Source organism: Panthera onca, chromosome C1 (genome assembly GCF_046562875.1).
Source record: "Panthera onca isolate mPanOnc1 chromosome C1, mPanOnc1 haplotype 2, whole genome shotgun sequence".
Taxonomy (NCBI): Eukaryota; Metazoa; Chordata; class Mammalia; order Carnivora; family Felidae; genus Panthera; species Panthera onca.
In genome coordinates, this window is record NC_138346.1 from 47,381,659 (window position 1) to 47,525,837 (window position 144,179).

Here is a 144,179-nt window from a genome sequence, read left to right on the forward strand (position 1 = left end):
GGGATTTTTTCTGTTGTCACTTCAGCATATTTTCATAAGCCACAAGCAATTATACTAAAGGCCATAAGAAAATAACAAAATATTAGCTACCTAAATGGGGAAGAACAAACAAACAGAAATCTCTTTCCCTCTATAACTTCAGAAAAACTTCACTGTATTTAACCTTGTCCAGAGAAATGAAATCCGGAACTATGTTCGTCGTAATAAGCCAAGACAATGCTAAAGACAGGAAGCTCCTTGAATGCATGTTTCCTTTCTAAGATTTTTTACCAAATAATACAGTATTCTTGCAAACTTCTCATAGTAGAGCAAAGAATTTCTGTTTCACTTCCTTTATAGGTGACAAAAATAATTTTCAGACTCCCGGTGACTGATTACTTTATAAACTCTCTTATGAATTACATGTTTAAGCAATTTTTCCTATATGACATGGGTCCTTCAATGTTTTGTTGAATCAAATTTCTTTAATCAAATGTATCTGGGAAATGTGGTACACAGTTGAAAATTCACAGTGCAAATTAGTACTCTAAGAACTCTGAGCTTTTGATTCATATTCAGAATATCATCACTTAAATGCTTTTTAGACAGGAATTCTCAGATTTAATAATGTCATTTTTCTTAACCACTCCCTAAATTTCACTGTAGTTGATACAATTCTCTAACAACTCAGATGAATGAGGCCCTTTTATAATCTCCTTCAGAAGGTGGAAGGGACCCATGTATATGATGAGATATTATTCCTGTGATTATGTTATGTTATTTGGCATGGTAGATTTTAAGAAAGGGAGAGTATACTCCCTGGGCCAGACCTAAGTATAGTACTTAAAAAGGATAGGCTTTTCCTGCTGAAAGGGATTTGAAGGAGTAAACTAGTGTAGAAGGATTCCACAGGTGGGAGATTCTGTACACTTGGCTTCAAAGATAAAGGAGGTCAAGTGGCAAAGAATGAAAATGCCCTCTAGTCGAGAACAATCCGTAGCTAGCAGCGAGCCAAAAATGGGGCCTTAATTTTACAACCCCAAGAAAAGTTGTTCTGCCAACAACACATATGAAATTGGAAGTAGGTTGTCCCCAGCGACTCCAGCGAAGATCTCATTAGAAATCCCTGGTTTCAGGGGTGCCTGGATGGCTCAGTTGGTTAACCATCTAACCTTGGCTCAAGTCATGCTCTCACAGCTCATGGGTTTGAGCCCCGCATCAGGCGCTGTGCTGACAGCTCAGAGCCTGGAGCCTGCTTTGGATTCTGTGTCTCCCTCTCTGTTCCCTCCCTCTCCCTCCACCTCTCTCTCTCTCTCAAAAATAAACATTAAAAAAAATGTTTTAAATCCCTGATTTCAGCCTCATGATACCTAGTTTCCAGCCACACTGTGCTAGACTTCTGACCCACAGAAATGTGAGCAAACAAATTGGTGTTAAGTTGCTAAATTTGTGCTAATTTTTTAGACAGCAATAGGTAACTAGAGTACTCACATCCCAAGTCACCAATTCCTGTTAATTCTGTTTGCTATTTATTAAATTTGTCTATTTCTTTCTAGCTCATCCATCACCATTCCACTTTGAATCACCATCTTCTCTCACCTACACTCCTCACTGCCCTGCAGATATATCCTCTGAACTATCCATTTTTTACACAGAAACTAGTATATTCTTTGTAAGACACAATTCTATTATTATCATCCCTTGCCTGTTATAAAACCTACAATGACTTTTCATTTCTCTAGGAATAAAATTTGTTTAATTGTACCCTTAAGTAAGATATCCCAATGAACATTCTAGGAAACTTGGGATGTTGATAAGATGGACTTAACAACTTTATTAACTTGAATACGTCCTTAACCGAAACTCTGCCCACCTATCCATTCTAATTTCATGACATTTTTTCCTTTCTATTTGCCAGTCACATTGGTAATTTTTCAGTCCTAGAACCATGTTCCTTTCCTCCTGTTCCCTTTCATGGAGCATTCTGTTCTCTCCTTTGACCCCCATTTCTCCCAGCTAATGCTGAGATGTTAATCAGGTGGAACACTAAAATTAGGTCCTCTGGAAAACTTTTCTTACTCCACAGGTCACTCTAGTCCATCTTTTATATAAGGCACACATAGCATAACAGAGCTTACTCTTCCTCCATAGCATTTAATAAAGTCATTTACACGGCATTTTTTAAAAAGTAACATCTATAAGCATTCTTCAGTATTACTGCTACTCAAAACATACTGTCTTAGTTGATCCACGTGTGAAACAGTAAATTCAGAATCTCCAGAGTATTTCACCTGTCTCTTTTCTTCAATCTCTCTTTCATATATTGCCAAAATAATCTTGTTAATAAGCAAATATTGAAGCTTTTCCCACATTCTATAAGCTGTTCAATATCTTCCTGAGGCACAGAACTTTAATTAAGAAAATATGGCAACAGGTGTAAAATGAGATTGTTCTGGGCTAAGCCTATCTATAAGCAAACTGCAGCCAAGGTTATAATTTTATTCCGTGTAAGATTTACTACCTTTTGTGGGAATTAAACGCATTCACATTTATTGTGAATACCAATTTATTTACATTAGTTCTATCCATCCTATTTGATATAGTCTATAGGATGCCTTTTTGTGTGTGTTTTCCCCCTCTAATCAGTTGGAAGTATTCTGCTTTTCGGCTTTAATAGTCCAGAAAAATTACCATTTCAACTTTCAGTGGTGGTTATGCTCATTTAATCTTAATCACACCCACTTAATCTTATATTTTCTATCAAGATCTATCATTAATTAGTCTCCAACTTCCCATTAAATAAAACAAGTGTTGGGGCACTTGGGTGGCTTAGTTGGTTAAGTGTCCAACTTTGGCTCAGGTCATGATCTCACAGTTCATAAGTTCTCTGTCAGCACAGAGCCTGCTTCAGCTCTTCTGTACCGCCCCCCCCCCCACCGCCTCTCTCTGCTCCTCCCCCACTGGCGCTCTCTCTCTCTCTCTCTCTCTCTCTCTATCAAAATAAATAAACTTTAAAAAAATAATACAAGCGTCTTCTTGGGCCTTTATATCCCCCACTCCACTCATACCTACACATACTCACTTCTATACGTCACTCTCGTGTGGAAACTCCTGGGATCTTAGTCATTTTTATCTATTTTTGCTTTGATATTATGCATCAATAGTAACATGATGCATTAATGACAGATTGTACAGCTTATTTTGTTGTTGCTATTGCATTCACCACAATTCCAAGAATATTCAGTCTTTAATTCATTTGTCATTTTATTGGGGTGCACACTGATGTAATTATATCAAATAAGGCCTGAAAGTCAATAAACTTTGGAAATATATCTATTTTCCCACTTTTCATCTGAATGCTGTTTTCCTGAGTATAAGAAAGTAGGTCCAACATAGTCTCCCTTAGTATTTTAATGATACTGCTTCGTTGTCTTCTAACAATCGATCCTACTGATGAGACATCATACACAAGCCTGATTTTTCATTTTTTGCAGGTAATCTGATTTTCCTTTCTGAAAACTATAAGAATTTCTCCTTTTGTTTAGTGGGGCCTTTTGGTTCACTCACTGTCTCAGGACACTGCTCAGTCCCCTTTCCCTAGAGCTGATGCAGTTTAATCTGCCTTCGGTTCTGGGATTTTTTTTTATGTTTGTTACCTCTCTATTATTTTTCTCTGTTTCTTCCTTCTGAAACTCCTAATACACGTAGGTTGAAACTTTCAATGATTTCTTCCACTTCTCTTGCTTTTTATGCCACACTGCCAACTTTGTATTTTTTTCTTTTCAACTTATTCTAGGAGATGTCTACAAGTTCAGTTTTTCAATTAACAATTCACTTAACAGGTGTAAATATTATTTTAGCCCTTATTTGAACCATAATTTTAATGATTTTTTTATTCCTAAGACCTCTAATTGATTTTTCTAACTATTTTTTTACAGATGTGTTATTTTACAGATGTGTTATTTAGTTTAATATCTTTTATGTTCATGCTATTAAATGAGTTGTCTTGGGAATTGGTCCCTGTTGTCTCTCACTACTTTCTTCAAATATTTGTTGATATTGATTTGTTCAATATTATTTTAAAAATGCGTTCCACTCTTTGTGAATACTGGTTTTGTTTACAGGAACATGCCTCTGGTGAGAATGTTGATGACAAGTTGAATATTCTGTTAGAAAATTGAGACAATATTACATCTTCTGGTTTGAGGAATCTCTCTTCCCTCTGGGACACTTGTCTGGAGCACTCCAACCCAGATCTCAAACTCCCTGCTTTAGTCTGTGAGTAGTCTTTCAACATAAGGGTTGGGAGCTGGGAATGGGGGAGGGGGATCCAACTTGGGCTCTCCATATGAATGTATTTGGTTCAATATCCTTGTCCTAGGACCATTACTTTATTCCATTATTATTGTTCTTGATACATGCCTGAACTGCTCATAAAGCCACAGAAATCCTCCCAAGTCGACATCAATTTATGAATTTAGGGCTCTGATTTCCTTCATCAATCCATATCTATCTTCAAATGGTGTCAACATTTCTGGTCCAGGGACTTTCTTCCAATGTCATTAGGGATTTATTCCTCATGAGACACGTATTTTTTTTTTCTTTTTAAATCAAAGGACTTGGGGTAAGCAAAAGGTTCACATTCTCAGTCAGTTTTGTACTATTATTAGCTATGTCTTTAAAATGTAGAAAAATTATGGGGCGCCTGGGTGGCGCAGTCGGTTAAGCGTCCGACTTCAGCCAGGTCACGATCTCACGGTCCGTGAGTTCGAGCCCCGCGTCAGGCTCTGGGCTGATGGCTCAGAGCCTGGAGCCTGTTTCCGATTCTGTGTCTCCCTCTCTCTCTGTCCCTCCCCCGTTCATGCTCTGTCTCTCTTTGTCCCACAAATAAATAAAAAAACGTTGAAAAAAAAAAAAAATTAAAAAAAATGTAGAAAAATTGGTTCACATAATAAAGTTTTTATTCAAGGTCACATAGTAAAACAGTTGCTAAGTGGACTAGAACGTGAACACCCTGGCTCCTGGTCCACCTCGTATCCATTAATATATGGCTGCTTTTGAATAGATATTTCACTGTACTCTTTTTTGAAGGATTAATAGGCATGTCTTTTGTTAAATGTCAAGTGAGTAGATACAGAAATAACCAATTTTGTGCTTTATAAGAATTTCCTTTTTAATAGAAAGTCATCAATGGAAAAACAGTTACTGTCAAACGTTCTTAGAGGCTAGGCCACTGTGACAAAACCTCAGTGCTACATTAGAAAATCACTAAGATTCCAGGGTAAATCTGCTTTTGTCACTAAATATCTTCAGCAATATTCGTTTAGCTGTTAAGTTTAACAGAAGAGTGGAAACTTATTATGTTATTAGCTGGACATTTTAATTATTATCTGTAAGATGTTTTATAAGGAGCTTAACATGTTAATCATTCTTTTCAACAAACTGACAGTCTTCATCTTCAGAATTCTTTAGCAACAATAACCATAGTTAAATAATGCCAAACACAACATTATCCTAAATCACGTACCTTCATTTAACTTCACAATTATGACTCTCCCTTCAGAAGCAGAATGAACAGAATTAAATCACTAATGGAAAGACTAAGCCATAAAAGAATCTACAAACAAGAAATACAATTTTGTTAAACTACCAAGTACATACTAACAATGATATTTCCATCAAGAGTTGGTTAGAAAACATTTAAAGTATTGTAACATATTAGAAATTTATTCAAAAATATCTTTCTTAGTGCTGAATCCAATAATTTGTCTTCTTCTGGTGCATGTTCCTTGAGGGCTTAGTCCATAAACTTTATTCAAATGTAGAATGCTTGTTAAATGCAACATCTTTCATACATACTAAATACGATTAGAATAGTTATTTATTCTAGAGAAAAATTTTTAGAAATAATGGTATCAACAGTAGCTAGCATTTACTGAAATTGTATTAAGTGCCATACTATGTGATAGGGGATTATTATGTATTATTTCAATTAATACTCACAAAAAGGGGAAGGTCGTATTTATTTTCTGTATTTTTAGAGGTAAAAACTGCAATTTCAGAGGTTAAGTAACTTTCCAAAGTCAAAGAGCTTGGAAGTAAGAGAACTGAGATTTGAGTAGCTACTAGCTTATGAAAAATAGTTTCTGGTTTTTAAGCTTACTGTTCAACTAAGATGGCTATATTTATTCTTCTTCATAAAAAGAAGCAACTAAATAATAATAATCCCAGTATTCATATAGTAAATTAATGCATAGCACCACCTGTTGGGCACCTGAAGAAAATGAATAGAATTCCCAAGGCTGATCTATTAAAGTTAGGAAATTAGACCAGGTATGGTTTGTCAGGATTTTTATAGCTTTGGTTCATTCAAGACAAGTGTGTCTACAAAACATACGTATTTCTAAATAAATCGTTTCTAATATATTAAGTCAAGTTTTCAAAGCCTGTACTGATTAATTTTATATGTCAAGTTAGCTGGGCCAAGTAGTTCTCAGATATTTGGTTAAACATAATTCTGGGTGCACCAGAATTATGTGTATTTTCAAATGAAATGAACATCTCAATCAGTAGACTGAGGAAAGCCGATTGCCCTCCCCAATATGGGTAGTCCTTATCCAATTGGTTGAAGTCCTGAATAGAATGAAAAGTCTGATGCTCCTCTAGATAAGAGGAAATTTCTACCTCCCTACTTGGAGGTGAGACATGGGTTTCCCTGGTCTTTGATTTCGTATGGAAACATCATTTCTTTTTGAGCCTCAAGCCTATTGGCTTTTAAACTAGAACTACACTGTGATAATCCTGGAACTCCAGTTTGCCAACTACATGCCTGAGCCATTTCTTTTGAAGTCTCTTTATATATGTGTGTATATGCATGTGTGAGTGTGTGTGTATGTATATGTGTGTGTGTGTGTGTGTGTGTGTGTGTGTGTGTGTGTGTGTGTGTGTATCCTATGGGTTCTGTTTCTCTTCAGAACCCTGACTAATAGAAAGCCCTTACTTTCATTTATAACTCCACATTTTTTCAAACCAGGAGTATATTTTAACTAAGATTAAAAGACAAGGTTCTGGAATCCCTTTTTAAAAGAATAGGCATGATAAATTTTCTGTAATGACTAAGCTAGGCAAGGAGAGTGGGTATACCCTTCAGAACTGCTGGGCAGAATAAACAGAGCAAACGTCCAGGAACAAGAGCCACAGATTGTCATCACTGACTTGCTGAATAATCAAGCCACAAGTCCCTTTGAGTGTGACCTCATTCTTAGAGTAAATTAATTCAGTGTGATGACCTCCAAGACTACCTCATCCCTAAAGGTCTATGGATTATCAATCATGTGTGTTAACTCAACCTTGGTGCTTGAACCCTCCCTTACCAATCTCCGTGTCATTTCACAAAACCCTGACCACGCCCACACCACCATGCTCCTCTCAGGAGCCCACAGCAGCATTCTAAACCCTTGCTACTTAGTTTTGGTCTATAGATACAGCATCAACATCAAGCATCACATAGGAACTGCTGAAATAACCTTTAGGTTCAAGATGGAGCTGTTCCTGCCCTGGGTGCCATGTCAGCAAACTGAAATTTAAAAACTATTGTGCAATGTAAATGCTCCACTTGAAATACAGAAATACAGTATATACAGTCAGCCAATCTCCAAATTCTAAGTCAACTCTGGGTTCTAGACTTCCTTATTCTTTCTCACCTCAAACAAGGTTGACTATGTGGCCCCAGCCCATCAGATATTTTCTGTCTCTTCCTTGTTCTTTATTCTTTATCTTATAAAAGCTTCCTGCCTTTCACCTTGTATCACACTTCTCCCAAAGAAGACAGTCTCCATCATGAAATATCAAATAAAGGTTGTTTGTATCAACTAAACAACCTTTAAAATATTGCCTTATTTAATAATTTTTTAACAGAACTGATTAGATATGCAGAATCTTAGGACCCACCCCAGATCTACTGAAGGCAATCTGGATTATAACAAGGTCTGTAAATGACTTGCATAAACACGAATATTTGAAAGAATTGTTCTAGGGGCGCCTGGGTGGCTCAGTCGGTTGAGCGGCCGATTTCGGCTCAGGTCATGATCTCGCGGTCCGTGAGTTCGAGCCCCGCGTCAGGCTCTGTGCTGACAGCTCGGAGCCTGGAGACTGTTTCAGGTTCTGTGTCTCCCTCTCTCTGACCCTCCCCTGTTCATGCTCTGTCTCTCCCTGTCTCAAAAATAAATAACGTTTAAAAAAAAAAAAAAGAATTGTTCTAGCTCTACTCAAAGCTACTATGCTTGAGTGGAGGAAGCAAAAAGATTTACTGCCCTTAACTAATCTTTGTATTTTTATATTTCATGAAGAACTTTTAGACCATGGACTCTGACAACAACCCAGTTTTCATATCCTGGCTTTGCCACTTACAGCTGTGGGACTCTGGCAGCCCTCAATTACCTTCCTGAGACCTAATTTCCTCATCTGTTAAGTAGGAATAATAATAGGACCTAATTTATAAAATCAATTTACTTTAAACTGGTTAATATGTGGAAAGGTTAAAAGAGTGTCTAATTCATGGGAGTGTTAGGTTTTTATTAGCTATTGTTTTATAGACATTCTTCATCTTGTATAACTATAGTCTTTTGGTATCAAATTTCAGTTATGTAACCCCTTTGTGTAAGAAAATATCTCTAAGTAATTAGTATTCCAATAATTTTCAATATTTCTTTTTTGGACTTTTGTTTCTCTGTCTTGGTTTTCTTCTTTCTCTTTTTGTCCTTTTCTTCCACTCTTTCTTCCTTTCTTCCTCTGTTCATTGTGCAAAGTTGAGTGCTTCTTTGTCCTGCCTTCCCTTTTGCCCACAAACATCCATTGTGGTGTAAACCTCAGAGATACTTTGTAAGAGGTATGAAACATTTGGCTCTGATTTGTAAACCAAAGCAAGAAGCATGAAGGCTATGTGGCATCTCAAAAGAAAAAAAAAATACCTTGTGAGTTAAAATTATTGTTCCTTTTAGAATGTACCCTCTCCTTTGACTAGTCTTTGGGGAGACAGCAGAGCAAAAACAGCGATGACCCAAGCTTTAGAGTTGGAAAATCAGTTGTGCAAAGTCTGTTACGAACCATTAGTAGCCAGGTGGCCTGGTTAGTAGCCAGGCGGCCAAGAACAAGTTTTCTAATCTCTTTGAATATTGGTTTATTCATCTGTACCTCTTATAAAGTTATTGTAACTGTTCAAAGAGACAGTACCTGTAAAATGCTTAGCACAATTTCTGAAATATAGTAGATTCTTTGAAATGTTAGCTCTCATGGTCACAACCTTTATTATAACAGTACTACTCAACGAAGCAACCAGATATAAATTACTCTCCAAAGTGCAAAGCCCAAATAAACAATACGAACTCGTATTAAAACTCAGATCCTGTATTCTCCTGCTAAATTCTGGTCCTCTCCTGAATCTTTCCCTTAGAACTCTCCATCTTGCACACATGAGAATTTTTCACATTTTCTTTCTTCTTCTGTTTCTCTTTCTTGTTATAGGTAACTTTCTCTTTTAGTGCAATTATTTCTTTTACTTTAATTTGCTCTTCCTTCTTTCCACTGCATCCAATGCTTTTAGGGTTTGTTCTTGTTCTTGTATTTCTAGAAAACTTGAGTGAACTTTTACACACATTTTTTTTAGAAAAAAACTAAAATAATTTTAAATGGTATCTGGATTATTGAATAATTTCTTGTGTTCCCCTTTGTATGTGGTATCTTTGCAAACTAGCCATTTTGATATCTTAGTAATCTTTTAAGTATTCACCAGGTAACTCATTTCCAGTCAAATGTGTCATTCATCTCACCAAAGGCTGAGAAGTCTGTTTTAATGCTTCTGCGATTTAAAGTTTTTTTACGCTTTGTGTCTGATGACACAAAATAGGAAAGGTGAAAATAAATTTTGGAGCACATTTGGTAGTCTCCCCAATAAGTAATGTTATTCTGTATTCATACATTTTCTATCCATTTGGGTTTCTTTGAGTTGTGTTCAAGAAAATCTGGTTTTAATCCTATGTAGGTCTAATTCCATTTTTTCAATGCCTAGGATGATCTTTTGATTGAGTTTAAATTTAGTTTACATTTAATTTGAATTTAGCATTTCTGTTTGTATTTTGATAATTATGGTGAAAATGAAACAGTGTTATTTTATGTTACTAAAAAAAATAAATTAGGGGCACCTGGGGAGCTCAGTCGGTTGAGTGTCAGACTTCGGCTCAGGTCATGACCTCAGAATTTGTGAGTTTGAGCCCCACCTCAGGCTTGCTGCTGTTAGCTTGGAGCCTGCTTTGGCTCTTCTGTTCCCCTCTCTCTCTGTCCCTACCGCGTTCGCTCACTCTCTCTCTCTCTCTTTCTCTCTCTCTCTCAAAAATAAATAAAATATTAAAAAAATAAAATATGAGTTGAATTTTTATTTAAAATATCATCTCCAATTTCATTAATCCTTTAGGAGAAAAAAAGAGAGTGCCATGTTCTCAATTTATTTTTTTGTTCCTAATAAACTCTTTGGAAACCCCAAAATTAAAATCAAATGGTTTGTGGGTAAGAAAATGTGAGCTGAGCAGTATTGACAAGCGCTGGCAAAATAACTGCACACACACACATAAGAAAAATAGCCTTGAGTTTTTCAAATTGGGTATAGAAGTTCTTCCTCAAGCAATGAAATGCTTCTATGTATTTTTAGGACAATTAGAGAAAAATTCATGTGGGGAGAAATTTAACTTCTCTGTCAATTTTGCTCTCTTGAGTGACTTCTCCTGGCATTTCTCAGAAAGCTGAAATTAAGTGGTTGGTTTACTGAATGAGCCAGTGTCTTGTTCATAAGAAAGTCAGAATTTAATATTTAGTATCAGGTTTTAAAATCAAAAATTTCTGTTTAAAAATTTGTCAGTCAAGATTACCTTTTACCTATTCTGTTTCCACTGCCGCTATTCCCCTCAGACACACCCCGCTTCGCAGGTAACCCTGTTTCATAATCATGCAGACACCATCTGCCAAAAGTCTTGGTTGTTTTTCTTTCTCCTATCTTTCTGAAGCAAAATGTCATGGTAAGTATAGAGGCCCCAACTTAGCAACACTTCCCGTAAATAAAGGAAATGGTGTCTCATCCCAAGTGCTTCAGAGCTCCTGTGAAGGCAGTGGAAAATCTGCAGAGGAAATCTTTTGAAACATAATCAGCAGCAGCCTTGGGTGGGGCCCTGAAATAAGGTCTTACAACTTTCTATATTGATTTCTCAGTTGAGGAATTTAAGATCAAATATCAACTGGAATATTATAAAATGCTGCCCATAGAAACACACTTAGATCTTGCATGTTATCATTAATTATTTGAAAAAGTGTACATTTTATTTCCAGCCTCATGTCCTCATGCACTACTTACACAAAGTAGCAGCAATAGATAATACTTACATTAAAAGTAAAGCATATCTTAGCATCATTTGAGGTTACAAATATTATTCTTGTGTAAAGTATTCAAGAGACTCATTTCTCCACCTATAGGCAAATCTTGCAAAAAAAGAATTATTTATGTATTTATTCTATTTATTACTAATAATGTGATTGAATCAATATAGTCTTGACAAATTAAAGATCTGAGTGAGATAAAAGGCCTTTTGTGGTCTATTGGTTCGTTATGATTTCAAATCTACTTGTTTATGGCTTAAGCAAAGTTGCTTTGATCCAAAGGTGAATTTGCTTATGATGCAGAGGTCATGTCAGAATAATGTCATCAAAATTATTGTGCTACTGAGTGCTCATTGACGTGAATATATGGAGAAGTGACTAACCATAAAGTCATGTATATTTAAACTTTAAATACCAAGAATTTGTGAGGACTTACTGAGGGTGTTCTGCCTGAGCAAGGCTGCTCTACTGATCTAAACAGCTCTCCAAAGACCTTTGGACATTCGCTCCTGCCCTGGGCTGGTAGTGGTGAAAGCCATGCAGCAACCCCACGAAGGAGATCATCTCGCCTGCCAACACCAGTGCCTTTGTTCCACTAGCATCGTGCTCTAGCAACAAGGGACTTTCACTTTGTACTGGCAGCTGGATGTCAGCTCCTGGCTGGCTAAACTAACTTTCCTGAGAACCAGCTTGTAGAACGCTAAACCTCAACTAAATCTGGGCTTTATTTGTTTCATCTCTCCTTTGCCTGGAAAAATAGTGTAATTAATCTGTCATTGGTTTGGAGAGAATGTTATTTCTTTATTGGCTTCTTAAGAGACATTATCTGTAAGCTTTTGGCTTGTGACTGTAAATTATAATTAAAAATTATATAATTTAAATTTAAATTATAATAATTAATTTAAATTGTACAACGAAAATTATAATTCCCATGGTGAACCTGTGTTAAATAAATTATTGGCGAAGACAATCTCAGTCTCTGAGCATAATGTGTGTGAACAAAACAAAACACCTTTAAAATTAGATTTAAAATCATGTGATATTCCCCCTAAATTTTAAATTGTATAACTTTGTTTGACACAATATTTCAACTGTTTCATGGTGAATATACTACGTATAGTGCCTTTATTTTTAAATATATCATTTACGTTGTACCCTAGGATTTCTTTAAAGTCGCATTTATAAATGAGATTTATGTAACTATGGATTATTAGTTTGGAAAAAAAAGTATAAATCATTTTATTTACGATGGTTGCTAAGGGAATACTAAGCATAAATGTCGACTATCAGGAACCTGAAGTTCACAGGGCTAAAAAAGAAAAATTTCTTACATCAAATTGAAAAAAGAGAGTTGTCTAGACTTCAAGAAAATTTGTGTGTGTTTTTCTTTAATCTGAAAATGGAAAAATACGTTTCTTCTTTGTCTCGCTGCAATCTGTAACCTAACCAATAAAAACAAACCACATTAATGCAGTTTTCTGCAAAACTCAGAGCTTGCTTGTGTAATAGCTCAAGTCAACACAGTCTACATATTGATTGTAACAACATCTGAAGAGGTTCTTTTACTCACAATATGTAAAAAACAACAGGATTTGTTGATATCATAGTCCATTCAATGGAAAAAGAACTGTCTACAAATACGTGTAGCTTAAAACTTATAATAATGTTCTAAAGTATACAATAACTCATAATTTAGTGTTCAATTCTTTCTCTTCATTCTACCTGACCTAGAAGCAGCATTTGGCACAGATCATGCCTTCCTGTTTGTATGTCCTTTGCTCAGCTTCTACAGCACCACACTCCCTTGGTTTTCTTCCTAGTGCACTGGTTGCTCCTTCTCAATCTCTTTCATGGATTTTTCTTCATCTCTTTATCCTGTAAGTAGTAAAGGGCTCTAGTTCTTACGTATCTTCTAACCTTTTCTATCTACACTAACTTCCCAGGTGACATTTTTTGTTCATAGGGATTTAAATACCATCTGTGCTCTGGCAGTTCTCATATGCATGTATCTGGTTGAGATCATGCCTCTGAACTTGACTCCTATATTCAAATGCCTACTTGACATCTTTATTTGGCTACTTAATAAGCATGACAAACTCAACTAGTCCAAAATTGAAATCCTGAGCTGTACTTACAAATTTCTCATTTTACAATCTTTTTCATTTAAAATATGGAATCTCCATCTTCCAGCTGCTCAAGCCAAAAGTTTGGGGGGTGGGGGGTGGTAATTCCTGACTTTTCACTTTCCTTTGTACTTACATCCAATCCATTAGAAAATCTTATTTACTTTACCTTCAAAATATATCTAGAATTCAAATACTTGTCACATCTCTGACCCAGATAATTTTAATAGTTTTATAATAGTCTTAATAAATTTCCTTTACCCTTACAGTTAACCCAAATAAAGCATGGCTGATAATGCCACTTCCTGCTCAATACCCTCCAGTGGTTTCTAACTTTTTAGACTGAGTTGTCCTAAATTTTATTTCCCAGGTTCATTATCATAGGGCCACATCTTCCAAATAATGTCTCCATGATTCAAAGGTACTATTGATATCCAGCAGCTTTTTTTTACACCAAATGGATCATTGTGCTTTGCCTAAGACTATAGGTTGGTACATAGGTCTCCTTTTATAAACTAAGTTTCTTCTACTATTTTGTATAGATGTTATTTATGGTACAGGGGTGGGATTTGGGGTGGAACATGTTTTTGAATCCTTGCATGGCCAAAGTACAAGTGAATTCCTACATTTATTGTGAAAGCGTGTTAGCCTGTTAAGTGTGGAAAAGTATGGGTAAGAGGAGACAAATGAAGAGTCTATAGATAAACATATACTGAAAACTAAATATTTAATAGGCCAGAGCATTTATGTATAAGAGATTTTTTTTGTCTAGTAAAATAGCTATTTTGACTAGACAAGATGGAGAGGGATATTATCTCTGTGCTTTGAAGGTATACTCCTCACTGTTGGACCAGAAATCAAATTGCTATTGGCTCTTATCAACCACCAAAGTCAGTGGTTGTGAGGCAAAATTGAGGAGAAATGTGAAAATATGATCGATCTAGATTTACTGGCAATTCTCAGTCCAGAATCTGAAACTTTGCCGTATAACCAAGGCATAATACAATCTGAAGGGCTTTACACAGTATTCATATTAATTCAAGAATATCTGAAAGTCTATCTCCATTAATAGCACTTAACTGAGGTTGTAGGCACCTAGAGTTCTAAGGGGCATCATAATTTGCACCACCATATTAGAAGGAACAAGATGAAGAAATGTCATGTTCACTCTGCATTAAGTTCATAGTGGGAAAAGACAAAATTCAGCAGAAGGTAAGAAGTTAATAAGGAAATGTTGAATACAGGGGCATCTGGGTGGCCCAGTCAGTTAAACAAGTAGCTCTTGATCTCAGCTGAGGTCATGATCTCACAATTTGTGGGACTGAGCTGTATTGGGCTCTGTGCTGACAGCACAGGTTCGTTCTCCCTCTCTCTCTCTCTCTGCCCCTCCCCCACTCATGCTCACTCTCCCTCTCTCTCAAAGTAAATAAATAAACATTTTTTTTTAAATAAATGCTCAATACAATTTGATATCAATAAATTCTCTGGCTTCTGGCTCTGAGGGCAAGTAGATATATATAGTAAAAATACATGGCATAATTGAAGACTACTGTGTAGAACTATGTAGACAATTATTTTAGTTTCTGATACTACAAAGCTTTCTATAGCCAGTGTAGACCTTTAGACCTTTTAGGCTGTTTGTGGATTTGACTAGCTTCCTCCAGTTAGTTGTAAGACAAAACTGGTCACAGAAAGTAGAGGTGGAGTTTAGTGTACCAGTATCTCAGGATATATGGGTTTCACTGTTTTTCCCCCTGAAACCAGAACCAATGGGACATACAAATAGTGTGTAACGGACCAAAACAACTACATGAAGTGTATGCATATTTATTTATTTAACATATGTATATTTATTTTGGGGACCTATTGTGTAAGTTGCAGGAGACTTCAAGTTTAAGTGTTCATAATCAGGCTCAACTGGTCTGCCCTATTGTAGATACTCAAAAATATATTTTGAACATGAGAATAAATAGATGAATGTCTGAATGGTTGGATTAGTGAACAAATGTATCAGTGAATGACAAAAAAGACATATCTGTCCTCAATGATCTCCCAGTCCATGAGGAAGACAGAGGCAGTATATAAAACAACTGTGTTAAGTAGTCTTCTGGGGGTAATTCAAAAGTATATAGTGTTACAAAGAATACAGCCTTATTCTTAACGAGAAAGTGTTCATGAGGGTGGATCAGAAGGGGTGATGCTTGAATCATTAGTCAACCCTGTTCACAACTGCCTTAGCATTATTTGCCATTCCCCTTAAACAGCATTATTTCATTTTGCTTCACTAATAGTTTATGTGAACATATCTCAGGCCTGAAGTTTTTTCACTTATTGCTTCATATTTTAAAGCACCAAACATTCCTAATTACAATTGCTCTACCAATTCACTGAAAGTTGTCCTTCTTGAAAACCATTAAATTAAGTTGCCTTTACAGAATGGATTTATTTCTCCATTTACATTTCCAATAATGCTTCTAATTTCTATGATTGACTTCTGAGTTTAAGATGTAAGTTAGTGGAGGATAGAGGCTGGAAGATAGCTGTGGAATAGGAGGACCCTAGGCTCACCTCATCCCATGAATACAGCTTGATAACTATCAAAATCATCCTAAGTACCCCAGAAACTGACCTGAAGACTGGCAGAACAAACTCTACAACTAAAAGTAGAGAAGAGGTCACACTGAAGAAGGTAGGAAGTATAGAGACTTGACTTGGGAGAGAAATGGATCATAACTGCTTGGGTGGGAAGGAAGATGCGGTTGTGAAAAAGGGTAAGAGACAGACTAGCATACAGGGGAACACATTGGGAAAACAAATCCCCACAGCAATTGGCTTGGGGGATTGTGAGGAAGGTTGAATTTAGTGAGTTCTTGCAACTGGGGGTGGGAGGGGCTTAAAGTCTGGCATTTTAAAAGTCAGCAAGCTTGGCTCTGAGAGAACTTAGAGGACATGGGGCTGCCCTTGGAAAGAAGGTAGGGAAATAACTTACGTACGTACATCATGGAAACAGAGATCTGAAGAGCACCTGGAGGCCCACAGTGTGGAGGTTATTCACTCATCTCAGAATGTATCCCAGAGAGACAGTGTTCACAGAGAGACCCCTCTGGAAACAAAAGAGCTGGTTGGTGCCAAGCTCCCCTCTCCCCATCCTTCAGCATAAGAACAGGTGCACCTGCAGAAATGAGTGCAGGGCTAACACTCACTAACTAACTTGCTTACACTAAGTCTCACCCCCCCTACATTCCAGGGGAACTGCCCCTCCCAGTCATGTTTGCCTCAGTCCCAGCCCGGTGGGCCCCCTCCCCAGAAGACAGGCTTAACACCTACTGACACTGTGTCTCTCCACATGGGAGTTGTGCAGAGCCTCAGTTCCTGCAGAGATGGTGCCAGGTCTCATTTCACAAACAGACCTAGTTAAAACAGGCCACATTCAGGCCAGGGACCAGACACTGCCCACAACAGGCAAAGAGAGCCCCTGCAGATTACTGACCTGAAGGATAAAGTAGCCAAGACAAAACAACAGAGCACATGCAGCACACACTGGAGATATTCCCAGAAGTGCAAGGCCCTGGAGAACAGGGGTACACTAGACAGCAAGCATACAGGACCTCTTTTTCATAAGGCCGTTACCTTCAAGAACAGGAGACATAGCTGACTTTCCTAACACAAAGAAACAGGCACAGAGATGTAGACAAAACGACAAGACACAGAAATTTCTCCCAAATGAAAAACAAGACAAGGCTAAAGGCAATTATCTAAGCAAAACAGATATAAGCAATATGTTTGGTAGAGAATTTGAAGTAATGATCATAAGAATACTCAATGGACTTGAGAAAAGAGTGGAAGACAGGAGTGAGATTCTCAACATAGAGATAAGGAATAACATAGTAGAGATAAAGGGCTCAATAAATGAAATGAAAAACATGCTTCATAGATTGAACAACAGGGTGGAAGAAGCAGAAGAATGAATTAGTGACCTAAAGACAGAAAAGGAAAGTAAACAAGCTGAACAAAAGAGAGAAAAAAGAACTATGCAAAACAAGAATACACTTAGGGAACTCCATCAAACATAATAACATTCATATTATAGGAGTCCCAGAAGAAGAGAGAGAAAAGGGGCAGAAAAGCTATTTGAAGAAATAATAGGTAAAAACTTCCCTAATGTGAGGAAGGAAATAAACAGATCCAGAAGGCATAAAGAACTCCCATCAAAATCAACAAAAGTAGATCCATACCAAGACGTATTATAATTAAATTGGAAAAAGATAATGATAATGAAAAAAGTTTAAAAGCAGCAAGACAAAAGAAGACAGTAATTTACAAGAAAAAACCCATAAGACTAGCAGGAGAGTTTTCAGCAGAAACGTGGCAGACCAGAAGGAAGTAGTATGATATATTCAAAGTGTTAAGTGGGAAAAATCTGCAGCCAAGAATACTCTACCCAGCAAGGCTATCAGTCAGAATAGAAGGAGAGATAAAGTGTTTCTCAGACAAACAAGGAATTCATGACCATTAAATCAACCCTACAAGAAATATTAAAGAGGGACTCTTGACGTGGAAAGGAGAGACTAAAAGCAACAGTATAAAGGTATGAAACACAAAACCAGTAAAAATGAAGATGTCTGTAAAAAAACAATCAAAGAACTCACAAAATAAAAGGATATAAAACATAACATATACCTAAAATTTGGGGAGGAGAGGAGTAAAGAATGGGTTCAAATTTATGACCACCAACTTAATATAGACAGCTATATGCAGAAGAGGTTATATACAAACCTAATGGTAATTATATATCAAAATAACACTAATAACTATGCAAAGAAAAAAGAGAAAGAGATCCAAACACACCACTGAAGAAAATAAGCAAAATATGAGAGAAACACAAGAACAGATTGGAGAAAATCTTCAGAAACAACAAGTAATAAAATGATGATAAACACATATCAATAATTGCTTTGAAAGTAAATGAAATGAATGTTCTATTCAAAAGACATAGGGTGACATAATGGATAAAAAAGCAAGACCCAATAATACACTGTCTTCAGGATGCTCATTTTAGAACTAAAGACACCTATAGACTGAAAGTGAGGTAGGTGACAGGGAAACATCTGTCATGAAAATGGATGTCAAAAGAAGACCACAGTCGCAATACTTATATCAGACAAAATAGGCTTAGAAACATAAACTGTAATAAGAGACAAAGATGGACACTATATACTAATGAAAGGGACAATCCACAAAAAAAAATATATGATAATTGTAAATATTTACGTACCCAGCCAGCATAGGAGCACCCAAATACATAAAATATTTAATAACACACATAAAGGAGCTAACTGAAAATAATACAAGTATAGTAAGAGACTTTAACACCCTACTTACATCAATGGACAGATCATCTAAACAAAAAATCAACAAGGAAACAATGGCTCTGAACGACACACCGGATCAGATGAATTTAGCTGACATACTCAGAAAATTCCATCCTAAAAGAGCAGAATAAATCATTCACCACACCAAGTGGGATTTATTCCTGGGTTGCAAGTGTGGTTCAATATTAGCAAATCAATCAATGTGAAACATCATGTCAGTAAGAGAAAGGATAAGAACCATATGATCATTTCAATAGATGCAGAAAAGGCATTTGACAAAGTGCAACATCCATTCATGATAGAAACCCTCAACAAAGTAGGTTTAGAGGGAACACACCTCAATATAATAAAAGCCACATATAAAAAACCCACAGTTAACATCATCCTTAATGGGGAAAACTGAGTGCTTTTCCCCTACAGTCGGGAGCAAGACAAGGAAGTCTACTCTCACCACTTTTATTCAACATAGTACTGGAAATCCTAGCCACAGCAATCAAACAGCAAAAAGAAATAAAAGGCATCCAAATATGTAAGGAAGAATTAGAACTTTCACTATTTCCAGGTTACATGATACTATATATATATATATATATATATATATATATATTTAAAAAAAAAAAAACAAAGACTCCACCCAAAAACTGCTAGAATTGATAAACAAATTCAGTAAAGTCGCTGGATACAAAATCAATGTACAGAAATCTGTTGCATAATAATGAATAAGAATAATGAAGCAACAGAAAGAGAAGTTAAGAAAACAATCCCATTTACAATTGTACCCAAAATAATAAGATCCCTAGGAATAAACCTAAACAAAGAAGAATTGTACTCTGAAAACTATAAAACACTGATGAAAGAAATTAAAGATGACACAAAGAAAAGGAAAGACATTAGATGCTCATGAATTGGAAGAACAAATTTCGTAAAATTGTCTATACTACTCAAAGCTGTCTACACATTTAATGCAATCCCTACCAAAATACCAACAGCATTTTTCACAAAACTAGAACACACTATTCTAAAATGTGTATGTAAACACAAAGGACCCTGAAGAGCCAAAGCAATCTTGAAAAAGAAAAGCAAATGTGGCGCCCAGGTGGCTCAGTCAGTTGAGTGTCTGGCTTTGGCTCAGGTCATGATCTCACAGTCCGTGAGCTTGAGCCCAACGTTGGACTCTGTGCTGACAGCTCAGAGCCTGGAGCCTGTTTCAGATTCTGTGTCTCCCTCTCTCTCTGCCCCACCCCGGCTCATGCTCTGTCTCTCTCACTCTCTCTAAGATAAATAAACATTATTTTTTTTTTAATGAAAAGGAAAGCTAGGGGCATCACAATTCTGGATTTCAAATGATATTACAAATCTGTAGTAATCAAAACAGTAAAGTACTGTCACAAAAACAGACACATAAATCAATGGAACAAAACAGAAAACCCAGAAATAAACCTACAACTATATGGTCAATTAATCTTCAATAAAGCAGGAGAGACTATCCAATCGGAAAAGGATGATCTCTTCAATGAATGGTGTTGGGAAAACTGGAGAGCAACAAGCAAAAGAAAGAGTCTGGACCACATTTTTAACACCACATGAAAAACTAAATTCAAAATGAATTCAAGACCTAAATGTTAAGATCTGAAACCATCAAAATCCTAGAAGAGAATATAGGCAGTAACCTCTTTGACACTGGCTGCAGCAACTTTTTTCTAGATAGGTCTCCTGAGGCAAAGGAGACAAAAGCAAAAATAAACTATTGGGACTAAATCAAAATAAAAAGCTTCTGCACACCAAAAGAAACAACAAAACTAAAAGACAATCTACAGAATAAGAGAAGGTATTTGCAAATGACATATCCTTTTAAGATCTTAATAGCAAATCCTAGTAAGTATCTTCTGATATATATATATATATATATATATATATATATATATATATATGTTTATTTATTTTGAGAGAGAGAGCAAGCGCACAAGTTGAGGAGGAACAGAGAAAAAGGGAGGGAGAGAGAATCCCAAGCAGGCTCCACACTGTCAGCACAGAGCCCAATGTGGGGCTTGCACTCACAAACTGTGAGATATGACCTGAGCTGAAATCAAAGAGTCAGCTGCTTAATTGACTGAGTGATCCAGGTGCCCCACGGGTACTGTCTTGATATGCTGTCTTGATATATCCAAAAGGATATATTACATATACTGGTCTCCATGATTAGATTTATGTGAATTCTGATCGTCCTAATTTGATTTAGGGAATACTCAAATCTAAGACCACTTCTTAGACTAAGATACCTCTGTAAAGAGATATTGATTTATATTATTGATTACTTATTTATATTATTGATTTAAGTTAGTTTAAATCTCAAGGGGTAACTTCTTCTTGACATTATACCCAAATTCAAAGACCCTGCCTTAGTATATTACATGATACAGTAGCCACAGCATTAAAATGGAGTTGAGATGGGATTCAGCTGCCTATACAGAAGATAATACACTCAGGGTGCTTGGGTGGCTCAGTTGGTTAAATGTAGAACTTCAGCTCAGGTCATGATCTCATGGTTTGTGAGTTCGAGCCGCGAATTGGGCTCTGTGCTGTCAGCTCAGAGCCTGGAGCCTGCTTCACATTCTGTGTCTCCCTCTCTCTGCCTCTCGCCTGCTCACACTCTGTCTCTCTGTCTCTCTCTCTCAAAAGTAAATAAACATTAATTTAAAAAAAAAAAGACAGCTAAATACTAGCTTTCACGGAATTATTTTGTTGGGAAGCATATTTTAAACAAATAAATTTATAAACACAAATTTTCTATCAATAATATTGTATACTATATAATATCAGATAATTATACAGAGTGATATGTTATCATGATAAACAGAGTACAAAACTCTATCACATGAAAATGGCACTTCACTTTTATGGTCATACTCCCAAAGATTCATAGCCATAATGTATAAGAAAAACATCAGACAAACCCAAAATGAGAGACATTCTAAAAATTCCTGACCAGTATTCCTCAAAACTGCCAACATCATCAAAAGCAAAGAAATTTACAGTCTAGAGGATCCTAACTCTGTCACAATAACTGCCTCAATTTTATGAGGCTAAATATACTGCTTAAATAGGACTTTGGCTGACACAATCCTGTTTCCATAGATGCTGCAATGCTGGACCAAAAAAAAAAAAAAAAAAAAAAAAAAAAAAGAGAGAGAGAGAGAGAGAGAGAGAATTGAATCCATTTTTTTTTTTTTTACATATTTTAAAGGCAGTGTTTAATAATCAAACGCTTTTAACATTTAAGACCCTTGAATCAGCACATTTCAGGCAATAAACTCAACATCTGCAAATATTGCTTAATCCCCAAAGAACACTCTCTTTTAATCAATTAAACTCATTACATTTGAATGTTCATTTCCATCTTTAGTACACTATTTAACTCATTATGTCAAAATAATGTGTTTATGATTACCAGAGCCATTAAATAACTTTCTGAAAATAAGTCTCCTAGAGAAATTTTAAAAACATATTTCTCAAGGGATAAACTAGACCTTTTGAAAGGATTTCCCACTATTTCCCTAGGATAGGTGGTCAGAAAGGACAACACATAAGAAGTGACATTCAATCTGCAATAAGAGTGATGAGGAACCTGCCATGTGAGGAACTGGGAAAAGGAATTCTAAACAGAGAAAAGGACAAGTCTGAAGATGTAGAGACTTAGTAATATTAATTCCCTTTCAAAGTACCCTTTATTTATTTATTAATTTATTTATTCTATTAACTATTAGTAGTTTACAGTGTCCTAGACATGGGACTCTACTTTTGAAATGTTTTTGTCTTATATGTATTGGAATCACGCTCATGAAGCAGAAAGAGGCAAATCATGGAATCAGAGTTGTAGGGCCCATGGAAGTCATGTCTAATTTTCACACTCTGTTAATGAGACAAGCAAGGACTAGAGTGGCTAAGGGACAAAGGTTACATAGTCGCTGGCACACAGAACCGGATTATTTCACCCTCCCATAAACAAACACTGAAAATGGATCTACATGATTTAGTCTTAAAATTCTCACTGTGAATTATTTAAAAGGCATTAAGCTAAAACAAACTTGTAGCATGTTTTCCCAATCAGGTTCATTTCCCACATGGGTTTGTTACCAGTGTGTGACCCTCACTGAAATTTGCCATTTAGAAAAGGATTAAACAATACTAGGTTTGTATTCACTGGTCCATTCTAAAAAAAAGTAAGAGTAACCTAAAGTTAGCATCTGGTCAAGAGTGAGAGCAGAAATAAATAGATCATTACAACATGAAACCCAAATAAAGGCTAAAGTAATAAGCAGAAGCAAAAGTATTTAGGAGTAAATCAGACTTTCTCACATGAAATAGCACCTATTAAACAATCAAAGATTATTATTGAAAATTTTCTAAGGAATTGGAAAAGAAAAGGAGAATTTGAGTCATCACTATGCCTGGAGTGAGGAATAGTCTTAAACTATGTATCACAAACAAGTAGTATCAAAGAGGAAATACTTTGTAGAAATTACAGTAACACTGGAGTAGTCTCTGATCCCAGGGCACTTCCTACCATTGTCATGATTTATAGTCAGCTCCTCAATAGATCAAGGCTGGTCAAAATGTTATGATGAGACACACGTCTTTTTGAACACAGTTACTGTGTAATTGTTTTTTCAGGCACACTTTTCATATAGTTACATTCTCAATTATTTTTTTTTTCCCTGAAAGAGACTTACTTGAAAAGTTGAAAACGAAAGACCTTTCTTTAGTGCATATTTTAAATTGTGTTTATTAGGGTCATGTGCACAGTATATTTAATTTTTTTATAGCACTGGGTCATGGAGGGACAATAATTTGGTTCAAAATAATGTGACTTGGTAATTAAGACTAATGGATACATTATAAGCATCTGACTGATAAAATTCTATAAAAATATTAATCATTGTGTGCAAATGAGTTTTAAAGGAATGTATTTTTGAATCCTGTTGTCTCTACTTCCTCTCAACTCTTCCTTTGACTCCTATTTGATTTACATTCTCATTAATCTATCACATTTTAAAATAAATTAAAAATTTTGTCTCTTCTGTCCCCAAACTCATAGCATTTATTATTACTTTTCTTTAACCTTACCATGAACCATGAAATCTTTTTTTTTTTTTTTTTAAGAATGTCAGTTTCCAGGGCGCCTGGGTGGCTCAGTTGGTTAAGCATCTGACTTTTGATTTTGGCTCAGGTCATGACCTCCCAGTTTGCGAGTTCAAGCCCCGTGCTGGGCTCTGTATTGAGTGTGGAGCTTGCTCTCTTCCTCTCTCTCTCTCTCTTTCTCTCTCTCTCTCTGCCCCTCCCTTACTTGTGTTGTCTCTGTCTCTCTCAAATAAATAAACTTAAAAAAAAAAAAAGAATGTCAGTGTCCTGCCAAACATCCTTGACATTGCTCCTCAGCTAATCTTATTCATTGACCTTTCTTAGTTTGGTGTCAGCTCCACTCCAATACATTCCACATGTTTTCTATGTTTGAGGGCTCCATGGTAGACTTTCTACTCTGCTTGGCTTCATATTTGTATTGTGGAAAATTTAGGGAAAGCAGATATAAATTTTCATATAATTCAGCCAAGATGTATCAGTTTGTGGAAAAATTTTGAAGATCTGTGTTGATCAAATATACCAGATAAATCCTGTATACTTCACTCACACTGTTTTGGAAAAGGCAAAAGTAAATCTCGTAAACAAAGCATTCATCATGTCTCCTAGAGGTTACCAAAGATTTAGATCAGAAGGCGACTTTAGAGTCTTCCCAATAATAAGTAGCACCTTGTGGAAAAAGCTCCCAGAGATATTGATAGAGTATTAGATCTTCAAAAAATTGAAAACTTAGATGGATGTACATGGGCTGTTTCCTATGTTTAAAAGTTGCAATATTATTTGAATAACTTGTACAATGGATCTGACTAAAATGGCAGTGGGAGTAATTTGAGTGATTTTAGATTTTCTTTCTTTAACATATTGCTAGTTAGCTGACTTGACATAATCAGAATCACTTCAGAATCTGAAGGTGCTTTGGTTTGTTTGCTATTTTAAAATGTATTATTTAATGAAGCTAGTAGTTTTGCTCCACAAAAATGCTTTAGGCAATTTCTATCCAAAGCATTTGTAACCTCTGAACTTTGTTTATATTTAATTTCTACTTACAGCAATTCAGCAGTTCTAAATACTCAATAAGGCAGCAATAAAATAAATTTGGCTTCACTACATACATTCTGAATTATGAGATTTCATAATTCAGTCTCATAAATCAGGAAACCTGAACAAGAATCCATTAATCATTGGGAGTTTATGAATTAGAAACCAGAACCTCAAAATAATACCATAAATAAAATCCAAACTACAAAACCGATAGTCCTGGTTACTGATAAAGAAACCAGGGATGCCTGGATGGCTCAGTCAGTAAAGCATCCAACTTCAGCTCAGGTCACAATCTCATGGTTTGTGAGTTTGAGCCCCACATTAGAGCTTACTTTAGAGGTTAGCTTTTTAACTTTTTACTTTAAAGTAATTTTAAATTTACAGAAAGATTGCAATAGTCCAAAGCATTCCTATACGGTTTGCCAATCATTAACATTTAAAATAATGTAAAATATTTGATTTCTCTCCCTCTCTCTCTATATATATACATATATATACATACATATACATATATATTATATATATATACATATACATATTATATATATGTATATGTATGTATATACAATTTTTACGTATATATATATACGTATATATATATACATATATATATACATATATATATACATATATATATATACATGTATATATACGTATATATATATACATATATATACATACATATACATATATATTATATATATATACATATACATATTATATATATGTATATGTATGTATATACAATTTTTACGTAGTATATAATTTTTTTCTAAACCACTAGAATGTAAGCTGCAAACTTGAAACTTTTTTACTGCTAAAGATTTCAATAAAAAGTTTCCTAAAGACAAAGATACTTTCTTATATAATCAGAGTACATCAACATCAGGAAACTAAATCCGATACACCACCACCATCAGTCTACAAGCTACAGTCAAATTTTGGCAACAGTCCCAATGATGTCCTCTACAGAAAAAGAAAAACAAATAATATCTGTAGTCAGAGACCTAGTGCAGGATAACATGTTGCACTTAAGTTGTCATGTCTCCTTACTGTCCTTCAATCTGGTACAATTTTGCTGTATTCCTTATGTTTTTTAACCTTGATGTCTTTTAAGTGTATGGGTCAATTATTGTGTAGAATTTTGGGTTTGTTGGATGTTGACTCATAACTAGATTCAGGTTATCCATTTTAACTAGACTATCCCCAGAAGCAGTGCTATGTTCTTCACAAGAGTGTATCAGAAAGTCACGTTACTGGTAACATTAACTTTGATCACTTCAAAGTGATAAGTAGTATCTGCTAGGTTTCTCCTCTATAACATTATTATATTTTTCTTTACAATTAATAAGTATCTTGTGGACAAATACTTTGAGATAATATAAATGAACACTCATATTTTCAGGCATATTTTAAATATAGGTTATATTCTCAGTGTCCATCCATTAGTTCTGGAATACATTTATAAGTCTTGCTTGAATCAGTTACTATGTTTGCCTAATGATGATTTTTTTTGTTATTTCTTCTCCATTTGTTTTCCCAACACCCTTTATTGAAGAGACTTTCCTTTCCCCGTTGTATATTTTTGACACCCAAGAATGGGTGTTTATTTCTGGTCTCTCTATTCTGTTCCATTGGTCTCTGTGTTTGTTTTCACGCTAGTACCACATAATTTCGATCACTATAGCTTTGTAATATAGTTTGAAATCAAGAAGTGTAATGCCTCCCACTTTGGTTTTCTTTCTTAAGATTGCTTTAGATGTTGAGGTCTTTCGTGGTTATGTATGAATTTTAGGATTGTTTTTTCTATATCTATGAAAAATGCCATTGGAATTTTGATAAAGATTGCATTGAATCTGTAAACCACTTTGGACAGTATACACATTTTCACAATATTAATTCTTCCGATCTAAGAACACAACCTATCTTTCCATTTATTTGTGTCCTTGTCAATTTCTCTCATCAATGTCTTAGAGTTTTCAGTCATAAATACATTCTTTCTCTCATACATGTTTTTCCCCAACCTCTTCCCACATCAATAGCCCTCTGATTCCTCAGTCCTTGTAATTTCTACTTTCCCTGAACCTTTCCAATACTAAGATACGGCATTTGCAGTACATTACTTACACTGTTACTCTTATTTTCTGTTCACAACCCGTAAAACTTAGCAATCTTACCACTTCATTATGCCTGGTGTTATCCATGTTCATATAAATGAACATTCATACAAGTTCCATCTGCTGTCAGTGATGAAGTCCTCATTGCCAGCTAACCAACTGGGGATCCACCTACAAAATTCCCATTTATCATCTATTTCAAACACTACTCTTGATACCATCTGCCATAGTTCAGGCTCCTAGAAAACTGACTCAGAAAAACATGTGTGGAAGTGGTTTATTGGGCAGTGTTAGCAGGAACTACTCCTCTAAGAAATGAGGAAAGGGGATTTGGGTAAGGGAGACACTGAATATACTGCAATACACTTGCAACAGGGAACATGGCTAAACCCAGGAAAGCTCGAAAGCTAAGGTGTCTCTTTGGAGAAGTCTCAGATTGAAAAAAGACAGCCAAGCCTTCAAAGCCTCTTAAATGTAGACTGCCCCTGTAAAGATGGTCTTTGTCTCTTTGACCAAGAATGATGAACCAGGAGCAAACAATACTTCTTGCAGCTGGAAGACCTGAGTGCCTCAGTGCTGAAGGGGAGAATCTGGTCACATACTGTATCCATAACACTACAGTTCACTTTGTGGAGCTCCCCATTGTGTGAAAACACCACAGTCTTAGAATTAATTTTGTCGGGGCACACTTGGTTTGCTTCCAGTGTTTGTCATTTGCAAACTGTGCTGCTACAATAGTCTTGTACATGTCTTACTTATAAAAAGGTTTTTCTAGGAATCAGTCCAAAAGATACTTTTACAAAGTGCTCAATTGTTTTGAAAATAGTTGGACAAATTTTGACTCGCAACAGAAATTTTGATCCATATACTCTCCAACATTTGATATTATCAGACTTCTTGAATTTTCCACATCCAGAGGGCATAAAATGATATTTCCTTGTGTCTTTATTTGCTTTTTCTTTGTAAATCAGTTTTAGTTATAAATGAATTAAATTAGAATTGAGGCACTCCTACTAAAGATAGCTTCTAAAAAAGGTAATATATTTTAAAGCAACTAATTTAAATGAGCACTCGTTACAACTACCTGATCTACAACCAGCTGGATAGCTCTGGGAACCTGAGTGGAAGGGTATTTGTTTTCAAAGTCTTCGAAGTATTATGAGCTCCTCAAGAACATATTACCCTAAATGACATATTTTCTTTATAATTACCTCAGCATGGGTTCCCACATGCCTGTTTCATCGTGGGTAATGCTCTGGCTACACTGAAAATGTGTTTGGTTTATATAACTCCATCTCTATTAATGAATATTGACATTGAATCTTGAAAATGATATTAAAAAGGCAGAGGCTTTCTCTTTTCTTTTTTAAAAAAAACTAATTTCCCTTACTGACTGAAGCAGTAGTTTAACCTCTACTCTTAAATATAGGAGGAAACTGCAATTATTTAGGAAATGGAGTTGCTTTGGTACAATATTTGTGAACACCTCTGGGTTTCTTTTCATTCATTCATTCATTCATTCACTCATTCATTCATTCAACTATGACTTTGGGTCACAAGATAGGGTTCCTCTTCTACAAATAATAAGTGTATAAATGAGTGAAACTTCTTCACACCTTCCTTCACCCAAACAAGGTGCAAGAGATTGAGCCAAGCATGCAGTTTAGACAAGTTTCATATCCTATTATCCCATAAACAATCTTATTTGGTATACACACATAGCAACCACTAATTGACCATAATAATCACATACTCTCCATAAACTATTTCTAACAAATAACACTGTGCATATGATACATTCGGCTCATCACATTACTCACTCAAACCTACCTCCCAACAACTATATCCTCAACTGTAAGATTTGCAAATACTCATTGTGTTGCTATCTTACACAAGTCATCTGGAATTTGCAAGAATAGTGCCTCCTCCCCTCCCCCACCCCACTGCCTGCCTTTCTCAACTGGCTTTTTAGCCTTGGGAAACTCTATTAATTATATTACCTTTTCCTTCCAAATAGAATATTTTCAACCCAGCTTGGTAATTTAACTCTTTGGTGCTCTTTTTTTTTTTAATTTTATTAAATGTTTATTTATTTTTGAGAGAGAGAGAGAGAATGGGAGTGTGTGAGCAGAGGAGGGCAGAGAGGAAGACAACACCCAAAGCAGGCTCTGCGCTGTCAGTGCAAAGCCCATGTGGGGCTCACAAACCATGAGAGCATGACCTGAGCTAAAGTTGGATGCTCAGCTGAGACACCCAGGTGCTCCCTCTTTGCTACTCTTTAAGTCTAATTTTCACTTTCCCTTATTCTTTTACTGCCAAGATTATCTTTTGCTCCTTTATTTCTACCTCCCTCAGTTTTGAAGTACCTTTCAACATTCTCCTCTTCCAACGTGTTTTCCTCCCTTTCTTTACATTACATACATGAAGATACTTCTATGACTACTAATTTAAACATAAACACAGTAAATCCATATTTAGTAATGTTGAGGTATTCCAACACTATCTTGTTTCTTACATTCTATCTACTACAAACATTTCTGGAAACATCAGTTCCAATGCTGGAAATATATTTCATTTTGAGAGGGCATCTTTTTACCTTATAAAAGATATAGAGTCCTATGAAATGTAATATTTTATTTCTTCCTTTACCAAACATAATAATACATTTATTTAAAATTTAAATTTGTTGTGACTTCTGATTTATTGTGTATATTTATTAGCAGTTATGGACATACAGAAAGCATTTTCTTTTTTGTTTTTGATATGGGAATATTGATTCTCAAGGGAATTTTTTCCTTATAGTGTTCAAGTTATAATGCAATAAAATGATATTCTATTGCCTCTGAAATAATTTTTAGCATTTAATATGTATGCAGGGTTATTAGATTTAGCAAATAAAAATATAGTATAATAGGTATATTTCAATTTCAGATAAACAGCAAATAATTTTTTTAGTATAAGTATGTCCTATACAATATTTGGAATACAGTTATATTACAAATTATTCATCATTTATTTGAAATTCACATTTAACTGGGCATCCTATAGCATATCTGGCAGCCATAATATCTCTCAACTTTTAAAAAACCAGTTTTATTCACATATTTCAATAATTTAACAAATAAAGGCCAATCTCTACCCAATTAATCACCACCACCAATTTCAAACTGAAAATATGTTCCTGATGATACTGGTTGTTTAACAAATTAGCATGACATTAATTAAACTAAGAGGAAAACACTAATTCCAATAGAAATAGAGATGGTATGAAATATTGTGAAAATATGTTTTTTTTTAAGTTTTTGTTTTACATTTATTTATTTCTGAGAGACAGAGAGAGATAGAGCATGAGTCGGGGAGGGGGCAGAGAGAGAGGGAGATATAGAATCTGAAGCAGGCTCCAGACTCCCAGCTGTCAGCACAGAGCTCGACGAGGGGCTCGAACTCACAAACCGCGAGATCATGACCTGAGCTGAAGTCGGATGCCCAACTGACTGAGCCACCCAGGTGCCCCAAAATATGTTCATTCTTAATGAGGCTCTTCCCACTAGAGAGCACGCTTTAAATGAATTTCATCATCTTCAACTTACAGTCATATTTCTTTTCTTTGAGTTATTAGGTTCATGGAAAATTTTCTCTTTTCACATTACCCTGACTAATATTTGTTTTCTATGTTGAACATTTCAGTAATTCCATTCCAGCAAAAAATACTAAGTCTTATTTCATGATCTCTGGAAATAAATAATCACATCAATGTTTTAGATTTATTTATTTTTCAAATTTACATTGAATAATCAGGACAATGTAGTAACAAACCCTTTACCTTTTCTGGGTCCTGGATACTTTTTTACAAGCTGATGAAAACTAAAGACTTTTTTCCCCTGAAAACTACATGTATACACAGACACACAACAGTTTTTATTAAAACTTCAAGAAGTTTACAGATCCCCTGAAGACTGACCAAACACATCAGTGAAGGACCTAGAAAGCACTAGGTTGAGTAGCTGATGCACTTAACATTAAATAATGACTTACACTTAGTGTTTTATAATATATTGAAATTCTATTTTCATCTGATTTTTAACCAATAAACAATTCCAAATATAATGTAGCTCACATATTAACACACACACATACATCATGTCACATTTCTTTTATTTTGTATTTTCCCAGTTTAACACACCTTACCTCATAGATGTATCTCACAAGAAAGAAGAGAGAGTAGTGGATTTCCTCTTTTGTACTTTACTAATTACTAATATATGAATATTTTACCTAAATATAAAAAGAGTAAGTTTTCTGAAAGCTGGATTCATACTTCATTCATTGGTACATTTTATGCCTTTAGTTAGCACTGGAAAAATCACCTTAGCTAATTTAGGGAAGTAGTTATCAGCTGAAGTTTTGATCTTCATAACCTACAGGGTGATATAGACATTTAAATTGAGACATTTGGTTCCTTAAAATAATGCTAGAAACAATAATGCTTGAAAATAGCATCAGGAACTAATCTTATTAACATAACTTCATATCATTTCAAAATATACTTATATTGCTTTTAAATTTTTTAATTGCAATTTTGGGTGAAGTTGTAGAAATGAGCTCAAAAATAGTCAAATTCATAGTATCAATGAATGGAATGGTGGTTGCAAGGGGCTGGGGGAAGAGAAAATGGAGGAGTTACTAATCAACAGCATATTTTCATGTTAGATGAATGACCTCCAAAGATTTTTTTACAACATGGTACCTCTAGTCTACAATGCTGTATTGTACAATTAAAATTTTGTTAAGAGAGTAGATCTCACGTTAGGTGTTCTCTTACTAAAATAAGATAGAATTTTAAAAGAATACTAAAAATTATTTTTTATTTTCTCATTTCAACGTGTTTTTTAATTTAAATACAAATTATTTTGTTATTTGATGGCACTATGCTTACTTTTCCTCTTCTGTCTTTCTAAGATAAAAACATAGCTCAATTGGTCTTAGTAGGGTGACATATCTAAAAGTACACTATCATAAAATAACCTAGAAAGCCTATCATACATTCTACAAACAGGCAATCTTTTTCTATGTTTCCATAAGATTGGCATAAGGAAGTAAAAGATGAAGCTGAATATGGTCAATCTTATGAAGAAGAAAGTGCCTTCAGTTTGCTTCTATTTTTCAGAAGACTTTTCTGCCTTTTGTAGCTGAAACTACTGTGTTATGAAAATAGTGTTGCTGTTCCTAAATGTAATTCATAGGTACAAAAGCTGTAAGTACCCCCAAGATGATGTCTGTTCCCCTGTTCAGGCATACAAATATTCATCATTATGATCTGCAGGCTTCAGGTGGTCTGGAAATCTTTGCCATTGTACATAAGATGATAAAATGTATGTATGGGAATGGCACTGTGAGAAACTTAAAGGCGCCTGTGACCTGGAAAATATACAAACCAAATGCTTTCTATTTTTCAAGGTAAATCTTGGGAGGACTGAGTTCATTTACTACAGAAGGATGCTAATGAAGTGTTATGTTCTACAAACCACACAGACATTCTGCTACTGGGACAGTCTCTCAATCAAAAGTCATTCACTGATCATTTCATTTTGAATATTTCATATCATGTGTACTCTCCAGATAGTCTGTTTTTAAGAGAATGTTTTAGAAACACCGCCCGAAATGATATTTCACATTTAACGTACAGAATGAAAAATGGAAACCATTAAGCCACTGTATTAACTGTAATGTATATTTTCTGCCATGTAAAATTGCCTGTAGTTTTATGCAAAGTCTTCATCATCTCACATTAAATTTCTGTTACAATATACAATACCCAATGAGACTGAAATACTTGGAAAGCAAAACATCAATGACCTCCCAATGAACTTGTTAAGGAAATCATGTTGTGAGTCATTATGAAAGTTGATGACTGGATATGTATTTGTCTGGTGGATGAAGAGGAAAAATTATTTAAATTGGAAAAGTTAAAATTTTTTAGTACAAAGGGTCAAAAATTTATTTTAAATAGGATAAATTTGGTCTTCCCTAAAATTGAAAAGGCTCTAACATTTAAAAACAATATTTGTATATCTATATTTTATGCCATATTAAAATATAAGCTAAAAAATCTAGTCTATATACATGCTTTAATACAGTGAAAGTAAAAATTGTTTGCTTACTTGTGTTTAGTCAGTGTTTAAAGACTATTTGTAGAACTATGTAGTCTGTGCTCTACTTGTTGGTAATTCAAGAAAATACAATTCCAGTTCACATTTCTATTACAGTCAAAAGAAATCCTGTGAAAACCTATTTTTTCAAAGTGAATTTTTTTTAATTTTTTTTTAACGTTTATTTATTTTTGAGACAGAGAGAGACAGAGCACGAATGGGGGAGGGTCAGAGAGAGGGAGACACAGAATCTGAAACAGGCTCCAGGCTCTGAGCTGTCAGCACAGAGCCCGACGCGGGGCTCAAACTCATGGACCGCGAGATCATGACCTGAGCCGAAGTCGGCCGCTTAACCGACTGAGCCACCCAGGTGCCCCTCAAAGTGAATTTTAAAAGCAGTCAAAGATAAATATCCAGATGTCTCTTATTTAAAACTATAAAAACCAGATCTCTACATTTAAAATTTTTTATATTTACAGCCACATAATTTTACATATGTGTAATGTGCCTTGTCTTTTTTCAAATAAGTAACTGTAATCTAGATAATTGTCTTGTATAATGCCAACCATGAGTGGGAAAACAGTCCATTACACAGTGATATAGAAGCAGGTAAGATAATTACAAAGAAAAAAAAAGGAATTCTTAACACAGATAAAAGCTACTCTATGTAATACAGGATAACTACTTTTTAATCCTTTCATTGCACAGTTGTCTGTGGAAGATGGCTACCATTCATAAAGGGTAGAGTCATAAATCACAAGAAATAGGAAATGTACCTTCATACCACTAAAACAATACAGTTATAATAATAATCTTTTAAGAATGAATGATCCAGCAATTTTTTTAGGTCATAAACAACTGGAAGCATTAACAGGTATTCCTGCAGAATTTCCAGTTAAGATTCCAGCTGGCAGCTATGAAAAATGATTAAGTTTGTTCCTTTACAGTGATTAACTCTGATATTCAAAGGATATATGTATATATATATATATACATATATATAAGGATATATTTTTTTAAGCCACCATAGGATTTCTGTGTTTACATAGAAAATACGGTGAAAAGGTACTGTCCCCTGTGCACCTGGCTGTTGTTTATTTGCAGAGTTTCCTTGCCACTGGATTAAAAAAGGTAAACTAGGGGGGCACCTGGGTGGGTCAGTCGGTTAAGCATTTGACTTCAGCTCAGGGCATGATCACACAGTTTGTGAGTTTGAGCCCCGCATTAGGCTTTGCACTAATAGTCTGGAGCCTGCTTGGGATTCTCACTCTCTCCTCTCTGCCCCTCCCCTGCTTGCACTTTCTCTCTTTCTCAAAATAACTAAAAACTTAAAAAAAAGAAAGGTATATTGGATAACCTACAAGTACTATAAATTCAATATATTCAAACATATTTAAACTGGATAAGCTATTGTTTTCTCCAACATGTTTCTCAAACCTGTCAGTCACAGAAACCAAAAACTAGGTAGTAATATTATGAGTTGATAATTATAAAAGAAACGACTGTCCCATAATGAATTACCAAAAATGAATGCCATATATGTAGCATGAAATAAGGCCATTTCCACCTGTCCCACCCCATAGTGATTCTTTCATTCTGTTAATTGCTTCTGTAAACAGTAAGTTGTAGTAAAAATACCCTAGATTTGGGGATGAGATTTGTATTTCAATCCCAGGATTTTCATTCCATAGCTATATATTTTTGGTAAACTACTGAACCATCTCAGGTTTTAATTTTCTCACGTACATACTAGAAAAACAATACTAAATGTCGAAGGCAAATTAGAAATGATTATAAACCACCTAGCAGAGAGCCTAACAGCATAGTAGGTACTCATTAAATAGCAGTCATCTCAAGTATTAGTCCAGGTATAATAATGTGGTCTGTGGTGGTCATGGCAGCTTAGAAATCTGTGTTGTAAGTGAGAAACATAATGAGAGAGTTACCTGCCAGCCTTGGATGTGAGTAAGATGTGATCTGACTATAGACGGGATACTCATTTCATAAGATAATTACATTGTGGCTTTATTAGCTTTTTGGGGTGGAAAATATGGTGTGTGATGAAATTATGGATTCATCCCATTGATTTTTAAAGATCCTAATGTGACTCTAATAATAGCTTTTGGATTTTTATTATTTTTATACCGATTTTTTTTTATGTGGGCCACTATCCTACTGTAAAAAAGGAACCATTACCTTGGTGTTTTCCTGACTTCTTTTTGTCAACTTTGGTTTGAAATAACTGAAGTTTTCTAATAGCATACAAGGGTCAAAGAAATAGCTCCCCATGAAAAAATATTGCTGTAATTTGAGCAGATATTACAGAAGCTTTTTCTGATGACTCCAGATGCCCTGGCCACATACCCAGCCCCAATAACCATGCTCTCCAAACTAAATCTAACAGGAACTTCTGACTATTGGTTTCATCCAGAACTGGTACTTCATTTAACAGATTTCATTGGTATATTTTTCTTTCTTTTTCTCTCTCTTTTTTAAAGCATAATGGAGATTTCTTGAGTTACAGTAGATATTTTAGTAACTATGAAAAACAAATCACTTGCAAACATATTGAGATCATGGTTTGAAAAATCACATAAAGTTTTTTTTATCTGGCTTGGAGTTTCCTGGAAGAAACTTCTGAGAGATGTTTGACCAAAATGAGCAGTTTTGTTTACTTTGAACATGTGAAATGACTTTATACTGACAGTGTATATGGTTTCACAGAAAGAAAAAACAAGGAAGATAAAGAGAGGTGTAATGAAGAGATACTCAAGATCAAAGGTTAATTGCTATTCTGGGTCAGTATTACACACAGAGCTCCTAGACAGGCAACAGCTGGCATATAAATGTCAGAATGTAAGTGAGAAACATTTTTGCTTTTTTTCCTAGTTACATAAGCATCTGAAAAGACAATCTTCATTTTTTTCTTCAACATTTATCTAAATTTTTTAATTTTTTGAAAATAAAATTTTTCCTATGTTTGCTTTGTTGCCTAGGGAGATGGCTGGAAGAACAGGAAATGTGAACAAAATGAGGTTTGTGGAGAAGAGAAAATGGTGCTAATTTTTTTCCTGTTAATTCAGAAACCTAAAAATACATGACAAAAAAAAAATCGAAGTTCAAGGGGAAGGTCAAATTATTACCCAGAGGATGTAGCAGCAAAAAGAGACCTGGATGAAATTAGATAGTATCAAGTACTAAATATACATTCCTTTTCTGTCCACTGAAAAATTAAGTTATAGAGACTTAATGCTTGGAATTATTTTAGACTTTTATTTCTAATATCTAAAACATGCATTATTGTTAAGTATATTTGTTAAAATTCTCTAGCAATATACTGATAATGGGAAGTCTAGGGTACGACTTAAAAGCAGTGAGTTTATGATGATTATGAGCCAGTCAGATTGCATACAATCATTTTACTGTGTGAAGATTGTTGTTTACATTTAAACACAAGAAAATTATTTTAAAAAAAAAACAAAAACAGCATTGGTGCAGACTACATTTGAGAGGCATTATAAACCTAATAGTAAATAGATTCTTTTGAATTAAGATAGACTTATGACATAATCCTGATTCTGTTCATTACTACCTGTGTGAGGCTGGATAACAGACTTACCCTCTCTAAACCTCAGTTTCCTCCTCGGCAAAGAAAAGTGTAATGAAATGAACCTTGAGTTGTAAGGATTGCATGAGGAATATTAGTACAGTTTCATAGTCATTGCTCTATTAATCACTGTTGTTATTAATACTGTTATTGTTGCTGTCCCTAGGTCTATCTGATTCCAGCATTCTTTCTTCTATCACTCTGGCATTTATTGAAATGCAGTTCCTGAATTTATATTTTGATATTATGTTTCTGTACTATACCATTTTACCATAAAATAAATTTGCTTCTTGAAAAAAAAGTAGGTAGAAATCTCCTTGATCACTGTTCAGAGATAAATCTCACTGTGCTGGTCTACAGATATGAAAAGAAAAAAAAAATATATATATATACACACACACACACACACACACATACATCACCCTTATTTCAACTAAGGGGCCATGGTAGCTAGCAAAGCTGGTTCCAGATAAAATTCTGTAAAACAGTGTTTGTACATTTATCCCTTATTGTCTGATAAGAACTGAATAAGCACCAAGAATTTGTTTACATTTTACCATGATAAATACAGTAACAAATACAAAAGGAAAAAAGAAAATCCTGCCTTCAAAAACTTTAAATCTAGAACATGAAATAAATGCGTACACATGCCCTCCCCAAACACACACACATGAAATAAAGCATTGCAACAGCTCATAAATCATTTCAAGTGCAAGGTAAAATTTCATTTGAACATCATTATTTTATACATTGAATTGTCTTTTCCAGATAATGCTCCATACTACCACTATTATTTTGATAGGAATAAAATAAAGTCTAATTAAAAATGCATGCATAACATACAAAGTGTACAGAGTTTTAGAGTCAGGCAAACCTGAGCTCAGACCTCAGAGTTACTGGTGAGTTTAGCAAGTTACTTGTCTCTCTCAAAGATTTATTTTCACCTGTAACTATCTTAACTTCATAGGACTGTTGAGGAAATCATAGATTCACAAAACACTTTGGGCATTTAGGAAACAAAGCAAGGACCCAGTAAATGACTGACATAATCATTGTGACTATAGCTATACTATTTATTTCAGAATACCACACGCTAAGCACTCTACTTAATTGAAGATTTACTCCTAATCTTGCCTCTTCCAATCATCCAAACTTCAGTAAGGATTTTTACACGCACTGTCTTCAAGTGGGAGTAGGAAAAACAAAGAATCAAATAATTCACATTTGAATTGACATTTTTATTGTTGAAAAGTTCATTTATAAGCTTTTACTAACATCTATTTAATTTTCTTTTCCTTAACAATTATGTCTAGATTACTCATGAAAATTTCTTGAGACATTAAACAGCTAACCGTCTTCTTAAATTATCTTTCTTGCTGACAAATTCTGTAACAGAGGTAACATGAGCTTATTTGACTTTTAGTAAACATAGGTAGAATAAAAGCATTATATGTACTGCTGATAACGCAGAATAATGCCTGTTTTAGTTAAACCAACAACCTTAAACTAGTTATTGAATATTATCTTAAATCATGAGAACTTGAAAAATATTTAGGTTAATTTCTGTATTTCTGAGCATATACTTGATTTATATAAATTCTTGATTTTCTTTTGTTGTTGTTGTTGTTGTTTTATTTATTTTGAGAGAGAACATATGTAAGTGGGGGAGAGGCAGAGAGAGGGAGAGAGAGAATCCCAAGCAGGCTCCATGCTCAGCCTGGAGCCAGATGCAGGGCTCCAGGATCTCTTGACCAAGAGATCATAACTGAGAGATCACCCCTGAGCCCATATCAAGAGTCTGATGCATAACCGACTGAGCCACCCAGCCACCCCTAAATGTTTAAGCCAACTAAATAGAGCTCTTCACAAATTGATTCGGACAATACCATCTCAAGGTATAAAAAAAAAAATAATAACACATTTACAACATGCATACATAGATATACATCATCATACAGACAGAGGTAAACAGAGATCTTTACCTTTTGTTTTAAAATTTTAGTTATGAGACAGGTATGATAAAGCAAAACTCAGTAGTTTATAAAAGAACAATTGCTGAATTTAAATTGTGTTTCTAACAGATGAAATAAGAATACCTGTCAGATGGCTTGAACTAATATTTGTGGAGAAGATTAAGGTTTACACCTAATTTCCAAACTTCCTTTTCCCCCTTGTTTCCTTCTGATAAGAATTACCTCCTAAGTCTGCATTTCAAAGAGATGGCCTTGATGAAAGTTCCTAGAGAAGGCCAGGTAGAACATTTATATCTCAAAGGCACAGGGACCCAAGTTCTTCCAAGAAGGACTTTTGTTTCCTAAGGCCAGAATTTTTATAATAACTACAAGCTTTTTGACATGAATAGGGGAGGTTTTATGATTGGCAAAAAGGATAGTGGGTTTTGAGTTGCATTTGAGTTGCAAATCCAGAGCTGTATTTTTGTTCTTTTAAAGACTCAATATAAGACAAGGAGAGTAGTTTTTAATTCCTCCAAGACTTGGGTAGCAACCCAATTGACATGAAGGGATTAATCTACCCATCCAACTACATTTTCTTCAATTTGCTACTTTAGATGAGAAAGAAAATCTTCAACTAAGATGAAATCAAAAGGTCCTTAGGTCCTAGATTTAGAACTTTGTCTTTGGAATGTCTCCCCACTCCACCCCCCCTCTGGATACATTTAGCTTAGGGATGAAGGCATTTTAAAAGTTCCTATCAGGCTCTGAATATTGGCTTCCAATAAGGTCAGCTTCTGACCATAGAGCTACTCTAAAAACATATTTCAATATCTTGTCAGGTTTCAGCAGGGACAAACTACAAATATTTCTGGCAGTACTGAACAACCTCATGGTCCGAAGAGGCATCAGAGGGGTACAAAAGATATTACCCTCCCAAGATCCAAAGCCACTCCCAAAGATAGTTAAAAGAAACATTGAGACAATTTTGTAAGACCTAGTAATAGTTGGTAGGACCCCCACTGCAACTGCAGTGCCACCCACACTTCTGCCCAGCCATGTCTAGCAGCAAATGGGGTACAACCCACATTTCTGTCTGACGATATTTTGGGGCCCCTGACCTGATGGCTGTCAAGCCAAGTTCTTAGGACACAAAATAAGGCAATAAAGAGGGTAATAGCTATTTATAGGAAGGAAAGAATTGGCAACCAATGGGTATAGATTTGGAAAGGAAGAGACAAGGTGAAATGTCACTTTCCTCCCTGAATTGGACAGTATAGACAGAGATCTGGGATAGATGACTCTGGTAAGAATTCTCATTCTTTTCTGGATTCTGACAGTTTTCCCAGGGTCCCATCTTCAGACTCTGGAGCAAGTAGAGTTTAACATACAAAGTGTAACTCCAGTATCTACTAGAATTTGGCTAAGTTTTCTATTAATTTTAATTTCTCCTTGGCTATTTAAAGAATTAACTGGCAGTTACTGGAGAATCTCTGAGTGGCATCAACCCTGCAAGGGGTTCATATGAGAGTCCTTTTGAAGGTGGATATGAGGGTATCTGTAAGGCCACTAACTTGGCAGACTTTTTGTTTACAGTCTTCAACCTCTTCCAAGTGGAAAGACAATTCAGATGAGTAGACTGTAAATATTCAGGCAAACAAGGATGGAGGGGTACAATGGGAGACATGTCAGTCTTACAGTCTTTTCTTTTAGATACCTGTTGTGTCCTCTTCACTAACCTTTTGCAGTGAAACTAATCAATGAAGCTATTTTGGAATCTTGAAGCTTTTTTGGAGCCTCTGCCTGCCGATTAAAATAGGTATTCTGTTGTGTTTGTTTGATTTGGGATGCTTTACTATAAAGAGCTCTTCTTAAATGAATGATCTGATCTAATTGGAATATTCTCTATAATTACCATTCTAGGTTGTCTTAGTAAGATTTTTCCATTTTTTGTAGATATCTACAGCTTCCACGATTACAGCTCTTAGGCACAAAATTAGCAGGTGTGCCGGAAGGAAGAACACTTAATTCTTTCAAATTTAAGGAGCCCCTTTCTTTAGGTGAGCCTTGTGCCTCTTGGAGCCAAATTAATACCTAAGAGCAATGTGCTTCTGGGTTGGCGACTCTGTGGTGGTTTACAGTGTACTTTGTTGCATAGACATTTTCTTGAGTCTGGTGGGTGACTTAGTGTCAATCTAATCTATATTGTAATCAATGTATCCTAGCACAGCGGTCAGAGTTAGATGGCAAGCCCTCTATCAGTAGTTAAGTGCTCAACCAGTGCCCACCAATTTTTCAGCTTTGGCTTCCAAGATTCCCATTAGCAGTAGATCTGTTATTCCTTTTGGATTTCTTTGTAGTGACAGACACCATAATAGCTTTTAATAGTCTGACTTGTGCCTGCCTAGGTTTTGACGAGATATTGGTCTAAAAAGTCTGAATTTCTTAACTTATTTCTTCAAGTCCCCCAGTAGTTTATGCTGTGGACTTACCTTAAGTCCCCTTGTGAGTCCCCTAACAGCTGCCATCTTGCTTTATTTTAACTGATGTACACCCATTATTTTCCCTTGAAAGAATACTGCCAAATTCAACCAGACTTACTGTTTCTGGCTGTCTGTGCACAGTTCCAAAGACCTGGAAGGACCTCCCAAAGGCATTTACCTCGTAGACGAGGTTGGCCACAAACCCAAAAGTTGCGGCCCACTAAATCTCACCATGAAAAATCTGGACTCTCTCATACCACAATTTCCTATCTAGAAGTATTAGAACAAACAAAATCAAGGAGCTCAATTTGCAAAATAAGCAGAGTTCAATCCAATAGAAGCTTACCAGAGATCCTGGAGAGTGCTGAAGAGGCCACAAAGAAATAAGGCTCTGAGGCATCTTCACTTGCTCCTAGGAGTCATCTTCAGAATCTTTAGCAGCTGACTTCAGGTACCATTTTATTGCCAAAACTGCCAAATGACAAAACAAAAACAATTTAGTAACAAGTTTGATATCCTTCATTCAAGGGAAAATAACCCATGGATTGGGAAAGTACAGTGTCTCACAAACAGTGGACCACTATTCCCCCTAAGCTGACTTTTATAAAACTATAGCATACGCAATTTTGAAAGTTCTGGGTTCCAGTTAAAATAACAGATGTTAGAGAGAGGAAGGCATTGTTTGCATATTGTTAGTAATTTCAAAAACCTGACTTTAAATATCAAGAATGAAAGTATGTGTAAACATAGAACATACATAGAACCCATAATATACAAAATAGGAAGAATAAGTGAGGACATAAGAACTTTTTCCTTGTCTTAACATGGTAAGATTTGAACAAGTGAGCAAGGAAGGGGAAATCAGAAAGGAATCAACTGGAATTTAAGTATTGATGAGTCTCTAAGAATGAGCCTAATAACCTAAACTCTAGGCTAAACTCTGGCAGTTAATTGAGATAATAGAAACCCTTATGCATAGATTGCTCCCTCATATGGTTATAAGAATCCAGAGCAGAAGAAACTGTAACCTAGCATCCCAAATTTCTCAAGAGATCGTATTTTTAGAGCAAACCACCATTTACACCATAATTCCTGAGTAGTAAAATTGAAAAGCTTAGATAAGTATAAAACTAGAAGAACCTCAAACGGTTTTACCCTCTCCAGGATAGCAAGGAATCCATATCTTTAATTTCCTTCTTCCCTCTCCACCCAAAAGCACATAATGGCTGAGACGATTAATGGGCAACAAAAGTTTGATGAATATCTCGTGGAGGCATTTGTTAGTTCTATAACAGTATCTGAGAAGGGAGAGAAAAACAGAAAGTACAGCTGAGAGGCTAAGAAGCTGAGAAAATTTTTTTGGCAATTTCATAATGCTAAAGACAAAAATTAGATCCCAGGATCAACCAAGACAGAGGGATCCTATTGTAGACCCTGAGTATTTAGTTTATATTCCCAGAGGGATACATTCCACTATAGGAGTAAATGTGAGAAATAAACTGGCTCTTAACAGAGATTCAAGACCAACTTTGAATCAGCTAAAAGTCTACTTGGATAAAGCTGCACCAGCTACAATTTACCTAAGAGAAGCAAAAGAAAAACGCTCTCTGGAAAAAGATAATGTAAACTACAAACAATATCACATAGGGGTGGCTGGGCAGCTCAGTCGGTTGAGAGTCTGACTCGGTTTCAGCTCAGGTGATGATCCCAGGGTCATGGGACCAAGCCCTGAGTTAGGCTCCATGCTGAGTATGGAGCCTGTTTGAGACTTTCTCTATATCCCTCTGCCCCTCTCCCATTCTCATTTGCTCTGTGTCTCTCTAAAATAATAATAACAACAATAATAATAATAAATTTTAAAAATTAAAAATAAATAAAAATAAAAGCATAATATCACACCTAAGAGTTTTCATATATAATATATGATACTCAAGAGAAAAAAAAAAAAGAATGGGCAAAAAAGAAAGAAAAGAATTAACTGAAAATGAAATGAAGAAAAAAACAGCCAATAGAAACAGACCTACCAGAGATCCAGATAATAGAATTTTGATAAAATAATTTCAAAATAACAGAGAATAACATGCACAGATATTAAATGACAAAATAAAGGATTTTAGCCAAGAATCAAAACTAAACTAATCAAATAATAATTTTAGAACCGAAAAGTGAAAATATTCAAAATATGTAGGTTTTCTAAGAATTAGAAAGTTCTAAAGAGAGAGGCAGTAAACTGGAATGTAGCTCAAAAAAATATCTGATCTGAAGCCTGAAGCACAATGAGATAAAAAATGGAAAATAAGAGAAATATAGAAATATATAGGAGTCATAGTGAAAGGGTCCATAATCGGTATTTGGAGTCCATAAAGGAGAGGAGAGGAATAATGAAATAGAGGCAATATTTGAATAGAAAATGGTCACAAAACTTTAAAAACTGATAAACACTCTAGAAAGCACTATAAACCACAGTAAGCTACATTTAAATAAAACCAGTTCTTGGACCATTATGGTTAAAATGGCTGAAAGTCAAATACAAAAATAAATGTGAACAAACAGGAGGTACAAGAAGAGAAAGAATAAAAAACAAAGAAATGCCTGGTTAACAGAAAACAGACAAGTTGGAAAATAAAAATTAGTAATTTCAACATATATCTTGAATATATCACCCATTAAAACAAACTCTGTCTGAAAGAATTAGAAAAAATCCTTAACACACTCTATCAAACACATACTTAAAAGAAATGTTACATAGAAAGTGAGAAGGGGAAGATCTACCAGGAAAATAATAATAAAAGTGAAACTGGGACAGGGCAAGCAATATTTTTATGAGAGAAATTTAAGCAAAGAAAGTTTAAACTGGATGTTTTTGAGTTACAAAATAAGAGTTTTGACCTATCACACCAAAATGTGTGTTCTTTTTCAATCACAGGGAAATTAAGTGGTGTAATTTTAATAGGATTCTCAGTGAGTGTTACAGGTAAAAAGAGAAGTAATAAACATACATTGGAGGAGAATTAGCATTCTGCATTAAATGTAGGCTGAATTTGAACAGAAAGACCATTGGCAGCATTTGTATTAAACATTCAACAAATATTCCTGTTTTATCATTGAATATCTCATAGGTTTCTTGAGGATCAAAGAATTAATACCTATAAAGCACTTAAAACAGTGATTTTCTTCTAATATGTGTTCAATAAGTATTATGTATTACTATTGTTTCTAGAGTACTGTCCCCAGAATAATATTTTCTAGAAAAAATACTCCATTCCCATTGTCTTATTCTACTTCAGTTAAGGATTTTTAAAAATTTATGGTGAGACTTTCTCATCACAACTTAAGTTATTCTCCATGTATTGTAAAATGTGATGAGAGCTCAGTTTCATTCAATTTAGAACAGAATACTGAATAAGATGTTTCTTCAAAATGAAATAATTCTTAAAATAAGCCCTTCAAATCATTAAGGCAGGTATTAGAATCCCCATTTTTCAGATAGAGAAATTCAGACTTAGAGAAGTCAGGTGGGTGACTTGTCTAAAATCACATACAAAAAAGTAAACCAGGACCTGAACTGATATTTTCTTTTTTTTTAATTTTTTTAATGTTTATTTATTTTGGGGAGAGAGAGAGAGACAGACAGAGCACAAGCAGGGGAGGGGTAGAGAGAGAGGGAGACACAGATCTGAAGCAGGCTCCAGGCTCTGAGCTGGCAGCACAGAGCCCAACACGGGGCTTGAACCCACAAGCTGAGATCATGACCTAAGCTGAAGTTGGACACTTAACCAACTGAGCCACCCAGGCACCCTGAACTGATATTTTCTAAGTCCAGTGGTCTTTAAGTATACTCATAACTAAATAGACAAGTTGGGGCTCCTGGGTGGCTTAGTTGGTTAAATGTCCAGTTCTTGATTTCGGCTCAGGTCATGATCTCATGGTTGGTGAGTTCCAGCCCCACATCAGGCTCCATGCTGGTAGTGCAGAGCCTGCTTGGGATAACTGGTTATTTATAGAAAGTTGGTTAATTTTCTATAAATTATATCTGAAACCAACAATGTAATCCAATTAGAGTTCCTGCTTATGGAAACCATTTTTTACATTCACTAGCTCATTTCACTTGATAGCCTTTTACCTCACTCCAGTCTCTCTCCCACCTTGTGCATCTAGCATTTCCTAAGCCTGCACTGAAATCCATACTAGGTTCTCATCAATGATTCAGACAACAAAGTTGGAGGCTCAGAGTACATTTATCTGGAACATCACAATTAAAATGCAAATAAGAACTCACTCAGCATTGTCTCATCAGATTTTTCTCATAATTATTCTATCCTTTTTATCCTCACTATTTGCCTTACCCTTATACTGGATCAGGCCCTTTTCAGTCCCCATTTCGTCAAATCTGTTCCATATCCCATTTCCAGATTAACATTCCCAAATTAACTGACTCCCCATTGTCTAGCCAATAAAAGTCTCCTCAGTCTAGTGACCATGTCTTCTCCAAATTGCACTTCTAGCCAAAACTCCACAGTGCCCCTAACATTTTAGCTACAGCTGCTTGGTTCTAAGAGGAATCCTTCACAAATATTACACTTTTTGCCTCTGCTTGAGCTACTCATTCTGTCTGGAATGTTCTACTCAATCATATTTTCCCATAAAAACAGAGACATAAGAGTTTATAGTATTACCATGTAGGTCAGTTGCAGAGACAAGTTTGTCTAACTAGTTTAAAACCAAAGGGATTTATTACAGTGTACTAAATGGCTTATAGCATTCTTAGGACAGCTGAAGGAATGGGCTCCAGGTTGATACTCAAACCAGCACCATTAAAAAAGACCATAAATCATCTTTTTGATGTGGAAGCCATTGGTTCCAGATACACAGTGGCACAATGAGCTACCAAAATCAGGAGATAGCAACTATCAAGATGCCAGCACCATCTCAGCAGGCTTTGGCACCACACTGAGACAGCTAAAATAACAAATTTGATTCCTCGTACTCTATCTCTCAAACATACCCACCACTGAGGCGGGTGGCAAGATCCTGGGATCTCGGCCAACCCTCCCAAGAAGGAAGGAAAATTGTTTCATGACTGAGCTTGGCAGCAGAAACAGCATAATCAGGCCCTCCATTTCAGTGTTGTCTTCCAAATCTTGCATGCAAGCATAACATTGGTCAAAGTTAAATTGTATAAGTTCTGGGGTGTTTGGGTAGCTCAGTCAGTTAAGCATCTGACTCTTGATTTCTGCTCAGGTCATGATCTCACAGTTCCGTGAGTTCTAGTCCTTCACTGAGCTATGCACTGACAGAGCAGGAGCCTGTTGGGATTCTCTCTCTCTCTCCCTCTCCCTGCCCCTCCCCCACTATCGCTTTCACACTCTCTCTCAAAATAAATCAATAAATTTTTAAAAATTGAATGAGATACTAGTTGGCTTATGAGAAATGTAGTTTTTACCTTTCCAGTCTCTTTGTTACAGAAAACACATTAGTAAAATGAGTGATATAGATGTTGAGGGTTAAGCAACTTCCACTGCAATTCTCTCTTCATGGTGCCCATAATAAATATACTAAGAATGTTCTCCAAATGACCCCCCCCTTCTTTATGCTCCTATACTCTCTAGTTTCTATATCTGCATATGTGCTCTTCTTTTCTAAGTATGTATGTATTCATCTCCTGGATTATAAATTCCTTGAGAACAGGACATTGTAGCTTTCTACACATTTTTGGACTCCATAGTGTCTTCCAGAATGTAAAGGTTGTTTCTCTACGAGACTTTGTATACTTACATATTTAATAAATGTATGCTGAAATGAATGAACAAATATGAACATACTTAGGACCTAAGCAAAGAATAGGTCCCTGAAGCAAGATAAATAATGATTTTTAATTTTTTTTAGTGTTCATTTTTGAGTGAGAGAATGAGAGAGAGACTGAGTATGAGCCAAGAAGGGGCAGAGAGAGAGGGAGACACAGAATCTGAAGCAGGCTGCAGGCTCTGAGCTGTCAGCACAGAGTCCAACATGGGGCTCAAACCCACAAACTGTGAGATCATGACCTGAGCCGAAGTCCGGTGCTTAACTGACTGAGCCACCCAGGTGCCCCTAACTGATAATGATTTTTAGAGGGAAAAATGGTACCCAAGACTTTGATGGCTCAAGATGGAAAAATAATAGATTTAGGGTGTAAAACAACAAAGCAAACAGAAAATTCACACACAGAAAACAGATTTCTCTCTATAAAAATTATTCTAGAATAAATCCTTTATATTAAAAAGACTTCTGTTTTTGGCTTTATACAACAACAAGAAAGAAAAATATGTTAAAAAGTCTCCTTTTCTGGGATTTTCTAAAAATAATAAAGAATTAAAAGAGAAATACAAGATGAATAAGTTCTGGAAAATCTCATATACAACATGGCGGGCGACCACAGTTAATAGTACTGTATTGTACTGACATTTGCTAAGAGAGTAGATCTTAAGTGTTCTCACCACACCAAAATAAAATAATAATAACTATGGGAGGTAATGGATATTTTAATTAACTTGATTGTGGTAATAATTTCACAATATATATGTATATATCGAACCATCACATTGTACATCTTAAGGATATATACTTTTGTCAATAATACTTCACTAAAGCTGGGGGAAAATTGAAAGGTATAAATTAACTAATACCTGATGTGACTGGGAATCATGTGGCAATTTTCTAAGGGAAGAAGATCAATGCAACCACCCCTTCACTTTATAGTTAACCATCTGAAGAAAATACAAAGACAATTTTGGTGGTGTTATACAGGAAGTGGATGATGTACCATACTGTAGAGAGTATTGCTGATTACCGAAAGAGGCATTTTGATTTGTGGGTTTGAACAGCATAATTTAAAGATGCTCTTTTAGTATGAACTCTAGAATCTTATGTGGAATGCACTGGTTGTCATGGACACCTTTATTTATTTTTCTTTATAAACAAACCCAGCCCAGTTGTTCAACCATGATTTATAGACAACCTCTCAGATTACTCATTCGTTAATCTGAACTCTTAGGAATATAAAATTCTCAAATGCCATTGTTGTTTTACTTTCAGCAACAGACAGCTGGGGAGTAGGAAAGATTTCTCCGAGTTCAACTTTTTTCTTAATCCATTCTATTAATATGTGATTTTGACTAACTTTTTAAAAACTCCATGAGGGCACTTTGTGAAAAATGTGTAATGAATAATGGATTAGTACAAAAATCACATTTAACTTCTGAAAACCTCTTAATGATTCTTGTCACTGTTTTAATGTAGCATTGCATTGTTCTTTGACTAATATTAATGAGATGCTTTGGTTATTACTCATTCCATTGTTAGTTGAAGTGGAAAAATCTTCAAATTAACAGCTGCCATATATTAACTTAATCATCAGTATATGTCACTAATTTTTAACGCATGTCTGTGGCAAAATCTACTATTATTCATCAAATGTCTTTCTTCCCTTGTTTCATAAGAACCAACACATAATCACCTACACAGAATAAAGATATTCCCTATCCTGTCTGTTAGGTGTATCCATGTGATTAACTTCCAGCTAGTGGGATGGAAAAGGAAATGATGTGGGCAACATCAAATCACATTCCTAAGAGAAGGGCCCTTTTCCTCTGACTGGAATATGGTACTGCTAGTGAGCCATCATGACCACAAGGATGAAGGCAACAGCTAGAGCTGGGCTGGAGCCAAAACTTGTTAGAGTTGATTGTTATATTTTCGGGAATTTTGCAAGCCAGTGGTGAGGCCGTTGATAGTTTAAAATCGGCTAATACGGACATTTGCACTACAAGAACCAGCAAATACACAAATCAGGGATGTTTTCCCCCCCAGAGAACCAGTTTGCCTGCACACCTCTGTCAATAACAAGGGATAGGGAGAACAGTGATACATACAGCGTCTGGGCCGTAATATAATCATGGTACCATATCTGGATTCTTATGCCTAAACTATTACATGAGTGAGAAATAAATTCTAAGTTGTTTAAGCTATTGTTACTTGAGCATTTGTTACAGATGCTGAACATTCTACGTAATCAAAATGACTATAATGCCTTCAATTATATATTTAAAAAGTGTTCTAAAAGCCTATCTAAGTCTGAGAAAACTATGTATGTTTCACACTTAAAAATCAGTCATATGTAAATTATTGATCCACAAATACATAATTTCAAATATCCAATTTCTAAAAAACTAAAAGACTATATTAAATATATATAGGTCTTTTACAAAAGCCAAAAACTGTGGGAAGAAGGAGTTGCAAATACATTTACCATTGAGGTTGATTTCATTGATGTGATTTAGCAAGAAACTTAGCCTGAACTTTCCAGAAGTCCCTGCAAACAGGGAAACACAAGGGGAAAGTGAATCCTTATCAACTTAAAAAAGATGAGTTGGTTTCTGCTTAACTAAAAGAAAATTTACACCAGCATTACATTTACAAAAAGAGTACTTTCATGAGCTCTTTTATAAGAATAACTGATCATTTGTTTTAAAGAAATTTTAAGGAAATTTTATGCAAATTAAAGCATTCTTAAGAAACTCAATTTTACCAAACCGTGTTAAAATTTGGCACTGTCAATAAGATATGCTTCAATGAAGATATTTCTGAATATACCTATCTAAAACTTGCTTTCTGTGAGTCTAATTTGATGGAAAGATAGAGCTCAAAATACATGATGAAACATATAGTTCAATTATTTTATAATGCCACCATTTTAACAAAAACTGAATTTTCCAATTTGATGACCTAGGTTTTCACCAAATGACTTAAATGAACATGAGGTATTTTTCTAAGTGAAACCTTTAATCAAAATAAGATGTTTCTGAGACTAAATTACTGTTAACCTTGTGCCTCAGACTCAGATAATTTCAAAAGTGGAGTAGTAGTAAATTTGACACACTCATTATTCAGAGTATGCATTTAAAATTGCATTGGGGCACCTGGGTGGCCCAGTCAGTTAAGCATCTAACTCTGGCTCAAGTCATGATCTCGCGGCCTGTGACTTCGAGCCCCGCGTCAGGCTCTGTGCTGACAGCTCAGAGCCTGAAGCCTGCTTTGGATTCTGTGTCTCCCTCCCTTCCCCCACTCATTCTCTCTTTCTCTCTCTCAAAAATTAAACATTTAAAAAAATAAATAAAATTGTATAAACATTATGTATCAACATAAAAGTGTTCCATCATTTTATCTATCGAAAATACTGAAATTTATTTAAAATGTAAACTTTACAAACTTTATTAATGTAGATTTTATGAGTAAATAAGTTTATTGGACTAAATAATTTTACTCATAATATTCCTTTTTATTTGCTTAAGGTAACTAACAGTGAGATAGGTACAAAGGTTGAAGTTTGGCTCTGGTTTGACCTAGAGAAATTTACTTTATAATTCATTGTGGACTTCCTAGGTAGCCTCAAGCAAGATCACAATGCAGTTAATTCTTTTAAAACCTAAAATAAAAATAATCTGTAAAAACAACTGTCATTTACCTTAAGAGCTAGACTTTCCTGAATGTAGAATTCACTTTTGAATAGGAAAGCAATTTTGACACTCTAATACAGTCAAAGGGCCAATTGTTGCGATGGAATTACACTGTGACTCTGTCAAAAGTTTCTCATCAACAATATGAAAAGATTACCAAATATTATATAATTATCCTATATTATCACTGAAAGGTCCATGGCATTTAGGGCTATAACTATAGAGCACTTTCGGCCCATAGGAACATGTCAGAGCCTGAGGAGTGTGAAGAGGTTGCTTGTATGAAGGTGTGTGTAGAAGTGGTATTAGAGCGTGATTTAAGTGAAAAAGGTGTTAGTGGATGGGTAGCAGTAACAAGGATGAGAAGGTGGTTACATTCAGGGGTCACTGGCCTAAGAAGTTACTATAGTGAGGATAGCAGAAGACAGGTTTCTCAATGTCAGAAAAGAGTTCCAAATATGAAAAGGAAAAACAAAAAAAATCTAGCATGAATCCTGCAATGTTGAGTTAGTATTGATGTGAACTCACAGTGTTGGGTAGATGTTAAGAGATAGATAAGGAGACAGTTCACTAAATTGTGTGGGTGTGTAATATTCTTGTACATAACATATATTTGAATATACATATTTGTATACATATTTATATGTGCATGGCTAAGGAGCAGTAATATCTGAAGAGTAAAACGCCCTCTTGACATCTAATCTTGATTTTCAAATATGATTTCTGTCAAAACAAACAAACACCCAACAAACAATCAACAACCAGAAAAACAGGGCTCTTTAAAGAAATGGTGAATTCCAGGGTTGGGACGGAGAAAGCACAAATGAGCCTTTACTTTAGGTGAAAGTAGCACGTGCTCCAAGAAAATAGGGTCATGTCAGGAGGATGTAGAAACCACTGTGAAGGCACTCTAACTGGTCAGATCTGAGAAAATTTGAGGATCAAAATAAGCAATAACATTAATGGATCATAATTCGTTAAATAAAATATAAACCCACGACTCCCAACTTTAGTTAATTTAGTTAAGGTGAAAAGAGAAAGCTTTTGTCTTACAGAACAATGCCAACCAATAAATGTGGAAGGAATGATGGAATTAAAAATTATCATGTGGCAAGCATCAGAATTAATTCAGCTGAGAAACATCAATGGATGCTAAAACAGGTTTGTGGAAGCTTCATCAGGAATGGGGTATTTACATGCTCTCAAAATACCTCCCCTATAAAACAATTATAAATTACAAAGGGAAAAAAGAAAAAACTTAGAGGAGAAATCTGACAAACACCAATTTAATCAAGTAATAAAAGCAGTAAGAAAACAAATCAAAACTGTGTACCACCTGAGTGAAAGAAGTATAAACTCTCACATTTGTGATATTCCTGACAAAAATGCATTCCCTGAATCTAAAAGGAAGAACTATTAGTTAAATCAAAGTGTGGAACATTCTACAAAATAAATGGCTCGTAAAAAGTTGCATGCTCATGAAGTCAAGGAAACACTAAGAAACTGTTCCAGATTTAAGGTGGCTAAAGAGACACAACCACTATTGACACACGCAGTCCTTGACTGGATGGTTTCAGTATATGGGATAATATTAGGACGTCTGGTGAAAGTTTAGTTGAGTCTGAGTATTTCACAGTAATAACGTATTAGTGTACCTTTGTTTCCTGATTTTGATGGTTGGATTGTGGTTATGTAGGAAAATGTATCTTTTTTTTTTTTTTGTAGGAATTACACACCAAATATTCTTGGGTAATAGATCATCATGTTAGCATATTACTCTCAGGTCAGGAAAAAAATCATTTATACTTATTCATGTAACTTTTCTGTAGGTTTGAGATCATTTTAAAGTAAATATAAAATAGGTTTGAATTATTAAATTCTTGAGCTCTAATAGGTGAATAAAAATCTGGAAATCCTGTGGCTAAACTATTGCCAAAATAATCTACAAAGAAAATGTGTTTATAGTACTTTATAATATTTTATTTTTAAGAAAATGAAGACTATTTTTTGACAAGATTATGGCTAACACAAGCAGAACCAAAATCTCACATTAGAAGTCAGAATAGTAATTACCCTTGGTGAGAAGGCAAAACTGACAGGTGGCAAAAGAGGACTTCTCAGATTCACTACAGTCTCTGTCAAAATTCCAACAGTCTTTTACACAGAACTGGAAAAGACCAACCCTCAAATTCTTATGGAATTTCAAGGGGCCCTGAGTAGCCAAAACAATCTTGAATAAGAAGAACAAAGTTGGAGGATTGCACTTCCTAGACTTCACAACTCACTCCAATTAATTAAAGTAGTATTGCACTTGCATAAGGAAGACATACAGACAGATGTAATAGGATAGAGAGACCAGAAATAAACTCATCATATGTATATATATATATAATCATTATTTATATATATATGTCAATTGAATTTGACAAGGGTTCAGAGAGCATTTAATGGGGAAAAGACAGTCTTTTCAATAAATGATGCTGGGAACACCGGATATCCACATGCAAAAGAAGGAAGCTGGACCTTTATCTTACACTATGTGCAAAAATTAACTCAAAACATACCAAAAACCTAAACTTAAGAGCTAAAATTATAAATATCTTACAAGATTTTTTTCTCTGTCACTGGGTTTATATGTAAGTAGTGAATCACTGAGCTCTACTCTTGAAACCAATACTATACTTATGTTAAATAACTTGAATTTAAATAAATAAATTATGTACTCTTAAAAAACTAAATAAAGACTGAATAATATATATTATGCATATATACACCATAAAAAATAAAATAAAAATCTTACAGAAAACTTTGTGGAAAATCTCCATGACACTAGATTTGGCAATGACTTCATGGATACAACACCCAAAAGCACAGATAACAAAAGAAAAAAATAGAAAGACTTCATCAAAATTAAGAACTTTTGTGTATCAAGTGATATTATCAAAAAAGTGGAAAAAAACAACATACAGGAAAAATATTTGGAAATTATATGTCCAGAAGTGATTAAGATCCAGAACATATAAAGAACTCCCAAAATTCAGTAACAACAACAAAAAAAACAAACAGCCCAATTTAAAAAGTGGGCAAAGGACTGAAATAGACACTTCTCCAAAGAAAATGTACAAATGGCCAATAAACACGTGAAAAGATACTCAACATCATTACTCAGTAGGCAAATGCAAATCAAAATCACAATGAAATACCACTTCACACCTACTAGGATGAATAAAAAAGAATGGAAAATAACATGTTAGCAAGGATGTGGAGAAATTGGAACCCTCAAGCATTTCTGGTAGGAATGTAAAATGGTGCAGCTGCTGTGGAAAACTGTTTGCTGGTTTCTCAAAAGGTTACACATAGAACTTCCAGATGAGTCATCAATTCCATTCTTAGGTATATACCCAAAAGAACTGACAACAGGGATTATAAAAGATATTTGTATGCCAATGTTCATGCATTATTCACAAGAGCCAAAAGATAAGAACAATCCAAATGTCTATAATCAGATGAATGAATAAACAAAATGCAGTACAATGGAATATTTGGCTATAAAAAGGAAATACATTTTTGTATATACTATAACATGAATGAATCACATGAACATTATGCTTAATGAAATAAGCCAGACTCAGAAGAATATATATAAAATATTTTATGATTCCTCATTTATGACTATCTAGAACCGACAAATTCATAATTCAGAAAGTCAAAGTTTCCATGCAGTAGGGGGAATGGAAGAAGGTGAATAGTTGTTTAACATGGCATTCCCCTGTATGTGTGGGGTAGGGGGTCCAAACTTCCCCTTTCACTAAGGGCACCAGTCATACTGGATGATGGCCCCACCCTACTCCAGTATGACCTAATCTTAGCTAATCATGTTTGCAATGACCTTATTTCCAAATAAGGTCACATTCTTAGGTACTAGAGGTTAGGACTTCAACGTACAAAATACGAGAGGGCAACATTCAATTCATAAAAATTACCGTTCTCTTGAATTATGTTTATTTATTTATAAAAGTCAAACAGTAGACATGGTAGAACTTCTTAACTTATCAACATATTTTTCTTGGTAACATTGATATTGCTGAAGTCAGTAAAAACCGCAGGGATGTCGATGTATTTGGGGCATATTTTTACATGACATCTTACATTTTTCTAGAAGTTTCGTTCTGAGCTTTATCTTGCTTTCAATGGATTATAAAGTTTGTATTTCCTCACACTAAAGTAAATTGCCCAGATTTACTGCATTGCCCAGATTTAATGTATTAGTTAATAAAATAAGTATTTGAAACTTAATAAATTTCAGGAATTGTCTCTGCTGTAGGCTCTGTTTTCATATACTGGAATTTTCTCTATGAAAAGTCATGAAAGGCATCTTTCTTTTGCAGGCATGTCAGGAATTACATGAAATGTTTTAATATATCCTCTGATAGTTACCTACCCATTCACCACCCTTCAAGTAGAGCCAACATTCCAAGTGATGGGGGCTACCTCATCTGTTTTATTGCAACAGCAGTTGAAAGCCTTTTCCTACAATCAGTGTTAAAAAGAGAGAACTTCCAATAACCACTGGAAATCATTCTAGCACACATGCTAAATACATTACTCAGTAATAAAACTATTTAAATTTTTCATCCCTGAAAATTAATCTAACAATTTTGGAGGCCATGTGGTACTCTCAGGATAAGTGCAAAATTCTCTTTGATGCTAAGGCATACTGATAAAAATAATTAATCACCCTACAAATATTGTGGTTTGATACTTTGAATCCTCTCCATAGAACACTTACTTTTTGATAAGAGAAATCATATTTTTGTTAAAGAGAATGATAATAACCATCTGTTGAGTTAAGTAACTGCTTGGACTTCACACTAAAATAGAATAATGTCATATCTCAAATGCATCAAAGGTATGATTTAGAGAGAGCTAGCCCATGGTTATAAAATCAGCAATGAAATAATGACACATTCTTTCTTCTATACTTTATCAGAAAGTGCCATTCCAAAGTACAGAGTGTCCTTTCCACCCCTCCCAGAATGAGACAGCTAGGGTTTATACTTCCCAAAGTCTGGCAGAACATTAATGAGCAAAATTTCCCACTCTGACTTTATAAAAGAGATAGTCTGTAACCAGGACCAACAGGGTAGAAAACCACCAACTTTGTTTGGGAAATTTGAGGGGGAGAAAAGTGCTCTTCTGGCCCCAGATAACTTTTGCACTTCTAGTCCAGAGAACCTTAATATTTTGAAGTCAGGAGTTATTTCCAGGAAGCCACAGTAAAAAAGGATTTGCCATAAAGCGCTAAAAAAGTAATAAAGCATTATCAAGGATTTGTTAGCCAAATTTTTAATGCAGCTGTGGGAACTGAGGAAATGAGACAGGGCAAGTATATCCTGATGGGTAATTAAGGAGGAAAGGCCCAAAGCACTCAGCTCAAAAGGATAGGCTGTGGGTGGTGCTTCAGAGGCAGAGTCTGTACTCTGAAAACCTGGGGACATAAGTGTGGGTGCTTGCAGAATAAGGAGAGAGAGAAGGACACAGGGATTTCCTCTGTGTATTCCATGAATCTCACTGTGTGTGTAGGCCAGGAAATTAAAAGAATAAAACTTGGAACTAATGCAGATAATCTCCATAAAGCTTATTATTTGTCATGTGAAACATATTCACTTTGCACATACTGAAACAGAAGTTTATAATAAGTATTATGTTCCCAACAAAGGTAAAATGAAGGGACAGGAACTAAAAAGAAAAGGCAGCACCTGACATCCAGAAGCTGGCATAGTACTGACAGCAAGGCCTTGGTGTTCTGTTAAACATAATCTCACAGAGCATCAGTATCAGACAAGGGCACTCTGTAATCATGATGGATCAAGGCAAAAACAAGACCACTCCATAAACATGGCAGAACACAGACAAAACACGAACACTGTCCAACCAGAAAATTCTACACATTCCCTACTCCCAGCCAAAATGAGTGCTTCAGCAATCCCTCCTTTACCCTTGCTCTACTCTATCCTCCCTAAAGATAAGATTTATTTCGAGCTCAATCATAGAAGTGTCCCCTCTTTCTGATAATAGCCAAACTATAGCAAACTCCCAATCTATAGCACTCTTCACCAAATCACCCAAAGCCCAAAACCTCCAATAAGTCCATTTCAGCATCTTCTTACCAGTGTACCCCATAGTCCCTCATGGTGTATATTCTCTCACTGTGATGAGTAATAAACTGAAGTTGCTCAACTGCAGATGTATTCCTGGTAATTACTGGCTAGGACATTAACAAGAAGTGCTGAAATTTCCCCCAAATAAAATTAGATAAAATAATTGAGGATAATTTCTGCTACTGAAATATAAAGCCTCACTTATTGCATCTGTATAATACAGTAATGGCAAAAACAGAGCTTTAATTTGGCCTTAAATAATCTATTAACTACCTCAATTCTCCCCTTTCTATATAAATTGCCTGACAAACCAATTTTGACTTCTGAGTACAAAATTAATATGTACCTTGAGGGGCACCTGGGTGGCTCAGTCAGTTAAGCGTCCAACTTCAGATCAGGTCATCATCTTACAGCCCGTGGGTTCGAGCCCTGCATCGGGTTCTGTGCTGACAGCTCAGAGCCTAGAGCCTGCTTCAGATTCTGTGTCTCCTTCTCTCTCTGCTCCTCCCTCGCTTGTACTCTCTCTCTCTCAAAAATATCTTTTTTTAAATTAAAAAAAAAGACTACTAGGTACCTTGAAACATAGTTAAAAAATAACTTGTACCATACTGACTTCTGTTATAGAAAAAAAAAAGACCATAAGAGCAATTATGTAAAAAATAAATTTCAAAAATGATCATCAGAGAGTATCTGTTTCTCTGAGTTATAAATACATCTTTCCCCAACTTGTAGACTATTGATGGACCTCTATCGAATTATCCCTCCAGTTCCTGCTCCAGTGTAGTATTTCCCCAAGCTGACTCTGGGTTTGGCCATGTATTTTGTTTTGCCCAATGGGACATAAGCAAATGTTAGTGATTAGATTGGGTCCTTCCAAAATTCACAGGTTGAAGCCCCAAATCCTAGTGCAATTGTAATGGAGATAGAGCCTCTGAAGAGATAATTGAAATTAAATGAGGTCATAAGGGTATGGTCTGAATCCAGTGGAACCTGTATCCTTATAAGAGGAAGAGACACCAGGGATACATGTACACAAAGAAAATGCCACGTAAAGGCATAGTAAGAAGATGGCTATGTAAGCCAAGGAGAAAGTCCTCATGAGAAACCAACCCTGCAGGAGCCTTTTGAATTTCCAGCCTCCAGAGAAATGTGAAAATTACATCTCTGTTGTTTATGCTGCCCAGTCTGTGAAGCCCTAGCAGGTCAATACTGTAAATACGATGAAAACTGAGTTTTGATAAGTGCTTGTATATTAAAACCTTCCTGGGATCCTAAAACCGCTATGCTGTGAAGAAGTTAGAGATATTTAGAGATCATGTAGATGAGAACCAAGAAACTCAGCCAACATTCAGAATGGAGGCCAGAGACATATGGGCCCAATCAAGCCATCTCTACAATCTGCCAGCCATTTGAGCCATCCTAGCTGAGGTTCCAGACAACATGGAGCAGATATCATGCCTGTCAAATTGTATGACAAATAATTATATCAAATTCTTTGACACACAGAATCATAAGCAAAAAAAAAAAAAAAAAAAAAAAAAAGGTATTGTTCTCACCTCCTAAATTTTAAGATGGTTTGTTAACATACCAATAGATAAATAAAAGAAATTGGTACTAGAAATGAGATGCAACCATAGCAAACAACTAAAACATGTAACATTGCCTTGGTGACTGGATGGTGGGTGTGAGGTCTTGCATTATTGTTCTCTAGATAAAAAGGCCTGTTTTCACTGGAGGAAAAAAGAGATATATGTACATGTACATGCATGCACACACGCCTCCTCTCCCCAACTGCCACACACCCCACATACCTCAGAGACAGAGAGATTTCAAGGAATTCTCTCATGTAATTGTAGGAACCAGCAAGTTCTAAATCTGCACAGCAGGCTAGCAGGTTGGAAATGCAGGAAAGAGTTGATCTTGCAGCTCAAGTTTCAAGGCAGTCTAGAAGCAGCAGTCCTTCTTCACTGAAGGATTTTATTCTTTTTTTCTCTTAAAACTTTCAATTGATTGTAAGGAACCCACCCATATTATGGACAGCAATATGCTTTATTCAAAATTTACTATTCAAATGTTAATAGTATATAATAGAGCACAAAGAACACAAATAGGAAAAAAAGCAAGGAAAAGATAATAGAACAGAGCATCCAAGAACTGTGTGACAACATCCTATGATGAAAAGAGAACAGAACAGAAGAAAAAAAAATGGGAAAAATAGAATCTGAGAATTTTCAAAATTTAATGAAAACAACAAACCACAGATAAAGAAGCCTAGAGAACTCCAACCAAGATAAACATTCTTTAAAAACTATAAGTAAAAGAGCAAACTATACCCTAAGCAAGCAGAAGTGATGAATAATTAAGATAAGAGTGACAGTAGAAAAAGTAAAGAAAATAAAAGCTAATATCTGGTTAATTTGACAAGACTAAAACATTTGATAAATATTTAGTAAAGAACAAAGGAGAGAAGATAAAAATTATAACTATCAAGAATAAAAACGGAGAATTGCTTCAGATCCTCATACATTAAAAAGGATAATTCAGGAATATGTTGAAGAACTTTATATAAATAAATTTGAGAACTTAGATTAAAAGGACAAATCCTTTGAAAGACACAAATTACCAGAGCCTGCATAGCCCTATATCAGTAGTCACCAAATTTTTCATCAAAGGATGACATAATAATTTTAGACTTAATAGACCACAGAAGGTCTGCTCCAATAACTCATCTCTGATGTTGTAGTGAAAAAAACCATAGACAATATACAAACTAATGGACATGGCTATTGTCTAATTAGAATTTACCAAAATAGATGACTGGCCTACAACCCATAGTTTGTCAACCTCTATCCTATTTCGAACAATTCCAGTAAATGATTATTGAATACCTAGAATATAATTGCATCATGTGAGATAAAAATACAATGCTGAACAAAACAGATTCTCAGCTCTCAGAGTTAATGGTCTACGGTCCAGTCACTGATATAAATAAATAATCAGACAAAAAAAATGTGATAACTGTAACAATGGAGGTAGTCCAATATTCTGTACAATGTAGGAAAGATACTTAACCCAGATTGTGAGGCTCAAAAAAATTACCAGAAATAAGTTATACCTCACCAGAAGATGAAAGGGAGATGGTATATCGAAACAACAACAACAAAAGTGTAGGTACAAAAATATTAAAAAGAAACTATGGGAAATCTTGGAAACTGAGAAAAACTTCAGTATAAATGAAGCCTGGAAGGCAAGTGGTAGAGTAGCACAAAAGGAACAGAATCCACCTGTGCTGAGCCATTGCTATACTTTAGGAAAGAAATATTCTGAACTATAGTAGTGGTGGACTAGCGATGCCAGGAAGTAAGTAAATTCAATAGATAATTGGAAAGATATGGAGTATAAAAGAGAACCAAGAAACCCAGCATTCTGGTGTAAGTTGGGTATTGATGTCATTTTTCTGATAAAGGAACACAGAAAGAATAATGAAACTACATATCCTCAAAAATGTTAGGTAATTCCAGTTATAAAATAAATAAACCCTGGGAATGGTAATGTAGGGCATGGTGAGTATAGTTAATATTGTATTGTAGATTTGAAAGTTTCTAATTGAGTAGATCATAAAAGTTCTCATCACAAGAAAAAAAACGTATAACTATGTGTGGGATAGACGTTAACTAGACATTACAGTGATCATTTCTCAACATATATCTTCAGTCATTATGTTGTACACCTGGAACTAATATATTTTACATATCAATTATATATCAATAAAAAATTTTTCAAAATAAGACAAAAAGGTAATTCAACCAACATATATTGTCTATTATAGAAACTATGTTTTATACATTATATATAGCCCAGTTGTCTGCCATCTCATAAGACCAGTGTACAGTGTTTGTATTTGTCTTTTCTCCTCCAGTAAAAAGTGAAATTCTTAAAGCAATGTGTTTTCTATGTTTATTACATTACAATCATTGACTAGCTGGTGTTTGGCATCTAGGAGTAGACTACTGCCAGCCTCGATGATGAGACCCACTGAAACAATATCAGTCTATACTTCTTACTCAAATACATGCCCTTTGAAGAAAAATTTTATAGTTTATTATTTAAGTCTCTTCAATCTCATTATTTATATGGACATATCACTGGATGAAGACATTTAGTACTGAAATTTAAAGATGTAAGGAATCATATATCAACTTATTCAGTGATTCAAAACACATGCAAGGAAACTGGTGACAGTGGCATTTGTTGAAATTTTATATAGAGGAGGCTTAGGAAGAGGTTAAGATTAGGAGACTAATTTTGATGCTGCATGAGCATAATATTTTACACAGGGGGAGGAAAAGTCAGTTGTCTCAATTGATGGAGTCATGTCTGGGTGCATATGTGTGTGTGCATGTGTGTGGGGGGAACAGCGGAATGTTGCCACTGGAAATTAGGAGGACACTGAAACTCCCCTAAGGCTCATCTCAAATTCTACTGAGTGGCCTTATTTCATTTTGGTTTGATTTTAGAAACAACTTTACATAGTTTTATTTTTGTTGTGACAGGCTTTTGGGCATCAGAAAATTACAGAATTAGTATCTTTACTAAAAGATCATCAGACCAAAATTTAAACATTTAAAAAGAATTTTGAACTGTAAGCAATAGCTGAGAACAAGCTACAAACACTGTAAAAGCATGAAGACTGTGGGTTAGCTGAGCGATAAAAAGCTGACTTAGTTGGACAAACCTCTTAGAATATCTTTCAGGTACAGAGAAACCAAGGAATTATAATCTATTTTGTTAAGGCCAAAAAGGAAATAGTTCCCCCTCCCCTTTGTTATGTTTTTCGTGAATGGATAATAGTTTTAAGAATATAGCACTGAGTAATGATGGGATAGTTCACAGAAGAACCAAAATACCACTGGCACTGATTGAATGGCTTTTTTACTGGTTCTGTGTGACCTCTGAAAGGTGATTCCTGTCACCACAGTAAGCATAGCACACAACAGCTAAAACAAAGGTAGAACAGCTGACTCTTTTAAATGGAGCAAATAGAATTTCATGGAAAATTTGAGTACTGTAAAGACAGGCTCTTTAAAACAACGTCAGGCTGTTCCTAAACCAAACAGAGGGAATGAGTTACAGTGATTTCTAGAATAACATAGCCCCTCAAATAATTATTGAGGAAAACAATATAAGTTTGATCTGAGTATCAACCTTGATCATATTCACTCTAACACTAATTAGAATCTCTTACTTCACTAAAGCATAACTTTAATGTCACAAATAAAAATGAGGAAAACAAAAAAGCCTAAGCTAGCTACTCTTTCTGAAAGGAAGTAAATATACCCCAATAATAAGTGTCTCAAGTGTGCTGTTGAACCTTGTTTCAAAAACAATTTTTTTAAGGAATGGATAAATAAATAAATCTTCAAAACTAAGCTCTTAGCTGTAGAATATAGTAATAGGAGATGAACTCATTAGCTGAAAATCTGCAGAAGCTGGCCTTGCCCAAAGAAAATCCAATTATGAATATAGATCTCTATCAATTAAAAGTTAATTTGCTAATTGAAGGAGTAAGATGATAGCATATTCTTGAGTCGAGGCTAGATGAATCAAACGACCTGAAATGGGTTCTAGAATTTTATTTCATTTTCAAATAGTACAATCTTTAGGAATTAGAAAAAATATTTTTATAATTAAATTTTCCCATGGACCAAAAAAATCATTTGTTCTGTTCTCCAATTCGCTAATTCAACATGTTTTAAATTACTCCTTATCCAGTATTTCACCTTCACCTCACATACTCATTATGGCCCGTTTAGATTACATTTCTGAAGAACCTAGAAAGCAGACAATGTGCTAGAATAGGAGAAACTATTGCTAAATAAGTGCTCTATAAACACAGCCTGAATTTAACTCTTCTAGACATGTAAAATATCATAGTGGTAAGAGATTCCTTGAGAGTTGAGGGCTAATAAGAAAACCACATCAAGAGATTCTAATCAAGTTTTTATATCATATAAACAGAACTGTAAAATGTCTACCATAAATATAATTTCAAATTTTATAATTTGCTGCAGATTCAAAAATTGCAGCTATTCTTGGAAAATTAAAATTTCTTCTGGTTATTTGACTAGGATTAGTCAACCACAGGGGAAAAAATTCATCATTTATTTCTCAAAGTGTCTTCTCTCAAGGTAATAGTGTTAGCCCCAGGAGGAGAAGATGGAGATAGCTAGCTATCTATGAAGAAGGCACCTAACTCAAGATGTCTCCCATTTCTCAATATTAAAATCCTCACCTTCTTTTGATCACATCTAGTGAAAGGCCTTATAATATTTGGGGGAAAATCACTCCTACAATAGCCACAATTACTTAATCCTTTACTACATAATAGAACTATGTATATGTAACTTTTTCTTTCTCACAACTGCCTCACTAGGTAGTATTATGTTCACCAATAAACATACGAGAAAATGAAGGCTTGAGAAATAAATTAATTGGGCTAAATACCCATGATTTTTAGCTGCAGAGTAGTATTACGACTTACATTAGTATTTCTGAGTCTGGCTCCAAACCCCACGATCTTTATTCTGTGCTTCCTCCTATATAGGTAATACCAAAGCAAAGATTAGTGCATCTGACTATCTTATTATGCATCTTGCCTTGGCAGAGACTTCAAGGGGTTTGAATAAAAATAAGGAAGGTATTAAAAGATAATGTGACACCACTAGTAAAGAACTCAACATGGGCTATTGCTGCCAAGATCTAAGAATGGCCAGCACAAGAATTCTGAACTGGGCCAGAGCCTGCCTCAGAAAGACAGGAGCATAAAGATAAACTGTTCACTCAAGAAGTTCATTTAGGAAACTCCTTAGTATAGAAGTAAAACCTATAGTCTCCTTTCTGTAATAATTATGTCTTGATCACTTATTTGTCAATGGGATAGTATGAAGACAAATTTCAGGTTTTTGGTTTTTTTCTGCAGCAAATATTTATTGAGATAGATGTATTAAAGGTGATTCTGATGTTATACACTGGTGAAAAGACATACAACCACCCATTTCTGCTGAATTCTATTGGTTACAAAAGTCACAAGACCAACCCAAGTTTAAAAGAAGGAAGTAAGACTCAATCGAAAAAGCAGAAAAGAATTTGTGGTCATATTTTATCCAATGCAATTTATTTTGGTATACTATTACTTTTCATGTTTTCCTTATGAAATCTCTAGAAAGAAGTTAATTCTCTGGCAATAATAGTTGTTCAAAATTAAATGGCTCTAGATTTGCTGTCTATAAAGAAGTTTACATGTTTAATTAAGGCCTTTAACTAGCCTACATTAGTTAATCACACCAAAACACAAGAAAACTAGCCTTTTTGTGTGTGACACAGAATATTCTTTGGAGATTATTTATAATCACAAGGGGAAACTCAACAAAATTATCCAAAACAGCTATTAAATCAATAGAAAAGGTGCATATAACTTTACTGTCATACTGGAGAATTGTCTAACAGGATCACCCAAAAATAATGTAATTTCCTAGAGTATGTGCCTTTTTGCTTTGCTTTTTACTATTTTTTTTAATTTTATTTTAGAGAGCATGAGCGGGGGAGAGGGACAGAGGGAGAGAAAGAGAGAGGGAGAGAAAGAGAGAGGGAGAGAAACAGAGAGAGAAAGAGAGAGAGAGACAAGGAGAGAAAGGGAGAGAGAGGGGAGGAAGAGAGAGAGAGAGAGAGAGAGAGAGAGAGAATCTTAAGGAGGCTCCACACTCAACCTGACATGGGGCTTGATCCCACCACCCCAGGATCATGACCAGAGACCAAATCAAAATTTGGACACTCAACAGACAGAGCCATGCAGGCACGCCACTTGCTTTTTACTATTGATTAAAACCAAGAATTTGTGAAGTTCCATGTTCACTTGCAGCTATGAAATATTGGAGATGTAAATAATTTCTTTTTAGAAGAAAGGCAATCCCAAAGGTTGTAATTTTATTGCCCTGTAGAATATTAACCTGTTTTGTCCCTAACATGGCAAATCGACTTCAGCATGTCTTTCTTAACAGACTATAACAATCTCTGTTCTTTAAGTGCTCCTTGAACTAGCTTTACCTTCTTGCTGATTCCCTCATTAATGATTTAAAAAATGTTTGGTATGTGCTCACTTGATATTTGTAAAAAAGTTTTGTTTCTAACTTTAAAAATTATCCTTTGAATGGATCTAGAAAGTATAATACCAAGTGAAATAAGTCAGAGAAAGACAAATACCATATAATTTCACCCATATGTGAAATTTAAGAAACAAACAAAGAAAAAAAACCAGACTTTTAACTATAGAGAACAAACTGACAGTTATCAGAGGGATGGGGTGTGGGGAGGGTGGGTTAAATAGGTGAAGGGGATTAAGGGTACACTTATCATGATGAGCACTGAGTAATTATAGAGTTGTTGAATCACTGTGTTGTACCCCTAAAACTTATAGAACACTGTATATTAACTATACTGGAATTAAAAAAAAAAGTCCTTTGATTTTTATCAGTGGAGGTGCAAAGAAGTAGTGTCTGAACTTCCTGATGGATTAGAGGTAAGGACTGAAGAAAAGAAAAACATGAAATATAACTTGCAAGCTCTCAAACTTTGAAACAATCACTTGTGAAAATAACACTATAAAACCTGAACGTCTCTAAGGGTAAGTTTTAATTTTTTTTAATGTTTATTTATTTTTGAGAGAGAGAGAGAGACAGCGTGAGTGAGGGAGGGGCAGAGAGAGAGGGAGACACAGAATCCAAAACAGGCTCCAGGCTCTGAGCTGTCAGCACAGAACCCAATGCAGGGTTCAAACTCACAAACCATGAGATCATGACCTGAGCCTAAGTAGGATGCTCAATAGACTGAGCCACTCAGGCGCCGCTACGGGTAAGTTTTAAAGCTATGGATGAATTAATCTTGCCTGCTTGAGATCAAAAGGAAAGAGTATCTGCCCTGTCTCAAATATCATTCAGCAAGTACCATAGGAGCATTTAAAACATTATTTTAACATTTTCTAAGAGAATAACTCTGGGAAAACTATCATTTAGCCATGAAACAGTTGGATCAAGTTTTTAAAGGCAAATAATGTACTACTCACATTTTGGCTAGAAAACAGAAAGAGTAAAATCTGTTTTTTTTAATTTTATATAGCTTTATCTTTAGATTTGGGGCATATAAAAATCTTGCCAGGAATTAGTTGATTTGATTTATATAATTTTATTCCTTTATATGCCATATTCCTGTTCCTATTACTTTATTTTTGTCCCATACTTTAACAACTGTTAAAACATGTTATCATATATAAGTACTCAAATTTAAGATCCCACCTCTTCTAACTTTTTCTCTCCAGAGAAAATCTGGTGCTTTTACTTTTATAAATCTGTATTTTCTTGGTTTCGAAGGAATACCTAAACCCATTTATTTAACAATAAGATCACAGTTTAGATGTTTAAATATCTCTCCCAGCAAGACATTCGTTTTTTTCTCTATGCTTAAGACATTTGAACTGTAAGTAGTATAAAGTTTTTAAACCAGTAAGTCTTGAAATGAAATATGTCAAAATAGTATGATTTTTACATAAGGATTTTACATAAGTATGATTTTACATAAGGATATATAACCTTGTGTAAATTGAAAGAGGGCCTAGATGCAATATTTTGTGAACTGAATCTATTCAATTTTGCCTGAAGATACTGTTTAGTAATTCTCAAGAAATAAAATGCTTTGAGCACAGGCTAAAGTTCATTTGTATGTTTTTGAAGTTGATGTTTCCAAGATCATTTGATTTTGCTGATCAAATCTATTTACTTGAAAAATAAAATTAAATTTGCCACAGTGAATGCTTTTGGATGACATGCGCAATAAAATTGAAAGCATGTTGTATTCTTTATGTCCATGATTGTGGCTAAATTTGGATCCTAACTCATGCTTTAGAACATGAGTTTAGTGTTCAAAATAACCATGAAGGATTGAATAAAAAGATCTACATCAATGAAATTTAGTAAGGAAGAGTACATAGTGTTTACTTGGGCTTCCTATGAAGAACAAAGTCAAATTTAATCTAAGTTTATCAAGAAGTAAACCTTTATAGAACCACTGACTCCATTCCTCTGATCTTTTTTGCATAGGCCTAGTTATAACCATTATCTCAGCTGTGTTGATTATCTCCTAGGAGGTCTCTAAGCTTCTGTGAGATACTAAGAATTCCAATAAGAAAGGAGTTATCTTTAGAACTTGTCAATCCTTTCCTGTAATCATCTGGCTAATGGCCTTTTCTGCAACTGACAAATAACTTTTTAGAGAATCTAATCCATGTTAGGCTCTGTGTTATAAACTTTAAGTATGTATTATTATTCAACCCTCACAGTTCTGTGAATAATATTAACCTTGTATTAGAGGTAAGGATAAATAACTTGCTCAAGGTCACCTGGCTAGCAAGTTGCTGAGCTATATTATTTCTTTTCAAAACCTATAGTCTTTACACTTGAACTGAAGTTGAACCTCGTAAGAAGGGAGGTTTTACAACATTAGTCACATTCATAGCAGAGAAATCTATTGTCAACTACCGGGCAATTACAAATGTTCACAACAGCTGGGGCAATAAAGATATATATTATTTGGTCTGGAGAAAGTTCTTGTATTAGACATTCTATAACATAATCTTTCTAAGAATTATTAATATTTAAAAGTTAAAGAAACATCAAAAATTTGAAAATTATTACCTCCGAGATAAAGAATACTTCACAATCAATGTCATATATATGTATGTGTGTGTGTATGTATATATATATATATATATATGTATATGTATATGTATATATGTATGTGTATAAATGTATATGTGTATGTGTGTGTGTGTGTATAGACTCCCTATTTTCTCCAGGCCATTAAATTCTTAAATAATTATGAATGAGCCAAGTGTCTTTTCTTCTCTCCTGTTATCCCATCCAAATCTTGTTTCCACGAATAGCAGACTCATAACAGAAATTTCAAATTCCAACTGTAAAGCTGTTCTCTGCAAATCAAGAATTTTGGAAAGATTCAAAATACGACAATAACAACAAAAATTATTTTAATAAGACATACAACCTTTCAGGAAACTTGAACTATGTTTTCTAACAGAACCACTGAAAGAACTTACAGAGCAGTTTTCCTGGACCTGCCTTCAGAGACACTGAAATAGTGGTCACACACAAATCTATGTTTTAATAAATTTCCCTAGTGATCCTGATCCAAATCCTGAATTGTCTTAAAAAGGTTAAATCTGGAAAGTGATGGTCACTTAAAGAATAGTCTTTACATTAGAGAGTAAGCTGTATTTAAGAAAATGTATGAATGGCCTAAAAACACTTAGTGGTGCCTTCCCTCTATCTCCATAATTTTCCTAGATCTATTTTAAAGATCTTCCTTCTTCACAGCAATTATTATTTCTATTTGAATTTCTATTTGAATTCTATCTTCAGTGGCTTGACTCTTTATAGAAGGGTAAATAATGGTCACCCAAAGATGTTAGGTCCTAATCCCTGGAATTTGGAAATGTTACCTTATTTGGAAACAGAATCTCCACAGACTGATTAGTTTATAATTCTGGCATGAGGAGATTATCCTGGATTATCCAGGTAGGCCCTAAATGCAATCACATGTGTAGACACAAACCAAGAAATGTTGGCAGCTACCAGAAACTGGAAGAGACAAGAAATGGATTCTCCCTTAGAGCCTCTGGAGAGAGCATGGCCTTGCTGTAACCCTGATTTTGGACTTCTGGCCTCTAACATTGTGAGAAAACAAATTTCTGTTGTTATAAGCCACCAAGTTTATGGTAATTTGTTATACCAGCCATAGGAAACTAATATACTCCTGTATGAGGGAAAGAACTTTATCATTTTCATGTTGTATCTCACCACCTAGAACATTGTTGGTTCAGAACAGTGGTTCTAAATCTTGACTGTAATTCAGAATAATCCACAAAACTTTTAAAAATTACTAATGCCCAGACCAAATCTCCCACTACAGAAATTCTGATTGAATTTGTCTGATGTGTTAGTTACTTTTGTTCTGGATTTTTTGTTTTTGTTTTTAATTCTGCAGTTATTTAGTATGTAACCACAGTCAAAAAAGCACAGGAATCAAGAAAGACTGAATGAAAGCAGAGTTATTTAGAAGGATGTAGTAGCTAAGAGCAATGGCTCTGGAATTAGACTGCTAGGGGTCCAGTCCCAGCTCCAGCATGTGCTAACCATGTGAATGAGGCCACATTGCCTAATCCTCAGTTTCTTCATTTTCAAAAAATTAAATAAAATTTTCTTCATCATAGGGCGATTGTGAGCTTTAAATGAGATAATGCAGATTTTAATATAGTGCCTAGTCCACTGTAAATTCTCAATATGTTATACTTCAATGTTAGAAAAAAAAAATCTTTACTTCACAATCTTTAGCCAGTCATTATTTTGAGTTAGGTTAATTAGGAAGACTAAGGATTTTAATTAAAATATTTAATATTACATGAAACAAATCATAAAAATTTTGGTTCAATTGCTTAAATTTACTGAGCTCCTTAAGTTCTTAAATAAAATTCATTACCAATAAACCCAGAGATCTGCCAAGCAACTTCTTTAAAATCCTACAATTAAATTCCTTCTATCAATTCATGCAATATGTTCTTTTTTAATGTAATTACATTAGAAGTCCCCTTGTTTAAGTTAAAATTTGTATTGCTCTGGGTGGTAAAGAATGGAGCAACATTTTGTATATGTATATAGTAGAACAGTGCCAATCTTTCCAAAAAAGTCCCCCGCTTTTTTTTTCTTTCCCAAATTCCCATCTGTTTTGCTGATGTGCCAATATCCAGGGTCTGTTTTTCATAATGTCATTTTGTTTGTGAGGATGTCTGTTCCTGAGAGTTCACGAGCTGGCTGACAATGAAAAAGTGATCACAACGAGGCCAGGAAATATCCTGAAAAATAAAGCAAAAGCCAAGAAAGCCACTGCGCCCTGCTGGCCAGTTCCACGGAGGGCTTAGGAGAGCAGAGTCAACAAGTTTCAGACATTACTCTGGAGGATCTCCTTGGTGGCTAAAGAAACTTCCAAAAAGGGTCCACTGAATATCAGAATCACATCACAGCTGCTGAATTTCCCTCCAGAATGGTTTAAACAAAATAATTCTGTGTGGAAAAACAGTTTCATTTTACAAAGAAATAAAGCAAACAAGAAAAATGGCAAATGACATATTTTTTTAAAAATCCTCTCTCTGAAACATCAAGAAAATGAAGTGGGGGGAGGATTTTAAAACCTAAATACTTGTATAAAGTATACTTTCATTTTGTTTCCATATTAACTAAAAGAAGACAGTTTGAGTAATGACTGGAATATAATTCCATGTTTCCCTCACTAATATTTTTGCTTAACTGATAATCCCAATTTACAGTGAATAGATAAATACATCAAAAGGAGTTTTTTTTTTCCCCTCTTTTAAAAAAAGGAGCATCAAACCCTAGGCAATTTATCTTTGCTAGGATTTTACATACAATTTCCAGTATGATGTGTGGGTCAGTTTTGTTTAACAGACTATGTTGCAGATACTAGGAACATAATCATACAATCTTTAAAGTTCTACCTACATGTGAAAATTGCTAATGAAAAAAATTATGTTAATAAGACTAAATCCCCACCTTCTTGATAATAAAAAGTATCTTTAATTTTATGTCATTTTCCATTTTTTATGTTGGGTAAAAGACATAGATACTATATTTTTATATTGGCAATAATCAAAGGTCACCCTTGATTTAAAGGCTATTGATGGAAAATGAGATAAGTCCTTTTCTGTTGGGTAGTATGATAGTGTGATTTTCTTATAGGAGATGGTGGATAGAGGTTTGAAAAATATCTATACGGTAGCCTGTGGAAAATCCTATGGTAAAAGATTACTAGGAAGAATTTCTAGACTACTGTTAATTATTTTTTAACCTCCCTTTTATCAATAAATACTAAAGAAAGGACAAATTTGACAGAGTGCCTGAGAAATGTACAAACGCTCTCTTAAACAGCCCAACCCAGACTATACAGTCAGCCATCAGCTGGACAGCCATTGAGCTAGGCTTTCATTTGTAATAGGAAACTAAGGAAAAACAAAGAATAAGATTCCTCCTCAGCTCTATTTCATCATTTTCAAGTAAAGTAACTTAGAATATTGCAATGTATTAAAACAAATAAAGAAGTAGGGTAGAGGAAGAAAAATATAAACCTAACTTTGGAAATAGTACATTTCCTAGTTAGTTCTAGGTCTATTCATATTAAAGCATCCATTCAGGAATTAGCTGTAAGTTTCTAAAACTTTTTTGTAAAATTCCATTTTCAGTGGAGATGTCATAATGTGCTACATCCCTTTCCCCTCCCTCTGGCTTTAATTCAGGTGATAGACAGGAAAAGGAGAGTTCCAGAATCCCGCCTTTTCCCAGCGAGGCACAGCTTTTTCAGCTTGAGGTATAACAATTGTAGGAAATGGTGAATGATGGAAACATTTTCCTAGAAGGGGAGTTTGAAACCTAGGAGAGCCACTCCTATCTGAGCCATAACTACTTACAGAGGCATGAATCGGAGGAAGCTTGCTACATTGAGAAGGCCTGTACAGATCAACTTGACAGAAGACTAGATTGTCACTTCCTGAGAGTGATGGAGTAACACACTCCCAGGATGCACCTTCCTCTGACATTTCCTGAGCGTGGCCTCATTATTTATCTACTCCCAGGATTCACTGAAGGGATTACGACCTACCTTTGTTAAAGAATACATATAAAAAGCAGCCACTAATACTCTGAAGCAACAAACCATATAGGTATACATCTTTCCCTGTGTTAGCATTTCTCACATAAGGCCAAGTTACAAAGAAAACAACTTAAAGATAGCCTTGCATTATAAAGTGCCAAAAGAAAACTGAGCTGATGGGAGACTGAGAAAAAAAAAATCACCCAAAAAAATCTCTGATTGCTTGTAGTTTGAAAATAAAGCATTCCCATTCCTCATATGTGGATTTTTCAGTCAGTGTTCAAATAAGCAAATCATTCAGTAATTGTCACTGTTTTCATTTCCCCCAAAAGTAAAAGTAAATTGCTTTGGTTGGCCTCTTTCAGATATTTGTCTTACTCTTATAAGTAAGATAAATGGGAAGTGATTTGGATTCAAGATGACTTGAAAATTAATATTGTCATTCTACTAGGCAAGGATGTCATTTATAGAGTGGAGGTAGAGAGATTTTATATTGCATTTTGCTTTAAATACCATTGTAACAAATTACCGTTGTCATATTTCACAATTAAGGAATAAATTAATATATACATTTTATAAAGAATTTTAAGATTTGATTTCTTTCTCCCAGAACAGGGGTTTGGGAGTGGGAGGAGGGGATGGATATTAGGTCAGAGAAAGGCTATTTATTACTGAGGCCTCAATAGTAATAATTAGCAAAAGCTTAAGGAGTTAGTAAATTTAAGTAAGGAACTTTCAATTAAACAATGATGATGAGGATACAAGGAATTTCCTGAGAATTTATCTTTGATTGAGAGAAGTTGTTGAAAGCATTTGGCCTTTAATTCTAGGTAATCCTTAATCCCCAGGAAGTATCCTCAACTTTATTGCTATTTAAATACACTAAAAGCTTTCAGAGAGAAAATGGCAGATGACAGTTTTTGTTTTTGCTTTTGTTTTTATAAGCAGGATGTAGCTCAAAGACACTGAGATCTCTTTTTTTTTTTTTTTTTTAATTTTTTTTTTCAACGTTTTTTATTTTTATTTTTGGGACAGAGAGAGACAGAGCATGAACGGGGGAGGGGCAGAGAGAGAGGGAGACACAGAATCGGAAACAGGCTCCAGGCTCCGAGCCATCAGCCCAGAGCCCGACGCGGGGCTCGAACTCACAGACCGCGAGATCGTGACCTGGCTGAAGTCGGACGCTTAACCGACTGCGCCACCCAGGCGCCCCAACACTGAGATCTCTTTAACCATTTCTCAGCATCCCATATACTTTCATGTAGCTTGTAGTATTACTACATATGATCTAAGATTTATAGTATAATGGTTAAAAGTAAGCTTTCTTCAAAACAAACAAACAGAAAAAAAGAAAGATACACCAAAAAAGACTCTTAAATAAAGAAAACAAACTTATGCCTACCAGAGAGGAGGTGAGGGAGGATGGGTGAAATAGGTGAAGGGGATTAAGAATACACTTAATATGATAAGCACTGAGTAATGTATGGAATTGTTGAACCACTATATTGTATACTTGCAACTAATATAACACTGCAGGTTAACTAGCCTGGAATTTAAAAAAAGTAGGCTTTCTTAGCCATACAAAATACCTTTGAATATTGGCTCCAAAAGTACTAACTATTTGACTTTGAACAGATTACTTTATGTTTCAAGTAACCATTTCATAAACTGGAGCATGGGGATAATACCTTCCTAACTAATGATGACTAAATTAAACAATAAAATAATGTGTGCTTAGTACAATGCCTGGTGCATAATTTACTTCCCTCGTTGGTATTGCTAAGTTTTCCAGAAATTTAAAAACTACAAAAGAAGTTGGATTAATGTTTCCATTATTTAATAATTGCTTTTTTGCATGTTTTTTTTTCTCAAAAACTTGTTGAAATAAGCATTTACCTATTCCTACATTAAAACTCTCTCAAACTGACATGTTAAGAACTCAGATTATTTCACTAGTACAAGTATGTCACAGAATGCACATGAAAATAATGTGTGGTTGCCTCTGAATTTTGCTGTGTCCATCTCACAATGAAGTGTCTCTAAGGTCCCAAACCTCCAGAATCTCCTTGACTTACACCTTCAATCTGGACTAAGAATAAAAACAAATTGTGGTGTTCAGCTCTTATGTATAGTATGCAATTTGCCAACGCAAAATAAAAAGTCTGGCAAAATCATATTAGCCCACAGCTAATATCATCCTCAATGAGGAAAAACTGAGAGCTTTCCCTCTGAGATCAGGAACACGACAGGGATGTCCACTTTCACCACTGTTGTTTAACATAGTGTTAGAAGCCCTAGCCTCAGCAATCAGACAACAAAATGGAAAAAAAGGCACCAAAATTGGCAAAGAACAATTCAAACTTTCACTTTTCACAAATGACGTGATACTCTACATAGAAAACCTGAAAAACTCCACCAAAAAGCTGCTAGAACTGACCCATGAATTCAGCAAAGTCACAGGATACAAAATCAATCAATGTGCATAAACTGGTTGCATTTCTATACATCAATAATGAAGCAACAGAAAAAGAAATCAAGAAATCAATCCCATTTACAGTGTACTGAAAATCTAAGAATATCTAATAAACCCAACCAAAGATGTAAAAAATCTGTATGCTGAAAATTATAGAAAATTTATGAAAGAAATTGAAGAAGACACAAAAATGGAAAAACATTCCGCACTTATGGATTAGAAGAACAAATACTGTTAAAATGTCCATACTACCCAAAGCAATCTACACATTCAATGTAATCCCAATCAAAATTGCACCAGCATTCTTCTCAAAGCTAAAAAAAAAATGCTAAAATTTGTATGGAACCACAAAAGACCCCAAATAGCCAAAGTAATGTTGAAAAAGAAAATCAAAGTGGGAGGCATCACAATCCCAGACTTTAGCCTCTACAACAAAGCTATAATCATCAAGACAGTATAGCACTGGCACAAAAACAGACAGATAGACCAATGGAATAGAACAGAGAACCCAGAATTGGACCCACAAATGTATGGCCAACTAATCCCTGACAAAGCAGGAAAGAGTATCCAATGGAAAAAAGACAGTCTCTTTAGCAAATGGTGCTGGGAGAATTGGACAGCAACACGGAAAAGAATGAAACTGGACCACTTTCTTACACCATAGACAAAAATAAACTTAAAATGGATGAAAGACCTAAATGTGAGACAGGAAATCATCAAAACCCTAGAGGAAAAAACAGGCAACAACCTCTTTGACCTCAGCCGCAACAATTTCTTGCTCGACACATCTCCAAAGGCAAGGTAAATAAAAGCAAAAATGAACTATTGGGACCTCATGAAGATAAAAAGCTTCTGCACTGTAAAGGAAACAATCAACAAAACTAAAAGGCAATGGACAGAATGGAAGAAGATATTTGCAAATGACGTATCAGATAAAGGGTTAGTATCCAAAATCTATAAAGAAATTACCAAACTCAACACCCGAAAAACAAATAATCCAGTGAAGAAATGGGCAAAAGACATGAATAGATGCTTTTCCAAAGAAGACATCCAGATAGCCAACTGACACATGAAAAAATGCTCAACATCACTCACCATCAGGGAAATACAAATCAAAACCACACTGAGATAATACCTCACACCAGTCAGAGTGGCTAAAATTAACAACTCAGGCAACAACAGATGTTGGCGAGGATGTGGAGAAACAGGAACCCTCTTGCACTGTTGGTGGGGATGCAAACTGGTGCAGCCACTCTGAAAAACAGTGTGGAGGCTCCTCAAAAACATTAAAAATAGAACTACCCTATGACCTAGCAATAGCACCACTAGGATACACCAAAGGATACAGGAGTGCTAATTCATAGTGGCACATGTACCCCAATGTTTATAGCAGTGCTTTCAACAATAGCCAAATCATGGAAAAAGCCCAAATGTCCATCAACTGATGAATGGATAAAGAAGATGTGGTTTATATATACAATGGAATACTACTTGGCAATGAGAAAGAATGAAATCCTGCCATTTGCAACAACGTGGATGGAACTGGAGGGTATTATGTAAAGTGAAATAGGTCTCAGTCAGAGAAGGACAGATACATGTTTTCACTCATATGTGGAATTTGAGAAACTGAACAGAAGACCATAGGGAAAGGGAAGGGGAAAAAATAGTTTCAAACAGAAGGAGGCAAACCGTAAGAGACTCTGAAATAGAAAGAACAAACTGAGGTTTGATGGGGGTGGGGGAGAAGAGGGAAAATGGGTGATGGGAATTGAGGAGGGCACTTGTTGAGATGAGCACTGGATGTTGTATGTAAGTGATGAATCACGGGAATCTACCCCGAAACCCAGACCACACTGTATATACACTTATACACTGTATGTTAGCTAACTTAACAATAAGTTATATTTAAAAAAAAAAGTCTGGCAAAATCACATATTTTCTCTTTTATCAAAAAAACACAAATTTACATATTATTTACATAGAAATAATTTCTTTTAATTATCAACTCTGACAAATGAGGTAGTGGATATGGAGAAACTTATAATTATTTCTAAATTTGGAAAACAGAAGCAATGTACAAGGGTATATTTCATTCTCCACTAATAAAGTGAAGGGCCAGATTGATAGATTGAAATTAAAGAAATAGAAAAGATGAACAACAACAGAAGCAGCCTCAACAGGGAGGATAAGGCAAAAGGTGATATACCATTCTTCCTTCCCTAGTTTTTATTCTTCCCTGAAAACATGCAGTGAGCTTCTACTATAGGAACCAGGATGCAGGTTGAGGGAGAGATAGAGTAAAAACTTAGACAAATGAGACCTCTGTCCTTGAATAATTCAGATTATGGCAAAGAAGACAGATGCTCAGTGAAATAAGTACAATGTAATAGAAGAAGCATTATAATTAAAGAAAGCTATAGAGTGGGCAAGTATGCAAAAGAATGAGAAATATGATATAGGGAACCAGAAAATCTTCATAAAAAGAGCTGCATTCAACCTGAATCTGGAGGAATAAATGAGCATATTCTTAGAGGCAGTAAATTGGGAAAGGTCTTCCAGGACGTGGAAAGGTCTGCAGTTTTTACACAGAGATGTGAAAGAGCACGGTGTGTATGGAAATTATGATACACAGAAGAGTTGAAAAGTGCAGTGTCAAGATTGCAAGGCAGAATGAGGCCCAAAGAAGAGCCTGAGACACAACATAAAGCCCTTATATGTCTTGTCAAGGTTAGACTTTCCTGTTACCAGTGAGAAGACTCCAGAAAGTGTTAAACTAGAGAGAGAAGAGTGCTGCAAGAGACTAGCTAGAGGAAGGCTAAGAGGTAATGACTGCATTTGTTCAAAGAGACCTGCCACTAACATTTGTGGCATAGGACAAGCATGTGAATGGAGGCCTAGGCTGATCCCCTCTTCTGTTCCCTCCTCCAGCTCTCCTATTTACCACAAGGGACCTCAGACCAAAACCATCCACTGTCACTACCACCCACCTGCATGACATCCAGAAAACAAAGAATGGTTGACTGAAACTCAATCCTGCGAGTCCCCACTCAACCCCTTGGAAGACAGAACCAGCAAAGAGGCTCTTGAAAAGTCCTGGGTTCCTGGAGTATGGTCTAGAAGGGTGGGAGACAAAGTTAGAAAGGCACATTCCCCTTAGCTCCATAGATGACTCACCCATGGTGGCTTGGCTCGGAGAGGACCAGAGGGTGTTCCTCTAAAGAGTACAGTTCAAAACACAGGTCCTCTCACTTGGCTGGTAGTTGTACAAAGATGAGATGATTCAGGCGCAAACTAACTCAATGACAGTGGAATAGAGAAGAAAGGCCAGTCTCACAACAATGAGATTCAAACACAGCAATATGATGTCAGACAATGTAAGGCAGAAGTATGTGAAATGGCTATGAACTGAGAGGTGTGAGTGAAGAAGAACATTAAAATTCCTGGGTCAGTAGATACAGCAAATACAGCCAATAACAATTATTGTAATGACTGCTATTACCACTGTATTACTGTATAGCTACTACATACTAGGCACAGATCTAAATGATTTAGTCACTTAAGGAATGTAGGAAGAGAGTGGAAAGGAGTCAGAGGGAATGAAGAAACACTAGGGAGGCTTATAAGGAGTGTGGCTTTCACAATTTTAAGTTTGTGTCATTTAAAAACATACATACCACTGGGATGTTTGGGTGGCTCAGTTGTTAAACATCTGATTTTGGCTCAGGTCAGGATCTCATGGTTCAGTTTGTGAGTTGGAGTCCCACATTGGGTAAGCTCGTGCCCCAAATGCATCTGGTGAACACAAGCCCCACTTCTCTCTCCCCCTCCCCCTCCTGGTATTCTCTCTCTCTCTCTCTCTCTCTCTCTGCCTCTTGCTCACTTTTCACACACTCTCTCAAAAAAAGAAAAAAATATATATATATATGTACACACGTACCACTAATGAGGTTCGATAGGCTTAAAAAGGGTCAGTAGACCAAGCACTTCTATGAAGTACATCTAATTTAGTAACCAGTTACAAAAAATAATTTCATTTAAGGCACATAACTACACAGATTAGAAACTAGATTTTATTTACTCATTCATGTGTCACTTTGCTTTCAAAAGAATGTGATATGACTCAGAATTACGTATAATCTAAAATCAAAGTATGTAAAACTTAAATGTGAAATTATCTTATTTTCCAATAACATTTGCCAGCAAAGTTGCTTCAAACCACCTTTTCTGCTGAACTTCCTTAGAGACATGACAGCTCAATTTTACAAATTAAAAAAAAAAGTTTATCTCTTTATTTTGAGAGACAAAGAGCTGAGGGGGGTGGGGGACAGAAAGACAGAGAGAGAGAATCCCAAGTAGGCCCTGTGCTGTCAGCATAGAGCCCAATGCTCAAACTCACTAACTGTGAGATCATGACATGAGCCAAAATCAAGAGATGTACGTTTAACAGAGCTGAGCCACTGAGTCACTCACGTGCCCCTGTAACTTTTGTTTTTAAAAAAGGCTTACTCTACTTGTTTGGACTTAGTCCTCTTCACTTAAAAACTTTAATCTCACAGTCAATTCAAAAGAAAAAAAAATTATCTGACATGGTTGCTTGTTGGTAAAGCAGTAACCCCCACTGTTCATCATTACTACTGATCTACTGCCTGACTGCCAACCTGCACATATCAGTTGGTACCTCTTACCATCTTCCCACACATACAACTAAGTTTTTATTGAATACCCTTATTGCTCAACTAGATTCTCATTTATTTTTCAATTATTAGAGGGAAACTTGTATAGAACCATTTCAATTTAATTCATCAAATCAAATTTTATTCAATCATTCAACTTATTTGATTTTCATCATATATAGATACGTAGACACATATTAATGTCCATACTCATGCATTCATATACATAAGCATATACATGTAATTTGGCCACAACACATAGTACACAGCTCTCTCTACACAGTCACCATAGTATCCTTTTTGCTAGATAAGTTAAATCACACCAGACACCTTATTTAAACTGTAAAATGGCTTTCCGTAGTATTTAAAATAAAATCCAAACTCCTCACCAAAATCTAACATTACCTGACCCAAAATACTACTTCCACCTTTTTACTGCCACCTCCCTTTTGTTCACCATGTTCAAGCAATATTGGATTTATCCTTGTTCCTTGGTACCAGTTCATTTGCATGACTTTTGGCACTTAATCTTGCCTCTGCAGGGAAAATGCTTATCAAGGTCTTTACCTGGCTGGATCCTCCTCATCTGGCTCCGATAAAATGTCAATCAAATACCAACCCATTCCAGTGATTTGCTATTTCCTTCTTTGGCTGTTCTTACACTTACTGCTATCTAAAATCATATACTTACCTGGTTATTGGTTTATTGTCAACCCCAGCAGAATATAAACTCCACAGCTAGGAGAATCTAATTGTCTTTATCACAATATTCACACTACCCAGGGATGTGCCTCACACATAGAAGGCACCCAGCCCATAATAAATATTCAGTAAATCTGTTGACTGAAAAATGTTTAAGAAGGAAATGAACATTACATATTATGTAATCTACTTTATTTTACAGCATTAAAACTGAGACTGATATTAAACTTTATTTCTAAAGATTTACTATCTAGTTAGTGCCAAAATCAGCACATAAGCCCTGATCCTTATTAAAGTTGTTTGCACTGTCAATACTTTATGCTTTCAACTGGAGAATATTGGATTAAAAGAGTCACTACTATTTTATAAATTGTTAATTTAATACTACAGAACTTTGGAAATTGCTCTAAGCCCATAAATAAGTATTCTGACACCTTAGCAGCCCATTTTAATGAACCCCTACTTTGAGTCTGAGACAACAGCAATCACAAAATTATTTCTCAGGTATTGCCCATCAGGGTTAATAGTCAACAATTTCTATCACATGTCCTTTATTCCTCAGTAAATGGTCCATGTGTCTACAATTATTTACCAAATCTTCTCTCTGCCACATCACTTGTAAAGACCCTATAAAATCAGTCTACATGATTGGTATTTACATTTTCTAATGACCACCAAAATAAATCTGAAGAACTAAGAGGAATGCTTTTAATGACTAGGACCTGACTTATTAAGCTTTTAAATATTCCTCATTCTAATTAAAGTTAATTATGATTCTGTGACACATTCCCAAAATCTTTATGGTATTTTTATTCATCATTACTATTAATAAAAACTCAAAATAATATAGTTTTACAGCCAATTCAGTGGATATTCTTTTTTACCTGAACTTCCAGGGCAAACTTATTAACAATATAATTGATGATATTATAAGTCTTTTGGCACTTCTTACTGGGTGGCTTTTTAAAATGTAATACTTCTGTTTATAATTCTCCTGGGATCACTGTGAGTTCAATGGAAAGTCCTAAATATTGCCATTCAATATACAAGTTCCTATAACTTAACCCAATGCCATTAAAGTAGCATTTGCTTTTAGATATGCTTTGTTACCCTTATGCTACTAGAATATTTTGATCAAAATTGTATTTAAATTTCATGTGGAGACAATGCAGGTTTGTGGAAGGAAGGTAGTTCACTGCCTAACTTCATCTTAGCAATTTTGACTATGAATATTATGCCACAAAATATTTAATAATTGTATTAAAATGGTAAAATAAGAAAGACATCATTTTACCACTGACATGAAGACTTATTTTATGGAAGCCAAGAATGAATGCTATACATAAATGAGGCAGATTATTATAATAATATTTGCTGTTTGATGTTCAGACTTAAAAAGAATATGTATCTCAACCTGAAACTACAAAACATTTACAAAATTATCTAAGTTTGTAATTAACATATGCAAATATCATACTCATAACATACCTACACAATAAAAATTGTACTTAAGAATAAAACAGATTTAGAGGGATGTTTCTAGCTGATACATTGCCAATTGCTAAATACATTTTAAACACCCAAATTCACTGTGAGAATTTTTAAGAAGAAACACAGTGCTCCTACATGCTTCATGCTATTTTCAGAATATAAAGTTTAAGCTATTACATCTGTTAAATACTAAAATAGCCAAAAGGAATCCCCAAAGACATAGATAGTCTGCTTTTTCAGGCAGCAACTTTTCCTTTTAGCCAAAGGTTTATAATCAGAGAAGTTTTACCCGGTCCAGGTGTGGCCTTGAATACTGAAGCACAGCTGCAAAGAAGTTAATCTGATTTTTTTCTCTCTCTCTTTCCTTTCACTCCCTAAGTAATGCAGCAAGTATTGCCTTTTCCTCTCTTGAGGGGAATTCATGGATTTATGTTTTGAAAGATCTTCCTCTTTCTGTTGCCTAGCAAACAAGCTGCTGTGGTCAAATGAAAAATATATGCAAGTGAAAGCTAGGAGAGCTCAGGATATGTGTTTATGATATGGCCAAATCTCAGGATAAAATAGATAATTCACTATATATAGCATGGATTTTTATGACTTATTATCATTTTACTATGTTTTTAAAGGAAGATCTTATGACAGTTTAATGTAAAGTTATGAATTATGCATAAAAAAAGATGTTTACTATTTTTTTAAAAAACCATGCTAAAAGCTACACAGTTTGAAAAACACATGAATTTTGGACTCTTCATAAGCTAATGGTGAGCTCATTTAATGGAATAATGATGTCTTCATTGTGTTCTTTTTGAATATCCCCAAATGCTGGCTTTATAAGTAAAAAAGGAAGCACAAATCCCATGTGTGTCTTTATCAACAAACATTTATTCAATAAACATGTATTGACTAGCTACCAGGTTCCAAGTTCTGTGTTATATGTTTGAAATTCTGAGACAAATACCCACACTGAGTTCATAACCCACTGGGGAAGACAGGCATGTGAATAAATAAAACCCAGTAATGAGATATAAACAGAGTTCTTTAAGAATCTAAAGACAGTAGCCAATTTGCATTTGAAGAATCTTCTGTGGTACTTGTTGAAGTAATCAATTCTTGGCCTAGACTTCAAACCTACTGAATCACAATCTTAAGGGTGCACATAGGAATTTATAGGGAATTTTTTAAGCACCCCAAAGTGATTTTTTAATGTACAATTAAGGTCTACTGAAGAGACATTCACATTTCTGAAGGTGTTGAAAGCTTCTTCAAGTAGCTAATTGTAGGAACTCAAGAGGGGTACACCAAAATACTACTTTTCTTTGTCAGAGTTCTGCTTGTTGATAGAGAACCAATTTTACTTTTATTATTCATTCAATATCTGTTTAACAATCATTTGATCACCTATGCCAGGTGACTTATATACGCAGTAACAACAAACTTAGAAATACTGAGCCTCAGAATTAAGAAAATGAGAGTAGTAGGCCCTTTCACCACATGGCAGAAAGAAGAAACATACCCTTGTTATAGGCCAGCTCCCACAAAGAGGAGACGAAGGAGTGGAACCATGCCTGTCTGGTTGTTCCTCCCAAACTCACCAATCTGAGAGTCTTTCCATTTATGAGAAGAAAAATAGGGAGAGCACATAAAAGTCATACTTGTAGAGATCCTTCCATATGGAAGGAGTCAACATGTGTAGGAAATATTTCCCTTCCTCCTCGATGGTGACATCTGAACTGGATCTTGAACAAAGGGTAAGAGTTTTCCAAGTCATGGACTGTTGTAGTAGCAGATAAGAAAAATAAAGAAATGGTAAGCATATTCTAATCGAAGCCCATGTTTGGAATCACCACATGAGACAATGAAGAGCTTTCAGAGGATTTTAAGTCAGTATATAAAAAAAGCAGCTTTGTCTATTTAAGAAAATGGTTCTGAGATCAGTGTACAGTCTGGGATAAAAAAACGACTGGTATTAGGGAGGCTAGCTGCAAGGATGTTGTAACAATTCAAGATGGAAACTGGAAAGGTCTGGAAGAAGAGCATAGCAAGAGAAACAGGAAGCAGCAGACATATTCTGTAGATAGCTCTATAAGATGATGGATAGGAATTAATGGCTAATTGTGTACACAAGGGAGGTGAGAGAAAACAAGATTGAAGTTGAGTGTGAGACTCTAGTTTAACAGATTTGGTATAATACAATATTACATCAAAACATAAGATTGTCTAGGGGTAAAAGATGAGCTCTGTTTTACATATTATTGGGTCTTTGTATAACTAACACCTGAAACCCAAGACTTCATCCTAGGTTCAGGCTGAAGTTGGCTGACTCCCTTCTTGTCAGCATCATTGAGAACTCAAATACTTTTGTTTTCTCCTGGACAGTACCACAATCCTTCCTATCTTGTGTGGTTCCAATCTATGGAATACCAACTGCAAAAGAAGACATATTCTTCTTAACATCATCTTTCCTCACTGTTTCCTTAAACATCCTTTTTATGTGTATAAAGCAAATAAAAATAACAAAAAAACACACTTGTATCCTTTCTCATTTTAGGGATATTAAAACCTGTAAGTGTGAGCAAACTCCTTTGAGACTACTCAGAGGTAATAAGCTAAGGGGGGGGGGGGGGTTTCAGTCATGTCTCCATTCAAATATCATCTTTTAAAGAAAACATCCCTTACAATATTATGTAAAATGCCAATGCATCACATAACCCTAGCCACATAGCATAGATCTCCATCCCTTTAACCTGCTTTATTCTTTTTCATAGCATTTGCTACTACCTTCATTGCTGCACTTACTATCTTTATTCTTTTTATCATTGCCTTTCTCCACAAGGATGCAAGATCCATAAGAACAATTTATTTTTATTTTTGATCCATACTATAACATCAGAGGCTAGAATAGTGTTTGGCACATGGTAATACAATAATATATATTATTTAAATGAGTTACCATCAGAATTATAAATTATGATTTGCCAGTGGTGATATGCTGACAATCTTACAAATTAAAGATATCTCCTCTGCTTCAGAGTTCGTAGCCTTTGCAACATTACTCTTAATACTGTTACGGTCTCCTCTAAATGTGATTGCATCCATGATGCATGACTCCATCATCTACAGTTGACTGAACCTAAGGACATCTGGTGTAATGCCAAAAGAGGAACTGGACCATTCAAATCTCTTCTCAGAATTTAACATGGGAAAGAGAACAAAGCAATGAGCAGCAGGATCTAAAGCCAACGAAAGATCTGAAGAAGAGTTAAGGCCATAAAAATTGACATAGAGTTAGGAGCCATGGAGAATTATGAAAAAAATAATGTTATTAAGTGGCAGAAACCATGAATAGCCAGAAGCAATGAGGAGAAGAAAAATTAGATTGATTAGAAGGAAAAAATCAGGAACCAACAAGTCAGTTGTAACGGGAAATTAGAGCAGAAAGATTGTACAGAAAGAATGGTGTAGACACACAAGAAAAAGGAGAGAGATTTAGTATTGCCCATGAGATGGAGACAGAGTTGCTTGTCTCATCTTTAGACCTAGCACAGCTTCTAATGACTTTTAGGCTCCAATAAGCCCATATGTACCTTGTAATAAATCTTTATTTAATATAATTTGAACATATAGTTTTACGTGTTCATAATTCATCTGTACTAACTATAAATAAATGCCAATATCCAATGTCAATATACTTTATAAAGTACCATGAAATATTTAATTTCCTACAAAGCACAACATTGACATCACTATTCTGATGCTATTAAATGAACCTACATTGAGTATTTACAGTAACCTACAGTGGAAGGAAAAGGAAGAAACCAAAAGCAACAAGCTAAGAGAGATTCTTTCTATGAGGTTACACAGTTGGTATTACTTGTCCTCTATGACTTCTTCCTAGTTGTGACTATCAACTATTTTCTTCTCCTTTGCCTCTGTCTTAATCCAACCAGGCTGCTATAACAAAATACTTCAAACTGGGTAGTTTAAAACAACAGAACTTTGTTTCTCACAGCTCTGGACCAGAAGTCTGAGATCAGGGTGGTAGAATCATTGGGGGAAGTCTCTCTCCCAGGTCACATGCTTCTCATTATATCCTTCCATGGAAAGAGAAAGGGACCTCTCTGGAATCTCTTTTAACAAGTGCACTAATCCCATTTATGAGGGCTTCACCCTCAGAACTTAGTAGTTTCCCAAAGTCCTGACCTTCTAATGCCTTTACATTGAGTATTAGGGTTCCAGCATATGAATTTGGGGGGCACAAACATTCAGACCATAGTACCCTCCTCACAAAAAATGAAAATAGGGTAAGTGTTATTTTCTATTGTTTAAGCATAATGCAAGAGGGAAGGGGGAAGCAAAACTAAAGGATCTAATTCAATCTATTCTTTCCCCAAGTTTATATTAGAATGCCTCTTTTCTGAAAATTATGATCTAAGATTTAGAACTTAGTGCCTTCTTCATGTGACTATACATTGCAAGTGGAAATTGCTAGAATCAAAATCACAGAATCAGAATTTAGTTCAAAAAAGAGGCTTTTAAAGTGCTCCCATTATACATGCTTTATTAGCTGTGGAACTTAATGTTTAGAAATAAATTAACCTCACACTTGTTTTTAAAAAGCACATTTCAGAACTAAAACATAAAAATTGCTTCATACAAGTCTTCTTTGCAATGAGTTTTAACTTCGTGGAAATATAACTTAATCTATGTGATAACTTGTACAATAAACTGCTCTCAGAAACTTCTGGATAGAACTCTTTAAGATGGGGATGACAACATCAAAGCAAAGAGGTTTGGAACCTTGATTTTAATTTCATTGGGTCAAACTAAGAAATATAAATCAAGCTTAATATCGAGCAGCACATCTCTTCCCAAAAAGGCAAGATTCATCAATTAAAAAGAAAATATAGCTAGGAACAAAATATAAAAATGATCTTTATTATATCTTTATGAAGTAGTGATTTCCAGTTCTGGAAGTCTCCTTGCTTTGAATTCTTTCCTCCCTTTTGAAATATGAGCATCTCTTCTAATCACATGATTCTGAAAATCTCCATGGAGGGCAAACTGAAATACGTAGGTTAGAAAGCATTGGAAACTGTGTGAAGAAAATTAAAATCAAAATTTGCTGGGAGTCTAAAATGCCTCATTTGTGAGTTTTTTAAATTAAAACTTTCTTGGGGCGCCTGGGTGGCTTGGTCGGTTAAGCGCCCGACTTCGGCTCAGGTCATGATCTCACGGTCTGTGAGTTCGAGCCCCGCATCGGGCTCTGTGCTGACAGCTCAGAGCCTGGAGCCTGTTTCAGATTCTGTGTCTCCCTCTCTCTCTGCCCCTCCCCTGTTCATGCTCTGTCTCTCTCTGTCTCAAAAATAAATAAATGTTAAAAAAAAAAAAATTTTTTAATTAAAACTTTCTGATGTACAAGTGTTAAAAATACAAATGAAAGAAATCCATCTCTGGAAGAGAAGCTTTTTCCAATAAAAATAGATCATGTATTTTTCAGCTAAAGTTTAATGTGAAAAAAAAAATTGCTAGCTTTTTTTTGTAAATAGAATGATTAACTAGAAAGAAAAATCCCATGATAGATATAGCCATTGTGTGTGTGTCACATCATTTCTATGAAAATTACAATTTAAAAGTTTGATGGTTCTTATAATTAACAGTGAGGAGTTAGTCCATTGAAAACATCTGTCTGGATTTTCAGTCTCCTTCACGGTTTAATTGTAAGCAAATTCCAATTTTACGGAGGCCAGTTGAAATTGATTAGTAGGAACACTGATTATGTTAAGTGAGGTGAAGCCCTGTGATCCTGTACCATCTGTGTTTAGCTAAAATGTCTGTACTGCTCAGGAGTCTTTAATACCATAAGTGGACCTATCCGTGCAGAAATGAACTATAGTAAACTCACTGATGTCAGAGGTGAGCCTGGCTGATATCACCAGGTGTGACAAAGACATCTCAATTTGTGAAACTCTAAATGCCATTCTTTTAGGAATAATGTGTGCATACAAGAACATTTCATAGTACCCATTTTTTCTAGAAAGAAATCTCAAAGAAAAAGTACAAGATATGCTCATAAAAGGTAGGCAAGGTTGTATCTGCTAAAGGAAATAACTCTTAATTGGGCACTTGTTTCCATTCATTTGAATGTCTTCATTCTAACATCAGTCACTCACTCACTTTATGTGTGTGTATGTATGTATGTATTCATTGAAGAAATATTTTACGAGCAAAAACTAGCACCAGATGTATCACAGATAAAGTGATAAAAAGCTTGTTTGTTTGCCTAACATAGGCAAGACAAGCAGGTTAAAAAAATCATTTGAAAATTATCAAATGGAGGATTACACAGAATGCTAGGGGTGCTCACCTGAGATAAGTCTTCACAAGGAGCTGGGGGAAGACAGAAAGACTAGCATTTGCAAAAAAAAAAAAAAAAAAAAAAAAAATACAGAGGAAAGAAAGTTTAGGAAACTGCACCTATCCTGGAGTGACAAAAGCCCAAGGGATATGTGGAAGGATGGCAGAAACAAACCTAAAGAGATGGGGCAGTGGCAAATCACAAAGTCTCCCGTTACTAAGTTAAGGAATTTTTATTTTATCCTGAAGTTGATGAACTTTTAAAAACTTGCAATTCTTGAGGACTGAGGTCACAAACACCTCTCAGAAAATGAACTTTCTTCTTTTTTAAAATGCTATTTTCCAAATTTTTGATAACAGTATTATAAAGATGTTCATTGGCTATATTATTTATAGGCTATTTTAAATGTTAACTACGTATCTGTGTATTCTCACCACAAAAACAAGGAAAGACTACATCCTAGTTTCTTTGAAACTTAAAGACTTAAATCTTTCAGCAGCTTAACACCCTTAAAACACCCTAGAATAATATTCTTTCTAATTCTTCCTCTTTCGTCTCTGAAAGGAGTTGGTGTTGGCTGTTGAGAGGGGAAAAAAAAAATGCTGGTTTCAAAGGGATGTCAGGAAGGAGAACTGAAGAGATAAATATTAAGTAACAATCTTTTATCACCTTATACCATTTTCTCATTTTCCAAGAATTTTAACATCTTTTACATGTGACAGAAGTGATACACACTTCTAATCCAATCACATCATAGTCTTTATTCATTAAAAAAAAAAAAAAAGATATTTACTTAGAAGTCAGACATCATGGGAGTAGGGCAAATACAACACTAAACTGAGAATTTTGGATTCCTTGCTGTAAACTCAGGTTCTGACACTAAAGAATGACATAACTCTCAACTCATTTAAAAAGCAGAATTAGATTAGGAGATCTTAACATTGTATCTGTAGCCAATACATAAGAATTCTATTAGCCCTGAAAAATGTGTAAACTCATAATTTGATATTGTGTCCTACAATTTCACCTTGAACTTGAAACAAATAAGAAATAATATATGATGCATGTATAAGCCATACACATAAATTATCCACCCTATTAGGTAAGTAAATATATCACTCATGAGAATAAGGTGTCTCTCAAACCCAGTAAGCTTAGTACTGAAATAATATAAGGGCTGTATTTTGACTGTTTATAATATTCTCAAGTCAGTATTGGCTTAAATTATTCATTAGAGCTAGGTTCCTTCATAGAAAGGCAAAACTTATCTGCATTTATTTTTAATTCTGGTACAATTTATATTTAAATTCTATTATGTGTGTTGACATGTTGTTAGAATTTATTTGGGAAGAAAAAATGCAGTGATGCATGTAGCATATTTCAAAATAAATCAGTGATTCTAATAGTTATATAAAAATGATCAGTTGTTCTTCTGACTAGTATATTGCTTTAAATAAATCAATCTGATGCATGTTTTCCATCTTGAATTTCTGAAATCTAAATCTAAATCTAGTTCACTAAAAAAAATAAATGACCCCCCCCAATTTTTTTTCACAAAACAAAATTCACTGTAAATTTTTAGATCCATTTTTTGGTTTCCTTAAAGAGTGTCCTTTTATTATCCCATTTGAAAGAAAAACAAGTAATAAAAAGAAACTGCATAGGAAAATATATGTCATTAGAGAACTGAGGATCATCAAAATGTACATGTAAATAATAGTATTATTTTATAGGACATTTAAGGAAGACTATGTTCTTTTATATATATGTGTGTGTGTGTGTGTGTGTGTGTGTGTGTGTGTGTATTCTTGCATTTATACATCTTTGTTCTATCTATAAATATCTATAGACAGAAGATAGAAGAGAGATACATATTTTCTATAGATATCTATAGATAGATTCTATAGATTCTGTATAGAATACAGAATCAAGATAGATTCTACAGATTCTATAGGTTATAGATAGACGAAAGATATATATCTATATATAGATAGAAGAAAGATATAAAGATAATGCCTTCCAGAGTTAAAATGACCAGATTTAAGAAACTGAAGTGAGTAGAGATTGAGTGTGCTGCAAGGCTCTTAAAACGCTTATTGGAAAATATTGAAAAAATATGAGACTTAGCAACATGGACATGCAAAGTGTGGAAATGGTTTACAATATCTGCAAAACTGCTAATTTGAAAAGAAAAGATAGAAGTGGAAGAACAGAGAAGATATGTTTAATAGCTGGGCAATTTACAGATTAGTTTAAATAATTTATTTTGGCTTATGTTTCCATTTCTTTGTTGTTGTTTTAAATTTGAGCCTTCATAGTTTAACGTGTAACCAGTTTACTGAATAGTTTCAAGTTATCAGGATATATGCATAATATGATTTTAATTTTCCCAGTAATTGCCTTTTAGCTATGCTATGGTCCACTTAATGATATTTTGGCTAAATTCCATCATTTTCTTGTTACATTTGGCTATTATCATGGCCTCATTTTATTTTTAAGGCTCAGTTCTACTTTTTAAAAAGTTCATTCTCAAACTTGAATCCATGTTTAATGTCTTCTCATTAAAGGAGATGTGACTCCTGCTTACTAAGAATGAGAAGGTGCATAATTAGCTTGACTCAGAGATAGCTCCTTTTTTGTTTTCCAGGCACTAGTTTCACTACTGTTGAAGGCACAAAGGAAAATAGAGAAGACAAAGATGTTACTGCTCACACACCAATAAGATGTGTTCCGTGCATCACTATGATTCAGTCTGTTCTGATACCAATGTTCTCTACTGATGGAATGATCTTCACATAGTTGGTGCATGTGGTTTTCTTGGGGCAATGTTCAGCATCACCCCTACCTTCCTTGATGCTGGGCACAAAAACTCCCAGCTGAAAGAACAATTGGGTAATTAAATCCAGTACCCACTCAGTTTCTCAAGGCTGTGTCAAAAGCACCCAGAATGGTGATTTAGTCTATTTTGCACAAAAGCCTTAAGCGGAGGACTCCTTCTGGGTCTGCCTTTGACATACCCTTAATGCTTTTGCTAAACTGGATGTGCCATCAAGTTGCCCCTTAGTTTCTGCTCCTCATGTTAACATCTTGATCCTTCACGTGAAGCTATGGGAAGACATGGGGTCCTCTTTTATAATGCAAGGTTTCCTAAACTTTTCCAAATGTATTTGTTACTCTACGGTCCTTCAAGTCCTGCTCACCTTGATCACTCCAAATCCTGTTCAAGAACCCTCTCGCTACCCAACTTCAGAAAACATACAACACAGTCCCCTTTTATTTCCAATAGTAAAGGGAGGGAACTGGAAAGGAAAACACCCTATATTCCTGGAATCCCCAAATTATCTCCCAAGGACTCTCTCACTACATACTCTGATCCTGGAATGACATCATTGTGGACCTATTTGTATGCAGCTTATCATGCTCCCAACTAGAGAATTAGATGCTACTCTCTTTGTTCAGATACCTCTAATCCCTATTTTCTGGTATTTTGCTTATGTGACTACACACTATTAAAAGCACCTTCACCCTTAGAAAATAAGGAATGGGCTTCCACGGAAATAATATTCAACCCACAAGGCCAATGTTTAATCACCTCTGTCATGCTATTTCCTATGAGACTGGGAAGAAAGATGGTAAAATACTGTTGGGATTTGGCCAATTCAACGAGTCTACACAGGGGGTGGCTATTTCCAATTGAATGTTGATTGCTGTATTTTTATGAACGAGTGTTCTCTTTTGTTCCTAAATTTGGGCCTTAGCCAATTCAGTAATAACAGTAAATATTCTATTTGGCACACAATGGCTGCCTCAATTGTTATAAATTGTGATAATGAGTCACATTATCAGTTTTAGCTTTCCCAGTTCACCAAAGCACAAATTTATTCTTCCTTAAACAAAGTTCTTCACATATTCTTGATACAAAACTTTCCATTTCTCTACAATACACCTGGAATAAAATCCAAACTCTTCAGCATACAATGTTTACCCTTCTACAATGTCTCAGCTATCTTTTTGTCTTTCCTTAGTATATCCTCCCAGGCCCTGATGGCTCTACTTTCCCATGCTACCCACCATCCTAGTACTTCCCACATCTGTTTTTCTCAATCCATGTGCTTTAGACAGACTTCCTTTCTCTTTCTTTCCCCAAAACCAACTTATTGAAAATGTCCACTGTTTTCAAAGACAAGCCCTAATTCTACCTTCACCTTGAATGCCCATCATCCCTACAAGAATCACCTCTAGGAATTACCTTAAAAACTAGTTTAGGTCCCTTACATCACTATTTCCATGAATCCTTGCTGAATAAGTCAATTAAAAATATCGTCCAGTAAATTGTAAGATCTTTGAGGTAGGAATTATGTTATATTTTTCTTTAATTCCTCATGAAGAATAAAACAATGTGAACTATATAGTAAATATTCAATGTAATGTCCCATGAATTAAATTGAAAACTAGAAGTGGTACACAGAGAAGAGACCATGAGACAATAAGAAAGTAACCAAGATATCAATGATTCCTCATTATGTTTCCATTTGCATTGGTAGGCATAAAACGGTGCACTGGGTTTTTGGGAACATTAGGAGTAAAACTAGAAGTCTGTTAAGACCTTTCAGATGGTGTAGTGTAAATAGGGATGCACTTTCCACTTTCCTAGACACCATGGGGCAGCTCTGGCATCATGAAGATGCAGCAAAGCACAAGCAGCTTGGGAAGCACCCATTAGGAGATTTCAGTGTACTAGCATCGTGGCAATAGTGCACAAGGGAATGAAGAAGAACCTAGTGAATTCTGGAGAAAGACATTGCCATGCATTGTAGCCTTTAGAAATGATGTACTCTAGGGGATAATCACATTGTCCAGAAAAAAATTAATGCCAGGAGTGCAAAATACCCAAAATGATTGGACTCATTCCTCCATATGTTTGATTCAACCCATTGAGATTTCCCGAAGCCCTTGAGAGGCACTTAGTGTGAAATTCTGTGTGAACAAATGAGACCTCCCATATGAGTTGATGTAAACCCATCTGCACCCCCAATCAAATGAAGAAGAAATTTTAATTATCTACCACCACCCATCCAATAGCCAGATGGCTAGAGATGAATTCCTGTGCTCTCTTTCTGTCACTTGATAAACATAAATGTTGGAAATTTCAATAGATCAAATAGAAACCATTATAACCATGCTTATTGTCCACCCAATCTAAAATTTATATTCATTTTATTTTTAACAATGCAACTTGATGCTGTAAGATATCATCTTTATTTTTCTAAGAGTCAAGTTTAATATTTTTAGAAGAAATAAGCTGCTCTCCTGGGAATTAAATGTTGTTTACATTCTTTTTTCAAAAGGAACAGACTTTGTGGCCAGGTAACATCATGCTTTAAAAAACATGTTTAATATATTATACTTGGAATAAATTATAAATCTAATAGTGTTCTTGTCATGTAAATGAACATTAATCAGAGTTCTGAAAACAACTTAAGGAAAATATGCTAGGGTTTCCTTATTTGTGCAATACTCCTAAATTATCACTTATATAAATTTGATTTACTGATAATTTAAAGAACTATAAATCCAATTTAATGATCAATTAAACCTCGGGTACTATCTATGCAACCAAATGACTAGATTAATGCATAGTAAATAAAGATATTTTAAAGATTTTAAAGCCCAATTCCAAAATGATTTGGATGTTAATATTATTACAGATCATGAGAAGTTCAGTTTAATGTACATGTTTAGAAATGGAGACACAGAATTCAAAGCAGTTTCCATTCTCTGAGCTGTCAGCACAGAGCCCAATGTGGGGTTCAAACCCAGGAACTGGGAGACCGTGACCTGAGCCAAAGTCACACGCTCAACCAACTGAGCCACCCACGTGCCCCTGATTCCACTTCTGTGTCTATGGTCATGTTTGTGGGAAAATCATCTACTAGGATTCTGTGAGATTGGAGAAGTGATTATCCTCAACTTTTGCCTAAGGCAAAATAAGCATGCCCAATTTGTTATAAAAAAGAAGAGCCATTGTCAAAGACAGGAAAATAGAGCAAGAAGAGAAACCAAAGGAAGAGGGTTGGTGGTAAATAGTCCAATAAAATATGAAGGCAAAACTTAGGGCTGAGTATATGGTCAGAGTGAAAAAGATAAGATCAGAAACAGCTGGGAAGTGATAGGGGGAAAAAAAGGTTCTGTTTTAAAAATGTAGGGATGCTAGTGACCATTGAATGTGCCACCCTGGTAATTTAAAGGAAAAAACTATGTAGAACTGCAAAGCTTATAAGCTGCTCAATGAAAACCAGAATTATAGAACATAACTCAGAAGATTATCAAGCAACAATGGTATAAAAAGAAAATCCAAAAACTTCATATCATCCTCCTCCCAAAATATGAAATTTTGATGATTAGAAGTTGGACTAATAAATTGGATTAATAAATTGGAATCTAAGAAGATACGAAGGTCTTCTAAACCATCATTCAACTCCATTCCCTAAGAATAGGATGTTAATTGAGATGAATCAAGTTCAGGGATAGTTTAGGCATTGTGAAGCGAAGGGCTAGACTTTCTTAAGTAAGATGCACCCTATTTAGAAGAAGCCTGGTATACAACATAGATAATCTGCGCTCTGATCATTGGGCAATGTTCCTTTGTCTTTCTTTCCTTGGATTTATTATTCCTTACCTTCTTAGTAATAATTTTTAGTTGGTCAGTTTTATGGTATGAGTATGAAAGGAGAAATGCCCTGAAATGCTATTCAGTATGCTAGTAGGATAGATTCTGGGCCAGAAGTGCAGGCAGCAGCTGGAATTCTTTCCAGGTCCACACCCCAGCCCCCTTCTCTAAGAAACTATTGAGTATATTATTGCTGCTAAGAATCATAGCACTGTCTTGTTTTTTGCTCTTCCTAAGGAGTAGTTGTTCAAATTTTTCTTGGATCCCATGAAATAACCTAATAACCTGTTAATAGATTCCATCACGTTTTAAGTAAGATACTTTGAGTTTTTATTCCTTGTAACCAAATTAAGAAAATCTCCAAAATGATTCCATCAATCACATTAAGGTCAGGCCTTCTACTTAGAAGTTTAAAGCTAAATTCGGTTTTAATTAATTATAAATATGCATTTGGTTCTTTCCTCTCTGGATTCTGTGGTAAAGAAAAGAAGTTCATGAATGAACTGAGGATGGTCCCATAGCTATCTCAATAATAGGTCATGACAACAAACATAATAAATTTAGTGCTGTTAAGAGGAGTTCTTTTGAAAGCTTGTCTAAAGAAGAAAGCAAATAAACATGAGCTAGGGAGATTGTCCTCTTAATACACTGGATTTCCTGAACTTCTTTGTTTAAAAATATTCCTACTTCATCAGCAGATCTCTCAGAGAAAATTTACAAGCGAGGGATTTCATGAAGAATATATTGAAAAAAAAAGTGAGAAGTACTTACTTGCTTAGAACTATAAGCATGGGTTGTGGTTTTTTTTTAATTTTTTTAAAAATTTATTTTTGAAGGGTGGGGAGAGAGAGAGAGAGAGCAAGTGCAAGTGAGGGAGGGAGAGAGAGAGAGAGACAGAGACACGGAACCCAAAGCAGGCTCCAGGCTCCCAGCTGTAAGCAAAGAGCCCAACGCAGGGCTTGAACTCACGAGCTTTGAGATCATAACCTGACCGGTCTCACACTTAAACGACTGAGCTACCCTGGCGCCCCTGTAAGCCAAAAAAAAGGTTTTTGGCTTTTCTTCCTTCAGCTATCTACTCATTACAAAGTGGTTCCGTGCCAAATTGGTATATAAACTTCCCAAACAGAAGAGAACTGCTTATTTTGAGTGTAGGTGGAAAAGTTCATATGACAGCATTGACAGAATAGCCATTGATTTCATTGTTGTTGTTGTTCTTCAAATATAGGTTGATCTATTTTTTCAGTCCTTGCTTTTATTTTTTCCAAATGACTATATAAATAGACACAAGAGGATCTTTTGTAGCAATCCTCTAAAGCTCTCTCACTTTAGCTATAGAACATCAGCCCAACACCATTAACAGATGCGATCTGCCATGTATTGTGCATTTAACTTTCTACCAATACATATCTTAAATATTTATATTTAAAAATGTACAAATTGTGGTGTCTGGGTGGCTCAGTAGGTTAAGCAACCAGCTCTTGATCTTGGCTCAGATCATGATCTCACAATTTGTGAGCTCAAGCCCCATGTCAGGCTCTGTGCTGACAGCTCCAGAGTCTGCTTGGGAGTCTCTCTCTCCCTCTATCTCTGCCCCTCCCCTGCTCACACTCACTCACTCTCTCTCTATCTCAAAATAAATGCATAAACATTTTTAAAAATGTATAAATTGCCTAGGGCAGACAGTAATAAATAACGTTATGAAAAGAATCTCATGATTTTGATAATTTCCATGTTTCTTTGGTTCATTCTTTACTTGGTAAAGTACCTAGCACATAGGAAGGACTTGGTATATGTCTGTTAACTAATTGGAAAATCAACTGAGAAAGGCCTATTCTGTCATTATACCTCACACATAAAAAACAGTATTACGAAGTAAATCAAAATAGAAACAAAAATAATTTGTAATTTGTTTTCCCTTCCAGGGTCAGGTTTTACTCCATGTTTTACTGTCTTTAATCCCCTCAAATAAAGTGACTATATTAAGAATAATCATTATTAAAACTGAACAGTTTGCTGTAATAATTAAATATTAACATAACTTACTAATAATTAAATCCTAAAAAGTAAAGAATAATAAATGTGTTTCTATAGTGGAAGAAAACTGTTCAGTTGAGGTTATAAAAATATTTTAGAACATATTTTAATATTCAAAATTACTGTTCTGGATGCTATCTGTGCTTTGGAGCTTCAATGAATAGTCTATATACATTATTTTACAAGAGACACTTCCACTAACCAAATAAGAACATCATTTTGCTTTGCCTTCTAAAACACATCTATTTTCTCTTTGTTCACTACCAGATGGAAATTGTATCAGGAAATGAAAATATAGACTCTCAGTAGCCATGTTAAAATTAGACCCAAATTTGCTAACACAACTCCTATTCTGACTATTGAATAATATGCAGAACAGTTTCTCAAATGCCTATATTCCGAAGTCCGCTAGGGATCAAAGGAATGAATTATGAGGAGGATGACTAAGGTAGGATTTGTACGTTTGGTAATGAAAGCTGAGATAAAGGTCATGGGACGAAATTCTAGGGAAGGAAAATACCATCCGTTAATTAGTTTAAAACTTTGAAGCATTATTTTAGAAAATATATTTTGTAAAACCCATGGAAGTAATTTTACAAAACAGAATGGCTGAAAAGAAATTTAAGATGTAAAATATCAAGAAACAAATAGAATTTACAAAAGTAAACAAAAAACCATCATTCAAATCAACTCCAAATCCTTGTGTTCCTAATCACATTATTTTATAAAATATTTATCTAGTTGGGGGAAGGAGGGCAAGAAAAAGGATAAATTTAAATTAAAAATTGAGGGTTTTGTTATCACCTGATAGAAATATTAGCCTGTAGCATTACAACATGTTTATCTTAATGACCACTTGTTTTTATGTAGAAAACATAATGTAACAAAGACTTTATAGCAGAGATATAAACATAGAAATAACATTTTTACATACAAGGACTAAGAATTAAATCACAAGTTTGCCATAAATTCTTACAAACATCTCTTTTTACACACCAGTGGTTAGTTGTTTATATCTTCAAATGTTGACTTTAAAGTCAATTAGTGGACATCACTCCATTCAAAAATCTTTCTAATATGTTCCAAGGTTGTCACCGAGTAAAATATCTCCTTTTCTTATAATAATCCATCTGGATTTGTTTATGCTTTCAGTTATATAAAGTGTAATAGCATCAACCATCTTTAATTGGAAAAATTGGAAACAAAGAGAACTAAGAAATCAAATGCACTTAGATAGAATAACAATTGTACATTATGCCTGGCTTCCACTCCTATTTGAGATTTACTAGCCACTTGGAAACAGAAAGTTACTGTCTTAGCTCTATGCTGGGAAAATAGAAATCTAGTTACATTATGTGCTGTTACATTTTTTTAAAAGGTCATAAAGCATACAGTACCCGGCACCAAAGCACTAGCTGTACCTCTCTGGCTGTTCTAGTTCTGTGACATAGCAAAAGAAAAGAAACAAGAAAGATAAACAATCATATCTTTTTATGAATTTGTCAGGACTCTATTACACTGAGCTGATGGAGTATTCAAAATGTGTTTTGGCTTCCATAACTACTGTAATAATCTTGTTAAAGACTCCCAACAATTTTTTAAATGATAAATCCGTGGATTCCCTCAACCTTTATCTTCCTAAATCTGAATACAGTATCTCATAATACTGACCACTCCCACTTCTTGGATGTCTCTCTTGCTCATAGCTTCCATGACACTACTTTTTCTTTTTCCTACTGTCATGACTACTCTACTCCTTTTCAGTAACATTTTCCTCTAATTTTTAGTGTTACTCATCATGCGAACCTTGCACGTTTACTCTTCTCCATACAGCAATGATTTCAACTGTTACATGTTCTTTAATGACTTCTATCCTAGTCAGTGGCTTGTCCTGTGGTCTAGAACCTTATGTATAACTGTCTTCTGGATGTGTCCACCTGATTATCCCTCAAATACCTCAAGCACAGGATGTGAAAAACTGAATTTGTTACCTTTCCCCCCAAATCTGCTTTCTCATTCTTCACTGTTTATTATTAGCTTGTTAGTCCATCCATTAGCCCAAGCCAAGAATCTAGACCACTTCTTTACCTTCATCACCTTCATTTCACATTCTCAGCTGTCTGTCATCTATCCCCTAAAACATCTTCCAAGTATGCACCCTCCCCCATTCCCTTTACCAGTAATATAGTACAGATTTTTATCAACTTGTACTATGGCTATAAACTTGTCTTCTAACCTTCAATTCCATGCAGCTTCAATTAAGGCATACTGAAACCAGTACAACGTTTCTAAAAGAGAAAATGTGAACATATTTCTTCACCACTTAAAATCTGGCAAGCCTGGGGCACCTGGGTGGCTCAGTCAGTTAGGCAACCAACCTTGGCTCAGGTCATGATCTCGCAGTTCGTGAGTTTGAGCCCCACGTCAGGCTCTGTGCTGACAGCTCAGAGCCTGGAGCCTGCTTCAGATTCTGTGCCTCCCTCTCTCTCTCTGCCCCTCCTCTCTTGCACTCTGTCTCTCAAAGATGAATAAACATTAAAAATTAAAAAAAAATCTGGCGGGGCACCTGGGGGGCTCAGTCGGTTAAGCGTCTGACTTTGGCTCAGGTCATGATCTCACAGTTCATGAGTTTGAGCCCCGTGTCGGGCTCTGTGCTGACAGCTCAGAGCCTGGAGCCTGCTTTGGATTCTGTGTCTCCCTCCCTACCTGCTCTTCCCTCACGTGTGCTCTGTCTCTCAAAAATAAATAAATGTAAAAAAAAAATCTGGCAAATCTGTTCCTCAACATAAAACAATCCTTAAACTCCTTAAGTAATGCAAACAGTTTTCTCTCCTTCTATTTCACACACACACACACACACACACACACACACACACAGCCTGTTCTTTGGCCAGTTGGAACTATTTATAGTTCCCAGAAAGCCTTGTGTTCTTTCTAGTTCCTAGTCTTTTGTACATGCCTAGATCCCTCTTTACATTTTTCTACCCATCAAACACATAAGCATTTTTAAACTATTAAGTATGTCACTCTCCAGGCAATTTAATGAATCTTCTCTTTAGTGCCCTTTAGAACTTGTAATACAGTAGTTTTTACTTTATTGAAATTATGTGTTCAACTCCCTCCTTCTTCAATTTATATTACCAAACATGGGCTGTACATGTTAATCTGTATATCCCAGTAGTTATAACACTTCTTAGCATTATTAGGTGTTCTCTAAAAATACGATTGCTGAATTAGTGAATAAAAAAATTTTAAATAAAAAGTATGAGTAGTTTTAGTTTCACATTTCCTTGAAAAGATTTGACATATTAAAGGATTTTGCATCTGAAGAGATAATCAGCTGTTGTTAAATAAAAGAAATGATTTGATAAATGTAACAAAGTGAGAACAAGAAAAAAAAATATTTCTTCCTTAGAGAATCTAGAAATTACCAAATAGCCAGACATATTCAATGTGCCATTATCTAAATTGCCAAAACATCACCCTTAAAACCTTTTTTTTTAATTTCCTGCCTTTGTCCATAGATTTAGGGAATTATCAAGAACATGAGTACAAATCACTACAGGCTTTATTTGGGTGCTCAAGACTCAGAGTAGTGACCCCTTTCTTACAGCCTAGAACAGCAATTCACCACAAGTACCACCATGTTAGTTACCAGATCCGCTGACATTTCTTACTTGCTTACTTTATTTCTCTCCACAATCAGCAGATGTTTTACAATACCAGGTTTCCAATTCAAATTTGAATACTGCCTATAATCCTTATCAAAATTAGATATATAAATTCCATCCCCATTCAAATAAGCAACTGCTTCTAAAAGATTAATCCATACAGTGCAACCCACCAAAAAACACTCATTAAATGTTTCTCAATTTGCTGGTAACAGTGCCCAGTGATTTATGGTCTCACTCCCACACCATCCATGAACCTAAATGGATAATGTTTGGGGTTTTTTTTATTAACAAAGTTGAGTTCTGTAATAAAATACATTTAAAGCACAGTTCTCACTGATTTTGTATATTTTAAGAATATATCTCTACTTTGCAAAAACAACTAGAATTGTTCAGTGAAGTTTAAGTAAAGAATGACTTAGTTTCTTATTTATGTTTCCTTTTCTAAGTTTATTTATTTATTTTGAAAGAGAGAGAGAGAGAGTAGCAGGGGAGGGGCAGAGAGAGAGGGAGAGAGAACCCAAGCAGGCTCCTCACTGAGGGTGCAAAGCCCAATGCTGGACTTGATCTCACGAACCATGATATCATGACCTGATCTGATATCAAGACTCAGATGCTTAACTGACTGAGACACCCAGGAGCCCTCTTATTTATTGTCTGAACGGAGACCATATAGCATATTGATCTTATCCATTGCTAGCCCTTTAGTGGAAATCAGTGAAAAAGGAGTATTTGGTACCTTTTACATGAAGTACATCTTCATACATTTTCCTACTTCAACAACAGAAAAATGTACAAAACAATCATAAAAGGCAAAGCAACAAAAGGGCAATTTTAAACAATAAATGCATACCCTGTGATAACACTGTCTTCAAGGGATTTTATCAAGTCAGCATCAACCTAGTAATACCTAGTAACGGATCTTCTTCAAAGTACAAGAACTCATGTGAGACATCAATGTAAAGTGAGTTTCTCACCCAGCTAATTTGGCTGCCCCGTGTTCTCTCTTAGGCACAGCTGCAGATTTGCTGGTATGCGACAGTATCGTCAGGATTCATTCTTTTTCTTCATCCTAACCTCACTGGCCTCTTTTTCCTCCATTTAAAATGGCTACTTCTGGGGCACCTGGGTGGGTCAGTCAGTTAAGCATCCAACTCTTGGTTTCAGCTCAGGTCATGAACTCACAGTTTGTGAGTATGAGCCCACGCCAGGCTCCACACTGATAGTGTGAAGCTTGCTTGGGATTCTGTCTCCCTCTTTCTCTGCTCCTTCCCTACTAGCTATCTATCTCTCTCTCTCTCTCTCCCTCTCTCTCTGCTCCTTCCCTACTAGCTAGCTATCTATTTCTCTCCCTCTCTCTCCCAAAATAAATAATAAATAAACATGAAAAAAAATTAAAATAAAATGGCTTCTTGTAATTGTGCAGGGAAGAGGAAAGTAGCTCTGGATTATGCCATTCTAAAAGTTAATATCCCAGGTGCCTGGGTGGCTCAGTCAGTTAAGCATCTGACTTTGGCTCAGGTCATGATCCCCTGGTTCATGAGTTCAAGCCCCATGTTGGGCTCTATGCTAAGATCTCAGAGCCTGGGGTCTGCTTCAGGTTCTGTGTCTCCCACTCTCTCTGACCCCACCCTGCTCACCCTCTGTCTCTCTCTTTCTCAAAAATAAAAAAAAAAAAAAAATTAAACTTATTATCCCAAGGAAGAAAAACACGTAATGTCTACACACTACCCCCCACCTAAAAATTGTTTAGCTCAGTGTGGATTACCCACATTTAAAACAATCACTGTGACGAAACCAGATCACATGATTATCACTATGGAAGGAGAAACTGGATCATAACCAATAATATCAGATGAACTGGATTCAGAACAATAAAGAGAATTTCAGAGGAAGAAAGAAGAGGAATAAATGTGGGAGGTCAAAGACAGGGTATAGCAACTCACCTCTCCTTAAATGGCCAATATCCACACATTTTTTTCTCATATAATAATTTTTAATGTTCTTACCTAACATAAAGCCAGCATCCAATATATCTTAGAATTCAAAGTTTCATGCAGTTGCTGAGCCAGGTCCAAGTCCAGGGTCTCCAGGTAATACACATGCTTCTTAAGGAGATGCAAAAGTGGCCTGGCAACATATGGTTCACTGATCAATTTGACCATGTAGATAGGATGGCTCAACCTAACTAATATACCTAGTGGAGAAGTAGAACAAGAATACAGTATCCTGCTAGACAGAGTTTATGTAATCCAATGTACATAAAAGAGCAACATATTTTCTGAAATGGAGTTAGAATATCAATTGTATGGTAATGCAAGCAGATGCAGCCACTCTGGAAAACAGTATGGAGGTTCCTCAAAAAACTAAAAATAGAATTACTCTACGACCCAGCAGTTGCACTACTAGGCATTTATCCAAGGGATACAGGTGTGCAGTTTCGAAGGGACACATGCACCCCCATGTTTATAGCAGCACTATCAGTAAGAGCCAAAGTACGGAAAGAGCCCAAATGGCCATCGATGGATGAATGGATAAAGAAGATGTGGTATATATATATACAATGGAGTATTACTTGGCAATCAAAAAGAATGAAATCTTGCCATTTGCAACTATGTGGATGGAACTGGAGCGTATTATGCTAAGTGACATTAGTCAGTCAGAGAAAGACAAAAATCATATGACTTCACTCATATGAGGACTTTAAAAGACAAAACAGATGAATGTAAGGGAAGGGAAACAAAAATAATATAAAAACAGGGAGGGGGACAAAACAGAAGAGACTCATAAATACGGAGAACAAACTGAGGGTTACAGGAGGGGTTGTGGGAGGGGGGATGGGCTAAATAGGTAAGGGGCACTAAGGAATCTACTCCTGAAATCATTCTTGCACTATATGCTAACTAATTTGGATGTAAATTTAAAAAAATAAAAAATAAAACAAGTTAAAAAATATCAATTTTATAACTTAAATAAAGCTTAGAATAGATTTATGTGAGAAAAGTATCCTATAGTACACAAAATAATGCTTTAAATGTTTTGTTACTTATAAAAATAAACTGACTTTTGCCAGGGGTAGGGGTATATTTTGAAAGATAAAGTGAGGGGAGGGAGGGAAGATGGCGGCGAGGGGGACGCTGGGCTCACCGCGTGTCCTGCTGATCACTTAGATTCCACCTACACCTGCCTAAATAACCCAGAAAACTGCCAGAGGATTAGCAGAACGGAGTCTCCGGAGCCAAGCGCAGACGAGAGGCCCACGGAAGAGGGTAGGAAGGGCGGCGAGCGGTGCGCGCTCCACGTACTGGCGGGAGGGAGCCGGGGCGGAGGGGCGGCTCGCTGGCCAAGCGGAGCCCCCGAGTCTGGCTGGCAAAAGCGGAGGGGCGGGACAGACTGTGTTCCGACAACAAGCACGACTTAGCGTCTGGGAGGTCATAAGTTAACAGCTCTGCTCAGAAAGCGGGAAGGCTGGAGGACAAAAGGAGGGAGAGCTGCTGAGCCCCCGGACGGCAGAGCTCAGCTTGGCAGGGAACAAAGGCCCTTGCCAGCGCCATCTCCCCCGCCCATCCCCCAGCCAAAATCCCAAAGAGAACCAGTTCCTGCCAGGGAACTTGCTCGGCCGTGCAAACACCCAACTCTGTGCTTCTGCGGAGCCAAACCTCCGGCAGCGGATCTGACTCCCTCCCGCTGCCACAGGGCTCCTCCTGAAGTGGATCACCTAAGGAGAAGCGAGCTAAGCCTGCCCCTCCAGCCCCGTGCACCTTGCCTACCCACCCCAGCTAATACGCCAGATCCCCAGCACCACAAGCCTGGCAGTGTGCAAGTAGCCCAGACGGGCCACCCCACCCCACAGTGAATCCCACCCCTAGGAGAGGGGAAGAGAAGGCACACACCAGTGACTGTGGCCCCAGCGGTGAGCTGGGGGCAGACATCAGGTCGGACTCCGGCCCCGCCCACCAACTCCAGTTATACACCACAGCACAGGGGAAGTGCCCTGCAGGTCCTCACCACTCCAGGGACTATCCAAAATGATCAAACGGAAGAATTCTCCTCAGAAGAATCTCCAGGAAATAACAACAGCTAATGAACTGATCAAAAAGGATTTAAATAATATAACAGAAAGTGAATTTAGAATAATAGTCATAAAATTAATCGCTGGGCTTGAAAACAGTATACAGGACAGCAGAGAATCTCTTGCCACAGAGATCAAGGGACTAAGGAACAGTCACGAGGAGCTGAAAAGTGCTTTAAACGAAATGCAAAACAAAATGGAAATGACGACAGCTCGGCTTGAAGAGGCAGAGGAGAGAATAGGTGAACTAGAAGATAAAGTTATGGAAAAAGAGGAAGCTGAGAGAAAGAGAGATAAAAAAATCCAGGAGTATGAGGGGAAAATTAGAGAACTAAGTGATACACTAAAAAAAAATAATATACGCATAATTGGTATCCCAGAGGAGGAAGAGAGAGGGAAAGGTGCTGAAGGGGTACTTGAAGAAATTATAGCTGAGAACTTCCCTGAACTGGGGAAGGAAAAAGGCATTGAAATCCAAGAGGCACAGAGAACTCCCTTCAGACGTAACTTGAATAGATCTTCTGCACAACATATCATAGTGAAACTGGCAAAATACAAGGATAAAGAGAAAATTCTGAAATCAGCAAGGGATAAACGTGCCCTCACATATAAAGGGAGACCTATAAGACTCGTGACTGATCTCTCTTTTGAAACTTGGCAGGCCAGAAAGGCTTGGCACGATATCTTCAGTGTGCTAAACAGAAAAAATATGCAGCCGAGAATCCTTTATCCAGCAAGTCTGTCATTTAGAATAGAAGGAGAGATAAAGGTCTTCCCAAACAAACAAAAACTGAAGGAATTTGTCACCACGAAACCAGCCCTACAAGAGATCCTAAGGGGGATCCTGTGAGACAAAGTACCAGAGACATCACTACAAGCATAAAACATACAGACATCACAATGACTCTAAATCCGTATCTTTCCATAATAACACTGAATGTAAATGGATTAAATGCGCCAACCAAAAGACATAGGCTATCAGAATGGATAAAGAAACAAGACCCATCTATTTGTTGTCTACAAGAGACTCATTTTAGATCTGAGGACACCTTTAGATTGAGAGTGAGGGGATGGAGAACTATTTATCATGCTACTGGAAGCCAAAAGAAAGCTGGAGTAGCCATACTTATATCAGACAAACTAGACTTTAAATTAAAGGCTGTAACAAGAGATGAAGAAGGGCATTATATAATAATCACAGGGTCTATCCACCAGGAAGAGCTAACAATTATAAATGTCTATGCGCCGAATACCGGAGCCCCCAAATATATAAAACAATTACTCATAAACATAAGCAACCTTATTGATAAGAATGTGGTCATTGCAGGGGACTTTAACACCCCACTTACAGAAATGGATAGATCATCTAGACACACAGTCAATAAAGAAACAAGGGCCCTGAATGATACATTGGATCAGATGGACTTGACAGATATATTTAGAACTCTGCATCCCAAAGCAACAGAATACACTTTCTTCTCGAGTGCACATGGAACATTCTCCAAGATAGATCATATACTGGGTCACAAAACAGCCCTTCATAAGTTTACAAGAATTGAAATTATACCATGCATACTTTCAGACCACAATGCTATGAAGCTTGAAATCAACCACAGGAAAAAGTCTGGAAAACCTCCAAAAGCATGGAGGTTAAAGAACACCCTACTAACGAATGAGTGGGTCAACCACGCAATTAGAGAGGAAATTTAAAAATATATGGAAACAAACGAAAATGAAAATACAACAATCCAAACGCTTTGGGACACAGCGAAGGCAGTCCTGAGAGGAAAATACATTGCAATCCAGGCCTATCTCAAGAAACAAGAAAAATCCCAAATACAAAATCTAACAGCACACCTAAAGGAAATAGAAGCAGAACAGCAAAGACAGCCTAAACCCAGCGGAAGAAGAGAAATAATAAAGATCAGAGCAGAAATAAACAATATAGAATCTAAAAAAACTGTAGAGCAGATCAACGAAACCTAGAGTTGGTTTTTTGAAAAAATAAACAAAATTGACAAACCTCTAGCCAGGCTTCTCAAAAAGAAAAGGGAGATGACCCAAATAGATAAAATCATGAATGAAAATGGAATTATTACAACCAATCCTTCAGAGATACAAACAATTATCAGGGAATACTATGAAAAATTATATGCCAACAAATTGGACAACCTGGAAGAAATGGACAAATTCCTAAACACCCACACTCTTCCAAAACTCAATCAGGAGGAAATAGAAAGCTTGAACAGACCCATAACCAGCAAAGAAATTGAATCGGTTATCAAAAATCTCCCAACAAATAAGAGTCCAGGACCAGATGGCTTCCCAGGGGAGTTCTACCAGACGTTTAAAGCAGAGATAATACCTATCCTTCTCAAGCTATTCCAAGAAATAGAAAGGGAAGGAAAACTTCCAGACTCATTCTATGAAGCCAGTATTACTTTGATTCCTAAACCAGACAGAGACCCAGTAAAAAAAGAGAACTACAGGCCAATATCCCTGATGAATATGGATGCAAAAATTCTCAATAAGATACTAGCAAATCGAATTCAACAGCATATAAAAAGAATTATTCACCATGATCAAGTGGGATTCATTCCTGGGATGCAGGGCTGGTTCAACATTTGCAAATCGATCAACGTGATACATCACATTAACAAAAAAAAAGAGAAGAACCATATGATCCTGTCAATCGATGCAGAAAAGGCCTTTGACAAAATCCAGCACCCTTTCTTAATAAAAACCCTTGAGAAAGTCGGGATAGAAGGAACATACTTAAAGATCATAAAAGCCATTTATGAAAAGCCCACAGCTAACATCATCCTCAACGGGGAAAAACTGAGAGCTTTTTCCCTGAGATCAGGAACACGACAGGGATGCCCACTGTCACCGCTGTTGTTTAATATAGTGCTGGAAGTTCTAGCATCAGCAATCAGACAACAAAAGGAAATCAAAGGCATCAAAATTGGCAAAGATGAAGTCAAGCTTTCACTTTTTGCAGATGACATGATATTATACATGGAAAATCCGACAGACTCCACAAAAAGTCTGCTAGAACTGATACATGAATTCAGCAAAGTTGCAGGATACAAAATCAATGTACAGAAATCAGTTGCATTCTTATACACTAACAATGAAGCAACAGAAAGACAAATAAAGAAACTGATCCCATTCACAATTGCACCAAGAAGCATAAAATACCTAGGAATAAATCTAACCAAAGATGTAAAAGATCTATATGCTGAAAACTATAGAAAGCTTATGCAGGTAATTGAAGAAGATATAAAGAAATGGAAAGACATTCCCTGCTCATGGATTGGAAGAATAAATATTGTCAAAATGTCAATACTACCCAAAGCTATCTACACATTCAATGCAATCCCAATCAAAATTGCACCAGCATTCTTCTCGAAACTAGAACAAGCAATCCTAAAATTCATATGGAACCACAAAAGGCCCCGAAGAGCCAAAGTAATTTTGAAGAAGAAGACCAAAGCAGGAGGCATCACAATCCCAGACTTTAGCCTCTACTACAAAGCTGTCATCATCAAGACAGCATGGTATTGGCACAAAAACAGACACACAGACCAATGGAATAGAATAGAATCCCCAGAACTAGACCCACAAACGTATGGCCAACTCATCTTTGACAAAGCAGGAAAGAACATCCAATGGAAAAAAGACAGTCTCTTTAACAAATGGTGCTGGGAGAACTGGACAGCAACATGCAGAAGGTTGAAACTAGAACACTTTCTCACACCATTCACAAAAATAAACTCAAAATGGATAAAGGACCTGAATGTGAGACAGGAAACCATCAAAACCTTAGAGGAGAAAGCAGGAAAAGACCTCTCTGACCTCAGCCGTAGCAATCTCTTACTCGGCACATCCCCAAAGGCAAGGGAATTAAAAGCAAAAGTGAATTACTGGGACCTTATGAAGATAAAAAGCTTCTGCACAGCAAAGGAAACAACCAACAAAACTAAAAGGCAACCAACGGAATGGGAAAAGATATTTGCAAATGACACATCGGACAAAGGGCTAGTATCCAAAATCTATAAAGAGCTCATCAAACTCCACACCCGAAAAACAAATAACCCAGTGAAGAAATGGGCAGAAAACATGAATAGACACTTCTCTAAAGAAGACATCCGGATGGCCAACAGGCACATGAAAAGATGTTCAACGTCGCTCCTTATCAGGGAAATACAAATCAAAACCACACACAGATATCACCTCACACCAGTCAGAGTGGCCAAAATGAAGAAATCAGGAGACTATAGATGCTGGAGAGGATGTGGAGAAACGGGAACCCTCTTGCACTGTTGGTGGGAATGCAAATTGGTGCAGCCGCTCTGGAAAGCAGTGTGGAGGTTCCTCAGAAAATTAAAAATAGACCTACCCTATGACCCAGCAATTGCACTGCTAGGAATTTATCCAAGGGATACAGGAGTACTGATGCATAGGGGCACTTGTACCCCAATGTTTATAGCAGCACTCTCAACAATAGCCAAATTATGGAAAGAGCCTAAATGTCCATCAACTGATGAATGGATAAAGAAATTGTGGTTTATATACACAATGGAATACTACGTGGCAATGAGAAAAAATGAAATACGGCCTTTTGTACCAACGTGGATGGAACTGGACAGTGTGATGCTAAGTGAAATAAGCCATACAGAGAAAGACAGATACCATATGGTTTCACTCTTATGTGGATCCTGAGAAACGTAACAGAAACCCATGGGGGAGGGGAAGGAAAAAAAAAAAAAAAAAGAGGTTAGAGTGGGAGAAAGCCAAAGCATAAGCGACTATTAAAAACTGAGAACAAACTGAGGGTTGATGGGGGGTGGGAGGGAGGGCAGGGTGGGTGATGGGTATTGAGGAGGGCACCTTTTGGGATGAGCACTGGGTGTTGTATGGAAACCAATTTGACAGTAAATTTCATATATTAAAAAAGAAAAAAAAGAAGAAAGATAAAGTGATTAATATTTTGCTTAGCATAATACTCTCTAGCTCTATCCACGTCATGGTAAATGGCAAGATTACATTCTTTTTTTATGGCTGAGTAATAGTCCATTGTGTGTGTGTGTGTGTGTGTGTGTGTGTGTGTGTGTGTGTATATACACATACACACACACACACACACACACACACACACACACACACACATATGCATATACCACATCTTCTTTATCCAGTCATCAGTAGAGGGACATTTGGACTCTTTCCATAATTTGGCTATTGCTGATAATGCTACTATGATTTCACTTACATGAGGAATTTCGGAAATAAAACAGATAAACATGGGGTGGGGGGGAGGAAAAAATAGAGGCAAACCATAAAACAGACTCTTGGCTACAGAGAACTTAGGGTTGCTGAGGGAGACTTGGAAAGGGGGGTGGGTTACATGGGTCATGGTATAAAGGAGGGCACTTGGTGTGATGAGCACTGGGTATTACATATAAGTGATGAATAACTAAATTCTACACCTAAAACTAAATTATACTGTAAGTTACTTAACTGGAATTTAAATTAAAATTTGAAAAAAAAAGAAAATAATTAATATTCTCTGTTCCAACATTAGAAGAAAAAAGTCATCAAATTGACACATTCTGAGTACTTGTAAAAACAAGAGCAGACTTCTGGTTTCTAGTCCAGTATACAAGAAGCTGGGAAGTCACCACTCAATCCAAACAAGTAAAAAGCTGAAACAAATTGAAAAATCAACAATTCTTCTTAGATCTGTAAAAGAAGTAAGGTCACAGGGCAAACTGCTGTCCCCAAAATTGGAGAGACCAACAGGCAAATACACAGAATCACAACTTAATAGAGCAGAAATGCACAAGCAGAAACCACCACAGAGTAACAGAACCAGGGCCAGGGTAGGAAAACCTAAACAGTAATTGATAAATTTCTGGAGGCCCAATGCAGACAACTCAGAATCAAAAGCTCCAGGGGAACACAGTCAAGGCAGGCAGAGGCATATTTTTGTGAGTTTCACCTCCAGAAGCTTGACCAGGTTCTCACAGTGAATATTGGAGAAATTCCAGTCAGGGAAGGGGAAAAGTAACCATTTTGAAACACAAGAGGGCATTCTGTTCTTAACATGTCTTGCCCGCAGGAGAAATTAACCAGACCCTATCCCGCTGGGACTTTATCAGAGCCTAAATGACCTGGAGGAAGGGAATACTCAATTCCAGCCCACCCTTAGTCATCCTATCCTGCCCAAGGAGAGAGGGGATACTAACAAGCACTTAGGAAGTCCAAAGGTGCAAGCTCACTAAAGGACTGAGACCTACTCATGAGACTATAGCATTCTTCCTCTCCCCATCCTCACCTTACTACTACATTACTAATAGCCTAAAAACAGCAGTTCTTTTACCTGGGATATCATGCCAGCTATCAGGGGAAAATTACAAGGCATACCAACAGGGAAAAGAGACAGACACAGAATAAGCATCAAAACCAGAGGCACAGGAATGTTGGAATTATCAGACTCCGAATTTAAAACAACTATGATTAATATCCACTTATCCAATGGATAGAGTAAACAGCATGCAAGAACAGATGGCCAGTGTAAGCAGAGAGAGGGAAATTCTAAGAAAGAACCAAAAAACAGTATTATATATCAAAAACACTATCAGAAATGAAGAATGCCTTTGAGGTACTTACTTGTCAACTGGTCATGGCAGAGGAAAGAATTTCTTAGCTTGAGGATATCTTAGTAGAAACCTCCAAAACTGAAAAACAAAGGGAAAGATAAAATAGAATATTCCAAGAACTGTGGGGCAACAGTTATGTGTATGATATGTGTAATGGTAATGCCAGAAGAAGAAAGAGAAAGGAACAGAGGAAATATTTAATGAAATAATAACTAAGAATTTCTCCACATTAGTGTCAGACACCAAACCACAGATCCAGGAAGCTCAGAGAACAGCAAGCAGGATAAATGCACAATATACACTGAGGCATACCTCATTCAAACTACAGAAAATCAAAGATACAGTAAATGTCCTGAAAGAATCTGGAAGAAGAAAAAAAATCATACCTATGGAGGAGAGCAAAGATAAGAATTATATCTGATTTCTCCTCAGAAACCATGCAAATAAAAGGACAGTGGAATGAAATATTTAAAGTGTTGAAAAAATAAAACCCCACCAACCTAGAATTCTGTACCCTGTGAAATTATTCTTCAAAGATGACAGAGAAATAAGACTTTCTCAGACAAGCAAACCTGAGATATTTGTTGCCAATAGACTAGCCTTGTAGGAAATGTTAAATCCTTCAGAAAGAAAGAAAATGGTATCAGCCAGAAACTTGGATCTACTTAAAGGAAGAACACTGGAGAGAAATAAGTGATGGTAAAATAAAAATTCTTATTTTTTTTATTCTTAATTGATTAAACACATAAGTTTGTTCAAAATAATAGCAACAATGTATTTGAAAATGTATACATATAATGCTTAAAATAAAAGACAGCAAGTATACAAGATATAGGAGGGAAGAATTAAGATTATTTTGTTATTTTAAAGTACTAACATTACCCATGAAGTGGTATAGTGTTATTTGAAAGTTATTTGATTAGCTGACAATGTGTATTGCAAACTCTGGGGCAACCATGAAAAAAATTCTTTTAAAAATTATAACAGATATGCTAAGAAAGAAGTAAAGTGGAACTATATAAATGCTCAATTAAAACCACAAATGAGGGGCGCCTGGGTGGCTCAGTAGGTTGAGCGTCTAACTTCAGCCCAGGTCCTGATCTTGTGGTCCGTGAGTTCAAGCCCCGTGTCAGGCTCCGTGCTGACAGCTCAGAGTCTGGAGCCTGCTTGGATTCTGTCTCCCTCTCTCTCTGCCTCTCTCTCTCTCTCCCTCTCTCAAAAATAAATAAATATTAAAAAATTCTAAATAAAAAAAACACAAATGAAAGAAAAGTTTGAAAGAAAAAATGAGAAGAACAAAGGCATCAAATAAAACCAGTAACAAATGTGGTAACTATATCAATAAACACTTTGAATATCAATGGTCTAAATACACCAATTAATAGAAATTGTCAATGTAAGTAAAAAAACAGAACCCATTTATATGTTGTCTACGAGAAATTCACTTTAAATATAAAGACACATATAGATTAAAAGTAAATGGAGACAGATATACCATGCTAACACTAATTAAAAAAAAACAGAAGTAGCTATGTTAATTTCAGAAAGAACAGACTTCAAAGCATGAAAGTTTTCAAGAATGAAGACATTACATAATGATAAAGGGGTCAGGTCTCCAAGAAGATATAACAATCCTTAACACGTATGCACTTAACAGAACATAAAGATATTTGAGGCAAAAACTGTTAGAATGGCAAGGAGAAATAGATGAAATCACTATTACAGTTTGACACCTCATCACTACTCTAACAGAAATGGACATACCCAACAGGAAGAATATTAGCAAAGACATAGCTGAAGTAAAAAGCACCATCAATCAACTAGATATAATTGACATCTACAGACTACTTTATCCAACAACTGCAGAAAACACATTCTTCTCAAGCTCACATGGAACATTTACAAAGATAGACCACGTTGTTGGCCATAAAATACACTTCAACAAATTTAAAAGAATATATATCATATCAAGTCTGCACCCAGACCACAATAGAATTTAACTAGAAATCAATAACAGAACGATAGCTAGAAAATCCCCAAGCACTTGGAGATTAAACAACACACTTCTAATTAACACATAAATCAAAGCAGAAATCCCAAGAAAAATTTTAAACTATTTTTAACTAAATGAAAATGAAAATACAACTTATCAAAATTGGTGGGATGCAACAAAGGCAGTGCTTAGAGGGAAATTCACAACATTAAATGCATGGATTAAAAAATAAGAAAACTCTTGGGCACATGGGTGGCTAAGTCAGTTAAGCGCTGGCTCTTGGTTTCCTCTTGGTTCAAGGCCCATATCAGGCTCTGCACTGATAGCATGGAGCCTGCTTGGGATCCTCTCTCTTCCTCTCTCTCCACCCTTCCCCTGCTCGCTCTCTCTCTCTCTCAAAAATAAACACACTTTAAAAAATAATAATAAAAATAAGAAAGTTCTAAAATAAATAACCTAAGTTTCTACCTTAGGAAACTAGAAAAAGAAGAGCAAATTCAAAGTAAACACAAGGAACAAAACTTGGAGAAGAAACCAATGAGATTGAAAAATGGGAATCAACAGAGACTGTCAACAAAACTTGAAAAGATCAATAAAATTTATAAGCCTCTAGTCAAGCTAAGAAAAAAAAAGAGGACACAAACTACTAACATTAGAAATGAAAGAAGGGACATAAATACTAATACCATGGATATCAAAATGATACTAAAAGAATATTATGAACAACTCTACGCCCATAAATTTAACGACCAAGATGAAATGGATCGATTCTTGAAAGACAACCTGCCAAAACTCATACAAGGAGAAAAAGACAATCTGAATAGGCTTATTTCTTTACTTTTTAAAGTTTATTTATTTAATGTAAGAGAGAGAGAGAAAGAGAGTGTGGGGGAGTGGCAAAGACAGAGAATCCCAAGCAGGCTCTGCACTGTCATAGCAGAGCCCAACACAGGGCTGACCTCATGAACCTTGAGATCATGACCTGAAGTCAAGAGTCAGCCACTTAACTGACTGAGCCACCCAGGCACTCCTGAATAGGCTTATTTCTATTAAATAAGTTGAATCAATAATTAATAACCTTCCAAAACAGAAAGGACCAACACCCACTAGATGGGTTCATTTGTGAATTCTATTAAACATTTAAGGAAGAGATTATACCAATTCTCTACAATTGTTTTTTAAAGATAGATGTAACACTTCCAAACTCAATCTAGAGTCCAGAATTACTCCAACATCAAAACCAGACAATGACATTACAATAAAACTATAAGCCAATATTTATCAGAAACATAAATGCAAAACCCTCAACATAAATCAAATCTGACAATGTATAAAAAGAATTATTCAAAGCTGCTGAAATAGTCCAAAATCAATTAATAAATATATCACATCAACAAGCTAAGAAGAAAAATAAGAACATATGAATACCTGCAGAAAAAGTATATGACAAAACCCAACAGCCATTCATGATAAAAATTATTGGCACTAGGGAGATAAGAGAACCCTTCTGAACCTCATAAAGAATATCTATTTTTAAAAGCCTGCAGCTAACATCATACTTAATGGTGAAAAACTATAAAATTTCTCACTAAGATCACGAACAAAGCAAAGTCTCTTCTCAGCGCTCTGTTTCAACATTGTACTGGAAGTCCTAACTAATGTAATAAGAAAAGGAAATAAAAGGTACACTGTTGTAGAAGGAAGAAACAACTGTGTTTGTTTGCAGATGAGATGACTGTCTATGTAGAAAATCTTGAAGAAGAAAAACAAACAAAAACAAAAAAAAAACTTCCTGAAACTAATAAACAGCAAGATTGCAAAATACAAGGTTAATACACAAGAGTCAACACTGTCCTATAAACCAACAATGAACAACTGGAATTGGCAATTAAAAACAATTCTATTTACATCAACACTCCCCAAAATGAAATACATACTAAGTTATAAATCTAACAAAACATGCACAAATCTGTATGAGAAAAACTGCAAAATTCTGATGAAATAAATCAAAGATATAAATAAATAGAAACACATTCCATGTTCATGGGTAGGAAAACTTAAAATTATCAATATGCCAGTCTTTCCATTTTGATCTTAATCAAAATCCCAGAAAGTTATTTTGTGAATGTCAACAAGCTGATTCTAAAGTTTGTATGAAGTTGGCAAAAGAATAGACAACACAATATTGAAGGATTGACACTATGTGATTTCAAGTTTACTATAAAAGCTACAGTAATGAAGAGAATATGGTATTGTTGAAAGAATAGAAAAAACAGATCGATGGAACAGAAATAGAAAGCCCATAAAAAGGCCTATATAAATACAGTCAACTGATCTTCAACAAAGGAGCAAAGGAAATACAATGGAGAAAGATAGTCTTTTCAGAAAACGGTGCTGGAACAAGTGGACATCCACACACACAAAAATCTAGACACGGACTTTACACCCTTCACAAAAATTAACTCAAAATGAAGCATAAATCTAACTGTAAAATGCAAAACCATAAAATTCTTAGTAGATAACATAGGAGAAAATCTAAATGATCTTGGGTTTGGCAATGACTTTTTAAGTTAAATTTTTGAACACAACACCAAAGACATGATCCGTGAGAGAACTGATAAGAAGACTTCATTAAAATTGACAGTTTCTGCTGTCAAAGGCATTGTAAAGAGAAGACAAAACACCTAATGAGAGAAAATATTTGCAAACGACACACTGATAAAAGACTGTTATCTAAAACATACAAAGAATACTTCAAATTCAATGATAAGTAAACAACCAATCTGATTTAAAAATAGTCTGAAGACTGTAACAGATGCCTTACCAAAAAAGACATACCAATGGCAAACAGGCATATGTAAAGGTGTTCCACATCATCTGTCCTAGGAAAATGCAGATTGAAACAGTAAGATACTGCTACACACTTAATAGAATAGCTGAAATCCAGAACTAACACCACCAAATGCTGGAAAGGATATGGAGCAACAGGAACTTTATTTCATTCCTGGTGGAAGTGCAAAATGATAGAGCCACACATTGGAAGGATTTTGAGACTTTTTTTATAAAGTTAAACATACTCTAACTATGCAATCATTCTCTTTAGTATTTTCCACAGGAGGTGAAAGTTACATTCATGCAAAAATCTGCACATATATGTCTATAGCAGCTTTATTCATAATTTTGCCAAACATGAAAGCAAACAAGATATCCTTCAGTAGGTGAATGGATGAACTGTAGTAGAATCAGACAACAGAATATTTTTCAGCACTGAAAAGAAATGCATATCAAACCATGAAAAGACATAGAGGAAACTTAAATGTGTATTACTACATGAAAGCAGCCAATCTGAAAAGGCTACATTCTGGATGATTCCAACTGTATGGCATACTGGAACAGGCACAAGTATGGAGACAGTAACGGTATCAGAGGTTACCAGGGGGTTGAAAAGAGGAAGAATTAAATATGTGGAGCACAGAGGATGTTTAGGGCAATGAAACTATTCTGTAAGATACCATAACAGTAGATACAGGTCATTATAAATTTGTCAAAACTCATGGGGTGTACAACCCTAAGAGTGAACCCTAATGTAAACTATGCAATCTGCATGATAATGATGTGCAGGTGGGGGATGTTGATAATAGATGAGGCTACACATGTATAAGGGCAGGAAGTAGGAGGGAAATATTGCACCTCCCGCTCAATTTTGCTGTAAACCTAAAACTGCTCTAAAAAATAAAGTCTATTTTTAAAAAAGAAAAAAAGAAAAACTACAGACATCTTGCATGGAGAAATTGAGCTTCCCACACGTGCAAATAAGGAATGAACAAAAGCTAGCATATTCCAAGTCAGATGACTTGGAAATATCCAAATACTGTCTTGGAGAATATATTACAGAGATATTTGTTAATATGGTGTTTATATGTCCAGGAATGTGTGGTCTCAGTAGTATTATAAAAGATTTTCTGAAGGTAACAAAAGGATGAGAGCAAGACACTGAGAATAAGGCACAGGAGAGGCAGTATTGGAGGATCCTGCCTCACCCCATACTGTATTGCCCCCTTCCTCATGTCCCTTTAGGTCTTATCACCAATTATTCTTGTATTGGAAAAACCACAGAGTGCTTGTATTTAGTGAATAATGAAGGATTGCCAAAGCCAGGAAGGGAAGCATGAACTATAAATCAGGTCAAGGTAAGAAGCAAGGTTGACTGCTACTGCTGCACCATGTGGTATCAGACTAGGTCTTGACATCACTAACCAAAGGTGGAACCAGATCAGAAACTAGAAATGGAGTTGAAATCCAAAATTCTCATCAGAATTAAGGACATTTCCTACTTAGAAACATGTGTTACATTGAGGCTTAGCAAGAAAACAACTTAGAATTCTATGGTCTGGAACTGGTGATTTTGACGTTGTGACCCTTTTGAATAAGCCAGGCTATGAATTCCTAAGATACTCAGTCTAAATTAAACTTTCAAATCTACAAAGTCAGGGGAAAACCTTTCACATTAAAAGGAAAATTTGATCTTGTAAAAGTTATTTTTAACATAGAGACACCAATATAAGGCTCTTTAATATGGATAAGAATTTATGGAACTCCAAATACATAAATATGAAAAGCAACTAAGAAGTGGAACATATCCAACATCACCCACAATGTAGGAATTCTTTCTGCAACATTTTCAACCAAAATTTATACAGTCTCTGTCTATACATGCAGTGGCGATGAGAGCACTCCTTTTGTAGAAAGTTTAATGTATTCATTTTTGGTCATCTACGACAATAAACATTTTCTGTGAAAGCTCTAGGCAAGAATTATACAGCATGTATAATAAATATATTCCTTCAGATAAATTTAATTCCATCTCTTTCTAACTTCCATCGACTGGTCTTTATTTATTCCTATAGTACTGCACAGAAGCCCTTAGTATTTCTTTTCCCAGATAACCATTCCAAGCTATTTCAACTACTCTTCATAGAAATGCCCTGCAGAATACGCTTAATCTGGATAGCCTCCATTTGCTGCTCTTACAGAGTGATATCCTGAACTAATGACAATATTTCAGATATTGCACAGGCTCTTTGGAGCAAGGTAGAACCAATACTTTCTTCACATGGAATATAGTTATTTCTAACATAGCTATATAGCCTTTTTAAAAAATATTACAGAATTTGGTTTGCAATCTGTTTAATGCATTCTAGTGACAGAAAATTAAAATGATTCAAATATCATAAGGCATTATCCTAATATTAAAATAAATTGAAGGTGAAAAAAATTTTTAATGTCAAAAGCACTGTGGGGCATGTGGGTGGCTCAGTCAGTTAAGCATCAGACTTCAGTTCAGGTCACGATCTCCTGGTCCGTGAGTTTGAGCCCTGTGTCAGGCTCTGTACTGACAGCTCAGAGCCTGGAGCCTGCTTCAGATTCTGTGTCCCCCTCTCTCTGTGCCCTTCTCCCTCTTGCGTGCACATTCTCTCTCTCTCTCTCTCTCTCTGAAAGATAAACATTTAAAAATGCACTGTATAAATAAATATAAGGCACTAGTTATTATTAGATTCCATTATAAGGCTTTATAATATAAGGACTGAACTTATAGAACATGGCCACATGCAAGGACTACAGATGTACACACAAGAATATTTTTCATGTGGGTGACACCTGGGCCCATTTGAGTGTTAATAGTCTCACAGGAGTGAATGTTGAGAGAAAATAGTCTTACATTTGTAAGGTTAATTTGCCAGGCTGGCTAAGGTAAATAAATCACTGCACTTTAAAAGCCAAATAGGTATGGGCACCTGGGTGGCTCAGTTGGTTGAACGTCCGACTTTGGCTCGGGTCCTGATCTTGCAGTTTGTGAATTCGAGCCCCGCCCCGCATTGGGCTCTGTGCTGACAGCTCAGAGCCTGGAGCCTGCTTCAGATTCTGTGTCTACCTCTCTCTCTGTCCATCCCTCGCTAGTACTCTGTCTCCCTCTCTTTCTCAAAAATAAATAAAAACATTAAAAAAAATTTTTAAATAAAAGCCAAATAGGTATATAAAGTTTTGACAATAACTTCTTTCAGTTTTTGTGGACTTTGTTGTTCTGAATAACAAAAATGTGTACTTTGGCATGTTATTCTTTACCCAAACACTCTGCGAGGTCCTGGACTTCAGGAAGACTATGTAACAGAGTTCTCAGTTTTAATTGACCAGGAATTCTCCTGGGACCCTTGAAAAATTATTGGATGGGAAACATTTTCACAAGTGAGAATTCTACTCCACAAGAGACAAGAAACATGATATTCTAATAAGATAGTAGAGAATCTCAACAAATGCTCATATTTCTTCCACTTGCAATTTTCCCCCAAAGTATCTTGGAACTTGCTAAAAATCGGAGTTCAGAGGCAGCAATAGGGCCAGTTGGCTGATCACATAGAAGTAGATTTTGCTAACTGCTAAGAAAGAAGAGTGGTTCATCCATGAGAATACAAAATGATGTATATTGAGAATTTGTCAACATTTTCAAAAGCCAAGGAGTAAACATGGTCAAACAGAATTTCAAATATAAACAAGTGAGAATTTATATTCAAACCAATGAGAATTAGTTCTTAAACACAGAATGCTATATTAGAACAAATAATTATCTAAAATATTGCTCTTCAGAGATCACATGTATCAAGAAGTTTTATTTTGTTCTTTGGACACATACCATAAAGTAAATAAAACAATAAGAGAACATTTTGATTAGTAAGCAGGTAGTTTGTGATGATCAAATGTAAATGGAGAGGAGTAGTGGCAAATAATACCAAATAATTAATCAATTAAAAAGTCATTTATGCTTGGCCTTTGGTGTGCTTTTGCTTTAGAAAATAAATAATGGCATGTCAAGGTTTCTAGATATCCTCAGTACTTCAAATAATATAATGCAGACACACTTTGATGATATTTCACAACCAAACAACATTCTCTTCTCATCCTCTGCCTGACACTGCTGATCTTCCTTACCTCCCGTACACTTTCTAAGGTTAGCTTTTACAAAGTATGCGCTTTCTGGAATTCTTTAATATTACTCTAATTATAATTCAGTAGTGAAAATAATTTATGGCATTTTGGTGTTACAAAAAGAAATTAAGAGATAGTTCTTTTTTTTTTTTTTTTTTTTTTTAATTTTTTCAACGTTTTTAATTTATTTTTGGGACAGAGAGAGACAGAGCATGAACGGGGGAGGGGCAGAGAGAGAGGGAGACACAGAATCGGAAACAGGCTCCAGGCTCCGAGCCATCAGCCCAGAGCCTGACGCGGGGCTCAAACTCACGGACCGCGAGATCGTGACCTGGCTGAAGTCGGACGCTTAACCGACTGCGCCACCCAGGCGCCCCAAGAGATAGTTGTTTTGCCAACTTCTCTCCCTACTTATTAAATACTTGTTCAACCACAGATGGCTTCCTACTCAGAGGATGCTGTACTCAACTCCCAAGCAACATCAAATTCCTGCCCCCATCTACATTTCACTGTCTTCTATACTTTGTCATGAACTTTTGTTTTATCTTGGGACCAGTGCAAAGAATAGTAAACAGATATATCCAGAATGGTCTGAAATGGGTCTGATGAACACATGATTTAAGTCAACTGCAAGGGAAATGCATACATTTAAAATATGTTCCTTTTCAACTTTATTAAACAATTAGCATATATATACTGACAGGTATTTTTATTTGCCTTTCTTCTCCCATATTTTCTAGACTAATTCTCCCTTCTGCATGCAAATCTAAAAATAATATTTAGATTCTGCTCTCTTGAATGCTGATAATGTCTCACTGAATCTAACCCAACTCTCTTATGGGATTTAAACTTTCTATCAAGTGACAAAACATATATTTTCATCATATCCTGTTAAAATTCTAGTACGTGCTCTGCCCCCCATAAGCCAGATTTAGACAATTTAAGATCTACGACAATTTCATTGGCTAGTAGGAAAGATAAGCATACACTGCAACAGATATAAAAATAAAAATGCATCCCTCTATGGAAAAAAAAAAAAAAGCTTAAAACATCCAAAAGAGACAAATCTTATTTAATTCATTCACTTTACATATAATTCATGTTTAGCCTGCTCTGTGTCAGGTACTCGTCTAGATGCTGCAGATACACAAAGAAAAAGAGGCACTCTATATTTGAAAAGACTTTTTGCCACTTTACAATTATGTTTACACATTCCTGCTGAAGCTAGAGCTTCTGAAATATCTCACCAAAAAAATTAGCCTCAAAGAAGGGACTGACTGCCATTGAAGTTGTACACACAATTCTACAAGTTGCTATCTTGAAGGTTTTAACCCAGGGTTTAATTTTCATTTGACAATTCGCTTAAACAAATAAGAATTCTACTTCCAAAATATTTCCCTCAATTTTTAATGTCTATTTCTGTTTTTAACATATTTGCTTCACAAGTTGAATTTGTATATATTAAAAACTACATAAAAATACATAATCTCCTATGTAGAATCTAAAAAAGTTGAACTCAGAATCAGAGAGTAGAGTGATGGTTGCCAAGGGGTTGAGTGGGGGAGGGAGAAAAGAGAGAGATGTTAGTCAAAGTGTAAAAACTTTCAATTATAAGATGAACAGGTTCTGAAGATCTAATGTACAGCATGGTGAATATAATTAACACTGCATAATATACTTGAAATTTGCTAACAGAGATCTTAAGTGTTACCACACAGAGACACAAAGGTAACCATGTGAGGTGATGGATGTGTTTGATTGTAGTAATCAATCACTACAGAGTAAGTATACACAGTTTTTATTTGTCAGTTATACCTCAGTAAAGCTGGGTGGGGAGGAATCTACGTGCATCCCAAGCAAATGAAAGAATCAGTAAGTAAGATAGAACATATTCTGATTACATCTTGTTTTCTCTGGGAAAGTGAACTAGCTATGGCACAATTCCCTTTGATAGAGATTGTTCCAAAGTTTTTTTTTTTTGAAAAATTGGCTTTCAATGTTATGTATCAGTAATGTCTATTCAACAGTGAAAAATCACCCAAATTATGTCAGCCATCTGGATTTTTTCCACTTTAATCCCCAAATAATACACTGTGAAACACAATAAAGGCATGACTGCTGTCTATCTCAGTATTACACAATAGGTATTGCTTGATCCACAGTTATAAAAGTATACCTCTTGAGAAACATTAGGAACATAAAAGATAAAGCACAGCATCTTTGAGGATACTTTTTTCTGCTCTGAGTAAAATCTTTATAACCTTGAAAATGGGCTAAGATGGGCTATACTTGTGCAGAATTATTGCTTCCTAATTTTATAAATTTCCAATTTTCTGTGTGCACAGATGAGTAATTCTACTATTTTTATTTTTTTATGTTTATTAATTTATTTTGAAGAGAGAGCTTCAGTAGGAGAGGGGCAGAGAGAGAGAGAGGGAGAGAGAGAATCTCAAGCAGGCTTCATGCTGTTAGCACAGAGCGAGACATGGGGCTTAATCTCACAAACCACCAGGTGAGACCATGACCTGAGCCAAAAACCAGAGTCATCTACTTACCTGACTGAGCCACTGCAGGCACCCCGATTCTACTATTTTTAATTTCATCGAAATGAAGGAGATAAAATATATATTTTCTTGTTGCTATGTAACTTTTGGTTAGTACAAATAAGGAGAGTGCTCTACATTGTTTAAACACAAGGACACAGCAAACAAATATTAGGCTGTCTTTGTGTGCAAGGCTGTAGGCTAGGAGCTTGGAATCATCTCAGACATATTGCTGCCACTTGCCATAATTTAAATAAATAACCACAGTGTAATGGTTAATATAAAAATCTCCGAAGATGCAAGGTACAAATCTTAGTGCTTCCAGTTATTAACTAAATAATAAAAGATGAATTACTTTCTTTTTCTTCTGGTTATTTTTCTTTAAAATTAAGATAATAATCGCACCTACATCACAGCTATAAGCACAAGCTGAGTTTTACATGTAGAGCATCAGAACAATATCTGAGAAGTAGTAAGTTCTCAGTAAAAGAGAAAAAAACGCTTAATTAGATACAAGAGTGTACAAGAGTGTAGCTGCTTCAAGAACTGTTAGAATACACAGTAATTTGCTGCCAAGAGTAACTAATATTTTCCTACATAGACAAAGCTTAATAAAATTGAATCTGGGTTCCAATAGTCGTATCTGGTTTTCAAGATACCATTATCAACTTCTAGAGAAATTGTTTTCCACCTTTGAGAACCACACTTACGATTTCTCTTATTCTTTTTGTAGTTATTGAATAAGCTACAGACAATGTTTTATTTTTATAGTAGGAAAAAGCACATAAAATTATTCCTAGTGACCTGTTTATTATTTCATCATACAAGAATGTCTGGATGTGGCAATGCATCTGAATGTTTGTGCCCCTCCCCCAACCAAATTCAAATGTTGGAACCCTAATCCTAATGTGGTAGTTTCTGGAAATGGGGCCTTTGGAAGGTAATTAGGTCATAAGGGTGGACTTTCATAAACGGGATTAGTGTCCTTATAAAAAGAGTCCCAAAGAACTAGCTCACTCTCTTGTCAAGTGAAGATATAAAAAGTATCAGTTTGCAACCAGAAGAGGGTCCTGACCATATAATTCAACCATGCTGGCCCCCTGATGTTGAATTTCCAGCCTCTAGAATGGTAAGACATAAATTCCTGTTATTTATAAGGCACCTAGTCTCTAGTATTTTGTTATAGCATCCAGAATAAAGATGGATCATAACTAAATTTTGAAGATGTTTGGAATTGACAGACAACATTTACTGGGAGATGGAGACTTGGGGTCATCTCAAAGAGATTGCCATTCATCATTGAGTAGCCACAACAGAGATTTATAAAGGGTTTCCGTGACTATATAGCATTTCTCCCACAGCAAAGTAAAACACCTCAGACATAGAAATCAATGTTTTCAAAGCATAAACTATAAATAAAAGGTAAAAAGAATATTCAAACCTGTAAGTGCAGATTTTTCTAGAGCTGCCTCTCAGTTTCCTCCCTGAAAATTTATTTACCCTTTTGAGCAACTTCAGAGGTCACCATGTTATAAAAATAATGAGGGACGCCTGGGTGGCTCAGTCGGTTAAGCATCCAACTTGCACTCTGCACTCGGGTCATGTTCTCAAGGTGTGTGGGTTTGAGCCCCACTTTGGGCTCTGTGCTGACAGTGCGGAGCCTGCTTGGGATTCTCTCTCTCTCTGCCCCTCCCTGACTTCTGCTCCCCACCCCTCTCTCTCAAAATAAATAAATAAATTTTTAAAATTATAAATGAAATAGACACCCATATTTTTAACCTCCTTATCTGTATTATTTTTTGTTACAAGCCACATCTAACATTAAAAGGGTGTATAAATACAATCTTCTTCAGTTCCAGAGAAGAAGTTAATGTTGCTGAACAATATTAATAACTCTCACAACCAATCCTCTCAAGATAAATGCCACCAAGCCTTTCCACACTACACAGAGAGGCATCCATACAGTGTTATTCTGGATTCCTATAACTTCACAGAAAACCTTCACAACGTCCAGAGCCCTTGATGTCCTGCAAATAACGGAGCAGGATGCCCTCAAATTCCTTTCATCAGGAACCCATTTGGGTGGCACAAACCTTGACTTCCAAACGAAACCATCGTCTACAAAAGGAAAAGTAACGGCATTACCTCATAAATCTCAAGAGGACCTGGGAGAAGCTTCTGCTGGCGGCTCCCGTTGAAAACCTGGCTGCCCTCAGTATCATACCCTCCGGGAGCACTGGCCAGCCAGCTCTGGTGAAGTCTGCGGCTGTCACTGGAGCCACTCCTGTCGGTGGCCACCTCGCCTCGGAACCTTCTCTAACCAGACGGAGGCAGCCTCCTGGGCGCGGGAAGCCACACTTCCGCCGTTATTGATCCCAGGGCTGACCCCCAGCCTCTGGAGAGGTGTCTTATCTCAACCCACCTCTGCCAGCTCTGCGCCGTGTGGCCACTGCCACCCCAGAGCAGCCACGAGGGAGCTGGCTCCGCGGGTGCGACGCGGGGGGCGCCGGGGAGTAAGTTCTGTGCGCCCACGGCCCCATCTCCCTGAGCCGCCCCGCCACGGAGGGTCACGCCTGGTCTCCACCGGCACTGAGATCCCACAGAGACTGAAAGGGAAGAGCGGGACGCTGCTGTGAACCAGGAGGAACCTCAGGTGGACCGGCCGCTCCAGCCCGCAACCGGCGGCCTCTCGGCACGTGCTGGCGGACCGGCGCGAGGTGCGGGCGCCCTCCGAGCCTGCTGGGGGCTCCCTCCTGAAGCCGGAGCGGAAGCCCGCCCCCAGGACCCGCTGCAGCCCCGGGGACGCCGCGCCGGGTGGGCAGGGACCACCACGGGGTCGCAGGCGCTTCTACACACTCGTGGACAGAACGTGGCAACAAGGTCAGCAGAAAAAGAAGTCTCATAACAGACACAGCTTTAGATATCTATGGAAACGTATTTGAAAACCTAAATTAAAAGTCTAATTTCGTAACTGACTAGTCAGAGAAAGGCAAATGTATGACTTCACTCGTATGAGGACTTCAAAATACAAAACAGATGAACATAAGGGAAGGGAAGCAAAAATAAAATAAAAACAGGGATGCGGGCAAAAACGGGAGAGAGACTTAAATATGCGGAACAGAGGGTTGCTGGAGGGGTTGTGGGAGAGGGGATGGGCTAAATGGATAAGGGGCATTAAGGAATCTACTCCTGAAATCATCATATGCTAACTAAGTTGGATGTAAATTACAAAAAAAAAATAAATAAATAATTTAAAAAATAGGTATATATAAAAGTCTAACTTCCTAGATAAATACAGAATTTTACCAAAAAATCTATAATTAAATTAGCCATTCCTTTATTCCTTTAAGGAATTACAGTTTTCTTGATGAAATTCTATGGAATTATTTAAAAAGATGACTAAAAAGATGACAAATTCTATGGAATATGCTTGTAATATGCTACTTCAGAATTTTAGAATTTTTTTATTCCTTTCCTCTGAAAATAAAAAAATATATATAAATGAAAAGCGTCTCCCCTAAAGTGCCATAATTTCAATGTAACTTTTCTGTCTAATATAATCTCTCTCCTGGTAATTAAAAATATAAAATATAAATATAAAATATAGTATTTATAATCAAATGAGATCCTTTATGCTGAATAAACTATCCTCTACTTTTTTTTGCTTAAAATAATCTCCCTTGGGCTTTATTCTCTCACTACCAAAGCAAGTTTTCAGGTATAAATTTTTAAATCCTTTTTATTTTTACATTCTGGGGTGATCTTTTTAAAATGTTTTTCGGGGCGCCTGGGTGGCTCAGTCAGTTGAGCATCCGACTTCCGCTCAGGTCATGATCTCACAGTCTGTGAGTTCAAGCCCCACGTGGGGCTCTGTGCTGACAGCTCAGAGCCTGGAGCCTGCTTCAGATTCTGTGTCTCCCTCTCTCTCTGCCCCTCCCCCACTCATGCTCTGTCTCTCTCTGTCTCTCTCTCTTTCTCTGTCAAAAATAAATAAACATTAAGAAAATTTTTTTAATGTTTTTCAACTAGTATAGCACATGATATTGTCAAAATCACTAATCAATTTAGCAGATAATGGCTGTTAACAAACAGTATGGTTATACTGACCTATACGGGCTCATCCTCAGCGCAGCCTCCATATAGGGTAACCATACCTTTCTGTTTACCCCCAGACAGTTCTAATTTATACCTGTTCTGGCATACTTTATAGTGTACACTTTCATTCTCAAAAGTGTCCTAGTTTACATGACAAACTCTGTTGTCACCCTGACTTACATATACTGACATAAATGATTCCCTGGAATATCAAGTACCATAGCTGTACTTTCATTGAGGACTAGGTGGCAAATATTTCCATTTTAGCGCCCTAGTACATGCCAGTGATCAAAATTTCTATTTTCATTAACACAAAAAAATCCTGATGTGTATTCTTGCCCCGGCCATAAATTACTCCATCTCTATAATAGGAAAACTCGCATGCAGGGCCTGCAAGAATCTTGGAATACCGTATTTGAATAAGGTAGGATGTAATTAAAGCCTTCTCCTACTGACCAAAAGTGTGAAGACATAACTTGCTCAGGGGATTCTAAGGACAGACATCAACCAGTCATACATTCTTCCTAGAAGAAGAAATCTAAAGTGACTCCCGAGGAACTTTTGCTTGTGAGCAGGCAAATGTCTCCATGAGCCCCGCTGACTGTGTAATCTCTAAAATGCACTCTTCCCAGACAGCTGAAAGTAGATGGAGAGCCCAGAGAAGGCATCACAGAAGAGGCAAAGTTTGAGCCAGGTTTCCAAGTGTAGATGATGTACACAGTGATTGCAGGGGAGTTTGCCAGAAGCAAGGCTGGCTTCCTCTCAAGAGGCCACACAGGGTAATATTCATTACCTGGGTAGATTCACTGTGGCCCGTGAATTGGCCTGCAGCTTTATATGTCTCATAACTTGATTTTGTCAGCATACCAAAAGCAAATCCACTTCGCAAGAACAAGCTCACATTATCCAAGCTCCTGAGGTAAATAAAACCAGAATGTGACTTAATTTACATTGTGAAATAATTGTTATAGGAACTAAAATTTTTGAAGCTCATATGAACAACACATTTTGTCCTTGTAGGCAAAAACATGGAAAGACAATAATCAGAAGGTTGTTTAATAAATGTGGAATCAAAACAAAGAAGTTAGATGAATCCAATTTTTAATGGCATTAGGCTCAGACAGCTGATTAATTCATCTTAAGATAGGGATAGGCTTGCCAAACGAGTCAGGAGTCTGTATACTCAAAGTCTGTTGGCTAAGTGTCTTTTTCTCCTGGGTAATGCTTGGATGGAAATTGCTGAATTTGCCTTCATGGCTTCTTTTTCAAAGTCTCCCATGACTAGCCAACTTGCATCAAATTGACGTTCTTTCTTTATATATCTTAATGCTCTACATCAAATTGCACTCATTGCATAGCCAGTAAAGCCTTGTTTCCTTTTTGATTAAAATTATATTTTAGGGACACCTGGGCAGCTCAGTCGGTTAAGCGTCTGACTTTGGCTCAGGTCATGATCTCGTGGTTCGTGAGTTCGAGCTCTGCGTCAGGTTCTGTGCTGACAGCTCAGAGCCTGGAACCTGCTTCAGATTCTGTATCTCCCTCTCTCTCTCTCTCTCTGCCTCTCTCCCGCTCATGCTCTATCGTCTCTCTCTCTCTCAAATATAAATAAACATTAAAAAATTATATTTTAAATTGTGTAAATTTTAAAATACATAATCTTTTAAAAGGGGAAACGTTCAACTCTTTCCAAGTTCCACTGCCCTTCTCAGAAATGCACACACATGCATATATGCACATATGTATACAGGTGTATAAGAAATTCTACACTGGATTCTTTCCTTCAGATTAAATTAAATCCTAATCCCAATTTTCATCCATTTAGGCTGGCAGGATATTTAATTCTGGTCATGAACGCTTGTCTATCCCATTCCTATCCCAGGACTTTTGACACATTTGGTCTCTGCTGCCACAGTCATTTCCCATGGCAGCCACTCTCCAAAGACAGTCACATCTTCAGGATTTTGCAAGAAACTTAACTGTGTACTGTCACACCATTGCAAGTCTCATTCCACCAGGATTTTCAGTTTGCTGCTCTGCCTCCTTTCATTCTCCAATACCATCTTGATTTCCCCCACTTCTTTCCCACCTCGCTTGGATGCCATGATTCATCATTTTAGCTATTCTTTGCATATCCTTGGGATTTTCATCTCCGTTATCTGGACTTCAATCCATCTCACCTGGAAAAACTCCATCTGTGAAAAGTCACCCATTATGTTAGGCAGTTAGTTAGGCATGAGTGAGGAAGGATAAAGCAGATGCTGGCCACCCTTGGTGCCACCCTTGAGGGTTAACAGCCACACCTTTAGGGCCACCTCTAAGGACTAACAGAACAGGAAAGGGCGAGCCACAGAGCTGGCTCAAAAGCCCACGGGGTCTTCCAAGAGCTGAGCACGTGCACAAAGAATACAACTTGCCCTTAAGTTATTTTAAGGTCACAGCAAAAGCATTAGAAACTCGTAATTATACAATACATAAATAAATACAATCATAACAGAATGCATCATGGGTAGGTGCATGTGCAGTAGCCAAAATATTATATAACCACCAGCTGTCAATCAAAAATGTCAATCAAAGCCAATAACATGTAGAAAGCAGGCTTAAAAGGATGTGGCTAGAGCTTCTTGAGGCCATTGCCACTCTTGCTCTGGCAGTGGCCCGCTTTCTCTCTTGAAAGTGTCCTATACTTATCTACTCAATGAAATCTATCTCCCCATTCTGGTCTCTGGGCTCCAATTCTTTGGTGCATCTGGGACAAGAACCAAGCATCCCAGTAACAATTCTACCCCTGAAGCTAGCTAGGTAACTGAGCATAGCTGAAGAAAAGCAAACTTATACTAGCCTACATAATTTACAACCACAAACCCCAAGTGGTCTGTTAGGGCTGTCTGGTGACTGTACGACATTTCTTTAATTAATTCACATTTCCTTCTGCCAAAATTATTATTTCACCCCTTTTTTCTCTCAATTTCAAAACCCTATTATTACTACCTTACTCTTAACTTATTGCCTTGCTTTCATTTTCACTTAGAAAATATAAAATTTTAAGGAGAAATTTCACATCTTCCACCATTAAATCTACCAATTTGCAGGTCCTTAAGCCCAAACTATACTTTTCATTTTATTAAAGTGATAAAAAGTCCCAGTGGGCCACCTGAGTATTTGTTCTCATTTCTCTTACAACTATAAACACCACTTTTTACCATTCTCCTCTCTCTTGCATCATGTTTTCCTCCCTGTGGATCATTTCCATCAACAATAACAACAACAACAAAATGCCCCATTTCTTTGTTCCCATTTTCAGGAAAAATAAACAAGCAAAAGATGGTAAGTATTCTTTATATACACCGTTTTCACTTCCTCTCTTAGCTGCCCCCTCTACTGAAACAGCTGTTTGAATTTCAAAGTTCTATACATATTCAACAGTCAGACTCAGTCTTCATCCAACTTGACTTCTCAGTATCATGTCACCACTGATAACTCCCTTCTTGCAATTCCCTCCTTCACGTGTTTTCAAGACACTGTGTCCCTAGCCAACAGTCCACACCAATTATTTCTCCTGTCAGCTTTCTTTGCTGGATTTTTCTGCTCTTCCTAACCCCTACATGTTGGAATGTTCCAGAACTTACTCCCCACGCCTCTTTTTTTCTCCTTTTACAGTCACTTTCTGGGTGATCTCATCAAATCCCATATTGTTTAAATCACACATGCAGAGTCCTAATTTTTTTTTTAATCTTTCTTTCTTTCTTTCTTTCTTTCTTTCTTTCTTTCTTTCTTCCTAAGAGAGAGATTTAATGCAAGTTGGGGAGAGGGAAAGAATCTTAAGCAGGCTCCACGCTCGCACAGAGCCTGACACAGGGCATCATCTCATGACCATGAGATGATAACCTGAGTTGAAATCAAAAGTCTGACTCTTAACCCACTGAGCCACTCAGGTGACCGGGAGTCCTAAATTTTTGTATATAGGCCCATTCCTGCTGCTGGATTCCAGACTCAGATATCCAGTTTCTAACTCAGCATGCCTACTTGGATATCCACAGGAATCACAAGTAAATATCCAAAACTAAATTTTTATTTTTCATACACAATCTGTTCCACTTCAAGGGACTCTATCTCATCTTGTTAAATGGTAATATCATTTGCCCAGATTTTAGCCGAAAACGTTACAATCATCTTTGATTCCTCATTTTCATACCAACATACTATCTGAAAGCAAGTGCTATCAGTTCTATTTCAAAACATATACAAAATGAAATAACCTACCACCCTCACAAGTATCCCCATGGTTTAAAGAGACAACCATTTCTTGCCTGAATTATCATAAGAAGCTGTAGGATTTCTTCCAACACAACCAAGTTTGTTCCACCTTCAAGGCCTTTTGCAATTGATATTCCCTTCGCAAGAATGTTCTTTCTTCCCTTATGTTGGCAAAGTTCATTCCCTCATTTCACTCAACTTCCTAATCTTATTTCACCTGCTCGGACAGACCTTCCCCCTCACCTTTAATAGCAGGTGCTGCCATGTTCATAACCTTGGTGTTCTAGATTCCCAAAGATAGATACAATAATTCCTCACATGTAATATGCCCTTTTGTATATAATTTGGCCACTTTTCCCATCAAGAGGTAAAAGCTATGTCGCTTTCCTATAAATCTGGACTGGCCTTGGGACTTCCTTGATGGAAGTTATGCTGTGTGACTTCAGGTCTAGGTCTTAGGAGTTGCTCTGTTGGTTCTCTTGGAAGCCAGTCACCATGTAAGAAGCTCGGAATATAATTCTGAAGGATGAAAAACCACATGGACAGGCCACATGGAGAACTGAGTTACCCTAGCCAGCAGTCAATGCCACACTCCAAGACTGTGTGTGTATGTGTCCAGTCCCAGAGTTTTCTTGCTGAGTACAGGCACATAAATGATCCCAGACATCCTAAAAGATTTTTCCCTGATTCTAGGTTGTGCTTAATCTATAAACAATTAACCACTCTGTTTATGAGTAACTAAAATAATTTCAAAAGAGCTTTTGTGGGGGAGTTTAGATCCTTTTACTTCCAGAGAGTATATTGTGGGGTTGGAGTAATAAGAAAATCTCTTCCTTCAGTTGAGAAAACCCAGTGCAATCAAAACTGTCAATCATTTCATTATCTTGGCATCAAGAGAAAGATAGAAAAGATTTTGGCAAATATAATAGAGAAAAAAGTATTCAAAATATAAATGATGATAGATCATTGATGATAGATCAAGTGAAGAAGACCACGTAGATTTTAACTTTATTTCACATTATGTGAAATGAAATTTACATTTATCAACTAAAAACCCCACAATTATATTTTTCCAAAAAATGTTATGTCTACGTAGGTTTATGACACCCTATGAATTTTGACAGTTCTGTTGAACAATTCCTGTTCAAACATAAGCCACAATTATTGTCATTTTTAGAATTTAAAATATCTGTACAGCTGGCAATTTTTGCTGAGAAAAACCATGTCAAATTAGTGAAATAGTTTGCCTGTTTATTCCATTAAAATCTCACTTCAACTATTCAACTTATTTTAGAACTTTAATTATAAGTTAACACTATAATTTCATGAATCCATTCATTTTATGAATGTTTTTATGATCTTTTTAAAATAAATATGTCCTTGAACTTTTTTATAATCAGCACATGACTTTGTCCCTAGCTATTTATTTAGTATGAAGTATTTCCTAGCATGTTGACTGTGCAGATTGGATTACCCAGAAAGCAGACTCTGAGATAAACTTTAGCATGCATAATTCATAATAAGAAGTGTGCTTGGAACCAACACTTGTGCAGAAGTGGGAGAGACACAGCAAGATTAGGCAGAGGAAGAAGTTGAGCTGCAATGCAGTCCTGACAGCGTCAGCTAACTCCGGTGGCAGTTCTCAAATGATGAAGAACTTTCAAAGGTGTCTTGTGTTGTGCCAGAATGAAAGATATTTATATTTGTGCACCTGTTTATCATTATATGTGAATCACAACATTCATAGGCCCACTTTTACACCTCCTTTGGTATAAAATAGGTGCTCTGGATGGATACAAAGTTATCAGGATCCCATGCTGGTAGATCAAACACGATGTAAACTGAACTTAGACAGTAGTGCTGGCTGGGATCCTACAAATAAGAAATGCAAACCCACCTCTGAAATGTCTTATCAGAGCTCATCACTGGCATTTTCATGGAAAAGGAAATGATCCAATGTTGCTTACTTGTCACTAACTGGCCAGTTCATCCCTTAAAGAGGTGGTGCCATATCCAGAGACTTAGTCTTGGCCTTTGTCATCAACAGGGTGGACATTTTGTGGCAGTAGTAAGTAGACCAGTCTCAGTAAGCTGGAGCCTATGCATTTGGATTCACGCGTAGCCTCCATCATTTACTTTATTCATATGTGCATTTTGCCAGCATGGGAATGGCTGGTAACAAAATCTGGCTCCTGTCGAGGTCTTTAAATGTACTTTGTTCTTTAATGCCTCTTACCTTATAGGTGTTCTCTGATTGGCATTAACATTTGATATGAAGATTTTGGACTTCATATCTGTCTATGTACAACCAAATGCCTCTTCCTCAGACCTCTTGATCTTCAATTTTCTAATTATTCTCTTTCTGGGCTCCTGAACAGCTAGCCAAGCCATTTTCCACTGGCTACACACACATACACATACTAACTCCTTTAAACTATGTACATATAGTATGTATAGGAGTATGTATAGGAATCTGTACATATCTAACCTGAAGCCACTTCTCTTTCCACACAAATTGGATGAACAGGTGCATTATCCAATCCTCTGCCCACTAAAAGCCTTCTCCTTATGTACTGTCAAGACTACCCCTCAGTAGGGCTGTAATATAGGGCTATCCAGTTGCAGCTTAACACCCGTATCCTGTTCCAATATCGTAGACACAAGATACCTCTAAAATGGCTCCAGTGATCATTGTCTCGTGATATTCAACCTCTGGTATAATTTCCTTCCTTGGGTGTGCCCTTGGATGTTGGCATGAACTATTACTTCTGATCAATAGATATGACAAAGGTGATGAGATGACATGACACTTCTACGATTAGGATACATAAAAGAGTAACTTCTCTCTTGCTGAATCACTCTCTTTTTCTGGTTTTAATTGAAAGAAATTGGCATGTTAAAGAAGCCCCCATGAAAAGGAATTAATGGTAGCCTGAGCCAGCAAAGAACTGAAGCTCTGATCCCAACAACCATCAAAATATGAAATCCCACCAAAAACCACACAGTTTAGAAATGGATCCTGCCACAGTTGAGCCTTCAGAGAAGACATCAGCCCTGGGCAATATTTGTAGTCTCATAAAAGATTATGAGGAAGACTCAGATAAATCATGCCCAGATTCCCAAACCACACATATTATGAGGTATTAAATGTGTATTATTTTATACTGCTAAATTTTGGGGTGATTTGTTTTGCAGCAATAGATTATTAATATACCATCCATGAATTAAATAAGACTATTTTAAAAATAACTTAAAATCAGAAATTATCTTTATATAAGGAAGTATAAAATATAGTGGAGAACTTTCAGTTATATTCTGGGTTTTTGTCTCTAAATTTGGTAGGAAATAGGGGCCATTAAAGACTTCGTTACCCAGGAATTGGAGGGATTTTTTCCCCAGTGGTTTAAACTTTGGGGAGGGTGGGACCCACAGTATATTGAAAGAATAAAGGTGAAACCAGAATGGCATCATGCTTGTATAGACAAGGAAAAATGAGGGTTTTAGTCAACATATAGCAATAAGAATGTAAAAAGAAAAGTTAAATGAAAGATTGTCTTAACATTCAAGTGGCAGTATTAAATGTGTGAGATTAAGGAGGGGGAATAGTTTGCCACATAAGGCATGGATTACTGAGAAATTGCTGGCCTAACGTAATGAAGAAGGTAGTAAGAGTTTTTGGCTTAAAATCTTAAATATTGCTTAATTTTAAGGAACTAACAGGATATAGATTTTTTTTCAAAAACCAGGTTAGAAATTTGGATATGGACCCTAAAAGATATTCATTTAGTTGATATCAGTGTAGCAAAAATAGTTTAAAGGAGAATCTAGAGAAAGAAGAGATTTGTTTAAGGAAATGATTTTGGAGAATTAATCCATGTGGAAAGACAAAAAAAAAAAAAAGGTAAGATGTGAAAAGGGAGTAGTCAAAGACTATAAGCATGAAGGCTAAGGTGTAAAGGAGAATTAAGAAAGTGGAGCTAAAAATTAGATGGACTGAAAAAAGTTCATTTGCCCTGGAATTTAAGACATAACAAAAGGATTAATTTCTAAAGAGCAGTATAGGAGGTAACTGGATCGTAAGAGGTTGGTGGCGAGTGGGAGGCAAAAAGTTGTGACAGCAAATTTAATTTCTCTCAAAGAGCAGTTTGATGGAGTAACAGAGATTAAGAACAAGAATGTGGGGCGCCTGGGTGGCGCAGTCGGTTAAGCGTCCGACTTCAGCCAGGTCACGATCTCGCGGTCAGTGAGTTCGAGCCCCGCGTCAGGCTCTGGGCTGAGGGCTCGGAGCCTGGAGCCTGTTTCCGATTCTGTGTCTCCCTCTCTTTCTGCCCCTCCCCCGTTCATGCTCTGTCTCTCTCTGTCCCAAAATAAATAAAAACGTTGAAAAAAAATTAAAAAAAAAAAAAAAAGAACAAGAATGTGGGATAGGAGTCAGATAGGCAGAGGGAAAAGGAGCTTTGAAACCAGCAGACAGGAAGTTGCATCATCACTTATCAGATGGCTCCCACTTCAAAGCCATAAATTACAAGAAACTGGGTGAGGCAAGGTTGGAGTTTAAGAAGGGTGGAAACATTTAAAATAGTCACTTCAAGGAATTAAAAAAAGGAACATTTAGAACATCCTTAACAGTGATGAGAATCCAGCTACATTTAAACAGCACATGTAACTTGGTCAGTTATGGCTGCAATCTCACCATTAGAGGACCGCATGATCAAATAGAGTCCAAAAAGGACAAGATTTATGTGTTTTATCTGAGCCCCCTTTTGTTCATCCAAAATCCACAATCAATGGACACATGAGAATCCTTACTGTGATTTCTTTAGCTCAAGCATATTACATTATTTGCCATTCTTGGCTCATGCCATGCCTCCACGCATTCACTTATGTAGCTCCCTCTGCCTGAAGTGAGTCTGCCTGTATATTTTAGGTCCTAGCTCAAACATGATATAGTTTATGAAGACTCCCTGAAACATATTCTCAAACACTGTAAAGTTGACCATATTCTTCATTTCATTGTACCCTACACTTCTATTATATAAGATCTGCTAGAGAAATCCCTGTTTTCAAATGTAAAGTATTTTATACAACATATACTAAAGTCAAATGTGGAAAAGTCAAACGGACTGATAAAGTATAAAGATGCAGACAACCCCAGATAAATAATACATTCTAAATTACTTCTTTTTAGGTAACTGGTTCTGAATTCCCAACAGGTGTCATAGTGCTTATGCACAGATTAAAAGTCAATTAATTAATCAATTAAAGCTTCAACAATTTTTGTCTGGAATGTCACAATAACCTCCTAATCATTCTCATCAGTCTTTTCTAATTTCAATGTTTTGTTTTGTTTTTGTTTTTACTCACACATCACCTTTCTATAAAATGAGATGAATCAGGTCCTTTCCCTATTAAAAACCCCATGGTCCAGTATAGGAGGTCTTTCAGTGCAATTTGGCTTTTGGACTCCTCTTCCACCAGCATTCCAATCAGGATATGCCCCTACCCTACACCCAAAGCCAAATATCCCTTCACACCCAGGTCTAACCTTCTGAACCTGGAAAAAAATTATAACTCATCATTAAGACCTGGTTCCCATGTCACCATGTCAATGAATTTATTCCTAAGCAATGTTAGTTGTTCCTTCTTCTGTGTTCCTTATAGTAGGTGATCTTTAACTCTGAAAGAGTCCACTTGCATTGTAATGGTGTACTGTAACTAATCTTTTGTCAGTTTTCCCCCAATAGACTGGACATATTGTAAATAGTCAACAAACACATTTAGTAATTGATTCAAATTTCCATGTTATTAATAAGAATCACAGAATAAAACAAAGTTGATCATGGTAATTTTATTTATTTTGTTCAACTGAACCCCAACTTTGTGCCTAGCTTAGAAGTAAAGACAGGATATACTGTGGTGAAACCAAAATATGTAGTCTTTATAGAATTTAGAGTTAAGTAGGGTAGAGTTGGCACACAAACAAAAACAAACAAACAAAAAACCCTGTATGGGATGACAAATTGTTTTTAAATGTTAAGAAAAAGCATAACGGAGCTTATATTAGTTTTGATAATCAAAGAAACCTCTCTGAGTAGTTGATACTGAAGCTAATAACCAATAGTGGGTGCTGGGGGTGGGGGGGAATTAGTTGTGGAGGAACTAGTTGTGGGTTAGAAACTTCCAGGCAGAAAATAACATATACAAACTCCTAAGGTAGAACAAAGGCTTGGCATGCAGAAAAGAGAAAAGGTGTGGCTAAAGAATGGAATATGTTGGGGAGAGTGGTATGAAATGAAGGCATGGAGAGGTAACCAAAAACCATCTTACTTACTAAGGAGTTTGTCTACCAAAATAAGAAATTTTTGCTTTATTCCAAACAGATTGGAAAGAATACTAAAGAGTATTATTCACTAGATTGACATGTCCAAATTACAATTTAAAAATTTGCCCTACTAGCATGTGAAGAATGCAATAGGGGGTGGCAAGAACAGAAGCAGGGAGAAGGAGGAAAATATTGTGGACGTCCAGGCAAAAATGAGGTCATAGAAATGAGGGTCATAGGAATAACAGCAGTCTTAGGTTATATTGAGGTGTGCTTTCTAGAGAATAGAGAAATTTTAGTAATGGATTGGTTGGGGGGTTAAGGGAATCAAGTTAGATCTCTAACCATCATTTATCATTTCTTCCATTATGCCTTATATAGGACTTGTAGCTTGCCTACAAGCTCTGCCAATAAATAGAGGGGGAAAAAATAATCAGTGTATGTAGTCAATGCTTTTCTCAAAAGAAAGGAAAAAAATAGCCCCACATTCACCTCCCTCCATGCAACTCTCAATTTTGTAGTCAGGCAAACTTGATGTATAATTCTGACTCCGCCTTTCCATGACCTAACTAGCCAGGCAAGTTACTTCTCAGTTTCTGAAATTTCTCATCTGAAAACAAATGCAATTATTTTGTATGTGCAGGGGTGTTGCCAAATTCAAAGGAGACAATATATGTGAAAAACATAATGCAGTACATTGCCTGTAATAAGTACCTATTACAGTTCTTTTCAGTTGCAGATATTTCTTTAAAAGGTCCTTTTACATCATTACATATGCATGTACAAGGAACTTCAACTCCTCCAGGAAGGCCAAACAAATTCAGTACATGTTCAGAAATACCTGGTTTGTCCATTATTAGAAGACTCTGACAACTGCTTCAAATAATGATTTCACATTTGAAAGACAATGGACTATCAAAATACATACTGGCATATTTTACACTGTATTAATTGTTAAACATGTTACAGGGGGTATAAATTGCCTTGGAGACATAAAGTATTTCAATAGAATATCTTAAGACTGCTTCAGCTCTTTCTCAAATATGTTTTCTCTCTGTCTATGAAATTGCCAGGTTATAAATATTCCCATTGTACCTATATTTTTGGTACTGTATTCATCCTTTGGAACTGGCAGTAGTTTGAAAGAAATATCAATCTATGCTAGCACATAATCTTAGCATTTGTCAACAGGTAAAATAGCAAAGATGACAGCATTTACAATAGGGACGGGAGCATTTTAGAATCTCCCATTGCTCTTAAAATCTTGAATAGTATTACACAAAACTGTCACATTCCCATACAACGCCTTCAAGGTTTTTATACTTTAGGAAATCTAGGGTGTCAGTAAAGTCTGAAGATTGATTGCCATTATGATGAAAAGAAGGAATGCAGGCTAGTTCCCTCCTTTCCTCTTTTGCAAAAAGCAATTCATGATTTCGAGAAAATCAAAAGGTAAATGGAAAAGACAGGCTAGTATAAAATGATCAGGCTCAATTTCCATGTGAGTAAATGATGTAAATGTCCAGGTGTCAGTTCCCAGGGCAAGATAAACAAATGCCCTCCCTTGAGTGTCAGCCTCTCTCAATAATCTGTACCCTCATTTGGATCATAAGTGATTGGATTTGCACGGCTACCCAGCTTCCTGGTGAAGTGTTGCAGCCTCTTTCCTGGTGAGGAGCTGGCAGCTACCTCAGCTGAATAAAGAGGAGTCCAAGGCAGTGAACTTCTCCCTTTACTCATATAATAAACATATTCTCAAATAGCTGTCATTGTCACATTTATGTATGGGACCCTGCATCCTTGGTTCCTATTCCAGTGTGGTTGCCTTCAGAAATGTTCAACTTCAAATATATTACAGTTTTTAATTTGCTTTTTCTTTTCTTCACAAATGTTTCACATTTACTTTATTCGTTTGTTGAAGTCTTATTAACATACCATGTTATATTAGTTTCAAGTGTACAACATAGTGATTCAACAATTCTATACAATACTCAATGCTCATACATTACTCAATGTTCATCAGTATAGTCACCCTCCTTCACCATACATTACTATAATATTATTGACTATATTACCTATGCTGTACTTTTTATCTCCAGGACTTTTTTTTTAATGTTTACTTTTGAGACAGGGAGGGAGAGACAGAGCACAAGTGGGGGAAGGGTAGAAAGAGAGGGAGACACAGAATCTGAAGCAGGCTCCAGGCTCCAGGCTGTCAGCCCAGAGCCTGATGCGGGGCTCGAACGCACAAACTGAGATCATGACCTGAACCAAAGCTGGACACTTAACCAACTGAGCCACCCAAGCACCCCTCCATTACTTATTTTATAAGTATTTTATAGTATAAGTATTTTAATCCCCATTATTTCACTCATCCCCCCACCATCTCCCCTTTGGCAATCACCAGTTTGTTGTCTGTATTTGAATCTTTTGTTCACTTGTTTTGGGTTTTTTTGTTTTGTTTTAAGGAACAAATAAATTTATATTACAGTGGAGAAAGAAAACTGACAGTTTTGAGCTAGTTGTCAATTTCAATCTCACTAATTTCCTGACCAAATAACTTATGCACAAACTATCGTTAACCTGCATATGATTCTTGTATGTGATCATAATCACATTTAAACAATGATACCCTTTCACATAAACAATGTACGTATGACAATTTGTGGCTTCCACTATTATAAAAGTGATTCTGAGGATTAATGTGTCAAAATCTATTTGGGCTAATCAAGGTGAAGTCCCCATTATGGGTTACAATTTCCTCATCTGTAAAATTAAACAATCAGATTACATGATCTCTAAAGTCCCACCCAAACTTAAAGATTTAGAAGTTTAATTGCAAGAATGGGAGTGAAGGAATCCCACCTGTATCTCTGACCATGACACTAAATTACACTGTGTTCTTTTGACTTTTTTTGTCCCCCAGAAGACTTAGCTCTAAAGAGTATGCATTCATACCCAACATGCTACTTACAGTAACAAAAAAGTGAAAATTAAGACGCTAGATTGCTCAGTTGTAATATTTCAATTCTTAGAGACCCAAAGACAAAAAGCCAGCTTCCTACTGATTGGAATTAATCCCACTTAATAACAGTCATGAAAAACATACACAGAATGGTACCTTTAACTCCATTAAATCTCCGTATTCAAAGCATTACACATGTTATTTTAAACTTGGCTGGGGAATGGTGATATGAGATAGCGTTAGAAGGAATCTATTAATATGAACATGTTCTTAATACACCAAAAACTGTGACTGATCTCTTTCAGATTGTAATTGGCCTTCTGTCACAGCCTGGTCTAGAAATAAAGGAAACACTGCAACAGGATAGAATGAAACCCAAGAAGGCTAAGACATTCAGAAGGCAATTTTTTTTCTTTAATGTCTGGGACTTGAGAAAGCAAGTATTGTTTTTCTGATTCAATTATTACAAAATAATTTAGAAAACATTTAATTATTCATACAAATAGCAGCACTAACAATTTATATTCCCTGATAATTCTAACTCCTTCATTTGTTTCCAGGTTCTCATGCAAATCACATCTAAGCTTTAGTCAAGTGTCAGAATTCACCTTGATTTAATCAGGTTCATCTGCCATTGCTCCCCTTAAACTGGAGTTACTTATAAATATGAACAGAGCAAGTAAGACTTGAAGGGGACAAAGACAAAAATAAACAGGGATAAGGTCTCTCTCTTCTTTCTGGCCTCAGAAAGACCTCACATTAGAGCACATAGCTCATTCCCCCAGTGGCTAGCATAATTCAGGTGTTCGCCACATAGGTCATTAATACCTGAGAGCAGACCCAGTTCACATAGCACTTGAAGCAACAGAAACACGTTTAATATATCAACAATCGGTGGGTAGTATGTGTCATGAACAGCCTGGATTCCAACCTGCAGATTCCCTCTCAGCTTTGCTGTTTCCTCAGGACTTAGAGCTAGATTTTGCTGTAAATTTCTAACTATACAACCTCTTTTGACACTGGAATTCTATATTGAACATCAGCCTATCTCATGGATATTACAACATTTTGTTTTATTCCTGCCAGCCACACCACTTCCAGGGCCTAGCTCTAGCCACTGGCTGTGCACGTTCCAGGGTCTACAAGTCTGACCATAGTAATAGGATATTGAATGGGACGGTTTCTGACTCAAGTTTCTACTGAGATCCAGGACAGTAAGTGCCAACTACTTCAACATTCCCATGTGAAATACTAGCAGGACTGCAAAAGGGCAGTCTGTGAATCAGTTTTCACTCACTCTAGATTTTCACTCATCTCTGGCTTTTAAAGGGGGTTGGAAAACAAGAAGAGGGTTTCTGGCTTTTAAAGGGGGTTGGAAAACAAGAAGAGGAGACCGTTGCTAGTGAGCTAGAGGGGGCGTGTGCAGACACATGGTGAGTTTGCCCCTAGTCCCAAGTCAAGTAAGCAAGGCTTCAGAGAGACCACTCCTTCAGGAGTTTGACATAATCCCCTGGAGTTTGGGGATACTCAGTCTAGTTTCCAACTCAAGCCTGATTATAAAAGGGGCAGGAGGCCAGTCAAAACAGCCTGTGGCAGTAGAGGAGAGAGCTGGTTAGGGAAGCCACTGGCCATCTCACAGTGGGTTTCCAACAGACAAGGTATATACGGTCACATGGGAGACAGAACCTCCCATGCCTAAAGAGGTTTTGAATCATGTCCAAGAGGGCTTTTTGCGAGGGTCAAGACAATCTCACCGAGAAAGGCTGGAGGTATACAGCCAAAGACAGAAACTGGGTGGGAATCACTACTGGACAGATTAAAGAAAATTACTATCCATGTGGAGAGGGCTTCAGGAAAATTGGAGTAAACACCCTGAACACTAAACCCCCAGGAAAGAATCACCTCAAAACAACAGCAGAGGCCAGAGGAAGTCAACATCAGATACAACATAAGCTCTTATAAGAACAATCCTGCCACTTACTCCTCATACTTCCCATAGTCCCACCCTGGCGAAGGCAGCAAAGGTCCAGGGAACAGGACAATCATACCAGTGCTTAAGAAGATAGCCATGAAGGTAAAGAAGCCATCTACCTTCACCTCTAATGCATACTGCCAGCTGGAATGTACATGAGCAATGGGGGAGAGAGGATTTAACTTACAGTGAAGTTTGCCATTTTGCCCATTATGTGAGATTGGATATTTTCTTTTTAAAGTTTTTATTTGAGAGAGAGAGAGAGTGAGCACATGAGTGGGGGAAGGGCAGAGAGAGTTGGGGAGAGAATTCCAAGCAGGTTCCTTACTGGCAGTGCAAAGCCTGACCCAGGGCTCAATCCCACAAATCATGAGATCAGACCTGAACTGCAACCAAGAGCTGGTCCCTCAACTGACTGAGCCAGCCAGGTGCCCCTGGGATTGGATATTTTAATTATTGAATTGAGTCTTTGTGGTTAGGAGGGAGCACAGAACTTTTTGCTACCCAAGATAACTATAAGAAGCACGAGGCTGGTCAAAGATCTCATCCAGAGGCAGGGGAATTACGAGGGAATAGAAGAAACTTAAACAAACAAACAAAATGACATCAAAGATAAAATCAGTTTCCAATTCCACCATGTTATTTCACATATTGAGTATACCATTAATAAGTATTACCTATCCTTCCAAGTGTTGTAGAAAACATGGACACCATATCTTACTTCCCATATCAAAGCCAATTAAATGTGCATTCGTTGGGATATTATAACATGTTTAACAACTTTTCTAGTGGAGCAGCAGCTCTATATTCTAGTTAACTCCCCCGTTAAGTTTTGTACTCCATTACTCTCCACTTCCATTGAGGTATCAGCATGTCTTATAACTGAATCCTGTGGTAAATTTAAAAAACAAACTGGTGACAGGTGTTACCTAGAGATTAATAATTAGACCTGTTTCTCTGGTAATCATTTCAGAAGTAAATACACAGGCCCTTTGCTTTTCTTTGCTTACAGCCTTTCTTTATCAGTACTCTTTCCTTTTAATGTATTTTTTTAGTAAAATGGACTTGGTAATTAAATTTAAAAAAATTGTCAATTGATTTGTTTTTCATACCAGTAGCTGAAACCTTAAATATAGCTGGAGGATAAAATATTTAAAGTGAGGTTCAGAGATTATCTTTGTTACATCTGATGGCATATTTGGCCTACAAGCCAAAGACTGGAAAAAAAATAAAAATTCAACACTTTGTAAACTGATCCATAAGTCTCAGCACATGTAGATATGCATACCAAGATAAATTGTAGCATTGTAAGCCATGGCATAAAGGAAAACAACAGCAACGACAAAGAACGAGAAACATAATTATTTCTCAATGAGGAATGGTTGAATAAATTATACTATAGCAACACTATTGAAAATTTCAAAAAAATAAGGATTGGATTAAACCAATTGCCCTGGAATAAGGCCCACATTACAGCCAAGTGCAAAAAGCAAGGTTAATTTCATTTTTTGCCAACATTAATTAATTTAAAGAATAGCTGTATATGTATTATGCTTGATTATATTTGTACAAGACAGCAAAAGTAGAGAATGACATGCAACATGACATTGAGAATGAACAATAACTAAGAGAAAGAAAAATTACTGAGTTAATATATGTATATAAGCTATATATATCTTTTAATTTATAGACGTGACCATGTACTCTATTTTTATGGTTGAAAAAAGTCTAATAACATTACATTTTAAAATACATATGTATACATACTGCATTAGTTTCTTATTACTGCTGTAATTATGAGATTACAACAAACTAGTGGCTTAAAACAACACAAATTCTTCTCTTACAGTTCTGTAAGTCAGAAGTCTGAGGCAGGTCTTCCCTTCTGAAGGTCCTAAGGGAAAATCTATTTCCTTGCTTTTTCCAAATTCTAGAAGCTGCCATAATGCCTTTGATCATTGCCCCATTTGTCATTTTCAAAGACAGCAGTGCCCTAGACAGTCAATTCTTCCTTATATATCGTCCCTCTAACACTGTTTTCTTTTGCCTCCTGCTGCTTCTTTTAAGGACTCTTGATTATATTGGGCCCACCTACAGTTATTCAGGCACTCTCCCAGCTTTGAACTGTTTGGAAAAATTTGCCTGATAATTCTCTTTTGCCTGGTAATAAACTATTCACAAATTCTGGGAGTTAGGTCATCTTTCTGCCTGCTCCACCACAGCTACCCCTACCCCCACTACCCCCAAAACACATGATATTGTTTCTCTGTTTAGTGGGAAAAGCTTGGTAAATGTCTTTTTACATGTCAAATGTCAGATAATGCTTCCTCATGTTAGAAATGTATCCTCTGGTCCGGAAGATGGCGGCGTAGGAGGACGCGGGGCTCACAGCGCGTCCTGCCGATCACTTAGATTCCACCTACACCTGC

At 36.1% G+C, this 144,179-nt stretch overlaps 1 long non-coding RNA gene across 3 annotated transcripts; it reads right to left on the reverse strand.

Annotated features, from left to right (window-relative positions):
• Positions 1 to 1,695: 1,695 nt before the first annotated feature.
• Positions 1,696 to 49,746, reverse strand: LOC132671476 (uncharacterized). Of its 3 annotated transcripts, XR_009607113.3 has the most exons (4): positions 49,668 to 49,746; positions 48,046 to 48,126; positions 41,727 to 41,851; positions 1,696 to 2,387 (listed from the first exon to the last, which is right to left on the reverse strand). It is a non-coding gene; the product is annotated as an uncharacterized LOC132671476 (long non-coding RNA). The 3 variants fall into 3 exon arrangements; XR_013557044.2 differs by lacking the exon at positions 49,668 to 49,746 and having other exon boundaries at positions 48,046 to 48,245; XR_009607115.2 differs by lacking the exons at positions 1,696 to 2,387; positions 49,668 to 49,746 and adding an exon at positions 38,244 to 38,331 and having other exon boundaries at positions 48,046 to 48,246.
• Positions 49,747 to 144,179: the final 94,433 nt, after the last annotated feature.